Genomic DNA, 120416 nt, shown 5'->3' on the forward strand with positions numbered 1-120416 from the left:
TTGTCAACTCCTCTCACTGTATCTCGTGTTTTTCTTAAAGCCCCAGCTCCTGGATTCACAAGATTACTGAGAGTCTCCACTTTCATTTAAGAAAGAAAAAGTTTCTAGCCCTCATGATGATTGTGCAGAAAAGCTTGAACATGACCAAGTACAGCCTAAAGGCTCCGAAACCTGTAGGCAAATAAAATGAATGTCAAATTTAGTATTTTAAAAAAATTCTCATGAGTTTTGAGCACTTTCAAGCATTCAACACTCATGAGGCAGGCCCTCCAAAATAATGAGATCAGCTTAAAAATAATGAGATTTAAAACAATGAATTGTATTATTATTAATTTATTTCTATTGTGGTAATACATAGGAGCCCCAGTCACAGACCAATATTCCACTGTGCTAGGTGCTGCATAAACATAACAAAAAGACAGTGCGCACCGCAAAGGGCTTGTAAGCTAATGATACTTTCACAGGTGATTTTTTTTTCCCTTCTGTTTTTTGTGCCTTGAGAGTTTGCTCGGGTCATAGTTACAATCTTTTCTTGCAAAAGCTGGCAATACTCCAGTACTGTGGGAGTGACTGAAATTGGCCAAGTTTGAAGGTTTTTTAGAGGCCTGTTTGGCAATGTTCCCTCTAATTTTTTACATCCATGTGCAGAATGAATGTTGTTATGCGGACCAATATGGAGGTGAAGTGTGGTGGGACCAAGAGGTTTGAAGTATGGGAGGGGGCTCAGGGCTGGGGCAGACGGTTGGGGTGCAGGGGGTGAGGGGTCTGGCTGGTGGTTCAGGCTCTTGGGTGGGGCCAGGGATGAGGAGTTTGGGGTGCAGGCTGTCCCGGGACTGCGGTGGGGAGAGAGGACTCCTCCCAGCCCTCTCTTGCCACAGCATCCTGGGGCTGGGGCCAGGGGAGAGGCTATCCCTATCTGCACAGCTTAGAGGGAACTTAGCTGTTTGTTTGGAGTGGGTTTCTGGGTCTCAGACCAGTCCCTACTGGGGCCAGCATCTGCCTTACAAAATCACCGTCATCCTAGGCACAAATTAACCCACCCCTGGTAGGCATGCTCAGCAGAAAGGCCAAAGGCTGAATGGTCAACAGAGGCTGAATTCTCTAGGGGTGGGTCCCACTAAGTCAAAGGTGAGGCACGTTGATGGGATTGCGTGTGTGTGTGTGTGTGTGTACTCCAGTTTCTTCTCCCTGTGTTCCGTGGCTGCCAAAGGAATTCAGTCTCCAAGACCCTCAGTTCATCACCTCTTACCAGTGCTGGATCGGTGACAGCTTAGCAGGAGAGTGAGTTTCTGTGTGTATGGGGGTGGGGGGATGTGAGAACCTGGATTTATGCAGGAAATAGCCCAGCTTGATTGTCATGCACATTGTGTAAAGAGTTGTCACTTTGGATGGGCTATCACCAGCAGGAGAGTGAATTTGTGTGGGGGGGTGGAGGGTGAGAAAACCTGGATTTGTGCTGGAAATCACTTTAGATAAGCTATTACCAGCAGGACAGTGGGGTGGGAATAGGTATTGTTTCATATTCTCTGTGTATATATAAAGCCTGCTGCAGTTTCCACGATATGCATCTGAGGAAGTGAGCTGTAGCTCACGAAAGCTTATGCTCTAATAAATTGGTTAGTCTCTAAGGTGCCACAAGTCCTCCTTTTCTTTTTGCGAATACAGACTAACACGGCTGCTACTCTGAAGCTTGGTCTCTGCCTCTTCTCCAGTTTGTACCTCCACAGGTCAAGTCCTTGCCAGCAAATGTCTTCACCACATTGACTTCCTGGGGGAAATGAGACAGCCAGCCGTTATGGTCCCAGGGACAGGCAATAGCAGCACTGAGATAGCTTTAGTGACAAAATTCCCAGAGGATTTTGGGTGGTTGTATTCTTGTTATTTTGTTTTGTGGTAGCACCCAACAACCCTAGTCATAGACTAGGATCTCCTTGTGCTAGTTGCTGTACAAATACAGAACAAAAGGACTGTCCTTCCCCTGAAGATCTTGCAGTGTAAGTAGTCCTGTCTCCCTCTAGTAGCTGTCTAAATAAATGCAACATGCTCACAGTTAAAGGAATTCTTTTTTAATGGAGGCCTGTGTTTTTGGGGCTGAAGGTTCAGTGTTTGGTCTCTTTTGTCTACATGTCGCCAAGGTGTGTGAGTTTTTTTAATGGTTTTCGTTCTGCCTGTGTAGTTGTGTGTGTCTGTACATAAAAAACATAGGTGTATTTAAAAAATTTCAGTGTGCCGTTGTGTACGTCTGGGTGTCGTGAACTGCTGTGCTGATGAAGGAGCCACACTGGCAGCCCTGGAGACTCAAGTCCCATCTTTATACACAAAACAGACACAGTATGAGCAACATGAATGTCAGCTTTGTCCACACTGTCCCCCAGGGCTCTGCTCTGGAGGGGCCCGCTCTAGGAGTGAGGGGGGGGGTTCACTCCTTAGGCTCATCACTGAGATTGCTAACAAGGGGGCCATTTGATGCCAGCAATGTAGGTTGTTTTGTGATGTGGGACCCAATTCAGCCCAGATGAAACCAGATGCATTGGAGTCAATGGGAGATAAGCCTGCTTACACCAGAACCATATGAGGCCTCTCATCTCTCTGTATGCTTTGTAAACTCCTTATCTATAATGGACAGACAGGTGCGCAGCATTAGCTGTAATAGATCAAACCTCTGAACCCTCTTTCTGTGTAATACTGTATCAGACTGATGATAGCAGGAGAGAGGAAGAGGTGCCAGTTCTGTTTCCAGAGGTTTCAGAGTAACAGCCGTGTTAGTCTGTATTCGCAAAAAGAAAAGGAGTACTTGTGGCACCTTAGAGACTAACCAATTTATTTGAGCATGAGCTTTCGTGAGCTACACCGATGAAGTGAGCTGTAGCTCACGAAAGCTCATGCTCAAATAAATTGGCTAGTCTCTAAGGTGCCACAAGTCCTCCTTTTCTTTTTGTTTCCAGAGGGTAAGTGTTGCCAGACCTCCCATTCCGAATAAAGCAGAACTACATGGACGTCAATAATCTCAGCTGAGGGTTTGTTGCCAGCTCTGCTCCTGCCAGAACAAGAGGGGGCAGCACAAGCTTGTGTAACAAACAAATGAGGTTGGGTGTCTTCATAACCTAATGTAAACAAACCTTGGGAAACATTTTTGTGTGTGAATTTTTTAAAAGGTGTTGAAAAGCGATGTATTTAAACATTTACTTAACCGTTTCTCTGGAGCATTGGCAATCTAGACAACAGCATGGAGGTGGTGTATGAAACCTACTAAGGACAGAAAGTAACTGTCCAGTCTGGTTTCCCTTGCAAGTTAAAACTTTATTAATTTCCAGCCCCACTTGATTTAGCAGAATTTTGCAGTGGGCTAAAGAAATTCCATAAGCTCCGAGTTAGGCAAGGCCTGTCTCTATAACATCAGACTGCAGTATTGCCATCCCCAAGTGTTCAAAAATAATGAGTCAGCCCTCTAAAAATTATTATATTGTCTTAAAAAATAAATTTAAAAATACATTCTGCGTTCTTCTCATTTTCCTTCTGTTTTTTGAGTTTTTATGGTGCATGCAGATCACGTTTTCCAGCTTTTCTCTTCAACCATGAGGGCCAGAAACGTTTCTTGTTGTTTTTAAATGAAAGCTGAGAGTCTCATATATTCACAAGACTCCAGGAATTGGGGCTTTAATAAAAGCTGCATATAGTGCAAGATGATAAAATCATGATTGTTTGCAAGACTGGTACTGTTGAGAATATGGCCTCCTATTTAGTAATTTTTTTTCATTTAATGGTGTAAATTTAGTGCTTAAGAATGGTGCTGTCTTGATAGCCATGGGGCTTGATGTCCTCTAAGAGCATAAGAATGGCCATATTGGGTTAGGCCAAAGGTCCATCTAGCCCAGTGTCCTATCTTCTGACAGTGGCCAATGCCATGTGCTTCAGAGGGAGTGACCAGAACAGGCAATCATTGAGTGGTCCATCCCCTGTTGTCCACTCCCAGCTCCTGGCAACGGAACAGATACAGCATGGAGAGCAAAAGGTAAGCTCTCCCTCTCCCCCCAAGTTCTTGATATATCTCAGCTGGAGAAACCACCATCCCTAGAAGTAAAAAGGAAGTTACAATCTAGTGCTTTTTATCCATAAAACTCCAAGGTCTTTACAGTGCTCATTTTACAGATGGAGAACCCTAGCACAGAGAGGTAAAGTAATTTGCCCAGCATAAAAAAAATCATCAATCAATGAGTCAGGGGCAGAACTGGGAACAGATGTTCTGATTCCTGGTGTTATCTGCTGAACCACACTACCTCTTCAAGGCCTGCTTAAATTGGTGTCTCTGCTGAGACTGCAAGTCAAGGAGTTGTGGGGGCAGTGACTGCGGACAGGGCAGCACACGGGAGACCCCCTGCCCCTTCCTCCCCAGGAGCTGCTGCCGAACATGCTGGCCATTTCCGGGAGCGGTGTGGGGCCAGGGCAGGCAGGGAGCCTGCCTTAGCTCTGCTGCATCGCTGCCTGCGGTAAGCGGCACCCAGCTGGAGCCCGCACCCCAACCCCATCCCAGAGCCTGCACCCCTACCGACTGCCAGAGCCCTAAGCCCCCTCCCGGAGCCAGCGCTTCTTCCCCCCCAATCTCCTGCCCCAGCCCTGAGCCCCCTCCTGCACCCAAACTCCCTCCCAGAGCCTGCACCCCGAACCCCCTCCTGCACTCCACCCCCCTGCCCCAGCTCAGCCCGGAGCCTGCACCCCAACCCACTGCTCAAGCCCTGAGCCCCCTCCTGGAACAAGCACCCCACACCCACTCCTACACTCAAACTCCCTCCCAGAGTCCACACACTGAACCACCTCCTGCACCCCAGCTCCCTGCCCCAGGCTCAGCTTGGAGCCCCGCCCATAATCCAAACCCCTCGGCCCTAGCCCAGAGCCCGCAGCACCATAACCCCTTGTCAAGCCTGGTGAAAGTGAGTGAGGGTAGGGGAGAGCAAGCAACAGTGGGAGGGGGGGATGGAGTGAGTGCGGTGGGGTCTCAGAGAAGGGGTGGGGTGAGGCAAGGGTATTTAGGTTTATGTGATTACTGTTGTTTTTACATTTTCTTTGTGGTAAATCCTGGGTTGCACTTATATTCAAAAAGTGATCTTGTGCTTAAAAAGGTTGGAGACCACTGGTTTTGATGATAGTTTTTGTAACCTGGACACTTTTCCACTGGGAACTGGACTGAAACTCATCAAAGTCAATTTACACAGCCCACCAAATTACTGCTCACTGATTGTTATTACATTATGACATTCTGCAAACACTTTAAAAATGTCAGCGATTTATTCTTTGTTGTAGTTCGATACAGTGGTTCCAGTATCTTTAAGATTCTTTTGCATTTTTCCTGCCCAATTGGATAAAACAGAGCATGCCTTCTCTTGAGATAAGCCACAAAGGGTAGACTGGAAGCAGTGAGAGCACAAGCAGAAGCCCAGATCCCGTGATCACATTGACCAGACAGGAGGTAAGAGTTTTACTGGCCATTCTTCTTCTGATGTGACTGCTATGCATAGAACAAAACTTTGCAATGGAAACAGTTGTGCCAGAAGAACATTATTACCTTGAGAACTGATTTGCTTCCCCTTTGCTAAAGATGTGTGGCTTGACAAGGAAGCAGCAGCTCATAATAGAAACAAGTGGGGAATCCTCTACTATTAAACTAATGTGTGTTGGGGTTTGGAGTGGGAGTTAGTTAACAACTGGAACATCTGCATAACTAGTCAATGTTGGTGAGACACTGGGGACCTCTTGCTAATCTTTAATGGCCTAATACTGCAAACTGCTGAGATCTTTCAGTGGGCTTTGAGGGAACCCATCAAAAGCATCTCACAGGATTTGGGGGTCCCTAGTAGACATCCAATCATTTCCAGGTCTCCTTGTTAAACAGATGCACATTCAAGATGCTTGACTGGTTGAAAGATCAAGGGCATGATCCTGTGAGCTGCTGAGCTCCTCGACTCCCGTTGACTTCAGTAGGAGTGGAGGGGTTCTCAGCCCCTCCCATGAGGAGGTCCTGAGTGATCTCTGCTTTTAAAATTAATGGGTTTGTGTGTGAGAATCTGGCCTGGGGATGGTTAATTTTAATTTCCTAGTTTTCGCTCTGCATTTGAAACTGACCCAAATAGTTTTCTTGTCTGTGATACTGGCAGTTCTTGAGTAAGAGCCTTTCCTATTATTGATCTCTCAGAGGGACCTTCCCTTAAGCCAGTGGAGTTAGATTAGGCCAGGGATGCTTTAAAAATTTTTTTGCAGATGCATGGAGCAAAAGCCGGAGGCTTCTGACATACTGAAAGTAATTTATAAATTCAGTGAGGAAACTATGTGATGAAAATCTGTTCTCTATTATAACATAAAACGATGTCTTAAAAGTTGATCGAAAACACTCTTTTTATGATGAAGATAATGTAGCTTGATGGGACTAATACATCTGAGAATTCTTTCCCCATGTGATGTTTTCAAATTAATATAGAAGTTTTCCTTTTTGTTCTGGTAACAATTTTGATTCCTATCTCAGCTTCAGAGCAAGTGAAAAATTTTCCTGCCTGGCTTTCAGCCCCCAGATCCTAATGGCATATTTGAAAAAAGTGGTGGCAAAACTGCATGACATTTTATTATCCACACCCCATTTATTGGGATTCAACATTTTGCAATGGGGGAGACATGATAATTTCTCAGACACAAATCTGTCCCTTTGGTAAACAGTATGTTTTGCTGCAGACTGCATCAATATGTGTGTGTGTCTGTACCCGCAGATAGTAGGGGTTTGCGTTGCAATCCAATATGTTCACATTTCACCAACCCTGTGGGTTTGTAAGATTCCTTAAAAGATCAAGGTTGGAATGGGCTACAGAGACTGTACTCCTCCCTTACCCCTCAAGGGGTCCTTCCAGATGAGGGTTGAGGCCCATCGGCTGGGTACATAGGGGGTTGTTGTGCACCTCCACTGCCCCTTGCTCTACCTGATCTGTAGAAAAAAGGATTTCAGTTCCCAAGGCTGTCAAGTTATCACCATCCACCAGCACTCGCCTTTCCTGTTTTTGCATTCTTTGTCCCATGTCATTACTTGACTCCTGTTCTTTTGTAGCTTTTGCCTTCCTTATTTTTTTGTTTGGAGTGGGATGTATTTCTGTTCCTTTTGGATGGAACTCCTTTGGGATCTCAACCCATCCCGACAGGGATCCAATAGGCCGTCTCCTTTCACCAGCCCTGAATTCACAAAATTCAAACTTATATTTACTACCAAGAAAATAAAAAGTTTGACATCTTGTTTCCACCCGCCCAGTTGAAATGTTACTCTCCGTCAAATATCTTATAAAAATAAAATGAGAGAGAATTTTCAGGAGTTAATAATAATTCCCCAGCTGGAGTTATGTCTCATATGTTTACATCCTACATGAATGTCTCATGAACAGACTCAAATCCAGTTGCTAGATTTCATTTGACGCAGATGTTGGGGCTCTAACCAAGGTGTTTGTATCTTACTCGCTGTATGTTGTGGGACTCATGGAAACAATCCACTGAGCGACCAGGCAAGTGGATATTTTCCTTAGGTTTAAAAATAATAAATAGGCTCCAGATGGCATCAACCATTAAAACTATCTTGATGTGTAACTTGAAAGGGGATTAAATTAATTTTTTTGGTCTTCCAAATGCTTCAGATTTGGCTGGAAACAGAAGCCATGGTTTGATGTCGATCGTGACTGAACTGGATGATTCAGTTTGAAAGGAAACAAAATCTAATTCACCTTTTACAGTGTGTTGTGTTAAGTGAATGATGCACTGGTAAAAGGTGGTGGCTTGACAGCCCTGCCTCTTTTTGATCTCTAGAATGGGAACAGCACAGGCCGCAGTGGTACAGGCTTCCCAATCACTGCCACATTAGAGGTTTTGATTCTCTACTGCATTGTGCTCTATGAATGCAGCTGCATCTGGCAGAATCAGGGGCCTGATTCTCCAAGATGTGCTTTGTGTGGTTATTTACACCTGTGCAAAGTGGTTGTAAAATACCGTCAAACCAGACTTCTCCATTCTCTTACCCTAATAGTAATCTTTTTTACCCACTTTGCACAAGGGTAAATGACGGCACAGGGTGCAAGACAGTGTATGTACAGGTTCTGTGGGCTTGATCCTACAATCTTTCCTTTGAGTGCTACGTGCTCAGACAGGTAATCTAATTAATGAGACTGCTTGCGTAGTGCTACTTAGCATGAGTAAGAGTTGTAGAATCAGCCCCAGGAGCATATCTGACCATGTTACAGTGTTCAGTCTTAGCTATGGACACAAGAACCTATTTTGCTGAGCGAAGGAATATTAGCCAGGATGCTAAGGTGTTTGATAGATGTCCTGGGCACTTTAAATTCCACCTGCAGCAGCCCCTAGAGATGGCCAGAAAGGACCTTGCTGTAACAGCTCAATCTTAGGATGGCATCTGTAAAGGCTGGTCTGTAGTATGAAATGTTACCATGTTTGAACATGGCTGTGAATAGCTGAGTTAGGTGACAGAATGCTGACCACAACTTTGTGGTTAGTGTACATGGAACAAACCATGTTCAGCAGCTAACTTAATTCTTCACATAGAATCATAGAATATCAGGGTTGGAAGGGACCTCAGGAGGTCATCTAGTCCAACCCCCTTGCTCAAAGCAGGATCAATCCCCAATTTTTGCCCCAGATCCCTAAATGGCCCCCTCAAGGATTGAATTCACAACCGTGGGTTTAGCAGGCCAATGCTCAAACCACTGAGCTCTCCCTCCCACAGCACTGAAATAATTTAATGTAGTCCTACAGTGTCAGTGCACTGTTGTTCCTGGTACATTACTGCAATGCCTGCATTGGGCTGGAGTCATGCTCAGAGTAATGCTTAGAGAGGAGGAATGGTTTAGTGATCAGGACATTAGGCTAGTACTTGGGAGATGGGGGTTTGAGTTCCTGCTTCATCATGCACTTCCTGTATGAGCCTAGGTAAGATGCTTCGGTTCTCTGTGCCTCAGCTCACAATCTGTAAAATGGGGATCATAGCATTTTCCTACCTCAAAGGGATGTTGTGAGAAGAAATACATCAAAGACAGCATCTGAGCACCTCACAGGGTAATGGGTAGGGTAGGTAGATGCATGTACAGCATGTGTTGGGGATGGCTTCGCTGTCTGAGCTTTAGGCTTGGAGTAGACAGAACTTCTTTGCTCCAGTCCTCGCGGGGTCAACTCAGCCCTTGGTCCCTCCAAGGCAGATAAATTGCCATCCATTTAGTCTATTGGCTGATCATCCTCAGTAAGCCTTAGCTCCCGCACTACTACAAAAGGAGTCCAAAACATGACTGGGACTGATATGATTACAGCAGTCTTGAATGTGGTGTTTCTGTGCCGTTTGTACTTAGAAATGTATCAAGGGGGCTTAATTAGAAATAGCTTTTGCAACACTGGATCTGAGTCTGTCCCCAGTGAAGTGCATTTGCGGGTATGGGTTTAATCCCCAGTGGACATTTATGGCTATTGACATTGATCTAGGATAATACACAGCTCAATTGAGGATCAATAGACAAATTGACCACAAACTTCTAAAAGACTGTTCTTTATATAAAGGTCTCTCTGTACTGGCCTGCAGTATGTTATATATTTTTTCTGTGCACTCTTTACCATCATTATGACTTTATAAAGCTGCTGTAACAGCTCAGCCTTGCTGCTGAGAATCAATGTAATGATCTGGAACTGCTTTAAACCATCTTTGCATGGTAATGATGCATCTGTCAGTTGCTGACAGACCTGTGGCCTGTCTGACACTTCCTGCTATCTTGAAGATAAGATGTAAAACTGAAGTCTTGACTACTTGTAATCCATAAAGATCCCAGATTTCAGAGTAGCAGCCGCGTTAGTCTGTATCTGCAAAAAGAAAAGGAGTACTTGTGGCACCTTAGAGACTAACCAATTTATTTTAGCATAGGAATTCCTTAGCTACAGCTCACTTCATCGGATGCATAAAGTGGAAAATACAGTGAGGAGATTTATATACACACAGACCATGAAAAAATGGGTGTTTATCATACACATTGTAAGGAGAGTGATCACTTAAGATGAGCTATTACCAGCAGGAGAGTGGGGTGGGGGGAGAGAAAACCTTTTGAAGTGATAATCAAGGTGGGCCATTTCCAGCACATTTCCAGGAGTTAACAAGAACATCATGAAACAATGGGTGATACCATACACACTGTAAGGCGAGTGATCAGGTAAGGTGAGCTATTACCAGCAGGAGAGCGGGAGGGGGGGTGGGGGGGAAGGGAGGGAGACGAGGACGACACCTTTTGTAGTGATAATCACGGTGGGCCATTACCAGCAGTTGACAAGAACGTCTGAGGAACAGCGGGTGGGGGGGGCAGGGAGGAATAAACATGGGGAAATAGTTTTACTTTGTGTAATGACCCATCCACTGCCAGTCTTTATTCAAGCCTAAGGTAATTGTATCCAGTTTGCAAATTAATTCCAATTCAGCAGTCTCTCGTTGGAGTCTGTTTTTGAAGTTTTTTTGTTGAAGAATTGCCACTTTTAGGTCTGTAATCGAGTGACCAGAGAGATTGAAATGTTCTCCAACTGGTTTTTGAATGTTATAATTCTTGACGTCTGATTTGTGTCCATTTATTCTTTTACATAGAGACTGTCCAGTTTGGCCAATGTACATGGCAGAGGGGCATTGCTGGCACATGATGGCATATATCCCATTGGTAGATGTGCAGGTGAACGAGCCTCTGATAGTGTGGCTGATGTGATTAGGCCCTATGATGGTGTCCCCTGAATAGATATGTGGACACAGTTGGCAATGGGCTTTGTTGCAAGGATAGGTTCCAGGGTTAGTGGTTCTGTTGTGTGGTGTGTGGTTGCTGGTCAGTATTTGCTTCAGGTTGCGGGGCTATCTGTAAGCAAGGACTGGTCTGTCTCCCAAGATCTGTGAGAGTGATGGGTCGTCCTTCAGGATAGGTTGTAGATCCTTGATGATGGGTTGGAGAGGTTTTAGTTGGGGGCTGAAGGTGATGGCTAGTGGCGTTCTGTTATTTTCTTTGTTGGGCCTGTCCTGGAGTAGGTGACTTCTGGGTACTCTTCTGGCTCTGTCAATATGTTTCCTCACTTCAGCAGGTGGGTATTGTAGTTGTAAGAATGCTTGATAGAGATCTTGTAGGTGTTTGTCTCTGTCTGAGGAGTTGGAGCAAATGCAGTTGTATCGTAGAGCTTGGCTGTAGACAATGGATCGTGTGGTGTGGTCTGGATGAAAGCTGGAGGCATGTAGGTAGGAATAGCGGTCAGTAGGTTTCTGGTATAGGGTGGTGTTTAGGTGGCCATCGCTTATTAGCACGGTAGTGTCCAGAAGTGGATCTCTTGTGTGGACTGGTCCAGGCTGGAAATGGCCCACCTTGATTATCACTACAGAAGGTTTTTTTCCCCCTGCTCTCCTGCTGGTAATAGCTCACCTTCCCTGATCACTGTCGTTACAGTGTGTATGGTAACACCCATTGTTTCATGTTCTCTGTGTATATAAATCTCCCCATTATATTTTCCACGGCATGCATCCAATGAAGTGAGCTGTAGCTCACGAAAGCTTATGCTCAAATAAACTGGTTAGTCTCTAAGGTGCCACAAAGATCCCAGAGGCATTTATGCAAGAGTGGGAGGGTTAACCTTGCAGAACTTGGGGTAACATTTTCAAAAGTTAAGGTCATAGTAGGTTGAGATGGGAAAGACCTATTGAATGGTTGAGACCATCCCTTTGCCAGTGCAGTGAAACACATCCACAGCTATCGAAGGCTTCCCCTTTGTCACTATGCTGCAAGCCGTGGTAATTTCAGCGGGGATAGGACCCAGGTCTTGTTGCTCAAGTAGCTCAGACCTCTTGTATTTGAGTTGAAGGAGAGCGTCCCATTAACTACTGTGTGTGTCTGAGCCCTGGCCTCCACTAGGAGCTGAGGTCGAATTTAGCAGCGTTAAATCGATTTAACCATGCACCAGACGACGAAGCCCTTTTTTCGACTTAAAGGTCTATTAAAATCGATTTCCTTACTCTACCCCCAACAAGGGGATTAGCACTGAAATTGGCCTTGCCGGGTCGAATTTGGGGTACTGTGGACACAATTCGATGGTATTGGCCTCCAGGAGCTATCCCGGAGTGCTCCATTGTGACCGCTCTGGACAGCACTCTCAACTCAGATACACTCGCCAGGTAGACAGGAAAAGGCCCGCGAACTTTTGAATCTCATTTCCTGTTTGGCCAGCGTGGCAAGCTGCAGGTGACCATGCAGAGCTCATCAGCAGAGGTGACCATGATGGAGTCCCAGAATCGCAAAAGAGCTCCAGCACGGACCGAACGGGAGGTACGGGATCTGATCGCTGTATGGGGAGAGGAATCCGTGCTATCAGAACTATGTTCCAGTTTTCAAAATGCCAAAACATTTGTCAAAATCTCCCGGGGCATGAAGGACAGAGGCCATAACAGGAATCCGAAGCAGTGCCGCATGAAACTTAAGGAGCTGAGGCAAGCCTACCAGAAAACCAGAGAGGCGAACGGCCGCTCCGGGTCAGAGCCTCAAACATGCCGCTTCTGTGATGAGCTGCATGCCATTTTAGGGGGTTCAGCCACCACTACCCCAGCCGTGTTGTTTGACCCCTTCAATGAAGATGGAGGCAACACAGAAGCAGGTTTTGGGGATGAGGAAGATGATGATGATGAGGTTCTAGATAGCTCACAGCAAGCAAGTGGAGAAACCAGTTTTCCTGACAGCCAGGAACTGTTTCTCACCCTGGACCTGGAGCCAGTACCCCCCGAACCCACCTAAGGCTGCCTCCCGGACCCACCAGGTGGAGAAGGGACCTCTGGTGAGTGTACCTCTTAAAATACTATACATGGTTTAAAAACAAGCATGATTAATTTGCCCTGGCATTCGCGGCTCTCCTGGATGTACTCCCAAAGCCTTTGCAAAAGGTTTCTGGGAGGGCAGCCTTATTCCATCCACCATGGCAGGACACTTTACCACTCCAGGCCAGTAGTACGTACTTGGGAATCATTGTAGAACAAAGCATTGCAGTGTATGTTTGCTGGCGTTCAAACAACATCCATTCTTTATCTCTCTGTGTTATCCTCAGGAGAGTATATCATTCATGGTCACCTGGTTGAAATAGCATGCTTTTCTTAAGGGAACATTCAGAGGTGCCCATTCCTGCTGGGCTGTTTGCCTGTGGCTGAACAGAAATGTTCCCCGCTGTTAGCCATGGGGAGGGGGGAGGGGGGAGGTGCTAGCCACGCGCTGGGGGAGGCAAAATGCGACCTTGGAATGAAAGCACATGTGCTATGTATGTAATGTTAAAAGCAAGGTTTACCGTGAAAGAGTGTACCCATTCTTCTATAAAATGTGTCTTTTTAAATACCACTGTCCCTTTTTTTTCTCCACCAGCTGCATGTGTTTCAAGGATCACAGGATCTTCTCCTTCCCAGAGGCTAGCGAAGATCAGAAGGCGAAAAAAACACACTCGCGATGAAATGTTCTCTGAGCTCATGCTGTCCTCCCACACTGACGGAGCACAGACGAATGCGTGGAGGCAGACAATGTCAGAAAAGCACAGAATGACCGGGAGGAGAGGTGGCGGGCTGAAGAGAGTAAGTGGCGGGCTGAAGAAAGGGCTGAAGCTGAAAGGTGGCAGCAGCGTGATGAGAGGAAGCAGGACAGGGGAAAGCAAGTCACAAAGTTCCATGAAAGTGCCCTTACACATGCAAAAGTTTCGCAGCCACTGGGAATCGTCCCAGACCTGCAACACTATGCGATCCCACCAGTCTGTGCTTGTTTCCCGAGCCCAGAATCGGCGTTCCACCGCATGAACCTGCCCCATTAGCACCATGATGCCCCCATTGCCAGGGCCCGTGCTTTGAGAGAAGTCTGTGTTCATGTCCTCATCACTCTCGTCACTGCGCTGACGTCACCTACTCGCCCGGTTTTGCTTTGCCAGGTTCTGGTGCTGTATATATTGCTGGATAATGTGTGTGGTGTTTAATGTGCTCCTAATCGCCAAAGTGATCTGAGCGGGCTCCATGCTTGCCGTGATATGGCGACTGCACAGAAAAAAGGCACGGAACGATTGTCTGCCCTTGCTTTCATGGAAGGAGGGAGGGAAGGGGGGTCCTGACGAGATATACCCAGAACCACCCGCGACAATGTTTTAGCCCCATCAGGCACTGGGATTTCTACCCAGAATTGTATGGAACTTAGACACTGTGGTGATAGGAGGCCACTGCTGGATGGATAGAGGAAGTGGGCAGGGGAGAAGAGGCAAAGCCAATGAGGTTAGCTTGAGAATATTCATGGGAGGTTTAAAGGACAATGGCCAAATTCAGCTAGGGGGCTGGAACAATTTTTATAGTGGGGGTGCTGTGAGCCATTGAACCAAACTGTAAATTGTGTATATAATAAAAAGAAAAGGAGTACTTGTGGCACCTTAGAGACTAACCAATTTATTTGAGCATAAGCTTTCGTGAGCTACAGCTCACTTCATCGGAGCACTTGCATCCGATGAAGTGAGCTGTAGCTCAGGAAAGCTTATGCTCAAATAAATTGGTTAGTCTCTAAGGTGCCACAAGTACTCCTTTTCTTTTTGCGAATACAGACTAACAAGGCTGTTACTCTGAAACCTGTGTATATAATGGAAATCCCTTCAAGCCAGGGGGTGCAGCACCACCCCCAGCATTCCTAGTTCCAACACCTATGAATTCAGCCCTGATGTAAGTGGCTGAAACTCCATTGGCTTGGATGGAGTTGCACCTGTTTACATCAGGGAGGGTTGTGGTGCAAGGAGGGCAATATTGAACTGATTCCTGAAGTGAGCCAGTGAGATTAGTTCTTGGTTGCAGGCCTGTCAGCACTGCTGTTCATCCAGAGCTGCTCCGTTAGTGATAAATGAACTTTGAAAGTTTCCGGGGTTTAGTTTAGAGAAAATCAGTCAAATGTTTGGATTGCTTCTCCGACTCCAAATGTCTTTGATTAAGGAGTTAGGTTTGGAGTTTTGTGAGTACAGGCTTTCTTGTAAGGAAAACCAGGCCTGAACTAAAACCTCAGATCCAAACACCATTCATCTTTATGGTGTTTTTTCTCCAGATGTGAACCCTGTAGGTCAGGCCCATCTCCATTCATAAGATTTCCAGTAGATCCTGGTTTTGGCTTGGCCAAAACCCCAGTGACAGAATTTCTGTTGAGCCAACTTCAATTCTAGCTAATGCCAACAAAAGCAGAGGGAGGAGAAAGTGAATCAGCTTTGAACCTCAGAACCATAAGGTGTGGGGTTGTGTTGGGTTTGAATTTCTAGGCAAAGGTTCAGGTTGGTTTTTATTTAACCCCAGCCAGCCTGTTCCATCTTTATTCTTCATTGCATGGCATGCTGATAATTTTAAACTCTCTGAAGCAGTTTTCTGGGGTTTTTTGGCTTTGCCAAGAAAGAGCTGTTGCCTACATCAAAAGCGAACAGGGAAAAGTGAGTAATTTCCTCCTTTTGTGTGGTTGAAAAGCTAAAGGTGCCACCTCCTAATTCTCAGCATCCACTGCTCAGCTGGCACACAAGTGGCTTTGATCTCACCACTTGTCTTTGAACTACTCCCTATCCCCAAATCCCTTTCCGTCTCCACTGAGTGGTGTCACTTTCAGAGCTTATGCCAATTAGCTGACCCCTGGGACCTAAAAGAACCACAGGTAAACTGCTCATAAGGGTATCTAGTTTCAAAGCTATGGCTCCCCACCCAGTAGCTCTCCCACTTTCCTATTGCATTTCTGTGGTGGAATGTTAACTGCAGGCAATACGGGATGTATGGAGCAGGGGGAATATGGGGTTTACATTGATTCAACAGGTCAGTGTTAAGAGTGGAATCCAGCTCTTTTGCAAAGAATTGCAGGCCTTGGTCAGGCATTTCCTGCCCCTCAAGGCTACAGATGAATCCAGGGGCCTGGCCAGCGCTAGGATTTGTCAGTTACCAACAGGTACAGCTCCACCAGTGGTAGCCTAGGGTAGACACAGGTCAGATGGGCTCAGGCATTTTTACTACAATTTCGTCTAACTCTGCAGCACATGGGAAACGTGATCTGAGATATTTACCAGAACCTCCAAACCAAGGCTTGACATTCTTGATCTTTCTAAGGTACAAATCAAGCAGAGAACGTTTCCTTGCTGGAGGGGAAAGGAGACACCTCTGAGGCTGCCTTTGTCCATCACAATGATGCAAAAAAAAGGCACAATCCCCAGTTAAAAGAAAATCTTTTGCAGGCCACCTTTATCCTTAATGTCCCAGCCAAGTTCTGAGTTTGGTAATAACATTCTGCCTCCATGATCTTGCCCTCTCTTGGAGATTCAGTTGTGTACAGGATTCTTTTTCTCTTCCTGTGTGTGTGGGTGTTGTACTCTGCTAATGGGGACCTGCAGTAGTTTTTCTAGCGACCTTTATGATCTAGTAATGGGACTTGAAAGGATTTATTTTTTTTAATTTTTTCCCTTTCTTATTTTTCCTTAGAAGTATCAGGAACATGAGGTCTGCTCTTCCCTATCTTTTCTGGAGAACATTTGGGAGCTCAGGGATGTTTTATTGTGAGTCACTAGTTTGCAAGGTAGGGGTGTGTGTGTGTGTGTGTTCGTTTGTGTTCTTTAACAAAGTCTTCCTTTCTCCAGATTGTTAATTAGTCATTGAGGTCAAGTAGGGGTTAAGAAACAAAATGTTTTTAACAGTCTGATTTGCTTTCCCTTTCCCTTTTTACAGATCAGTTGTTACTCTCTTGCCACGTCACCATTTTGCTAGTTTTTCAGCAATCATAGAATCTTTCAGCCTAGACAGGACCTATATTTCCAATGTGAAAAACAAGCAGAAATCCCTTTGCAGGTGATGTTTAAGCAGCTACCATGTTTTGCGGCTGCATTTCAGTATTGGGTGAAGTGATTCGTATGTATATAATGGACAAAACCATGGTTAACTTTAGAGCCTGCTCTATACACAGTATTTTGTTTGGGTATCTATGTTGGTAGGGGTGTGATATTTTCTTTTAACCTAACTAGTTATACTGGTCCATCCCAGCTAGTGTGGGCACAGTTATACCAGTGCAAAGGTGTCTTACACTGCTTAGCTTATTTGCCTTCCCATACTGGCATAAAGCATCCTTACACCAATATAATTGCATCCATACTAGGGGAGGTTGTACTGCTTTATACTGGCATAGATTTAGAGTGGTACACCTTTTGTTTGCAGAAAAGCCCTAAATGAAGAGAGGAAGAATAGTTCAGTGATTAGGGCACTAGCTCAGGACTAGGGAGACCAACATTCAATTCCCTACTCCACCACAGACTTCCTGTGTGATCTGGGGCAAGTCACTGGGTATTTATCGCTCTGTATGAACAATGGGAATAGCAAGAGGAAGAAGCAACCACATGACTCTTTCCCTCTGGGGCCTGCAGTTCAGCATGGCCAGTTTTGCAAGATTCTGCAGTAAAAGGCAACCTTTCCCAGGCTTCTGTGTTCCAAATGCAATGGCCCTATCACAGCAGTCTGGTGGGCAGTTGCAAAGAAAGGCAAGGAGGGGAATGGTCAGCTTCCTTTCTTCATGCAGTTGGCAGTCTCTAGGAGGTTCAAAACTTCTCCTTGCCCCACTGGGTGCAGCTTCCTGGGGAAAGCAGCCGCCGCCAAAATTAATTTGGGTAACACGCTGCTGCCCATCCCTACTGGAGTTACCATCAATGCCCTTAAGGCTCCATATCTGATCTGGCTCAGGTCTTCTAAGCAGCGGAAGTTCCAAGCCACCATCTGTCAATGTTAACGCTACTCTGCCTCCCTTTTCTTCGGCTGATGCCTTGGTGAGTGAGTAAAAGGAATGTTGTTTGCTTTGGACTCCATCCCTTCTCCAGGTGGAGGAAATGTGCACTGACAAGACAGGAAATTCTCCTGAACCACAAGGACCTGGAACTTGGCTACTAGCTTCCTCTGGGCCTTGTCCAGATCTCAGCCCAGATATTTAACATTTATTAATAGTAATAGTTAAATTAATAGGGGGGTTTCTAACCATCAGGTTATTTCCTCATGCTGGACCGACCAGGTCACGTAGTTGTTTAAAATGCCTGCAGCAGCCCTGAAAATGTTGATAGGTTGAGGCACAACCTTCCTTTCAAAGAAACTGGAAGCCAGAGGGGATTTTGTCTGGTAGAAGATTCTCACAGCTGGGTTTGGACAAACTCCTGTGAGATATGGAAAGAGTAACTCCCGGCTGGGACAGGCTCAGCACAGCTAAGCTCAGAGTAGGGGTACTTCTCTTGTGGCCTGCCTGTGGGTCAGAAGGATCTCAGAATGATCCTTCGACTAGTGGTGAATGGGATGAATGCACATGTGCGTGTCTAGAGACACAGACACACAGAGCTGGTCTGGCACTGGATGGAAGGCTGATCTATTTGCTTGGGTCCTCATGGTGGGCACTGCCCTCTTTTGAAAATTCTGGTCATGGTCAGTGGCCTCAGGTTGTCGATGGAGGAGCCAGTTAAAAGAAAGGCTGGAGGCGTGTTGGGTTTCACTAGACTGCTGAAGGAATGTGGTTCTTTCATTGTATGTCGACCCAGCAAAGAAAAACCCACAGTTGGCCCTTGCTAACCGTCTCGGGCTGTGGGACTGTTTCATTGCTGTGTAGGCTTCCAGGCTTGGCCAGGAGCCTGGGTTCTAGAACCCTGCAGGATGGGAGGGTCCCAGAGTCCAAGTTAGCTGGGATGGGCCCGCCAAGGGTTTTTCTGTGCTGTGTAGACATACCCTAATACGGCTTCCCTCATCACCTTTTGGAAGGGAGGAAGGAGTCTTTAGGGAGGATTCCCCCAGCCAGAATCACTATCTTGCTGCACTGGAATCCGGCAACCTGGTAGTAAAAGCCTTTCTAGCCCCCATCCAATCTCCCGAGCCATCCCGTTCTCCTCATTTTCAATGTCTCAGCAATTAGTGCATTAGTTTAATGCTTAAAACCAGGAATGTGTGTGTGAGAGAGAGATTGGGGTGGGGAGAAGGACAGATACTGACCACTGCAGGAGGGGCCCGGGCCATTGTCGGAGACAGGCTATCCAATAAGTTGGGGCATTAGTCTGACCCCATGTGGCAATTCCTTCACTGCAGATGGGTGTTGTGGAATTTGTATGGGGTACCTTGGGTGACGTCTCAGAGGCAGCCCAGATATATATTCTGCCCATCTCTTCTTGGGGAATGAAGGGCCCGATTCCCCAAAGGGCTGAGCTCCTCCTGCAAGATATTGAAGCACCTTGCACATTGCCCCAGCTGGAATTGAGAGTGCACAGCACCTTGCAGAATTGAGCCCTCGACGACATCTAGGCATTAATCCAGGGTGCTTGGGAGAAAGTGTGTTTTGGCTAGCTGAGTGGTGGAAGGAGCATTTGGAAAGAGCTAGAACTGACTGCTCAGCTTATTGGAAGATTAGAACCATAAAATGAATTGCGTCCTGCCTAAGAAAAGAAGAGATTGAGCATTGAGGCTTCCCCAGAAGATCTGACTATCTTCACCCGGGGAAGATTTAAATGGGGTGTAGGCGTCAGGCTGGCCCTTTATTGGAAAGACTTTCCATAGAAACAGGGGCCAGTATTCTACTTTGCTTAATAACAGTTTATTCTGAAGTGTGTTCTCTGTATACAGAGTAACTTTCTTTTGGCAACAGAGCATGTATGGAGCCGCTCCTGTTTCTTTTCCTCTACTGTAGTCATTCACACTTAGCCCATTGTTCTGGGGATTTTCCCCTTCCCTTTCCCCAAGTGTTAGAACTAAGAATAAGCTTGTCTAGTCATTTCCCTCACTTTAGGATGGGTGTTTGTAATTAGATGGAACAATAACCATACCTGGGAACAAGCCTAACATGACCACCCTGCTTATGTGCTACTGTTACCTCCATGTAGAAGAGTCAAAGACTTTACCCGTAACCTGAGCAACCTAAACAAATTCAGTGTTACGATAAAGAAAGATCCACCAATTCCCTTTATGAGGTGGCTGGAACATGGGCTTCCTTCCTTCCTTTAGGCTCCGTGATTTGGAGTGGTGAATCACTGCTTTGCAGAGGAGGCTGGGACTGGGAGGTCAGAGGCTTCATTTCTCATGATATGTACGAAGCTCTATTTTGTTGATTTCAGAGTGCATGGGAGAGCAGCTGTGGCTGCCCCCAGAGACTGCACTTGACCCATAACAAGGCTTTCTTTCTGTTGATATCTTAGCTGACCTTAATTCCACTATTAACTTGTCCTGTCAAGTTAGTAGCCCCAGGGCATACCGTGACTTCCCTGTGCCTTGCTGACTGGGAGCTTTGCCAGGGATTGAATCACCAGCAGCACTGCTTGCAGCACTTGAGTGTTCCATAGAGGTCAGGTCTTCTCTCTGGATATTGAGATCCTGATCAGCTGGATCCTGATCAGCTGGTGAGATCCACTAAGGTCCAGCCCAAGTGTGATAAGGTTTAGGGCTATAACAATGACATGGAGTATGCTCATGGGTTCGTGGCTAGCTTGCTAAGATTAGGGGATTGTAATCAGTGGGACAACGTGACACTGGTGTGCAGTCGCACAACTGTATCATCACAGCCTCACTCATATAGTTGGTGGGTTCTCTACCACCAGCCAACTTCGGGGCTTTATCTGTCCTGCAGATGAGCATGCAGGGATGTGGGACAGGCCTGTACAAACAGAAATTGTTCTTAACAATTTCTACTAGTGCTTTCAGCACTTGACTCACTGTGTCTGTATATCCAGCATCAGAATTGGTCTGAAATCAATAAGTTAAAATAATTCAATAAAGACAAGTGCAAAGTACTACACTTAGGAAGAAAAATCAAATGCACCACTACAAAATGGGGAATAACTGGCTAGGTGGTAGTACTGCTGAAAAGGATCTGGGGGTTTTGGTGGATCACAAATTGAATATGAGTCAACAATGTGAGATAGTTGCAAAAAAAGGCTAATATCATTCTGAGCTGTATTAACAGGAGTGTTGGATGTAAGACCCGGGAGGTAACTGTCCCATTCTGCTCAGGACTGGTGAGGCCTCAGCTGGAGTACTGTGTGCAGTTCTGGGTGCCACACCTTAGGAAAGGTGTGACTAAATTGGAGAGAGTCCAGAGGAGAGCAAGAAAAATGATAAAAGGTTTAAAAAACCTGACCTGTGAGGAAAGGTTAAAAAATGGGCATGTTTAGTCTTTAGAAAAGATGACGGGGGCAGGGGGGACCTGATAACCGTTTTCAAATAGGTGACAGACTGTTATAATGAAGACGATGATCAATTGTTCTCCATGGGCACTGAAGGCAGGACAAGAAGCAATGGGCTTAACTTGCAGCAAGGGAGATTTAGGTTAGAGATCAGGGAACACTTTCTAAGGGGAGTTAAATTCTGGAAGAGGCTTCCAAGGGAGGTTGTGGAGTCCCCATCATTGAAAGTTTATAAGTGCAGGTTGGACAAACACCTGTAAGGGATGGTCTAAATTTACTTGGTGCTGCCTCAGCACAGGTAGCTGGACTTGATGACCTCTTGAGGTCCCTTCCAGCCCAGCATCTGTGTGATTCTATCTCTGGCTGTCAGATCTCTCTGTGGAAGTATTATGAAGTGGAGCACGCCTAGTGATGAGAGCCTGATGGCTGGGTTTAGGAATTATTCAGAAGGGAGGTGGCTAAGGTATCGACCCTGCGTTGCATAAGAGAAACTGAAGATTTCCTGGGTGGATGTCAGGATAGGCTTCTATGGGCACAAGGTTCTGAAGATTCAGAGCAGGCTGCACATTGGGGACAGAAGGATGGTGAAGAAATTTGGCATCATGTGACCTCCAGAAGAAAAAGGGAACGTCCATGTACCAGCAGGGCAGATACAGGTAAGTAACCGTTTTCATGTTCTCTCCACAGGTACTAATGCAGAGAGTGGACTAGATGATACATCTGAGGGAAGGAAGCAGAAGGAGACTCTGCCGATTGGAAGGCATGGGATGCACTGTCCTAGGGTTGGGGGTTCCACGACCACCGCTCCCAAGAGAAGGAGGCGGGTGGTGGTGGTCGGGGACTCTCTCCTCAGGGGGACTGAGTCATCTATCTGCCGCCCCGACCGGGAAAACCAAGAAGTCTGCTGCTTGCCGGGAGCTAAGATTCACGATGGAGAGACTGCCGAGACTCATCAAGCCCTCGGATCGCTACTCCTTCCTGCTTCTTCACGTGGGCACCAATGATACTGCCAAGAATGACCTTGAGCAGATCACTGCGGACTACGTGGCTCTGGGAAGAAGGATAAAGGAGTTTGAGGTGCAAGTGGTGTTCTCGTCCATCCTCCCCATGGAAGGAAAAGGCCTGGGTAGAGACCGTTGAATCGTGGAAGTCAACGAATGGCTACGCAGGTGGTGTCGGAGAGAAGGCTTTGGATTCTTTGACCAAGGGATGATGTTCCAAGAAGGAGTGCTAGGCAGAGACGGGCTCCACCTAACGAAGAGAGGGAAGAGCATCTTCGCAAGCAGGCTGGCTAACCTAGTGAGGAGGGCTTTAAACTAGGTTCACCGGGGGAAGGAGACCAAAGCCCTGAGGTAAGTGGGGAAGTGGGATACCGGGAGGAGGCACGAGCAGGAGCACGTGAGAGGGGAGGGCTCCTGCCTCATACTGAGAAAGAGGGGCGATCAGCAAGTTACCTCAAGTGCCTATATACAAATGCACGAAGCCTGAGCAGCAAGCAGGGAGAACTGGAAGTCCTGGCACAGTCAAGGAATTATGATGTGATTGGAATAACAGAGACTTGGTGGGATAACTCACATGACTGGAGTACTGTCATGGATGGGTATAAGCTGTTCAGGAAGGGCAGAAAAGGTGGGGGAGTTGCACTGTATGTAAGAGAGCAGTATGACTGCTCAGAGCTCAAGTATGAAACTGCAGAAAAACCTGAGTGTCTCTGGATTAAGTTTAGAAGTGTGAGCAACAAGGGTGATGTTGTGGTGGGATTCTACTATAGACCACCGGATCAGGGGGATGAGGCTTTCTTCCGGCAACTAGCAGAAGTTACTAGATCGCAGGCCCTGGTTCTCATGGGAGACTTCAATCACCCTGATATCTGCTGGGAGAGCAATACAGCGGTGCACAGGCAATCCAGGAAGTTTTTGGAAAGTGTAGGGGACAATTTCCTGGTGCAAGTGCTGGAGGAATCAACTAGGGGCAGAGCTCTTCCTGACCTGCTGCTCACAAACCGGGAAGAATTAGTAGGGGAAGCAAAAGTGGATGGGAACCTGGGAGGCAGTGACCATGAAATGGTCGAGTTCAGGATCCTAACACAAGGAAGAAAGGAGAGCAGCAGAATACAGATCCTGGACTTCAGAAAAACAGACTTTGACTCCCTCAGGGAACTGATGGGCAAGATCCCCTGGGAGAATAACATGAGGGGGAAAGGAGTCCAGGAGAGCTGGCTGTATTTTAAAGAATCCTTATTGAGGTTACAGGGACAAACCATCCCGATGTGTAGAAAGAATAGTAAATATGGCAGGCGACCAGCTTGGCTTCACAGTGAAATCCTTGCTGCTCTTAAATACAAACAAGAAGCTTACAAGAAGTAGAAGATTGGACAAATGACCAGGGATGAGTATAAAAATATTGCTCGGGCGTGCAGGAGTGAAATCAGGAAGGCCAAATCACACCTGGAGTTGCAGCTAGCAAGAGATGTTAAGAGTAACAAGAAGGGTTTCTTCAGGTATGTTAGCAACAAGAAGAAAGTCAAGGAAAGTGTGGGCCCCTTACTGAATGATGGAGGGAACCTAGTGACAGAGGATGCGGAAAAAGCTAATGTACTCAATGCTTTTTTTGCGTCTGTCTTCACGACCAAGGTCAGCTCCCAGACTACTGCACTGAGCAGCACAGCATGGGGAGAAGGTGACCAGCCCTCTGTGGAGAAAGAAATGGTTTGGGACTAGTTAGAAAAGCTGGACGAGCACAAGTCCATTGGGCCGGATGCGTTGCATCCGAGAGTGCAAAAGGAGTTGGCGGATGTGATTGCAGAGCCATTGGCCATTATCTTTGAAAACTCGTGGCGATCGGGGGAGGTCCCAGATGACTGGAAAAAGGCTAATGTAGTGCCCATCTTTAAAAAAGGGAAGGAGGAGGATCCTGGGAACTTATGATGAGATAACTGGTTCTGTGGATGAAGGGAAAGCAGTGGACGTGTTATTCCACAACTTCAGCAAAGCTTTTGGCCGGTCTCCCACAGTATTCTTGTCAGCAAGTTTAAAGAAGTATGGGCTGGATGATTGCACTATAAGGTGGGTAGAAAGTTGGCTAGATTGTCGGGCTCAACAGGTAGTGATCAATGGCTCCATGTCTAGTTGGCAGCCGGTGTCAAGTGGAGTGCCCCAGGGGTCGGTCCTGGGGCTGGTTTTGTTCAATATCTTTATAAATGATCTGGAGGATGGCGTGGATTGCACCCTCAGCAAGTTTGCAGATGACACTAAACTGGGAGGAGTGGTAGATACGCTGGAGGGTAGGGATTGGATACAGAGGGACCTAGACAAATTGGAGGATTGGACCAAAAGAAATCTGATGAGGTTCAACAAGGACAAGTGCAGAGTCCTGCACTTAGGATGGAAGAATCCAATGCACCGCTACAGACTAGGGACTGAATGGCTCGGCAGCAGTTCTGCAGAAAAGGACCTAGGGGTTACAGTGGACGAGAAGTTGGATATGAGTCAACAGTGTGCCCTTGTTGCCAAGAAGGCCAATGGCATTTTGGGATGTATGAGTAGGGGCATTGCCAGCAGATCGAGGGATGTGATCGTTCCCCTCTATTTGACATTGGTGAGGCCTCATCTGGAGTACTGTGTCCAGTTTTGGGCCCCACACTACAAGAAGGATGTGGAAAAATTGGAAAGAGTCCAGCGGAGGGCAACAAAAATCATTAGGGGACTGGAACACATGACTTTTGAGGAGAGGCTGAGGGAACTGGGGATGTTTAGTCTTCAGAAGAGAAGAATGAGGGGGGATTTGATAGCTGCTTTCAACTACCTGAAAAGGGGTTCCAAAGAGGATGGATCTAGACTGTTCTCAGTGGTAGCAGATGACAGAACGAGGAGTAATGGTCTCAAGTTGCAGTGGGGGAGATTTAGGTTGGATATTAGGAACAACTTTTTCACTAGGAGGGTGGTGAAACACTGGAATGCGTTACCTAGGGAGGTGGTGGAATCTTCTTCCCTAGAAGTTTTGAAGGTCAGGCTTGACAAAGCCCTGGCTGGGATGATTTAGTCGGGGATCGGTCCTGCTTTGAGCAGGAGGTTGGACTAGATGACCTCCTGAGGTCCCTTCCAACCCTGATATTCTATGATTCTAAGCTCCCATGTCAGGGTATTTGCTACACCACATAGAGAGACATCATTGGCTAGTGGATGGAGCACAAGGTTAGGGGCCAGGCTTTCTGAGCTCTGAACCCAGCATCACCGCTACATTATTGTTTGAGCTTGGACAAGTTGGTTTACCACTCTGTGACTCAATTTCCCCACCTGTGAAAGGAGGAGACTAATATTTACCTACCTCACAGGAGGGTTTTGGGGGGATAATTAGTTGGTTTGAAAAGTGTTTTGGAAATGTGAAATCATTCATAAAAAAGATTTAGAGTGGATCAGACTGTGGGGCCATTTAGTCCAGTATATAGGAATATATACTGTTCCCCCAGTGCATGAGGCTGGCTGTGCAATGCTGCACAGACCATAGGTTTATTATGGAATGCAGGGTGCATGCCTGCCCACCATCAGCCTGTCATTGTGGGCCACCACTACTTTAGCGTTCATCCCCACCCATGGGGCTAATTCTTCTTCCCCTGGGCTTTGCTGCTAAGAGAAAAGAACATGATGCAAAAGAGGGGGTTCCTTGAACTTCCTGCAGATGTTTCTATATATCCTTGCTTCCCCCTTTGCAGAGAGCACAGCATTCTCCTCCTCTCACCAGAAAAGCAGCTCTCAGCTTTGTCGTCCTCTGAAAAGGGTCATGTGCTAACCAGTCAATGCCAAGGGATGTCTGCAGCACTGACATTTCCCTCCTGTAAGTGGCTGGGGATTTCTTTTTCTCTTTTCTGCCGTGTCTCTTGCAAAGGTAAGGGATCTTGTCTTGCAAAGCAGACCCTATCTCTCTCAGTCCAGTACCCCCAGCTGGCCCACCCCACCTCTTTTCAGCAGCAAGAGCCCACCCATCACTGCTGTAAACTCATCATTGCTGTAGGCACATAAAAAGATTCAAGCTTGGTGTTAAATGTCCTAGAACGAGAGGGCATGACTGACGGTTACATCTTGGTATGGCCTATTCAAGAACATGCAGCCCACTGGCAACAAAGCAGAGACGGACTTTTAATCACTGTGAATTTCTTTTGTTAGAAAAGAAGAATATTATGTGCTTAGGTTGCAGTTTTCGTATGAGGATCTGTGATGGGGTGGGGAGACCCCGTCCAGTGCGGGGTGAGTTCACCCCATCCTTTGAGCTTCCCTCTGTCTCTAGGCCATGAGACCTAAGGGCTGCTGAAGTCCATGGAGTTCCCTTGATCCGCAGAGCTGTAAGGCCCAATGGCCAGAGTCAATTTAATTGTCCTGATCCACAGGGTGGTAGGGTCATGTGACCTAGGTCGGGGGGTAGCCCTTCTCTGCAGGGCAGTGAGGCCTAGCGGCCAGAGTCCGCAGGGATACCCTGGGTTCACAGGGTAGTAAGGCCTGGTTGCCAGGCAGAGTCAATAGAGTTGCCCACCAGGGCAGGACTGTATGGCCTAGCAGCCAGAGTCAAGAGAGTTGCCCTGGGTTTGTAAGGCAGTAAGGCTTGGCAGCCAGAGTCAATAGCAATACCCTGGGTTTGCCAGGCAGCTAGGTCAAGCGGCGAGAGTCAATAGAGTTGCCCTTCGGGGCAGGGCTGTGTGGCCTGCCACCCAAAGGAGAGTGGCGGCCAGGTAAGGGGATCCGGGCTCTCCCTGCTCCACTGGGTCCCAGCCCAGGGCCCTGTCAATGGCACATGTGTCTACCACTGGGTCAGCTGGGATCCATCTGCAACACGCTGACCATCATCAGGACAATGGCTAGTCCCCCACCACAGGCTACTTCCTACTGTGTCACTCCTGGTGGCGGTCTGTGCGTCTTCGGGGTCTCCGGGTTCCTCAGCCAGAGCAACTTCCTGTAGCTCAGACCTCCCTGGGGCATCCACAGGTAGCTGGGCATCTGCTTGGGTCCCGGCACCTCTGGCTTTCGTGGTCCGCGGCGCCAGTGGTCCCTGGGAAGGAGCCGGCAAGGAGCATCTTTCATCTCCGGCAGTCAGCATGGCCAGTTTTGCTGGGCGGTTCCCTCTTATACTGATGCTACACCTGGAGCATGCCCAGTAGGGACGTGGGGGCATGGCTTTCTCTGCCCACGGTGTGGAGTTAACCCTTTCCTTTCCAGTGCAGGATGAGTTCACCCCGTCACGGATCTCAAAGTACAGTACGTTATAGGATGGTATTACTCCCATTGTACACAGAGGGGGAAACTGAGACACAGAGCGATGCCATGGGCCAGAGCCACATAACAAGTCAGTGTCTGAGATAGGGGTGGATCCCAAGTCCCAGTCCCCTGCTGCAGACAGCAGTGCCTCTCTCAGGATACATCTATATTGCAGCTGGACGTGTAACTTCCAGCCTAGGTAGACATACACATGCAAGCTTTGATCACTGCTGTTTTTAACATGCTAGCTTGAAGCTGTGGCAGTGTGGGTGGTAGGATGGGCTAGCCACCTGAGTACAATCCTGTCCGAGACCCTATCATAGAATCATAGAATATCAGGGTTGGAAGGGACCTCAGGAGGTCATCTAGTCCAACCCCCTGCTCAAAGCAGGAACAATCCCCAATTAAATCATCCCAGCCAGGGCTTTGTCAAGCCTGACCTTAAAAACTTCTAAGGAAGGAGATTCTACCACCTCCCTAGGTAACGCATTCCAGTGTTTCACCACCCTTCTAGTGAAAAAGTTTTTCCTAATATCCAACCTAAACCTCCCCCACTGCAACTTGAGACCATTACTCCTTGTCCTGTCCTCTTCTACCACTGAGAATAGTCTAGAACCATCCTCTCTGGAACCACCTCTCAGGTAGTTGAAAGCAGCTATCAAATCCCCCCTCATTCTTCTCTTCTGCAGACTAAACAATCCCAGTTCCCTCAGCCTCTCCTCATAAGTCATGTGTTCCAGACCCCTAATCATTTTTGTTGCCCTTCGCTGGACTCTCTCCAATTTTTCCACATCCTTCTTGTAGTGTGGGGCCCAAAACTGGACACAGTACTCCAGATGAGGCCTCACCAATGTCGAATAGAGGGGAACGATCACGTCCCTCGATCTGCTCGCTATGCCCCTACTTATACATCCCAAAATGCCATTGGCCTTCTTGGCAACAAGGGCACACTGCTGGCTCATATCCAGCTTCTCGTCCACTGTCACCCCTAGGTCCTTTTCTGCAGAACTGCTGCCTAGCCATTCGGTCCCTAGTCTGTAGCTGTGCATTGGGTTCTTCCGTCCTAAGTGCAGAACGCTGCACTTATCCTTATTGAACCTCATCAGATTTCTTTTGGCCCAATCCTCCAATTTGTCTTGGTCCCTCTGTATCCTATCCCTGCCCTCCAGCGTATCTACCACTCCTCCCAGTTTAGTATCATCCGCAAATTTGCTGAGAGTGCAATCCACACCATCCTCCAGATCATTTATGAAGATATTGAACAAAACCGGCCCCAGGACCGACCCCTAGGGCACTCCACTTGACACCGGCTGCCAACTAGACATGGAGCCATTGATCACTACCCGTTGAGCCCGACAATCTAGCCAACTTTCTACCCACCTTTAGTGCATTCATCCAGCCCATACTTCTTTAATTTGCTGACGAGAATACTGTGGGAGACCGTGTCAAAAGCTTTGCTAAAGTCAAGAAACAATTCATCCACTGCTTTACCTTCATCCACAGAACCAGTAATCTCATAATAGAAGGCGATTAGATTAGTCTGGCATGACCTTCCCTTGGTGAATCCATGCTGACTGTTCCTGATCACTTTCCTCTCATGTAAGTGCTTCAGGATTGATTCCTTGAGGACCTGCTCCATGATTTTTCCAGGGACTGAGGTGAGGCTGACTGGCTCGTAGTTCCCAGGATCCTCCTCCTTCCCTTTTTTAAAGATTGGCACTACATTAGCTTTTTTCCAGTCATCTGGGACTTCTCCCATTCGCCACGAGTTTTCAAAGATAATGGTCAATGGCTCTGCAATCACAGCCGCCAATTCCTTTAGCACTCTCAGATGCAACTCGTCCGGCCCCATGGACTTGTGCACATCCAGCTTTTCTAAATAGTCCCTAACCACCTCTTTCTCCACAGAGGGCTGGCCATCTACTCCCTATGTTGTGATGCCCAGCACAGCAGTCTGGGAGCTGTCCTTGTTAGTGAAGACAGAGGCAAAAAAAGCATTGAGCACATTAGCTTTTTCCGCATCCTCTGTCCCTAGGTTGCCTCCCTCATTCAGTAAGGGGCCCACACTTTCCTTGGCTTTCTTCTTGTTGCCAACATACCTGAAGAAACCCTTCTTGTTACTCTTGACATCTCTTGCTAGCTGCAGCTCCAGGTGCGATTTGGCCCTCCTGATTTCATTCCTACATGCCCGAGCAATATTTTTATACTCTTCCCTGGTCATATGTCCAACCTTCCTCTTCTTGTAAGCTTCTTTTTTATGTTTAAGATCCGCTAGGATTTCACCATTTTTTAATTTCACCGTTATTTCACCGTTAATTTCACCGTTATTCTTTCGACTCATCGGGATGGTTTGTCCCTGTAACCTCAACAGGGATTCCTTGAAATACAGCCAGCTCTCCTGGACTCCTTTCCCCTTCATGTTAGTCCCCCAGGGGATCCTACCCATCCATTCCCTGAGGGAGTCAAAGTCTGCTTTCCTGAAGTCCAGGGTCTGTATCCTGCTGCTTACCTTTCTTCCCTGTGTCAGGATCCTGAACTCAACCAACTCATGGTCACTGCCTCCCAGATTCCCGTCCACTTTTGCTTCCCCCACTAATTCTTCTCAGTTTGTGAGCAGCAGGTCAAGAAAAGCTCCCCCCCTAGTTTGCTCCTCTAGCACTTGCACCAGGAAATTGTCCCCTACGCTTTCCAAAAACTTCCTGGATTGTCTATGCACGGCTGTAGTGCTCTCCCAGCAGATATCAGGAAAATTAAAGTCACCCATGAGAACTAGGGCATGCGATCTAGTAGCTTCTGCGAGTTGCCAGAAGAAAGCCTCATCCACCTCATCCCCCTGGTCCGGTGGTCTACAGCAGACTCCCACCACTACATCACTCTTGTTGCTCACACTTCTAAACTTAATCCAGAGACACTCAGGTTTTTCTGCAGTTTCGTACCGGAGCTCTGAGCAGTCATACTGCTCTCTTACATACAGCGCTACTCCCCCACCTTTTCTGCCCTGCCTGTCCTTCCTGAACAGTTTATAACCATCCATGACAGTACTCCAGTCATGTGAGTTATCCCACCACGTCTCTGTTATTCCAATTACGTCATAATTCCTTGACATCACCAGGACCTCCAGTTCTCCCTGCTTGTTTCCAAGGCTTTGTGCATTTGTGTATAGGCACTTGAGATAACCTGCTGATCGCCCCTCATTCTCAGTATGAGACAGGAGCCCTCCCCTCACAGATGTTCCTGCCTGTGCTTCCTCCCGGTATCCTGCTTTCCCACTTACCTCAGGGCTTTGGTCTCCTTCCCCCGGTGAACCTAGTTTAAAGCCCTCCTCACTAGGTTAGCCAGCCTGCTCGCAAAGATGCTTTTCCCTCTCTTGGTAAGATGGAGCCTGTCTCTGCCCAGCACTCCTCCTTCATGGAACACCATCCCATGGTCAAAGAATCCAAAGCCTTCTCTCCGACACCACCTGTGTAGCCATTTGTTGTCTTCCACGATTCGGCAGTCCCTGCCCCGGCCTTTTCCTTCCATGGGGAGGATGGACGAGAACACCACTTGCACCTCAAACTCCTTTATCCTTCTTCCCAGAGCCACGTAGTCTGCAGTGATCCGCTCAAGGTCATTCTTGGCAGTATCATTGGTGCCCACGTGGAGAAGCAGGAAGGGGTAGCGATCCGAGGGCTTGATGAGTCTCGGCAGTCTCTCCGTCACGTCGCGAATCTTAGCCCCTGGCAAGCAGCAGACTTCTTGGTTTTCCCGGTCGGGGCGGCAGATAGCAGTCCCCCTGAGGAGAGAGTCCCCGACCACCACCACCCGCTGTCTACAGTGCTGTTTTTAACTTGCTAGCTCGATCAACGCTCGCACAAGAATATCTACCCACGCTGGGAAGTACATATCCAACTGCAGTGGTACACGTAGTCTAAAAAGAAGCTGTTTTGTATCTGAAACAACTCACACCAGCAAAGATGATAGCACAAAGGCCAAAGACTTTCATATAGACAACAGATATATTCAGTGCTTCCCATGTGTTTATTTTTGTGTGCCATAAAATTGGAGATCCATGTAAGATGCATACAGCGGTATAGAAAAGATCTCACGCAAGCTTATGCTCAAATAAATTTGTTAGTCTCTCAGGTGCCACAAATACTTCTTTTCTTTTAACTGGTGATGGGTCTCTATTTAATTTCAAGAGCACAGCTGTTCATGTAAAGACCACCACAATCTGGCATTTATTGGCTCCACCAAATCAGTTTGCATGAGACTCCAGGCAGCCTTGGATGGTAGCCAGTGGCAAATGTTCCCTATCTGGACTGGATTTGAAGTGATGACCTTAAAGTGTAGTGTTAGAATTCCTCACCACTGAGCTGAGACGTTCCGTCACCTCTGGATAAGGCATCTTGTACAAAACCTAAATGAACAGCTGCAAAGAAATGCCTTGACCGAGGTGCAAAGTTTTGGGCCTGGTTCTCCTGTCAGTTGCACTAGTAACAAATGTGGAACAGCTTCATTGAAATCAGTGGAGTTACACAGGTGTGAGAGGGAAATCAGCCTCCGTGAGTTCCCTAGAAAGACCCCCTGTGTTTTCTTTGTCAGAGGAAGCAGAAGCTGTGGGAATATGCTCTACCCTCTAATGAGGCAGGGAGCAAAGAATCGTAACAGCAGGGCAGCCAGAAGAGAAAAGAACATCCAAGTGTCACATCCTCTTCCCAGACAGGATGGGAAGCCCCATTTGTTTCCTCCTTGTAATTGTGGTCCCATTTTGTCGATGCCTTCGTGGGTCATGAAACATAATGGGAAAAGACAAAGGCCGACAATGGGTGAACCAGAGCTCCCCACATGTACTTGGGATTACTCAGTGCCCCAGCTGTCAAGGAGCTGCCAAATCCAGCCTTTCGTCCTGGCACTTTTCAAGTTTGAAGGAGGCTAGAGAGAAAGCGTATGTAATAAATATGTGTGGAAACAAATGGGCTTTGTCTTCAGCCTAGTTTACAGCAGGACAGTTGTTTTCTGTGTGGGGAAGTTCCTCCAGCCTGTGCTGTACCTCATTCTTTTCTCACATGTACTGGTCTAACCCTGGAGTAATTTCACTGGCTTCTGTGGAGTGATTCCTCTTCTACCCCTGTATAAGTGAGAGGAGAACTGGGTCGCCTATTCTGTCAATAAACAGAGGACTTTTTTCACCTTTGTCTGCAGCATGGGGCGTGGGTCACGTGCAGGTTTAAACTAGTGTAAATGGTGGATTCTTTGTAACTTGAAGTCTTTAAATCATGATCTGAGGACTTCAGTAACTCAGCCAGAGGTTAGGGGCCTATTACAGGAGTGGGTGGGTGAGGTTCAGTGGCCTGCAATGTGCAGGAGGTCAGACTAGATCAGGGGTTGCCAAACACGGCATGCGAGCCAATTTTTAATGGCACGCTGCTGTCTGCCAGACCTGGGCAGACAGCAGCATGCCACTAAAAATCCTGCCCGGCCCGGCCCGCTCTTTTCCGCCCCCGGCTCTCTCCTAGCAGGGCAGGCAAGCTTCCCCCTCCCCCGGCCTCTTCCCCCAGCGTGCTGGATTCCTGCCCCTCCTCCTCTCCCTCCCTGCGGGCCGATCAGCTGATGGCCCTTGCCATGGAGGGGGAGAGCTAAAAGCGGGGGAGAGGTAAAAGCGGAGCCGCAGAGCGAGCTTTGCTCCGGGAACCTTGGGGAAGGGAGTGGAATCAGGGCATATCCCCTCCAGCCCCCTGCCGTGAGCCGCTATGGGCAGGGGACTGGGAGCACCCCCATGACCCCAGCCCACACTCCCAGTCCTCTGCCCTGACCCCTGCACCCCCCTCACACACTCCCGTCCCTCTGCCCTGACCCCTGCATCCCGCTCACACCCCCCAGCCCTCTGCCCTCACCGCTGAACCCTCCTCACACACACAGCCCTCTGCCCTCACCCCTGCACCCCCCATCCACCCCAGCCCCCTGCCCTGACTCCTGCACCCCTGACACATACCCAGCCACCCCATGCCCTGACTCTTGCACCCCCCACATCCCCACTCCCACCCTGAGCACCAAACAGGAGCTCCTGCACACACACCCCCCCACATTCCCACTTGCACCAAATGGGAGCTGCCCAGGTAAGCGCTCCACACCCAAACCTCCTGCCCCAACCCTGAGCCCCATGCCTCATTATAGCTCGTGGCCAGACCCTGCACCCCAACCCCCAGCCTGCTCCTTCACCCCCAGCCCTGTTCTCAGCACACTCTGACCCTCATTTCAGTGCAGAGAGAGGAAGAGAAGGGCTAGAACCAGGGAGAAGATAGGTACCCACTCTATGTGGACAGGGCTGGGACCCTGGCTGGCAGGAGCTGGTGGATGGAACCCCAGACCGACAGTGGGCTGAGCCGCTCAGCCCACTGCTGGTCTGGGGTCCCGGCCACCAGCCCCGCTTAGCCCACTGCTGGTCTGAGGTTCTGGCTGCCTGCTCCTTGCCAGCCGGGGTCCCGGCCGCAGGCCCTGCTCAGCCTGCTGCCAGCCTAGGTGAACGGAACCCCAGGCCGGCAACGGGCTAAGCGGGCTGGCAGTGTAAGATCAGCATTTTAATTTAATTTTAAATGAAGCTTCTTAAACATTTTGAAAGCCTTGTTTACATATGACAATAGTTTAGTTATATAATATATAGACTTACAGAACGAGACCTTCTAAAAAATGTTAAAATGTATTATTGGCAAGCACAACCTTAAATTAAATTGAATAAATGAAGACTCAGCACACCACTTCTAAAAGGTTGCCGACCTCTGGACTAGATGATCGTGATGGTCCCTTCCAACAGTGCTTAATTTGTGCCAGGGCTTGCCAGAGCTGAGCCCCGGCACTTAAAGACTTGGCAGTTCATAGACCCGGCACCTCTGGGCTTGCCGCATTAGTTATGAAAGTAGAAAAATTGCTTGAGCCCCTGTACCTAATTGCTTGAGCCCTGGCACCTCTTTCATTACAAATTAAGCACTGACCTTCTAACCTTAAAGTCTATGAGTCTACAGTCTCCCTGGCTGTCAATCCAGCACCTCACCAGCACTAAGGTTCACTTAAAAGTACTTTAAGAGGGGCATTATTTCTCCAGCATACAATATAGGAGAAATCGTGTGAATGGAGTGTGGAACCTATCTTGAGCTCGCACACTACTAACAGTGCAAAACCCGTGATCTGAGGCCTGCCCAAGTGGCCCCAATATCCCTGGATCTGGACCCCAACAATCTATGTGGAAATTCAGATTCACATTCCAGTCTGAACATTGAACCTTGGATCTACCTTTGGGACATGTGGGACAAACCCGCAAGGCCAGGAAGCCAGTCTTTACCAGATTTTTTGGGTTTGTGGCAAGAAATCCCACTGTACTCACATACAGCAAGCTTTGCACAGCTAGCCAGGTGCCTCTGGGCATGGGGGAAAGGATTCCCTTAATGCATCAGAGGCTAGTTACTGCCACAGGTTTATTGGACCAATGGTGTGATCCGGATCAACAATTCTTGTGTTCCACAGATTCCTGGTCAAATCTTTTGTCTTATCTCAGCACCACTTGAAGTTGCTGACTCTGGAGAAATGGGAGGACTGGCCTCCTGCGGAGCCTGGCCCCACAATGCAGCCTGTGTAGGATGGATGGCCCCTACTCCATGGCCAAAGAGTGTGTGTGTGGTGGGGGGAGCTCTTCTGGCAAGCTACAAACTAGTCCAAATAAACAGAGGTTGAAAATAGCCTGTCAACAGCCCCCTGAGAAACTGGGAGGCAGATGTTGGCAATTACTGTAGAGCCTTATTGGGAATCCCATAGATAATCACTGGCAGCAGGGAAACACATGGCATCATGCTCAACTCAGAAAGGAACCTCTTTGTTCACTTCATTCACAAGGAGCCCATCTTATCAGTGTCAGTGAAGATGCACTGACCAGGGATGGAGCAGATCTGCGTTCTATTCTTGGCTTTGCTGCAGACGCTTTGTGTGGCCTCAGGCAAGTCATCACGCCACTCTGTACCTCAGTTTCCCCAGTTGTAAAGTGGGTTAGTCATTCCCACTTCATCAGGGATTTGTGACTTAGTTCCTAGTCTTTGCAAAGCGTCTTGAAGATGGAACGTGCTCTACACAGCATCAATAAGTGCTCAGCGCTGGTATAATTATTTCTTGTTATTCAGAGGCTGTGAAAAGGCTGAGAAGCTCAGGCTGAAAGGCTGTGTGCTGTAAGGCAGGAGTTCAGAATCCGAAATGAAAACTTCCAGGTGCCATCTAAAAGAGGAGAAATGAAGGAGAGAGAGAGAGGGATGTGCTGGCTGGGCATGATCAAAGGGGAAGCCACAGAGAGAGAAGGAGGGATTGGGCCCATCTTATATCCGATCAAAGCTTTTCATTCTTTTTGCTGCATCATAATTTCATCATCTTGGGCGTTATTCCTGGGGTGATCTAGGGGTCAGCAGTGAGAGAAGTGTGAGGCAACCGGGACAAGAGTAGCCACTGTAGGAAGGCAGTGCTCTGGTATGTGTGTGTTGGAGGGGGTGGGGAGAGAAACTCAGGCTTGGATCAGAAAGTGGGCGTGTCGGGTCAGGACTGTGGCACATCGGCAGAGCTGTGTGAGGAAACACCCTGCTGTGTTTGAGTCTGTACATTGCTGTCGGGCACTACATTCAAACAGAAAATAAATGTCAGTTCACTTGAATACCTGCCAACCTTTTAAAAACTACGTGGGTGGGAATCTCTAGCATCCAAAGGAATGCGGATCAAGTTCAGTGCTCCCCAAACTTTTTTCATCGCGTCCTCCCTTACCCATAATGGAACTTGTCTGTGTCACCTCCCTCCCCCAGAAACCGTGGTCAGGAGCCAAGGCTGGGGGCTGTGGCTGGGGTTGGGTGTGAGGCCGGAGTGGAACTGGGGGTAGAGAGGCACTCTCTCCCTCCCTCCGTGGGGGTTGGCCCCACCATGCCCCCGAACATTCCTCTATGCTCCCCTAGGGGGCCTGCACCCCCTGTTCAGGGACCACTGGTCTAGATGTTGCCTCCTTCCCATCCAAAGATGTCTCCTTACTTGAAACAGCCAGATGACAGTTGAGTGATTAAGTCAAATTGTTGCATAAAGCCTTAAAAACTTGGGACTACTCACTGACACTATCTGAGTTACCCCTGCTTCCTCTGAGCATCTCACCAGCTTCTATGTATTTATTCTCACAACGCTGCTTGGGGCAGGGCAGTGACGTCATCCCCAGTGTACTGGGGCACAAAGAGGCTCAGGTTTCAGAGTAACAGCTGTGTTAGTCTGTATTTGCAAAAAGAAAAGGAGTACTTGTGGCACCTTAGAGACTAACCAATTTATTTGAGCATAAGCTTTCACGAGCTACAGGCTCAGTTACTTACCCAGAGTCACACAGGAGGTCTGTGGTAGAGCAAGGACTTGAACCCAGATTGCCCAAGTCTTAGCCTAGTGCCCTAACCACTGGACCATCCTCATCAAGGCCAGAGGATGGGTCTGGCTCCCTCTTCAAATACAAGGCCACAGGTGTGACAGCGTGAATTTGCAGGTGTTGCTCTCCACATGCAGGTACATTGCAACCCTTGTTTTCCCCTGCATCACGCCATCCATGTTGCCCTCCCTATAAACCCATCATTACCCCTGTCCTCTCAATGGCTCATTCATGGAACAGTCCATTCATAGCCTGGGGAGGTATTTTTAACCATTTGCTGAAAGCTATGTTTCATGGATCAGGGAAATTTTAAAGTTCAGGGGGCCTAGAATAGTCACTGCAAACATTTTGTGTTTGGGGTCAGGAGTAAAACAGCTGTCAGTACATGTGTGCTAGGGAGCTTCCTACAGAGGGGCACCTGTGAGGAAGGATGTGCTGCTGACAGGTGTTTATTGTCAGAATATACAGACTCACATGTGGACCCCAGAATCTTCAGCAAGCTGGCACCAGTGTTTTCCATAGGCAGACTTGTTCCCCTTACTGCTTCACCTTTTATCCCTTATTGGGCTTTTTATCCACATCCTTAAAAGAGCCCTAAAGTTCTGTTCTCCTCACCCCGCCATCCCTGGTAGCCACAAGGTACCTTGCTGCAACCAGTATCTGTCTGGTTGATGGGAACCAGATATGATTCCCACGAAACCCCATCACCCCTGCTACTTATTCAGCCAGAGAGGGCAGACTTGGGCCCTGACTGATCTCACACCAGTAGAAATTGGGAGTAATGGCAATGAAGGGAGTGGAGTTAAACTTGTGTTAAACCAGAGCCAGCAAGAGGAGAATCAGGTTGCATGGCAGGCAGTCAAACCTAGGTGTTTCCTGTAAAAGTTATTGCAGAGCATTTACTCTCCTTGCTTTCAGTGGCTTTACTTCTGATTTACATTGGTGTGTGTGAGAAAAGAAGCAGGACCATAATCTATTTAAGATAGTGAGTTCCAGTGGGTTAAACAAGGAAGAGACTGGTAGCCAAGAGTCCTAGGCTTAAACTTTCAAAAATGACTCATGATTTCATGTGACTCCTATTTAAGGCTATTCAATGTGAGATACCTTAAAAGGGACCTGATTTTTCACAAAATTGATGTCCAGCATTTTCTGAAAATCTGGCCCCTATAACGTATCTGAGGTCGTACACTCCAAAATTGAGGCACTCAAAATCACTAGTCACTTTTGAAAATCTAGGCCCTAGGTCCTAGCCGGTCTTTAGAGCTGCCACTGCCTTGCTGGGTAACCTTGGGCATGTCACTTAACTGCTTTATTGCCCCATCTATAGAATAGGGATAATACTTATTGACTTTTGGTTTGTGCTTTGAGATCCTCATATGAAAGGAATGTGGCCATCTTAAGTATGGATGAAAGACTGGTAGCTCCTACTTGTTAATTTCCTAGTTGGAGGATACAGTCCACTGCCGTCAATAAAGATATATATTGCTCAAGGCAGAGGGAACTGGGCACCTGGAGCAGTTTCAGGAGCGTTACTCCTCATTTACAGCAGCCTGATGTCAGAATCAGGCCCATAAAGAGTAAAAAACGATTTTCTGGTTGTGCTCTGTGCAGCCTTGACTATGCCAATGACTCTGACTGCAGTCATCTGTGGTGGATAATCCAGGAGAGGAGGCGTCCTCCTAGTACAAACCCTGTTTTGAAAGACATAGGCTTTCATTTGCCCATGAAGGTTATAAACACTGTTCCCAGGACGATGTTTCTCCATGTCTGGGAGCGAATAATCTGCTCTAAGGTTCTCCACCTCTGACACCAGTGAACACTCAGCCATGTGAGAAAGATTTTAACATGCCCCAACACTCTGGTGTGTGTACGTTTGGTGTGAAATGTAGTTCTCCTGCCGTAGCCGTTTTGTACCTTCTGAGGAAAAAATGCGTCACTGTTTGTCTCTAAGACCTGTAGCTGCCAGGACAAGGAGCCATAGACCATAATCTTATTTATACTCATGTAACTCAATTGTCTTTAATGAGTTACTCTGCATTTACAGCAATGAGAGCAGAAATTGGCACAAACTTGTATTTTAGGAAAGTGTTCACATTTTTGAAAGCATCCCTCTGATATTTGCTCGGAGAGGGCCAGATTAACCGATATACTTTGTCTGCTTTGTGCCACTCCAGCGAAACAAAGCAGCAGCAAATCCACTTTAACTGGCTGGCTAAACTGAGTTTATAGCTGCTTTGCATTGCCTGACCAATGGAAAGCAGCCTGGAGAGTATTGCTGAATCTGGTCCAAAGTTTAAACGAATTTTAAACTCGCACTGGGCACTATTTGAAGAATCAAATAGCTTTGCAGCACAAAAAGTCCAAGACCAAATTCACCGGTGACATAAAACCAGGGTGAAAGTTACGTCAGGTGTAAATTGGTCAGAAAATGGGTGTAAGCAAAAAAGGCAATGTAACTTGTGACTATTAGGTACTCAGTGAGTGTACAAACAAGGTGTAACTAAGGCCATGTCTACACTACGAAATTAGGTTGAATTTATAGAAGTCGGTTTTGTAGAAAGCATTTTTATACAGTCGATTGGGTGTGTCCCCACACAAATGGTCTAAGTGCATTTAGTCGGCATTTAGTCGGTGGAGTGTGTCCACAGTACCGAGGCAACCGTCGACTTCTGGAGCATTGCACTGTGAGTAGCTATCCCACAGTTCCTGCAGTCTCTGCCACCCATTTGAATTCTGGGTAGAAATCCGAATGCCTGATGAGGCAAAAAAACCCTGATGGTTCTGGGTGCATATCGTCAGGCTCCCCCCCTTCCCTCCCTCCCTCCGTGAAAGCAACGGCAGACAATTGTTTTGCGCCTTTTTTCCTGGGTTACCCGTGCAGACGCCATACCACGGCAAGCATGGAGCCTGCTCAGCTCACCGTATGTCTCCTGGGTGCTGGCAGATGCGGTACTGAATTCATAGATTCATAGATATTAAGGTCAGAAGGGACCATTATGATCATCTAGTCTGACCTCCTGCACAACGCAGGCCACAGAATCTCACCCACCCACTCCTGTGAAAAACCTCTCACCTATGTCTGAGCTATTGAAGTCCTCAAATCGTGGTTTAAAGACTTCAAGGAGCAGAGAATCCTCCAGCAAGTGACCCATGCCCCATGCTACAGAGGAAGGCGAAAAACCTCCAGGGCCTCTTCCAATCTGCCCTGGAGGAAAATTCCTTCCCGACCCCAAATATGGCGATCAGCTAAACCCTGAGTATATGGGCAAGACTCACCAGCCAGACACCCAGGAAAGAATTTTCTGTAGTAACTCAGATCCCACCCCATCTAACATCCCATCACAGGCCATTGGGCCTATTTACCATGAATATTTAAAGATCAATTAATTACCAAAATCATGTTATCCCATCATACCATCTCCTCCATAAACTTATCGAGTTTAATCTTAAAACCACATAGGTCTTTTGCCCCCACTGCTTCCCTTGGAAGGCTATTCCAAAACTTCACTCCTCTGATGGTTAGAAACCTTCGTCTTATTTCAAGTCTAAACTTCCTGGTGGCCAGTTTATATCCATTTGTTCTTGTGTCCACCTCAGTACTGAGTTTAAATAATTCCTCTCCCTCTCTGGTATTTATCCCTCTGATATATTTATAGAGAGCAATCATAACTCCCCTCAACCTTCTTTTGGTTAGGCTAAACAAGCCAATCTCCTTGAGTCGTCTTTCATAAGACAGGTTTTCCATTCCTCGGATCATCCTAGTAGCCCTTCTCTGTACCTGTTCCAGTTTGAATTCATCCTTCTTAAACATGGGAGACCAGAACTGCACACAATATTCCACGTGAGGTCTCACCAGTACTAACACCTCCTTATCTCTACTGGAAATACCTCGCCTGATGCATCCCAAGACCACATTAGCTTTTTTCACGGCCATATCACATTGGCGGCTCATAGTCATCCTGTGATCAACCAATACTCCAAGGTCCTTCTCCTCCTCCGTTACTTCTAATTGATGCATCCCCAGCTTATAACTAAAATTCTTGTTATTAATCCCTAAGTGCATGACCTTGCACTTCTCACTATTAAATTTCATCCTGTTACTATTAGTCCAGTTTACAAGGTCATCCAAATCTTCCTGTATGATATCCCGGTCTCTCTCTAAATTGGCAATACCTCCCAGCTTTGTATCATCCGCAAACTTTATTAGCACACCCCCACTTTTTGGGACAAGGTCAGTTATAAAAAGATGAAATAAAATTGGTCCCAAAACTGATCCCTGAGGAACTCCACTGGTAACCTCCCTCCAGCCTGACAGTTCACCTTTCAGTATGACCCGTTGTAGTCTCCCCTTTAACCAGTTCCTTATCCACCTTTCAATTTTTACATTGATCCCCACCTTTTCCAATTTAACTAATAATTCCCCATGTGGCATGGTATCAAACGCTTTACTGAAATCTAGGTAAATTAGATCCCCTGCATTTTCTTTGTCTAAAAAATCTGTTACTTTCTCAAAGAAGGAGATCAGGTTGGTTTGGCACGATCTACCTTTTGTAAAACCATGTTGTATTTTGTCCAATTTACCATTGACCTCAATGTCCTTAACTACTTTCTCCTTCAGAATTTTTTCCAAGACCTTGCATACTACAGATGTCAAACTAACAGGCCTGTAGTTACCCCAATCACCTTTTTTTCCTTTCTTACAAATAGGAACTATGTTAGCAATTCTCCAATCATACAGTACAACCCCTGAGTTTACAGATTCATTAAAAATTTTTGCTAATAGGCTTGCAATTTCATGTGCCAGTTCCTTTAATATTCTTGGATGAAGATTATCTGGGCCCCCCCCCCCCGATTTAGTCCCATTAAGCTACACAGCAGCAGCTCATTGCCTTTTGTCAGCAGACAGTGCAGTATGACTGGTAGCCATTGTTGACATACCCCAGGGTGCTCTTTTAGCCGACCTCAGTGAGGTCAGTCAGGGGCTCCTGGGCAAACAAGGGAGTGACTCAGCCAGGTCATTTCCCTTTTAAGTTTCATCTCATGGCGATTCAGTCCTGCCGGCAGTCATACTGCACCATCTTCTAATGAGCAGCCAGGAGACGACAATGGCCAGCAGTCATACTGCACCGTCTTCTGAGCACCCAGGACATGACGATGGCCAGCAGTCTTACTGCACCATCTGCTGCCAGCAAGATGTATAAAGATAGATGAAGTGGACAAAACAAGAAATAGACCAGATTTGTTTTGTATTCATTTTCTCCTCCCTTCCTTCCTCCCTCCGTGAAATCAACGGCCTGTTAAACCTATGGTTTTGAGTTTTATCCTTGAGGGGGCCATTCTGTTTCTCCTTGATGCAAAGCCACCCCCTTTGTTGATTTTATTTCCCTGTAAGCCAACCCTGTAAGCCATGTTGTCAGTCGCCCCTCCCTCCATCAGAGCAATGGCAGACAATCGTTTCATGCCCTTTTCCCTGGATTGCCCAAGCAGATGCCATAGCACAGTAAGCATGGAGCCCATTCAGCTCACCGCAGCAGTTATGACCATTGTAAACACCTCCCACATTATCGTACAGTTTATGCAGACCCAGCACCTGAAAAACCAGGCGAGGAGGCGACGGAAGCGCGGTGATGAGGACATGAACACAGATTTCTCTAAAACCATGGTCCCCAGCAATGTGGAGATAAACTGGGGCAGGCTCATGCCGTGGAATGCAGATTCTGGGCCCGGGAAACAAGCACAGACTTGTGGGACCGCATAGTGTTGCAGGTTTGGGATGATTCCCAGTGGCTCCGAAACTTTCACATGCGTAAGGGCACTTTTATGGAACTTTGTGACTTGCTTTCCCCTGCTCTGAAGCACAAGAATACCAAGATGAGAGCAGCCCTCACAGTTGAGAAGCGAGTGGCAATAGCCCTGTCGAAGCTTGCAACGCCAGACAGCTACCGGTCAGTCAGGAATCAATTTGGAGTGGGCAAATCTACCGTGGGGGTTGCTGTGATGCAGGTAGCCAGCGCAATCATTGAGCTGCTGCTTTCAAAGGTAGTGACTCTGGGAAATGTGCAGGTCATACTAGATGGCTTTGCTGCCATGGGATTCCCTAACTGTGGTGGGGCTATAGAAGGAACGCATATCCCTACCTTGGGTCCAGACCACCAGGGGCAGCCAATACGTAAACCGCAAGGGGTACTTTTCAATGGTGCTGCAAGCACTGGTGGATCACAAGGGACGTTTCACCAACATCAGCATGGGATGGCCGGGAAAGGTTCATGACGCTCGCGTCTTCAGGAACTCTGGTCTGTTTAAATGGTTGCAGGAAGGGATTTACTTCCCAGACCAGAAAATAACTGTTGGGGATGTTGAAATGCCTTTAATGACAGGTTTCAAAGTAGCAGCCGTGTTAGTCTGTATTTGCAAAAAGAAAAGGAGTACTTGTGGCACCTTAGAGACTAACCAATTTATTTGAGCATAAGCTTTCGTGAGCTACAGCTCACTTCATCGGATTTCCGCTGAATGCATCCGATGAAGTGAGCTGTAGCTCACGAAAGCTTATGCTCAAATAAATTGGTTAGTCTCTAAGGTGCCACAAGTACTCCTTTTCTTTTTGCGAAATGCCTACAGTTATCCTTGGGGACCCAGGCTACCCCTTAATGCCCTGGCTCATGAAGCCGTACACAGGCACCCTGGACAGTAGTCAGGAGCTGTTCAACTATAGGCTGAGCAAGTGCAGAATGGTGGTATAGTGTGCATTTGGAAATTTAAAGGGTCACTGACGCAGTTTACTAACTCGGTCAGACTTCAGCGAAACCAATATTCCTATTGTTATTGCTGCTTGCTGTGCGCTCCACTATCTCTGTGAGAGTAAGGGGGAGATGTTTATGGTGGGGTGGGAGGTTGATGCAAATCGCCTGGCCGCTGAATATGAGCAGCCAGACACCAGGGCAGTTAGAAGAGCACAGCAGGAAGCGGTGCACATCAGAGAAGCTTTGAAAACCAGTTTCATGACTGGCCAGGGTACTGTGTGACACTTCTGTTTGTTTCTCCTTGATGAAAACCCTCCCCCTTGGTTGCCTCTAAATTCCCTGTAAGCCACCCGCCCTCCCCCCTTGGATCACAGCTTGCTTGCAAAGGAAATAAAGTCACTATCATCTAAAAAACATGTATTCTTTATTGATTGATTATAAAAATAGGGAGATAACTCACAAGGTAGCCTGAGTGGGGTGTGGAAGGAGGGAAGGAAAAGGCCACCTTAAAACTTGTTGAATGCCAGCCTTCTGTTGCTTGGGCTGTGCACTGGGGTGCAGTGGTTGGGTGCCTGGAGCCTCCCACCCTGCGTTCTTGGGCGTCTGAGTGAGGAGGCTATGGAACTTGGGGAGGAGGGAGGGCGGCTAAGCAGGAGCTGCAGAGGCAGTCTGTGATCCTGCTGCTGTTCATGAACCTCCATCAGACGCCAGAGCATGTCCGTTTGATCCCGCCCCAGCGTTGCCTCATGCCTCCTCTGATCTTCCTGCCACCACCTCTCCACACATTCATTGGCCACCATCCTGTACTCTGCTATTATGTCCTTCTACACAGATCTGTCAGTGCCGGACGACTGCATGAGCTCAGAGAACATGTCATTGCGCGTGCGTTTATTTCGCCACCTTATCTGAGATAGCCTTTGGGACGGAGGAGGGAGGCTTGAAACATTTGCAGCTGCTGGAGGAAAAAAAGGGAGTGAAGTATTTTAAAAGATACATTTTACCGAACAATGGCAAAACTCTTTCATGGTGAACGACACTATTCACATTACATAGCACATGTGATTTTGGTACAAGGTCGCATTTTGCATCTTATATTGAGTGCCTGCGGCTTTGGTGTTAGAGATCACACACGCAATGCCGGGCAACAGAATTCGGCTTGCAGGAGGCCATGGTAAGCCATAGTCTTTCAGCTTCTGCAACCTTCATAACAGCAGCGTCCTCCTCTCCCATACCAAGCAAAGCACGTTGCGTTGGCCATTTTAGTGCTGTGGTTTTCATGTTAACGTGCAGCAGCAGAAACCAAACTAACCCCCACCCCCATCCAGTTCTCTGGGATGATCGCTTTTCCCATCCCCCCACCACGTGGCTGGTATCAGGGAAGATTGCTGCTAGCCAAATTCGAACAGCTCAGCGCCAATGCCTGCCCCCTTCCCCCCCGCACCGTGTGGCTAACTGCGGGGAGGATTTCTTTTCAGTCACAGGCAAACAGCCCAGTAGGAACGGCCACCTCTGAATGTCTCCTTAATTAAATTCCCCTATTTCAACCAGGTTACCATGAATGATATCACTTTCCTGAGGTTTCAGAGTAGCAGCCATGTTAGTCTGTATCCTCAAAAAGAAAAGGAGTACTTGTGGCACCTTAGAGACTAACAAATGTATTTGAGCATAAGCTTCCGTGAGCTACAGCTCACTTCATCGGATGCATTCAGTGGAAAATACAGTGGGGAGATTTATATACACAGAGAACATGAAACAATGGGTGTTACCATACATACTGTAAGGTGAGTGATCAGGTAAGGTGAGCTATTACCAGCAGGAGAGCGGGGTGGGGGGTGGGGAGGGTGCCAATGCCTGAGATGATGGGGCGTCCAGGATTTCGTCTTTTGGAACATAGTTCTGATAGCACGGATTCCTCTTCCCATACAGCGATCAGATCCAGTACCTCCTGTTCGGTCCATGCTGGAACTCTTTTTCGATTCTGGGACTGCATGGTCACCTGTGCTGATGAGCTCGCCTTGCCAAACAGGAAATGAGATTCAGAAGTTCCCAGGGCTTTTCCTGTACACCTGGCCAGTGCATCGAGTTCAGAGTGCTGTCCAGAGCGGTCACAATGGTGCACTGTGGGATAGCTCCCGGAGGCCAATACCTTTGAATTGCGCCCATGCTAACCCTAATTCGAGACGGTGATGTCGATTTCAGCGCTAATCCCCTCGTTGGGGAGAAGTACAGAAATCAGTTTTAAGAGCCCTTTATATCGAAAAAAATGGCTTCGTTGTGTGGACGGGTGCAGGGTTAATTCGATTTCACTCTGCTAAATCCGACATAAACTCGTAGTGTAGACCAGGCCTTACACATTCAGAGGAAGAAGAGGGAGTGTTCAGGAAAAGGAATTAACCCGGGGTGTAGGATAACGCACAGGATGGGCTGCAGCTGCTATTCCAGCAGATAGGTTATTGTTGCAGCCATATGGGTGAGAAGAACAAGGGACCTTTGTGGCATACCTGAACCCTGGCCATGCTTTGGAAGGGTTATGAGCCCCCTGCTTCAAGGTCTGTCTATATTATCCATACTTCCCAAACTTCTGATCAATGTTAAAACTGGTTCTGTGAAACTGATTTAAAATCCAGTTGGAGGTACAGTGGTGAGGTAGGCTCTGGGTTTCCCAACCACCTTCAGGAATTAGATTTTGTTCTCAGTTACACTTGTGTCAATCTGGAGTGACTCCATCTGAACTACTCTGGAATCATTCTGGTGTAACTGAGAGAAGACTCTGTTCCAGTAAATGGAACTGAGTCAAACAGCAGATCTCAGACTGTGGGAACCACAATCCCTCATTCTGACGCTTGACTCATGTTGCATTAAACCCAAATGACCATTCAGACCAAGTAACAAAACACCAAGGCAAAGAGGTAAACAGGACCTGTTCATTCATGCTCTTAGCAATAGTATGTCCTAATAAGGAAGAGAAACTAGGACATCTTAGAATGAATGGTTTTGTTTTTCTTGTATTGGGTTTAAAATAAAAGAGTCCCTGTTGCATAAGTGCAAATTGCTGTGACTTCGAGAAATGTGTCCTGAGGCCCTTCTTTAGTTTGTTTGTCATTTATCACTTCGAAAGTCTAGGAAAGGTATTTGGTTAATTTTCCATAGTAATTTAAGGCCAGATTCTGATCTCAGTTATGCTGCTGTGTATCTGGAGTTACTCCAGTGGAGTAAAAGGAGTGATTTATACCAGTGTAAATGAGAGTGGTCTGTCCCTTAAAATGTACTCATTCCTGTAGCACCTGGAGAGCATCACATGGTTATAAACCACCTGCCCCTAAATATTCAGTGATAACTGCCTTTTAATATCCTAGTTGCAAAATTCTCCCTCGGGAGAGATTGTGTAAAGGTGGGAAGAAAGCTAATGCTGTCGGGAGTGGGTTATGGGGGCAGGAGGGGTGGAGGGAATTAAAAAATTTGGCCCCAAGTTATTGAAAGGGTTGAGCCTGATTTTCGTCTCAGACTGGATTCACCCTGCTGTTGGCTCCTGTGGCTTCAGTGGAGTTACTCTTGGTTTGTGACGGTTGGAATGGAAGCAGCATCGGGACCATTTTCTTGAGCAAACCAAACATTTGTTACTTGGAAATAAATAAAAACAGAAGAGTCTTGGAATGAGCTGAACAGAAATTCTCAGTGACTCAGGCAAATTTGGGTTGCTGTAGCCTGTAAACAAACAAACAAACAAAAGGAACCCTTAGAGGGAGCGTGTTGATTATTGCAACTTTCTTCTGAGCATGGGGGAAGATGCAAGGGCTGCTACTGTGCCCTGGATCTGGATTTTGGGCAAGTTCAGAGCAGGATTCAGGTTGGAATTTGGCCACTGGCTCTATAAACTGAGTCAAACCAAAACCTGGAACCAACCACCCCCAAATATTGGGAGAAATTTGAAACACAAGCCTGAATCTAGGGCCAGATTTTCAAGGTAAGTAGGTGCCTTAAACTGCAGATAGATGCTTGGAGAGATTTTCAAAAGTGCCTAAGCAGGTAGGCTCCTAACTCCCAATGGGAGGTGGGGCCAAATCCTCAGCTGGTGTAAATCAGTGTAGCTCCATTGAGGCCTGTTTCTTGATAATGTGTCTTTCCACCTCCAGATCTCAGGCTTTTGTGGTCTGGTCGAACCATTTAGTGTGCCTCAGACATTCCCTGATCAGCAGTGATGGATGGGGTGAGAGACAAAAGTAATGCTGAGCCAGGACTTTCCAGAAGGAGGGGAGGGAATTCTACCTGAAGGTCAGTGCCCTTGAAGGAGGGGGACACAGCTTGCAGCCAGAAGGGCCCACCAGATCATCCAGTCTGACCTTCTGTATGTCACAGGCCACCACCACCCACACAGTAAACTCAGCAACTGAAACTGGACCGACTTATTACAGCCCACAGGAGACTTGACTGTTACATGCCACAGGTGGAGAACAGGAGGGACCAAGGCCCTGGAGTGTCAGGGAAATGATTACGTGAGATATATCCAGATAATCCCCCATGCTGCAGAGGTAGGCAAAAAAACCCTAAAGGTCCCAGCCAATATGACCTGGGCAAAAATTCCTTCCTGACCCCACATATAGTGATCAGTTAGACCCTGACCATGTGAACAAGAACCAGCCAGCCAACTACCTAAGAGAGAGAATTGATCTCAGAGCCCTGGTCCACCCCGCCCAATGTCCCATCTCCAGCCATGGCAATCCCTGATGCTTCAAAAAGAGATTTAAAAAACCCCCAGCCTTGCAGAATACATTGGGCAGGGGTGGCGTGGGAGGGAGAATCCCTTCCTGACCACTGCAAGTGGCCATCTGAAACCTTGAAGCATGAGCTTTAGGAACACAAGACATCTTGCATGGTGTCCCTTCCAAAGTGCTGCTTTGAAATGTTCACAGAGCCCGAGCTACATTGCAGAGAGCTGGCCAACTCTGCAGCCATCAGTCAAAGAGCGTACACCCAGAAATAGCTTCCCTCCAGCAAAGGAGGAGAAATATACACACACACAGCCTGCTTAGCACAGTCCATTAAACTCAGCATGAACTCCAGGCCCAGCCACAACCCAGGATATTTATGGAGTGAATATCTTCCTGTAAAGGATGTGAAAGAACAATGCAACTTCTGTGCTTATTGTACCCTCCCCCTCTCATGCACACAGGCTCTTCAAGCCATTTCATTGAGCTAAGACTGTGGGTCTCCTCTTGGCTGCTCCTGCATGATGGATGAGAAAAGAGAGAGCACAGAGTACTCTTTTCCCCACTCCTCCACGTGTCGGTGGCCCCGGTGTAGGGATGTGGGGCATGCATCCTGCATGTCTGAAAAGGAGGCTTAGAAGTTGCAGCTGAGCCGATTGCTGCTCCCAGCCCAGGAGAGGCTCTAGCTGCCTCGGCACATCACAAGCAGAATGTCTCTGGCCATGCTGCTGCTGGAGCCGTGCAACCGTTGCACACCTTCTCCGAAAGGCCACAGTGGAGCCCAGAGAACAGGAACAGGATATCTGGGAATAGTCATTACCATGCAGCGGCTTTTTAGCAGCCTATCTGACGTGAGTTTGACCATCCCAGTCTAATTTTCCAGTGTCTACATCACCAAAACCAACACCCAGTATGTGGCCCCCTCTGTTCATCTCAGCAGCGAGGTGGGGGGCTGAATAGGCCATGGAGACAGAACTACCCTTTCACTACTAGAGCTGGTTCCCCCAGGGCAAGACACTGCAGCAGTATTGGGAGAGTTTGCTTTGTTGTGGCCTGTTTTGTGGGTAAGTAGAGTCCTCAGGGCTCTCAATCTGATACCTCTCAAAATCCTAACGTATGCTAGACTCACCGCCATGATTTCTGAGGCAGGACAACCCTGGCTCCTGAAGGGGTGGTATCCATAAGCGTTGCTGTCTCTAATATCTCTGAGTGGAATGGTCCATCGACAAGGCCTGATTCTGGTCTCACACTGGTGTTGGTGACATTGGGCATTACACTAGGTAACTCGGGAGGGTGGAAGACCATGAGTGTCGATGAAGCCCTCTTGCTCTAGGCCCAGACGAACTGAAGCCCCTTGAACTTCAGGCAAAGGTATAAAATGTATACTGGAATCTGCATGCGGGGCTGCAGGATTTGAGACAGCTTAGTCTCCCTGCGCCCTATTTGAAGCTTCAAATAAATCTTTCTGCTTCTCCACCCCGTTGTGGTCATTGGTGCGATGCATACCGGGCAACAAACCCAACTGTTGCTTGCCTCGGGCACTCTGTGCCGGCAACGCTGGGATAAATCAGGGGTAACTTCGCTGAAGTCAACAGCTACACCACGGTGAAATCAGCATGAGACCAGAATGAAGCCCATTTTTGATCTTCAGATTTATAGGATCCTATCACCGTGACGTGAACCTATAAATCTGGGGCAGACTATGGGAAAATACCTTTGGCCTTCCCCCTCCTTGGCTGAGTGACCAAAAGAGTGTAGGATGATGCAGACACAGAGCTGCAGAAGTTGGTGAAGGCAGTGGGGAGAATACCATAAATATGTGGCCCAAAGCGCTTGGCCAGATAAAGGTCTCTGAGCAGCTCATGGCTAGAAAAGGAGACAGGAGCAAGATGATGCCCTGTCACAGGTGCTTTCTTACCACACTCATTTTTCTTCCATCTAAAGTATGGAAATTTAAAAAATTAATTTTTAAATCAATTTAAACTTAAATCATAATTAATTTTAAACTTTTTAAATTGAAAAAAAAAATCTTTTAAGTTTTTAAACTCATGGTTTTTATCTACCCTGCTACTTATGAATGCATGCTGCCCTTGAGAACAAAAATCATCTCTCCCCTATCTTGTATGCTTTAATTGACAGTGAAATCGTTAACAAAAATGATTTTTAAATTGCATCATTTCACTCCAGAATCAACAATCCCTTTGGCTGGGTGGGAGAAGTTATATTTCTTTCAAGCTGTCTATAGATTCAGACCAACAGAAGAACATTACGTTGTACTTGGTTCACATTTTGAAGGTTACCTTTACCCTAAGGGCTAGAAACTTAATTTTCTTTCCCACTGAAAGCTGAGATTCTGTTGTACAAGACAACAGCCAGCAGGCAAAGGGTCCCAGCTTGCTGAGCTTCTGCATGCAGAGCCAATGCAAAACTCTTCTCTTTTTTCTGTCTCTGAACCCTTCCTCTCCTCTCGCTGTCCTCACCACGTGGTTCAATGAGGGAAGATGTAGCCTGTTCTCCATCCTCTAATTCCATTGGTGCAGAATGAGTGACCTGTGTTTGCATTGGAGTAACCTTTCCAAAAATGTAAGAGCACCCCCTTTAGGCAGTGTGAGGGGTACAATACCTAAATACCCAGGCATCCATTCCCAGCCCTTTCGGGTCAGATTTCCCCTTTGCTTCGAGCATTAGCTGTTGTGATTTGGCATTCAGTATTTTAAAGCACCCTGTGGGGAAGGGAAGATGAAAGATTTGGGATGACAAAGCAAACTGCATAGGAAACATCAGTCAATAAGGGCACAGGGCAGGTGGACTAGTATCTACTTTGTTGTTCCCCTTATTGGCTGCTGTCATTATTATGCCATAGCAAGCAAGCTTAATTAATGTTACTATTTCTTGAGCTCATCAAAGCCCCTGTGTAAAGCATTTGACTCCGCGCCTTTATCCCCTGCGTAGTCTCCCCAGATTTGCTTTCTTTTAGGTAAATGTGGGACACACAACCCTCATTACACCTTTTTATTTTTAAAGCTACAGGTTACATAAAAAATGAAAGGCGTATCCAGAGCGCACCTCAGGGTGAATGGTACAGGCAGAGAAACAGCATCACAGCCAAATGTGGCTCTGATGGGCTGGTGCGGGAACATCTTGTCCCAGTACCTCTCTCTGCCAACCTCCACATGCAGCTTCAGAGTTGTCCTTTGGCATTACAAACATAAACCTCCCGCTAGTGAACTTGAATTTTCATGGGAAGGGTGTGGGTAACATCCCCATTGCAAACCTGCATCTCTAGTGCAGCAATCACATGAGCCCAGACTATGCGGCACTCAGACGGCATCCTCCTGACCTTGGTGGTTGCCCACGCTGGTAAAAGGATAGGTGTATATGGGAGAAGGGATTGACAAATGGGGAACGGAGGCACAGAGAGCAATGCCTAAGGTCACACACAGTGTGTGGTATGGTAAGGCCACAAGGCCATCCTGTGTGCCTAGTATACATAGGAATGTTTTATCTGCTTGCAGCAGTTGCTGACAGTGTTTCAACCCTGCTGTGGCCAGTATAATTTAAGGCGATATTAATAGCTCTGAAGATAGGTGTTTTGCCAGACTCAGGGACAGGGCTAGTAGCGTGAAGGCTAGTACCAGAAGGGAGGAGAGAAAGAGATGGCAGCAACCAGCCATCAGACTCTACACTGATTTGAAAACATGGGGCCAAACCCTGTGGTGTTGACTCAGGCCAGCTTCCCATGCTGCAAGATCTGGCCCATTGTAGGGGGTGACATTCTTCAGGCTGTCTTGTGCAGGAGCTCAGACCAGGTGACCAAAATGGTCCCTTCTGGATTTAAGAACTGTGAATCAACTAAAATGCCCTGGATTTGGAGTATGGGCCAAATTTTCCCAAGAGCCTACGGTCAGATTTTCAAGTGCTCAGCACCCATGACTGGGACCCGATTTTCCAAAGAACCCAAACATCCACCACGCTGGGCTCTCTTGAAAATCTGGCCCTAAATGTTTTTGCTTCATATTGTTTTCCCTGCCTGGAAACAGGAACCACCAGTGTTTTGATAAAACAGTATGTGCTATGTCATTGTAGCCCCTGTAAGTCCCTACATACACTCTGCCAAAGTGGCATTTTATGCCATAGGACCCATTGCCAGGCCTTCTACAGAAAACATACACCAGGGCGACTCGTTCCCCCTTCCTTTCCCCAAAGCGCAGGCACGCCTTGGTTGCAAAGCTCTGCACATCTGAGATTTGGCTCTGAATGAGGGATGCTAGAATGCTTTAATGTCTTTATTTCATTTATAAGGATGTAAATAGACATCCGCCCATCCCAATCTCTGAGTGCCCCAATAGAATTGAGTCTCACAATAAATACTCAAATACAATGGGCTGCTCCTCCCAGCACCAATGTAAATATATCACATATTGCATAAGCTCTTAGCCAAGGACACAAGCTTACCGCCCTTGGCTTGCCCAAAAAGTGGATGCTGCAGCGTGCCCCGGAAGCTAACAGGTCCTGGCTCTGTTGAAGTCAATAGGAGTGGAGACAGGATCATCCCTGGGCTCTGGTGGACAGGGGATGGGTGACCTTTCCCACCCTTTCCGTCCTTAGAACTCTGTAGCCTTTCCCATCTGCGGTGAGTCAGAGAGAGAGCAGTCTTTACCTGCTGCTGTGCTCTGAGCCTGCCTTTATGTATTGCTTTTGCCTGCCCACTTAAAGTGCGGACACAACAGTGTAGGGAATTCATATGCCAGGTTTGTTTTTCATTTCCATTTAAATGGGATGAATTTTTTAGCTCTCATGAGAGAGCTTCACAGCGATAGACTGGCTATGTTGCACAACCACACAGCCCTAGTAACCACAGAAGCATTGCATCTTTCTTGAGGTTTTCTCTGTTCGAGTCTCCACTGTGTCATCTGAGTTTATGATAAAATGGATTTAATTAATCCTTGGTGGGTAACCCTGTGGGATGAGTCTCCTGAGCAGAAACTGTGCAGTAAGAACATGTAGAAGGTCAGGCCAGATGATTGTAGGGATCCTTTCTGGCTTTATAATCTATACTTTCTAATCTATACTATAATCTAGTTCAAGTGGGACTGGGCTGAACTCACCAAGATAGCTGTAATTGGCATCGAATTTGGACTGGATCCTAAATCTGGGGAAGAGGAAGACAAAGGAATGAAATCCACATGCTTCCTGGATTCTCTGCTTATAAATTTCATCCAGCTGGATGAAATTCAGCATGTTCTATTCATAGGGCCAAATTCATCCTTCGTGTAACTCCATTGAGGTCATTGCCAACTCAGATTGTTTACTCCAACATAGGTTCTTTCTAATAATTTCTTTTGCCTTTCCTCAGATCTCAGCATTGTTTTATTTTATTTTTATTTTTGCTGGTAAAAAGCCATGTGTCCTATTGCCAGGTATCAACTTTCAAAATAATGTGAATTGATTTTAAGGCTGGTTAAAGTTGACTGCTTTGGAGAATGAAATCCTCCACTGCCATGCACGTGTAACTCATCCCTGACCCAGAGGAACTCCTACATAGGGCTTGAGAATAAATATGGAAAAATACAGAAATCCTTTTGTTTTTACCAAGTCTAGTCAAACAAGTTTTCTTTTTGTAAGACCCATCTGGCTCATGTTTTATCTGAACATTCTGATGCCCAGCTCTGGGTTTGTCCCACTTCTGTTTCAAATAGTGGTGGTTAATACAAAGGGTGCTTTTGGTTTGCCTGTCAGGTTGGATTTTGTGTTGCAGCTGTTTCAGATCCAGGTTCCCACTCCTATCAAGTGCTTATATACGAATGCACAAAGCCTTGGAAATAAGCAGGGAGAACTGGAGGTCCTGGTGATGTCAAGGAATTATGACGTGATTGGAATAACAGAGACTTGGTGGGATAACTCACATGACTGGAGTACTGTCATGGATGGTTATAAACTGTTCAGAAAGGACAGGCAGGGCAGAAAAGGTGGGGTAGTAGCGCTGTATGTAAGGGAGCAGTACGACTGCTCAGAGCTCTGGTATGAAACTGCAGAAAAACCTGAGTGTCTCTGGATTAAGTTTAGAAGTGTGAGCAACAGGAGTGATGTAGTGGTGGGAGTCTGCTATAGACCACCAGACCAGGGGGATGAGGTGGATGAGGCTTTCTTCCAGCAGCTCGCGGAAGCTACTAGATCGCACACCCTGGTTCTCATGGGTGACTTTAATTTTCCTGATATCTGCTGGGAGAGCAATACAGCGGTTCATAGACAATCCAGGAAGTTTTTGGAAAGCGTAGGGGATAATTTCCTGGTGCAAGTGTTAGAGGAGCCAACTAGGGGGGGAGCTTTTCTTGACCTGCTGCTCACAAACCGGGAAGAATTAGTGGGGGAAGCAAAAGTGGATGGGAATCTGGGAGGCAGTGACCATGAGTTGGTTGAGTTCAGGATCCTGACACAGGGAAGAAAGGTAAGCAGCAGGATACGGAACCTGGACTTCAGGAAAGCAGACTTCGACTCCCTCAGGGAATGGATGGGTAGGATCCCCTGGGGGACTAACATGAAGGGGAAAGGAGTCCAGGAGAGCTGGCTGTATTTCAAGGAATCCCTGTTAGGGTTACAGGGACAAACCATCCCGATGTGTCGAAAGAATAGTGAATATGGCAGACGACCAGCTTGGCTTAACGGTGAAATCCTAGCGGATCTTAAGCATAAAAAAGAAGCTTACAAGAAGTGGAAGGTTGGACAAATGACCAGGGAAGAGTATAAAAATATTGCTCGGGCATGTAGGAATGAAATTAGGAGGGCCAAATCGCACCTGGAGCTGCAGCTAGCGAGAGATGTTAAGAGTAACAAGAAGGGTTTCTTCAGGTATGTTGGCAACAAGAAGAAAGCCAAGGAAAGTGTGGGCCCCTTAATGAATGAGGGAGGCAACCTAGTGACAGAGGATGTGGAAAAAGCTAATGTACTCAATGCTTTCTTTGCCTCTGTCTTCACTAACAAGGACAGCTCCCAGACTGCTGCGCTGGGCATCACAACATGGGGAATAGATGGCCAGCCCTCTGTGGAGATAGAGGTGGTTCGGGACTATTTAGAAAAGCTGGACGTGCACAAGTCCATGGGGCCGGACGAGTTGCATCTGAGAGTGCTAAAGGAACTGGCGGCTGTGATTGCAGAGCCATTGGCCATTATCTTTGAAAACTCGTGGCGAACCGGGGAAGTCCCAGATGAATGGAAGGCTAATGTAGTGCCAATCTTTAAAAAGGGAAGAAGGAGGATCCTGGGAACTACAGGCCAGTCAGCCTCACCTCAGTCCCTGGAAAAATCATGGAGCAGGTCCTCAAGGAGTCAATTCTGAAGCACTTACATGAGAGGAAAGTGATCAGGAACAGTCAGCATGGATTCACCAAGGGAAGGTCATGCCTGACTAATCTAATCGCCTTCTATGATGAGATTACTGGTTCTGTGGATGAAGGGAAAGCAGTGGATGTATTGTTTCTTGACTTTAGCAAAGCTTTTGACACGGTCTCCCACAGTATTCTTGTCAGCAAGTTAAAGAAGTATGGGATGGATGATTGCACTATAAGGTGGGTAGAAAGTTGGCTAGATTGTTGGGCTCAACAGGTAGTGATCAATGGCTCTATGTCTAGTTGGCAGCCGGTGTCAAGTGGAGTGCCCCAGGGGTCGGTCCTGGGGCCGGTTTTGTTCAATATCTTCATAAATGATCTGGAGGATGGTGTGGATTGCACTCTCAGCAAATTTGCGGATGATACTAAACTGGGAGGAGTGGTAGATACGCTGGAGGGCAGGGATAGGATACAGAGGGACCTAGACAAATTGGAGGATTGGGCCAAAAGAAATCTGATGAGGTTCAATAAGGATAAGTGCAGCGTCCTGCACTTAGGACGGAAGAACCCAATGCACAGCTACAGACTAGGGACCGAATGGCTAGGCAGCAGTTCTGCGGAAAAGGACCTAGGGGTGACAGTGGACGAGAAGCTGGATATGAGTCAGCAGTGTGCCCTTGTTGCCAAGAAGGCCAATGGCATTTTGGGATGTATAAGTAGGGGCATAGCGAGCAGATCGAGGGACGTGATCGTTCCCCTCTATTCGACATTGGTGAGGCCTCATCTGGAGTACTGTGTCCAGTTTTGGGCCCCACACTACAAGAAGGATGTGGATAAATTGGAAAGAGTCCAGCGAAGGGCAACAAAAATGATTAGGGGTCTGGAACACATGACTTATGAGGAGAGGCTGAGGGAACTGGGATTGTTTAGCCTGCAGAAGAGAAGAATGAGGGGGGATTTGATAGCTGTTTTCAACTACCTGAGAGGTGGTTCCAGAGAGGATGGTTCTAGACTATTCTCAGTGGTGGAAGAGGACAGGACAAGGAGTAATGGTCTCAAGTTGCAGCGGGGGAGGTTTAGGTTGGATATTAGGAAAAACTTTTTCACTAGGAGGGTGGTGAAACACTGGAATGCGTTGCCTAGGGAGGTGTTGGAATCTCCTTCCTTGGAAGTTTTTAAGGTCAGGATTGACAAAGCCCTGGCTGGGATGATTTAATTGGGGATGGGTCCTGCTTTTGAGCAGGGGGTTGGACTAGATGACCTCCTGAGGTCCCTTCCAACCCTGATATTCTATGATTCTATGATTGGCCTATTTCACAGTGCTTAACTCTTCTACAGCTTAGGGATGTTCTGAATCCAAACCTGGATCTGGATGCAAATGTCATGGCTTGAGCCATTTTAGTTTTATTCTCATCCCCAAAGTTCAGGGGAGTTAGGTAACTGGAGTAGTTTTTTATCTCATAATTAGTTGAGAGGGAAGTCCAGCCTCCGGCCCATTCCCAGCTTGGACACTGCTATCAAGGGGGCCAGTTATGATGGTAATTTTTATGCTGTGGACCCCTTCCCACAAGGAATTGTCCTGAGATCCACCAACATTTCACACAGGCCACTGAACACCCTCCAGATGGGACAATATTTTTTAAAGCAAGGGTTGAAGGAAACAGTGACATCTTACTGATATCACTTCAGCACCTGAGTGCTCCAAGGAATTGTACCAGGGTGCTCTTGTTCTTGTTTCTGATGGCGTTTATTTGCCTGATATTCACTCTGCAGCGTTACATAAGTTTTTAGCAATTATCCAAATTTCTTTTTCATAAATTTAATAAAAACAAATTCAAGAGAAGCCATTGGCAGGACATTGAGGGTGAAGCACAGAAGAGCATAACAATTAAATGAATTAAACACCAAGCATTCTTCGCTCCAGGGAGATATTAAACTGGATTGACGTCTTTATCCCTTCATTACACATGGCTCAGGCAAAAAGAAGAGACACAAATTGCTCCTAACTTGGGTGTTTCCTGACTTTGAAGGTTCTGAGTCACTCAGCCTTAATGTTCTTCTCTTGGCTTTTGGCACTGGAGGTGAATAGCTCAGCTGATAGTACCAGGCGTGGTTTTAATTTGTCCAATGCCCCGAGGAAGAACTCAGTCCTTGAATTACTGATGGTATATGCAAGAGATCTCAAACAGTCACTAGTCCTTGTGTTTAAGGTCTTCTGCTCCAATCCTGCTACCAGAAGAGGGTAGATGTTGTCTAGCAGACCTTCTCCTTTCATTTAGCTCCTGGAAGAGGGAAGCTATTCATGAGGTGCGGTATGCAAAGGCCCAAAGCAGCCATTTGTCTTGCTTGGACTTTTAATGGGTCTGCTGTGAAAAGTGACTCAGCAAGAGTAACACTGTGGGGATTCCAGACTCCAGATCTAACTTGCTCAGCTTATAAGTACAAAGCTGCTCTTCACCTTACTGCCTTTGGTGCAGGTTCACCCTGGGATCTGAGACTCATGGGTGGGTTCTTTCATCCCCAGGAACCCTCATGCAACTAAGATGGAAACTTCTGAGCACTTTGAAGTAAAGATTCTGGAACTGAGTTATCTATTCGGTTACTGATAGAGGAGCCAGAATAGAATCCAGTTCATGCTGTTTTAGCAAGGAGGGGAAGATAGGAGGCTGGCAACTATACAAAGCCAGGATTAAGGTGGGTCATATGAGAAGTGCTACTTTCATAGAATACCAGGGTTGGAAGGGGCCTCAGGAGGTCATCTAGTCCAACCCCCTGCTCAAAGCAGGACCAATCCCCAACTAAAGCATCCCAGCCAGGGCTTTGTCAAGCCTGACCTTAAAAACCTCTAAGGAAGGAAATTCCACCACCTCCCTAGGTAACGCTTTCCAGTGTTCACCACCCTCCTAGCGAAAAAGTTTTACCTAATATCCAACCTAAACCTCCCGCACTGCAACTTGAGACCATTACTTCTTGTTCTGTCATCTGCTACCACTGAGAACAGTCTAGAGCCATCCTCTTTGGAACCCCCTTTCAGGTAGTTGAAAGCAGCTATCAAATCCCCCCTCATTCTTCTCTTCCGCAGACTAAACAATCCCAGTTCCCTCAGCCTCTCCTCATAAGTCATGTGTTCCAGTCCCCTAATCATTTTTGTTGCCCTCCGCTGGACTCTTTCCAATTTTTCCACATCCTTCTTGTAGTGTGAGGCCCAAAACTGGACACAGTACTCCAGATGAGGCCTCACCAGTGTCGAATAGAGGGGAACGATCACATCCCTCGATCTGCTGGCAATGCTCCTATTTCTACAGCCCAAAATGCAGTTAGCCTTCTTGGCAACAAGGGCACACTGTTGACTCATACTCAGCTTTGTTGACTTTAACTCAGCATTGCCTGTTTTTAACACTGTGAGCATTTTATTAGCAACATTCTCGCAAGGTAATATGCACGCAGACCACTGACAAAGGCCTGCACTGGTAACTTCACCTTGACAATATTTTTTTCTGGAGAGGGATTATTTTTGCTCTGTGCTGAAAACATGCCTAGTGCTGCTTAACAATAATTATGCTGATAGTATATCTATATTGCTGCCTGCTCCACCGCACATCCCTGATAGGTAGGTAAGTATTATTATCCCCGAGTCATGGCATGGCTGTAGCTTGTTCAGGGTCATGCAGCAAGTTTGTATCAGACCCAGGGTTAGAACTCAAGAGCTCCCAGCCCCACCTCAATAGACGGTGCGGCCTTTTATACCGGGGTGATCGCCGTAAGTTATTGAGCAATAACAAAGGCGTCTAGGATTTACAGAAGCACAGATGTCACAGCTACAAAGTGGTCAAAATGATTTGCAATCCAGATGTGGGTTATTTCCTTGTTGCAGGAGGAAAATGAGAACAGAGGGGCACAGTGCCCTGCCCCAGCCTCCCTTATTTTCATGTCCTCCAGAGTACGATTCTGAGCAGCGGGTATTAGACAGCACAACTAAAGCACAACTTAAAGGTGTGACAGCTTCCAAGCCCAGATCTGTATCAGTGTCTGGCTAGACTGCTTTTGTCTTGTAACTGCTCCTGGGCACTGTGTGTTTATACCACTTCCAGTTCATTAACTCCTCTGTGCAGAGACTTAATCCTCTGTTTGTGGTGTCAGAACCAGCTGCTATGGAAATTATTGTGAAATCACAGATCTTCAGGTGGGAGAAGAGCAGAAGGAGCAGAGAATGCGGTTAGCACTTTACTGGTGCCTTCCATGCAAGGATCCCAAGGGATTTTACAAGTCTGAATGAAACGTCACAACACCCAGTCTTACCGTTGGCAAAACAGAGCGCAAGTGACTTGCTCGTCTAACTCACTTTGCGACTCTGATCAAGGAATAGAATCTAGGATCCTATTCTGAGACAGGAAAGGGGGAGGGGGGATGATGTTCCTTTAGGCCACCTTTACACTCCCTATATTCTGAGGCTGTAGAGGGCCCACAACTGGACCTGGAGTAAGTTGGAGCAGCCTCAGGGCTGCTCCTACTTATGTTCTGCTTTCCCGGCCCCTCTGTGAGTGTGGGAGGCAGAGAATGGCCATGGTATAGTGCATTTTGTCCACACCCCCTATAGTTGGGGTTGGAAGCAGGGCTGAGGTAGGGCCAAGGAGGTCCCCTGCACAGGGCATATTGTCAAAGGGCTCCTTCTTCCACCCCCTTTATGGCCCCTTTACACTGGGTTCTGGTGTAAATGAGAATCATGCCCCAGGTCTCCAGACTCTTGATTTAATCACTGTGCACCCTTCCTCTCTGTATGCATTGAAAAGAAATGAAGGTCCTGCTTTCACACAGTTGCCCTGAATAAACAGAGAAGGATGGAGAAAAGCATAGAACATATGATAATGTGTGGGGAAAACTGTTTCTAATCTAAACAGCACATTTTGCATCAGGCAACATTGTTTGCAGCTGCCCCGTATATTAAATCAGTAGAGATAATCTTGTTGCTTAAATATCAGCTTAACTATTGCTTTTGAGAATTTACAGTGATGAGATATAGCTGCTAAGCAGCTTCATGGAACAGTAAGGCGAAGTTTTGATGGGTGATTGTTATTTTCCATAGCAGTTTTGTTTCAGGTTTGCTATGTTAGCTATAAATGGCATGGGTGAGTCGACTGACCCAGAAATTCCTGAATTCTAATCCCAGACATGATTAGTTCTGGGACAGTTTCCCCATCTCTACAATGGGATAACTATATTTGATGAGCCCCCGTGGAGGTGGTGAGTATTGGCTAGTCAATGTTGGCGCAGTGCTTAGAAAATAAATGGCTGCTCTATTGTTAGGAACCCTGGTTAAGTAGAAAGAAAAGGAGTACTTGTGGCACCTTAGAGACTACCCAATTTATTTGAGCATAAGCTTTTGTGAGCTACAGCTCACTTCATCGGATGCATACTGTGGAAACTGCAGAAGACATTATATACACAGAGACCATGAAACAATACCTCCTCCCACCCCACTCTCCTGCTGGTAATAGCTTATCTAAAGTGATCACTCTCCTTACAATGTGTATGATAATCAAGTTGGGCCATTTCCAGCACAAATCCAGGTTTTCTCACCCTCCGCCCTCCCCCACACAAACTCGCTCTCCTACTGCTAATAGCCCATCCAAAGTGACCACTCTCTTTACAATGTGTATGATAATCAAGGTGGGCCATTTCCAGCACAAATCCAGGTTTTCTCACCCCCCCCTTTTTTCCAAAAACCACATACACAAACTCACTCGCCTGCTGGTAATAGCTGGAAATGGCCCACCTTGATTTAGATAAGCTATTACCAGCAGGAGAGTGGGGTGGGAGGAGGTATTGTTTCATGGTCTCTGTGTATATAATGTCTTCTGCAGTTTCCACAGTATGCATCCGATGAAGTGAGCTGTAGCTCACGAAAGCTCATGCTCAGATAAATTGGTTAGTCTCTAAGGTGCCACAAGTCCTCCTTTTCTTTTTGCGAATACAGACTAACACGGCTGTTACTCTGAAACCTGGTTAAGTAGGGTTCTCATATTGGTGTTGTATGTATGTGTAATTTTATTATGCTTTTATTTACTAACAATACTGAGTGTTTTACCTTTGAAAAACAATGGAGAAATATTAATGTATACATTTAAACTCCCAGCACCCTTGGTAGGTAGCATATTATCTCTGCCCTGTTGTCTTATGCTGTATTGCAGATAGAGAAACTCAGAGACAGAGGTGAAGGGACTTAACCAAGGGCACACAATGACTCACCGGCAGAGCCAGAACGACCCACCTTCCTACCTGTGCCGCCATTTCCCAGCTTTCTGAGGCCAGACCAATCAAAAGTGCCACCTCGTGCCGCTCTTGGAATGTTCACAAGCCGAGAGACCTGATTGGTGCAAAGCACAGTATGCTGTTCTACAGGGTTCCTGGGTCCAGTTCCCAGGCCTGGTCTGTCACGCCCCAAGCCAGCATGGACTCTGGGCTCGTCTAACCTACGGGGGCTATAGCAGCCTACCTACAGCGTCAGAGCTATGTCTCTATAACCCTGTAGTGTAGCTGCAAGCTGCAGCTACGGAAGGGGCTTTTCATCACAGTAGGAACTCTGCCTCCCCGAGCGGCAGTAGCTAAGGTGATGGAAGCATTCTTCCGTAGACCTAGCCACGTCTACACCAGCGGTTAGGTCAACATAGTTACAGCACTCCGGGGGGTGGGTTTTACAGACTCCTGAGCGCCACAGCTGTGTATTCAGTGTATGCCAGACCTGAGATTGCTCTTCTCTGTCATATACATATCCTGAGTTCATTTCCCAGCCTTGCTCTCCTATCCTGCTCATCTCCTGCGTGGTGGGAGTGCTCTGCCTTGCCAGGCAGGTGTAAGCAAAACAACTGTCCTGGATTGTAAAGGCTGTCACTTTATATGACCCCATGCTCTGTCTGTATAGGAGACACTAGGTCCTGTATTTCAGCGATAATCACCCAAAAGATCATACGCTGTGATACAAGTGTGTGTAAGGTGACCAGATAGCAAGTGTGAAAAATCGGGATGGGGGTGGGGGATAATAGATTCCCATATAAGACAAAACCCCAAATATTTGGGGACTGTCCCTATAAAATAGGGATATCTGGTCACCCTCGGTGTGTGCTCTTCCCCTCTAGCCATTTTGTGACCCAAATTAAAAATTGTGGGAAGCTGCCGTCCCTTAAAAGCAAGCTTGGCCCTATTGCCTTTCATTTCCTTGAAGCGGAAGAAGCCACCCTAGCCAGTAGCACTAGGTTCAGGGCTTGTTGTCTTGTAGCTTTGACTCCCCTGGGCCGGGTGTGTCTGCAGGCCCTGTGGACGCACTATCACGTATGGTACCGAACGGCTTCTAACAAGGCTAAACTTTCTGTCCCTTCCTCTTGCAAGGGGAAAAGATTAGCCCAACAAAGCTTCACTTATTTAAGAGTACAGCTCTTGTGGCCAAAAGGAAGGTGGAGAGGGGGAGTGGAGGAAGCTGTTTCAGGCTTCATACTTTTAGTATTAAAGAGGGGGTAATAATAAAATCCGAGCACAAAGGTTTTTTTCCAAGATTTGATTTCCCCAAGTGGAATGCAGCTGAGTCCCAGACTCCACCAGCAGCCCCGTGACCACCAGGCGCACAGGAATCTGCTAATGTTCTCTGGAATTTGGACACTTTTTGGTTCACCCAGTTTGGGCTGTTCTCCAGCTTGTCACTCAAGTGCAGGGCACACCCCGTCAGGAGGCTATTTAAAGAAGAGCCCGTGTGCAGCATTCTCCAAACAGAGCAGAAAGCCAGCGAGCTGTCAGTCTGAAACCCCACCCCTCTCACTCAGGATGTGTGACAGCTTTGGGATAATAACCTGGTCTCTGTTCCTTCTCCTCCTTGCGCCTGGCTGGGTATGTACCGTACTGCAGTTGTTTTATTTACTGGAGGAGCTTTGCAGCTTCTTTTTTTGATGCGGGCAGAATGCTTTCAGCAAGCCTAACTGTTACAGCTGTCACCTGCCTCTGACAGCGCCTAGGAGGAGTTAGCTGTTAACTTGGCATCCCAAAGCACTGCGTCGATAAATAACACTCAGAACGGCATGCTGCAGACATACAGTGACCTGTGTAGTGCCCTCTGCCCAAGGATCTCAAAGCACTTCATAAACGTGTGGATGAAGTTCCCCTGTGCTCTCCTGCGATCCCCAATTTACAGGAGGGAAACCCAACGCACAGAGAGGTCAAGCAACTTAACCGCAGCATTACCTGCCTAATGTGTGGCACTTCTAGGAGGAAAACCCTGATATCTCAGCCATGTGCCCCCTTTCCTGCTAAGAAAAACAGCTGCTATTGAAATGCAGCTGTTTGCTTCTGGAAACCATGAGCTTGAAATCTAAAGGAGAAATTGGATTGGAAGCTCTGTGTGGGGGCAGGGACTGTGTCTCGCCGTGTTTTGCGCAGTATCTATGGGGGTCTGATTCTGATGGGGCCTTTGGATGTGACCACAATCCAAATGACAGCAACAGGGGCATTATTAATGATATGATGATTTGTTGTTATAGGGCCCAAACTGTACTAATCACCTTGCAGACCAGTAAGGAGACGAGGTCCATGCCACCAGCTGCTATGGATCTAAATAGATTTTTGTGGCTTATCGCACTGATGTATGCAAAATGCTTTAGGTAGACTAACTCTGTGTATTGATTCTTGCTGGTAGCACCAAAAATGTGCCCCATGATTTCCAAACAGAAAGAATGCTGATCTCTGTACGGAGATGCTTATAATATAATGTTATCAGGGGCTGGGCAGTTTCTGTGCTGAGGGGAAATTAGCAAACTCTTTGGGGCAGGGACTGTCTTTTTCTTCTGTGGTTGTACAGCGCCTTGTGCAATGACCCAGGTTCCTGGGTGTTACAGCAACACACATAATATATAATAATAATAACTAATAAAAAACATAGTTTCTGAAACACTTTACAGTCAAACTTTGGTCACAAATTTGATTTATCCAAATGAGATCATGTTCTCAAGCATCTGCTGAGTGCTTTGAAAATGGGACTTTGGACTCCTTTTCTCTTCTTAGGTCTAGGAGGGGAGCAAGGATCTGATTAGAACAGAAGAACAGGAGCTCCTAGGTCTGCTCCTAGGTCTTGAGGAGGAGTGTTGTCTAGTGGTTAGAGTGGAGTGCTCAGATTCAGGATTCTTTGGCTCTGTTCTCAGCTCTGCCACTGACTTTTGTGACCTTGGGCATGTCACTGCCTCTCTCTGCCTCAGTTTCCCTATCTATGAAAAGGGGATAGCGATTCTTACTTAGCACACAAGGGTGTTGCTTATCAGTGCCTTGAAATCCTGTAATGGAGGGTAAAGCAGTGTTATCCAAACTAATCCAGTGTTAGGACTATTGGAATGATCACACTTTGCCCCCTTTATCCTTGTCATTGTCCGACCATACAAAGAGCATTAACCATACCTGTCTTGCACCTTTCATCCCAGGCACTCAGGGTCCTTTGTAAACATTTAATTGAGCCTTACAGTACCCTTTCCCACCTCTTTGAATGGGATCATGAGCCAAAAAGCAGGGTTCTTTAAAATAAAGAACGCTTTGTCATTGCCTGCGTTTGCCCTTTCCCTGGTGTTAGAGCCGCTTGGTTCACTGATCGGTCCCAAGATTTCCCTGCTGTCCATGCTGCAGAGCCAGCAGCTGCGGAGATGTGAGTTGGTTTCTCCCACCCCACCCCAGATTCTTCACCAGTGCTAAGAGTTTTGTGAAGCAGAAAGAACATTACTCGACTCTCTTCTTCCAGGTACCTAGGTTCAGCCTGCAGTGCTGGCAGTTAGGAAAATCTTGTTTTGACTTGTAAGCTGAGGAGATGGGACCTGGGAGCCAGTGATGGGGAATATATATGCAGCTTGGAGATGTGATTCTGCTAGTCAGCTTTTTGCCCACAACTGCAGCTCAGTCAGCGCTCAGGGCTCCTGGGAGTGGCAGCTTTGCAAATGATGTTTGTGGTGCATGCAAGAGCTGCCAGCAAAACCAGCGCAGGGGAGTCATCTTTTTTGGCTTCTTTTTCTTTTTCAATTCCAGTAGCTCTGATCCATAATATTGGCTCAATTCTGTTTCCACTGAAGTCTGTAGACGTTTGCCACTGACTTCAACAGAAGCAGGATCAGGCCTTTAAAGGGAAGTGGGGCCCCTTCCATTGAAAACTCCAACAGCATGGAACTTTAGGGCCAGCGACTTTTGAGGGCGGGAGGAAGATGAAATGTACATTGCCTGATCCTGGGTTCCTTTTCCACCCACCTCTGCAGCACAACCTGCTAGAAAGGGACTTTGTATTATGCACAGGTCTGTTGCAAAGCCCCTGCTCAGTTCTTTGGGGAAGTTTGGATCTGGAGCTGAACTTCAGACCCTGGGTTCATCTTCTTTGTATCGAGGCAAATTCTAGCAGAAAGAATATGGGCAGGAATGAGGAATTGTCTTCAGGCATGTTGCAGAATAATTCATGCTCGTCGTCTTTTAAGATTTCATGAAAGTGGAATAACTAATGGAAGGTGCTCGCGAGGCGACTCCAGGTAGCCACTTCAACCCTGCCCAGTCTGTACTAGCTGTTCCCTACCTTACATGGTCCTTCTCTCTGCTCACTGGTGATAGTGGATGAGCCAGAAAAGACTCCAGCTGACTTGCTGCTCTGTTGACTCTGTAAAGCTAGCAGGCAGGGCTGGCCTTACCATGAGGCGAACTGAGGCAGCTGCCTCAGGTGCCAGACTGTGGGTGGGTGGGTGGGGGGGAGCCACTAGGACCCAGAGTTTCAAAGTTTTGGCCCAAGTGAGGGGGCATGGGGGCATCATTTGAGCTCCCCACCTCAGATGCGAAAATGTTTTGGGCTGGCCCTGCTAGCAGGAGTTAAAAGACGCAAAACCAGAGCAGATTGGAGTCTGAATACACAGTGGGGCCAGGTGTACTGTGAACCAAAGTGAGGTGACATGAGTGGTGTGAAGTCACACAGCAGTTCTGTGGCAGAGCTAGGAAGAGAACTTAGCTTATCTGGGTCTGTGCTGCTGTAGCCACCAGACCATCCTTTCTCTGCAACCCGAGAATGGAAAGTTAACCTGCCTATAAACAAAAAGTAAAACAGAGCAGTTCAGTTTCTCTGTGTGAAGTTGGGAAAGGAGGCAATCAGCACTGACAGTGACAAGGTCAGGGAATGATTCAAATTCCGTTGGGTTTCATCTCAGATTGTCGTCATTGGGAATTTAAAAAAATCAGACAGACATTTTGAGAGTGTTTTTTTACATAGGCTGCTGCCACCACAGTGTTGGAGAATGCCGGCTGCTGCCAACTTTTTCAGTGCATGGACCACATCTTAATATAGATATTGTGGCAGATGCACATCACCCCCATTCATGATCCTCCCCTGTACCCACCTCTCCACCTAGTCTTGATCGAATATCTTGCCCCTTTGGCAACTACAGCAACTGAAAAATAGAGGAAAGCACTGAAATACCATCAGCTTCTTGTAATGCAGCTTCACAGCTGGAAACAGGGAGGATCCTGCCAGCTCTTGACCACGATTTGAGAATGGGTGTGTTACAGGCAGTAAGGTGATGTTAGAGGCTTTATTACAAGAAGATTTTGCACTAGGAGTTTTCAAAGAGAATTAGATTAATTCCTCTTGAATGGGGTAAGACTTGGTGAGGTCTTGTGGGTTACGATTCAGACAAATCCCTGTGCTATACTATACTGTGCTGATTGTTGCAAGAGTATAAAGCAGCTGGCATCTCCTAGCCCCATATGAGCTTCAGTTAGGACAGTGTTTGGGAACAACAGCCAAAGCAGCTGGAAAAGTTTTACTACTGTTATTGGTCACAAAACAAACCATGCAAGGAAGCTGCTTTACTAACAAGGGCTGGGTATGATACAAGAGCAGATGTGTATGAACTTGGTTGCTTTGTTACTTTACATTGCTATCTCAAAACATGTAAAAAGAAAAGGAGGACTTGTGGCACCTTGGAGACTAACCAATTTATTTGAGCATGAGCTTTCATGAGCTACAGCTCACTTCATCGGCTGCTACTCTGAAACCTGTCAAAACATGTAGTAAGCTTAGACTGACGCATGCAAATAAGACACAAAAATCATTTTCTCACTGCAATTGCAGCCACCTCTGGGGTGGAACATAGCAGATGGCTAGCGATGCACAGAGGCATGACACAGCAAGTAGACATGGGAAGTGAAGAACTACTCCATATCCCTGTTGAAACTACATAGTGGGAATGTTGGTAGGCAAAATGTAGTTACCCAAGTGGGATTAACACAGATTTTTTTTTTAATTAAAAGGGAGATCTTTAATGACTGCAAATTTAGCACCTTTAATGACCTTAGTTTCACATCTCATCCAAACCATGCTGTGTACAGCAGCTGGGGGGCTGGTTCAGCACTGGCTCTGGGGGAAGGTACCATCTACTGTACCACCACCGTCATTTGCAGCATCCTGGGTTTTCCGAGTGCATTCCCATCCTTCAGACCCAGCCCAACCTTGTTCACCATGTGAAATCAAACAGCAGAAATACTGAAGTGTGGGGTTTTGAAGGGAGGGAAGGGCAACCTGAAGTCCTTTGAGCAGGGATGGCATTACTTTTGTAAGGTCCCAAGGAAGGAGGTTACATTAAAGTCCCCAGAAAGGTGGGACTCACCTCTCAGGGCCTACTTGGAGAGTAATGTGGCCTTTTGAATATAGCACTGCACTGGGATTTGGAAAACCTGGGTTCTATTCTTGGCTGCGCTGCTGGGTGACTTTGGGCCAATCCATTCCCCACTCTGTGCCTCAGTTTCCCAATCTGTAAGATGGGAATAATGATGGTGACCTCCTCTGTGGAGTCCTCTGAGGTGTACTGATGACAGAGCCAGGTGTATTGTTGTTGACACAGTCAAAGGGAAGGGGACCGATTCCACAGAGTGGGGAACTCCAAGCATTTGCTCGCCCTGTTAGTGTTTAAAGCTGACCCTGCCTCCCAGGGGGATTCCTCTTTCCTGGACTCCACTTGATTTTAGGGTAAGAGGATTGCTCAACTGGAGCTGCATGGAAGGTCCTTCATGGCACCCAGACTGGGGAGGGGGAGAGAAAGGTGGGTTTGTCCTGCTGGAGCTGGGGCAGCAGATTGATTCACTTTTAATCTCTCCACTTTGCTGATTTGTGAGAAGAAGGGTCTTATTTTCATGGCTTGTCTGTCCTCTAGGCAGAGTCACAGCCGTGCTCGTACCCATGCCAGTGCCCCTCTGAGCCGCTGCAGTGCCCTGTTGGCACCAGCCACGTGTGGGATGCCTGCGGATGCTGTAAGGTGTGTGCCCAGCAGCTGGGTGAGCTGTGTTCCCTTCAGGCACCCTGCGATCACCACAAGGGACTCTACTGCGACTTCTCCAAAATCCACAGAGACGTCGGGATCTGCTTAGGTGAGCAGCTGTGTATCCCTCCAGCGTGAAGCTGTCCTGTCCCGAGGCCCCACAGACCATGGGAGAGCCAGAGGGACATCAGAACCTCCCTTAGGGGACACACAATGGCAGACCAGACAAGTGCATGGCCAGGAGGAACCATCTGATCGTATTCTCTGACCTCCTATGTCACAGACCAGACACTAGTTAGACCAAAACATTTCAGTCCTCAGGCAACTAATCCATTGTGAGCCACGGGCAGAGAACAGGAGAGGCCAGGATGCCCCCAATGCTTGAGGCTATTTTGGACCATTATTGTAAAGTATTGTTACTTTTGTAATCAGAGCAGAATTCTCTACCCTATCACATTAATGGTAGCATTTTAAATCCATTGTACACATGTGTTCATAGATTCCAAGGCCGGAAGGGACCATTGTGTCATCCAGTATAACCTGCATAGCACAGGCCAGAGACCTGCCCCCCCCGCCCAGTAATTCCTAGAGCAGAGCTTTTGGAAAAACATCCCATCTCGATTTTAAAGATTGTCAGTGACAGAGAGTCCACCAGGACCCTGGGTAAATTTGTTCCCATGGTTAATTACTCTCACCGTTATAAATTTACACCTTATTTACACCTTATTTCCAGGCCTTCCTGTGTTCAAAACATTAATAGAAATAGCTAAGAATATCATTTGCAAAAGAGTGTGTATGCACCAACTGGCCTCTACACATCCTGATAACTGCAAATGCAAACCTGTTTTCACCAGACCCCTCCTGGAGCGTCTCTCAGCAAAGGCTATTACATCCCTGCCCAATATCAGCGTTTTAGCCAGAGCCATTGTGCTAGTAGGACTGTATAAAAAACAAAAAATCAAGACTTTTTTTTTCATAGTGGAGGAAGTATATTGTCTCCCTCCCACTTTTCTTTGTTTTCCTCCCCAAAAACCAGTGGCATCATTTTTGGCTCAAACTTTCCAAAAAATTTGCCATTGGACAGACACCAGGGCTGGAAATATTCTGCCTGAGGGGTATAAGGTGAGTGAGGGAATATTTTTTATTGGGCCAAGGTCTGTTGGTGAGAGAGGCAAACTTTCAAGCTTATACAGAGCTCTTCTTCAGGATTGGGAAACCTTTCATTTCCCACTTTAAACACACTTTGAGTCAACTCGAAAGCTTGTCTCTCTCACCAACAGAAGATGGTCCAATAAAAGATATTACCTTACCCACAGGCGCCAATTTTCCAAAGCCTCTGCCCCAGGCCCCGCCCCCACTCCACCCCTTCCCCCAAGGCCCCACCCCTACCCTGCCTCTTCCCGCCCAGTTCCGCCCCTTCTCCCAAGTGCGCTGTGTCCTCACTCCTCCCCATTCTCTCCCAGCCTCCTGCACACCGCAAAACAACTGTTTGCAGCAGGTGGGAGGCGTGGGGAGGGAGCGGGAGGCACTGATCCATGGGCCTGCTGTCGGGCGGGAAGCACTGGGAGTGGGGTGAGGGGGAGCTGCCAGGGGCTGTCAGTGGGTGCTCAGCACCCACTATTTTTCCCCCGTGGCTGCTATGACCTCACCCACCTTGTCTCTCTAATATCCTGGGACTATCACAGCTACAACAGACTGCCTGAGAGGTAAAAGTTTTGGAAACTTTTAAACAACTGAAAATGGGGTTGTAATAGAAACGCTCACACAACCTTAACTCTAGCTACCATTAGTGCTCCAGCCGCAGTATTTCAGAATTAGTTGGAGTCAATAGAGTTGCAGGTTACTTGTTGCAGCTGCTGTTTTTATTGTGTGCTAATTTTTCACTTGCTTGCAAGGATTCAGATGGCAAGTTTCACTTGCAAAAGCCAGTTGTCCTCTTCTTTGATCAGTCTTATTTTCTTTGATCTGTTTAATTTTCTTTCCTCCCCACTTGTTAAATCTCTGGTTGGGCCTTTAGAGGTGAGTGCATATGTTTCTCAGTTTTAATTCACATGAGTTGATATATCTAACTATTGGTGATAGAAAGATACCACTACCTGTCTCTGGAGTTTGTAGTGTTCTCATAACAACTGGCCTGGTCACACCACGTACATAAGCAGAGAAGGAGCAGAACCTGACCCAATGGCTGGAAGTCAAAACTAGACAAATTCAGATTGGAAATAAATTGTAAATGTTTAACAGTGAGGGTTATTAACCCCTAGAACAAATTACCAAGAGATGTGGTGGAGTCTCTGTCACTTGAAGTCTTTAATTCAAAATGGGATGTCTTTCTAAAAGCGGTGCTCTCGCTCAGCCATAAGATATGGGCTGATGCAGATATCACAGGGTGGACTTCTATGGCCTGTGTTATGCAGGCCAGACAAGATGATCACAATGGTTCCTTCTGACCTTAAAATGGGAAATTAAAATGAGCTGGCAAAAATCTATTGACTTCAGTGGGGCCAGGATTTCAGCCTAGAATCTGTGAGCATCTGTTAGAAAAATGTGCACCCTAGTGGCTTTGACCATTCCTGTCAGAACCATCACATTGATATCTCAGCACATTAGCAGCTGGAGACAGTGAAGGAACTTGAGGAAGGGGTGAGAGATGGAGTGGTGGAGGTGGAAGATGACTTTAGCTACTGGGGACCGTAACTCCTCACTTAACATCCTCCTGCTTAACGTTTTTTTCAAAGTTATGTCGCTGCTCCATTAAGGGACATGCTCAGTTAAAGTTGTGCAATGCTCCCTTATGATGTCGTTTGGCTGCCTGCTCTGTCCACGGCTTGTACGATTCTGTGGAAGAGCAGCGACTTTACGAGGGAGCACTGCACAAGTTCCTCTTCTCCGCCTCTTCCCCCTCCCTCCCCAGCGCTTAGGACTTTCTGGGAGTGGGGGGAGGAGTGGGGACATGGCGTGCTCTGGAGATGAGGTGGAGTGGGGGTGGGAAGAGGTGGGCCTGGAGTGGAGCAGGGACGGGAAGTGGCGGGCCTGGAGCATCCCCCGGCAAAGTCGGTGCCTGTTTTTCTGGGGGGAAGCTGCCATTGCTGCTGCGAAGGTGCTTCCTAGCGTCCTTGCCTGCAGCAGGCTGTGCCTGTGTGGGGTAAGCCAGGGGCGCTTCCCAACCACAGTACAGTACAGTACTGTACAGTAAATAATGCCTTTTGTCTGCCCCCCCAAAATTTCCTTGGAACCTAACCCCCCACATTTACATTAAAACTTATGGGAAAATTGGATTAGTTTAACATCGTTTCACTTAAAGTTGCATTTTTCAGGAACATAACTACAATGTTAAGTGAGGAGTTACTGTATTGGATAGAGAGAAGAGGGGAGAGTTTGAGAGGCTGGAGAAGAGGCATAGCGAGCAGATCGAGGGACGTGATCGTTCCCCTCTATTCGACATTGGTGAGGCCTCATCTGGAGTACTGTGGCCAGTTTTGGGCCCCACACTACAAGAAGGATGTGGATAAATTGGAGAGAGTCCAGCGAAGGGCAACAAAAATGATTAGGGGACTGGAACACATGAGTTATGAGGAGAGGCTGAGGGAACTGGGATTGTTTAGCCTGCAGAAGAGAAGAATGAGGGGGGATTTGATAGCTGCTTTCAACTACCTGAAAGGGGGTTCCAAAGAGGATGGCTCTAGACTGTTCTCAATGGTAGCAGATGACAGAACGAGGAGTAATGGTCTCAAGTTGCAGTGGGGGAGGTTTAGATTGGATATTAGGAAAAACTTTTTCACTAAGAGGGTGGTGAAACACTGGAATGCGTTACCTAGGGAGGTGGTAGAATCTCCTTCCTTAGAGGTTTTTAAGGTCAGGCTTGACAAAGCCCTGGCTGGGATGATTTAACTGGGAATTGTTCCTGCTTTGAGCAGGGGGTTGGACTAGATGACCTTCTGGGGTCCCTTCCAACCCTGATATTCTATGATTCTATGATTCTAAGAGAAGTTTACAGGAATCCAGATGAGGGAGAACTACAGTTTTGGCAGTGGGAACAGGGGAAGGAAAGAGGAGATTCTAAGAATATTAGAAGGAGAACCATCACCATTTGGTACCAGCCTGGGCATGAGGGGAAAAGGAAAGGGGAAAGTCAAAGAGGATAAGGATTATTAACCGTGTGCACAACACTTTGTGCATAAATCACAACTAGAGGGAATTCCTTCCCCAACGAGCTTAAAGCTGAAAATACAGATACATAGACGGGAGTCCCCGGGAAATCCAGAGGTGGGAACATTTCATGGTCAGGAGGCTTATTTGTGTAGTGTATGGATCTTTAAGTTTGTGGCGATTGCACATCGGTATGTCCATCTCCGAACACCGGCTTCCAGGTTCCAAGACTTCTGTACTCTGCCACAGAATATTACAGGCTTTAAATGTGCAATCGCCACGCACAGTTTGTGCCTACATCTCATATAAAGGGAGGAAAGCCCTGGTCCACAGGCAAGGATGACCACAGGTTCACTAGACCCAGCAAGTGGCAGGGATCCATGTGTCTGACCGCACCTCAACCAGAACTATGTGCTCCACAGCAGAGAAAGGAATTCAAGAAGGAGGAGACACTCTCATCTGAGTCGGAAGTACCCCCCTTACGTGAACGAGCCCATCAGGAACACATGACAAGACAGACTGGGATTCATACATCTTCTCAGAATGCTGCGTACTGCAGGGCTTGAATGCTCTGTGCTGGGTTAGTGTTAAAATCAGCCGTACAAACATGAGGCTGGAAATTGACACCCAGGGCTGCAGTGTGTGTAACTTCTGGAAAGATGGACCCCCGGGAAACATTGCACGAAGATATACTGCTCTAGTGCTGGCACTTGGTAGCCAAGGCAAGAAGGGTTTCAGGATGCCTTTCGATTAATGCTGCAAAGACAGGCTGCTTGTTTAGTGCTACTGTGCGTTCTCACCGAGGGAATTGGTCCCCTTACCTGGTTCAGTGGTAAAGCTGTATTGTATCATTGTGCAGCACATATGAGGGAGGCTGGGCTTGTGGCTAAGACAGTGGTTTGTGCCTTTTTTTGCAGATTTATGATTTATAAGGATGATTTTTTCTTTAAATTAGGGGCTGGGTCTACTTGTTCTCCTTAGCTTAGAAATATCTGGAACATTAAGTCTGATGTTCCTTGGCTTTGCTGGAGAACTTCTTGGAAGTCTCTGCCATGGACTGGAAGATTTCTCAGCCCTCCGTTGAAGGGTTGGTATGGTCAATCTTTTAAAAAGAGCACATTTCTCCCAAGTGTCTTCCAAACCTTTGAGTTGAATAGACATCAACAAATAGAAAACTAGCAGCTTTAAATAGTTAGGAGGGAAAGTGAGATTTTGATTGGATTGGGTTTCACTTGCATGGTATCTGATGTCACAATCCTGCCAAGTCTCCAGTCACACTGGTTCTTTTAGGAAAATCAGGGACCGCTTGTGTGGACTGGTCCAGGCTGAGGTTGATGGTGGGATGGAAATTGTTGAAATCCTGGTGGAATTCCTCAAGGGCTTCGTTTCCATGGGTCCAGATGATGAAGATGTCATCAATATAGTGCAGGTAGAGTAGGGGCATTAGGGGGCGAGAGCTGAGGAAGCGTTGTTCTAAGTCAGCCATAAAAATGTTGGCATACTGTGGGGCCATGTGACCCATAGCAGTGCCGCTGATTTGAAGGTATACATTGTCCCCAAATGTGAAATAGTTATGGGTGAGGACAAAGTCACAAAGTTCAGCCACCAGGTTTGCCGTGACATTATCAGGGATACTGTTCCTGACGGCTTGTAGTCCATCTTTGTGTGGAATGTTGGTGTAGAGGGCTTCTACATCCATAGTGGCCAGGATGGTGTTTTCAGGAAGATCACCGATGGATTGTAGTTTCCTCAGGAAGTCAGTGGTGTCTCGAAGATAGCTGGTAGCATAGGGCCTGAGGAGGGAGTCTACATAGCCAGACAATCCTGCTGTCAGGGTGCCAATGCCTGAGATGATGGGGCACCCAGGATTTCCAGGTTTATGGATCTTGGGTAGCAGATAGAATACCCCAGGTCAGTGTTCCAGGGGTGTGTCTGTGTGGATTTGTTCTTGTGCTTTTTCAGGGAGTTTCTTGAGCAAATGGTATAGTTTCTTTTGGTAACCCTCAGTGGGATCAGAGGATGATGGCCTGCAGAATGTGGAGTTAGAGAGCTGCCTAGCAGCCTCTTGTTCATATTCCAACTTATTCATGATGACGACAGCACCTCCTTTGTCAGCATTTTTTATTATGATGTCAGAGTTGTTTCTGAGGCTGTGGATGGCATTGTGTTCTGCACAGCTGAGGTTATGGGGCAAGTGATGCTGCTTTTCCACCATTTCAGCCCGTGCACGTCGACGGAAGCATTCTATGTAGAAGTCAAGTCAATTTCCGTCCTACCATCAACCTCAGCCTCGACCAATCCACACAAGCGGTTCATTTCCTGGACACTACTGTGCTAATAAGTGATGGTCACATAAACGCTACCCTATGTCAGAAACCTACTGACCGCTATACTTACCTACATGCCTCCAGCTTCCATCCAGGACATACCACACGATCCATTGTCTATAGCCAAGCTCTAAGTTACAACCGCATTTGTTTCAATCCCTCAGACAGAGACAAACACCTACAAGATCTCTATCAAACATTCTTACAACTACAATACCCACCTGCTGAAGTGAAGAAACAGATTGACAGAGCCAGAAGAGTACCCAGAAGTCACCTACTACAGGATAGGCCCACCAAAGAAAATAACAGAAAGCCAGTAGCCATCACCTTCAGCCCCCAACTAAAACCTCTCTAGTGCATCATCAAAGATTTACAACCTATCCTGAAAAATGATCCCTCACTCTCACAGATCTTGGGAGACAGACCAGTCATCGCTTACAGACAGCCCCCGAACCTGAAGCAAATACACATCAGCAACCACACACCACACAACAAAAACACTAACCCAGGAACCTATCCTTGCAACAAAGCCCGATGCCAACTCTGTCCACATATTTATTCAGATGACACCATCATAGGACCGAATCACATTAGCCACGCCATCAGGGGCTCGTTCACCTGCACATTTACCAATGTGATATATGCCATCATGTGCCAGCAATGCCCCTCTGCCATGTACATTGGCCAAACTGGACAGTCTCTATGCAAAAGAATCAATGGACACAAATCTGACATCAGGAATCATAACATTCAAAAACCGATAGGAGAACACTTCAACCTCTGTGGCCTCTCAGTAAAAGATTTAAGGGTGGCAATTTTGCAACAGAAAAGCTTCAAAAACAGACTCCAAGGAGAAACTGCTGAGCTTGAATTAATATGCAAACCAGATACCATTAACTTGGGTTTGAATAGAGACTGGGAGTGGCTGGGTCATTACACATATTGAATCTATTACCCCACTTTAAGTATCCTCACACCTTCTTATCAACTGTCTAAATGGGCCATCTTGATTATCACTACAAAAGTTTTTTTTCTTCTGCTGATAATAGCTCATCTTAACGAATTAGCCTCTCACAGTTTGTATGGTAACTTCCAACTTATCTGTATGTGTGTGTGTGTGTATATATATATATATGTCTTACTATATGTTCCATTCTATGCATCTGATGAAGTGAGCTGTAACTCACGAAAGCTTACGCTCAAATAAATTTGTTAATCTCTAAGGTGACACAAGTCCTCCTTTTCTTTTTACAAGTACTCCTGTTCTTTTTGTGGATACAGACTAACATGGCTGCTACTCTGAAACCAGGTTAGCTGTGTCCTTTTCCCAGATCCATCTCTGAAAGAACCAGGTTAGTGAGGATCAGCCAGAGCTGCCCTCGCAGCAAAGAGTTTGATACGATCACTGTGAGCTGGATTGTGAACCACTTGCTCACACTGCCAAGCAGTTATTTGTTTGCATTATGGTAGCACCTAGCAGCCCCAGTCATGGAGCAGGACCCCAGAGTGCTAGGCCCTGTATACCCCAGGGGGTGTAACTCACAGGAATAGTCTTGTCAATGGGGTTCACAACCTGGCCCAAAGCGATGGAGCAAAACCAAGGTACTGGATCCAAACTACCCAGAACCTCGGGGTGTTTGAGATCTGGCCTTGAGCCCATCCCTACTCAAATACTGCCGTGCTACATGAGAGGACCCGCTCTCTGCCACAGAGAGCTCCAGGCAATAGCTCTTCCTCCGGGGATTTATAAGGCCTCAGACTAGCTCTGCACACAGGAGCTGTCAGCCAGCTTCTTCACTGCTTCTCACGATTCCTGGAGCCTCCAGTTGATCCTTGCCTGGGCACTCACCCAGTCCTGTAGATCTCCATGCTGTGGTCGGTCCTGCAGGGTGCTACTGCCCCCTGCTGTAACCTAAAACGACAGTCAGCACCTCGCACATCCAAAGCATTTACTGGACTGTAGCAACAGAGGATTGGACCAGACCTCAAGGTCCCCTAGTCCATCCCCCACACCAGCCTTTTTACCAGGATTTTACCAGCCTGTCTCAGACGTGGGGCTGTGAGCAGAGCTGCACCGGAAGTGACCCCTGTGCATTACTGGCTTGCTCGATGGGTTTGTGAACAGAGAGGTCACACCCCACCCTCCTCATTTTTGGATGGGGGCTCAGTTCGCTGCAGGTGAAACTGCCCTTGTCCAGCCATGCCAATTCAATTAGAAGGGCTTGCTTACCCTGAGGGGAGGGGCGCAGCCTGGTCCCTGGTGAACTCAGGCTCCCCTTGGACAGGCACTCAAGGAAAAGACTCTAAACTGGTGGCTTGGGACCCCAGATGCCTGTGGGAAGATCAAGTTACACCCCCAGGAGTCATAGATCTCAGGCCGGGGAAGCTGATGTTCACATGCTTTGATTTTTGGTTACCATGCAGTCCCCTAGAGGAAGAGGCCTGGCCCTCAGCACCTGGATCATTTCTGCTGAATCATTCCATCAACTCTCCCCCCTTGCACCCCATCATCTCTCCCTACAGCCCACGAGGGGGCGACCTGTGACCTGCTGGGAAAGATCTATCACAACGGTGAGAGCTTCCAGCCCACCTGCAAGCTGCAATGCATCTGCATGGACGGCGCCATCGGCTGCATCCCCCTGTGCTCCGACAACCTGCGGCTCCCCTCTCCGGACTGCCCGAACCCCCGCTGGGTCAAACTTCCAACCCAGTGCTGTGAGGAGTGGATCTGTCAAGGGGGCAGCCAGGAAACAGCCCTGGCAGGTGAGCAGAGCGACAAGGTGGGGGTGGGAATATCTTTTACTGGACCAGCTTCTGTTGGTGAGGGCGACCAGCCTTTTGAGCCACACAGAGCTCTTCCTCAGGAAGTCTGGGAAAGGAACTCCCAGCCTCACAGGAGTTTTCAAGGGACCATTCAAGGCAGGGTGCCTCTGCAGTCATAGGACAGCAAGGGGGGTTAAGTGGGTTACAGCTGGTTGTACTAAGCCAGGTGTGGCCAAACTTACCGACCCTCTGAGTTGCATATCTTCAGACGTTCGAGAGCCGGGGCGCGCTTGCCCGGGGCTTCAGCCCTGCAGGAGGTGCCTGTTGGGAGGGGGGTCTCAGGGCTTCAGCCCTGTGGGAGGTGCATGCCAGGGCTTGATGCTGAAACCCTGCTCCTGCTGAGGTCCCAAGCCCCGGCAGGTGTGCCTGGTGGGGCTGAAGCCCCAAGACCCCCCTCCCCGCTAGGCAGAAGCCAGAAGCAACACATTGGTGAGAGGGTTATGTGGGGTCATGTGCCTGACAGGTGTTTGTCTAATCTGCTCTTAAAAATCTCCAGTGACAGAGATTCCACAACCTCCCTAGGCAATTAATTCCAGTGCTTAATTTATTCAGTGTCTAACCTGACAGTTAGGAAGTTACCTCCCTTGCTGCAATTTTAGCCCATTGCTTCTGGTCCTATCCTCAGAGGTTAAGAAGAACAATTTTTCTCCCTCCTCCTTGTAACAACCATTTATGTACTTGAAAACTGTGACCATGTCCCCTCTCAGTCCTCTGTGCTCCAAACTAAACAAACGCAATATTTTCAAAGTTATGAATTTAAGGCCCCAGGCTCGTCTTTTGAAGGCATTGTGCAGGTTTCCTTTGCAGACGAGGACTGAGGGGTCAGTTACGGAGTGATCGCTTTGTGAGAAGTGTTCGCCCACCGGTCTTAGGGTGTTTTTATTTTTTATTCTTTTCCTGTGTGAGTTTATTAGAGGATTGGGCCAAAAGAAATCTGATGAGGTTCAACAAGGACAAGTGCAGAGTCCTGCACTTAAGACGGAAGAATCCCATGCACTGCTACAGACTAGGGACCAAATGGCTCGGCAGCAGTTCTGCAGAAAAGGACCTAGGGGTTACAGTGGACGAGAAGCTGGATATGAGTCAACAGTGTGCCCTTGTTGCCAAGAAGGTCAATGGCATTTTGGGATGTATATGTAGGGGCATTGCCAGCAGATCGAGGGACGTGATCGTTCCCCTCTATTCAACACTGGTGAGGCCTCATCTGGAGTACTGTGTCCAGTTTTGGGCCCCACACTACAAGAAGGATGTGGAAAAATTGGAAAGCATCCAGCGGAGGGCAACAAAAATGATTAGGGGACTGGAACACATGACTTATGAGGAGAGGCTGAGGGAACTGGGTTGTTTAGTCTGCGGAAGAGAAGAATGAGGGGGGATTTGATAGCTGCTTTCAACTACCTGAAAGGGGGTTCCAAAGAGGATGGCTCTAGACTGTTCTCAGTGGTAGCAGATGACAGAACGAGGAGTAATGGTCTCAAGTTGCAGTGGGGGAGATTTAGGTTGGATATTGGGAAAAACTTTTTCACTAGGAGGGTGGTGAAGCACTGGAATGTGTTACCTAGGGAGGTGGTGGAATCTCCTTCCTTAGAAGTTTTTAAGGTCAGGCTTGACAAAGCCCTGGCTGGGATGATTTAGTTGGGGATTGGTCCTGCTTTGAGCAGGGGGTTGGACTAGATGACCTCCTGAGGTCCCTTCCAACCCTGATATTCTATGATTCTATGACTTGAGAGCTCAGTGATTGTCTGGTTTCACCCACATAGTTGTTATTGGGGCATTTAGTGCACTGGATGAGGTACCCCACATGTTGTGATAGGCATGTGTGGGAGCCATGGATCTCGCAAGGTGTGTTGTGGGGTGTGTTGATCATGGTAGCAGTGGAGATACATCTGCAGGTTTTGCATCTGTTGTTTTGACAAGGTCTGGTGCCGCTTTGAGTTGGTGGGTCCTGGTCTGTTGGGAGCTCGGTGAGGTTGGGGGTTGTTTTGAGGGTCAGAAGAGAGGGTTCCGGAAAGATTTCTTTCAGGATGGAGTCCCCACAGAGTATGGATAGTAATTGTTTGATGATACCCTGTACGGGTTCCATTGTGGGGTGGTCGGTGACAATTAAGGGTGTGCAGTTGGAGGTTTTAGTGATTGGCAGGTGAGTGACAGACAGATGAGGGTACAGCCGATTGCACTGTGAGGGAAGAGCTATTAGCTAGAAAATAGACGGGGGCCCAAAGCCCTGAAGTTAGCGCCAAACTTGCCCATAGTTTGGGATATTCAGATCGGGGGCTTTCTCTAGAAACCAGTGATTAGCCAGTAGAACGGTGAGTCCCCTCCCCTCGGTCAGGACTGTGGAGTGGCGATGAGTGGCAAAGGGATGGGTGACCAGTTCTGCACCATGTGAGTTCCTGTAGTAACAGAGGGGAAAGAAGCTACTGTATCAGCAGGGCCTGGGGAGGAAGATTGAGGGGGCAGAACTGAACTAGCCACATTGGATCTGGCCAGTCCACTTTGAGTAACAATTAATCTTCTCTGGCCGGAGCTAAGGACTGTTGGCAAGGTCTTGTGGAAGAGGCAGGTGTTGCTGCTGACTCTGCTGCTCCTGTTTTGTGGCTACAGGGCATCCGAATGGTGCCTTTTATGACCACCAGAAAGGGGGGAAATGTTCAGACATCATCCAGTTACCAAATCAGATCTAGGTTTACACTGACTGGAGCTGACAGAAGCAGGGAAAGGAGACCAGACCCTGCTGACCCTCCTAGTGAAAGGGCAAACAGCTCTAGCAGGGCCTCATTTACTGCACCTCCTGTCCCATCGCTGGAGAGCAAGGCAGCGCCAGCTTGTGAGCTGCCCAGCAGAGCAAGGCCGCAGATGTTCACTTGCTTTGCATCTGGCCATGTGCCTTGTGCCATGTCCCTGAATGCTCTCTTGTGTCCCTCTTGACCTGGGTCAGTTTACATGGAGAACCCAGCGCCCAGGCCTGAGCCGAACGACCTCCAGGAGAACTGCCTAGTCCAGACCACCGAATGGAGTGCCTGCTCCAAGAGCTGTGGGATGGGCATCTCCACCCGCGTCACCAACGACAACCCCCAGTGCCGCCTGGAGAAGGAGAGCCGGCTCTGCATGGTCCGGCCCTGTGACTTCCCCAGGGAGAAGATCATCAAGGTACTGCCTGCTGGTGGAAGCTGGGAGCAGGGGCCACCAGCGTCTGAGAGACTAGACGGGGCAGGAGCAGGGCTGGAGTGGGTAGGACAAAGCAGGATGAGGCTGACTACACAGCAGTCAATTCCCTGCCATCGCAGAGGCCTTGGGCATGGGTAGCACTGCAGTTCTGTGTGCCTGGGACACCCATCAGTTTGATCCAGGTCAGACTAGATGGCCTAATTGTCCCTTCTGACCTTAACAATCTATGAAACTACGAGTACATGCTCAGGAGGCCACCAGCTCATTCCCCAAGTTGCTGGGCATGGCACACCCATCCTGGCTAACATTCAAAAGCCCAGTTCAGCCCTGGCATAGGCAGGTGCCACTTCTTTTGATCCAGAGGGCCTGGGCCGGGGGTGCTCACTCTGCAGGTTCATCAACCACATTACTAGACGTAGCCTCACCCCTCCAGCCCTGAAAGCCTAGGTGATGTTTGGAACATCACTTCCCCCGAATACTGCATCTCATATAGGGCCCAATCCCGAAAGGTGCTGAGCATCATCCACTTCCATTGATATCAGTGGGAACTTGAGCGCTGGCTCCTGGCAGGAGCAGGTCATGTAGCTAGAGCTGGTCAAACAGTTTATACCTATCTATCTATATCTAGATCTATATCCAGTGAAAACTGGTGTTTGGGTTCAATCAAAGCAATTCACCAAAATGTTCTGAGCTCTTTGAAAATCCCCATTTTTCCTCCAATTTTTTTAAATGTTGGAAAAATGTTAAAAAATTTCCCCCCCTCATTTTGGTGGGAAAAATCCCACTTTTCGTCCCCACCGCTACGTTTCATTGCTTTATTTTTCCCCAGTAGAGCCGGCGACACTGAAACAAAAAAATGTTTCCACAAACAGTGAATTTCAACCCAAATGAAACCACTTGTATTTCCTCTGAGGGTTTTTCTAACCCCCACCCCCACAGGTGTCTTTTTCCATAGTGCGATCCCGTCCTGCTGTGTTAACCTTTTCCTTCCTGCTGCTCTCTCCCCAGAAAGGAAAGAAGTGCGTGCGGACCCCAAAGTCCCGCCGGGGAATCCGCTTTGAGTTCTCGGGCTGCACCAGCGCCCACTCTTACTGGCCCAAGTTCTGCGGTAGCTGCACAGACGGCCGCTGCTGCACGCCCCACACCACCACCACTGCAGAGGTGGAGTTCAGGTGCCCGGAGGGGGACTTCTTCCAGCGTAAGATAATGTTCATCAAGACGTGCTCCTGCCACCATGACTGCCCCAGGGACAACGATATCTTCCTGGCTACCTACCGCAGAAGGATGACTGGTGACCATGTCAAGATACAGAGGCAGTAGCCCCTCCTCTCCCTGGTCAGGCCAATGCGTTGAGTGCTCTCAAGTCCCTGCAGAGCTGATTCCTTTTGAGGATGCTGAGGCAGAACGAGGCGACCCTGGAAACAGAGATGGGCCTGGACTGAAATCCTGATCCAAATTCCCCAGACTTTGAGGCAGTTTGGATCGGGATCTAAGCCTTGTGGTCCAGGCCCATTTCTAGCTGAAAGTGCAGTGGGTGAGCAATTCCTTAAAGCCCCTGCTGTGCCGGTACCTGGCAGCAAACCCAGGGCAGCAGGCAAAGGAGAGGTCCAAGAAGTCTGAATGTGCATTAGTGTGCTAGGCCTGTTTCCCATTAAACAACACACTAGGGCCCTGGTGCATAGGCATCTATCTTTCTGCAATGCATCCCTGTAAATGAAAGTAGTCCTGGCCCAGTGATGGGTTAGTGCTGTGGTTGTCAGTTACTCTTGACTTATTGACACCTGCCATGTCTTGGTGCTGTTTGACAAATTCTCTTTCCCTGCTCAGTGCCCCTGTTTGATACCCTATGTCCCAGAGCAGTCAGCAGCTCGAGAGCCCTGTGCATCCACTGCGTGTCTCTGACATTAGCCATTTTTCAAAAGCCAGATGACCCTGCATGTGCCCTGGGATCTACTGAGAACAGGAGAGAGAGAGAGTTACAAGGGAAACAATGAGTTGGCCAGCCAGTTCCATTGCAAGAGACCTAACGTTGCTGTGTGACTTTCTTTGGAAAATCCAAACCCAGTATGAGGCATCTCCGTAGATGATGGGGCTGTGGTGGGCTGTCACTAAGTTTCAGTTGTAGAGTCTTTATTCCTGGTGGTGTGTGAACAGGAAGAACCCAGCTCAGGTCAGATCCCAGGGAGAGTTTGAGGTGCTGGAAGGAAAAAAAAACAATCTTTAACTAAACTGAGCAGATTTGACCTGGAGTTATTGAGACAACAACAAGAGAAGCTCTGACTGGGGCCCTGTGTGTCAGTCATGGGATTCATCTCTTGCCACAGAACTATGCTTCATAATCTCAGCTTCCAGTAGAGAACATTTTTGCTAGTCCTCACAATTGCAAACAAAAATCTTACAATTGTAGCCCAAGTATAACCAGTGCAGGGGTATCTACCACAGTGTGCAACCAGCCTGAAGCAATAGCTTTGAGAGGTGTGAACCATTTGCCTCAGTGGGATGTTAACTCTGAAGACTAATAATGGTCCAAATATCAACATTACTATTTAATGCCTGCTCGTTTTAGCAGAAACATCCAGCTAATGGGCTGATCCCACCATTTCTAAGTGCCCTTTGTCTCCATTCTTTAATTCATCTGAAGCTGGGACAGAATTTCTACCAGAATGATGCAGAATCAAGGGGCCTTGCTGCAGAACTGAGGTCCAGCCAACTGCAGAGGCTGGGACTGTGCCTATGCTGCCATCCATAGCGGTATTTCAGAGCAGAGCTTCCTTTCAAATAACATTCCAGACAGTTAGTTAATGCCGCCCTTCGCTTATAGGCTTCAAAGCATCATCTCTGACTTGACCACTGAAATGCCCATGGCATAAAGCATCACCCCTTTTTCCCCATCCCTGAACAGCTGCAGCAGCATCGCTTCCATCACAGCTGCTCCTGGAGCTTTGGCCTCCTGTTGTTTGTGTTGGGATTCAAACTGTAAGTGATCTTTGTACCGTTACGGTGTTGCTATCTGTCAAACAGCCATACTGTAAACTCCCCAGCCCCCACCTCTTTCGTGCAGTTCTTCTGGGTTGGTGGCTGTTCTTCCTCTTGGCTGCTTGGCTTCAGAGTGTAAAACTAAATGATGGTTGCACTTTACCTGATAACAATAAATGTCTCTTTATTTTGTATATAACCCACCCACCTGAACTCCTCTGTGGATGAATGGTCCCCGGAGGGCCACTGGCAGCATAGTAGGGGATGTGTCAAAGCAGGGAGTTGAGAGGAGCTCCCTTCTAAACAGGGGCAAGTCTCAGCTGTATGACCAATCACTGGCCATTTTCAAACCCAAGGATCTCTGCCATTGGTCAGTGTTGGAGTCCTCAGAGCCCCAGGATCTTTGCCATTGGTCTGTGCTGGAGTCCTCTAAACAGATTAATTCCCCCCCCGCCCCAAGGAATGCTGCCAGTAAGTCACGTCCATCCAATATCTCACTGACTCTAAATAAGAGGCAGGGAGACCCAGGCTGCCTGGCTGAGTGAACCAGCCCCTGGATCTGGGGGTCAGGAGACACGATTTTGGTCCCAGCTCTGCAACTCACTGGGGTATGTGACTTTGGGCAAATCACTTCATCTCGCTGAGCCTCTGGTCCTGCCTCGACAAGGACAGGGCCTGACATGATCCCCGCTGATGTGGATAGCACAGTGCATGCGCAGAGAGGTGCCGGCCTGTGCCCCCAGCCCCCAAGGCCAAGGTGATGCTCATGCTATGCTAGCATCCTATCATGTAAGTGTGTGTGAGACAAGATTCAGTTGGTGCCAGCCCTGCGGTGCACGCGGAGGCAGCTATTTGCCAGACATGCTTCCTGCGGTGTTTAATGCTGGGATGAAAATGAACCTGGGAGCAGATGTGGCCAGAAGTCAAGGTGAAGAGGGGGAGTTTTATGGGGGCTTAGCAGCTTGCGAATGGTAGTCACTATCTCATCGTATTATCCAAAGGCGGTTCTCCCCTGCACCTCCACTCTCTTTTAATACTTACAGGAACCATTTACCAGAGGTCACGTGGGTGAACCTTGCATGATGCTGGCTGGGACAGAGGAAAGGTCCTTTTCTGTCCTATAAGCTTTGCTCTCCCCCATCTCTTTTGGGGGAAGGCTCTGCAGCTACGGCCCCTTTGGAGACAGGACAAGTAAGCTGGCAGCAGGGACAAATCCCCCACCTCCCTGATTTACTGTGTATAACCAGGCCCGATTTCCTTCTCACTCTGGCTGGTTTTACACCATCCACTTCCATCGATTCCCAGGGGGCCGCTCCTCATCATGCCAGCCTAAGGGACAGCAGAATTGTAACGTTCTCTGTCAAGGTGAGGCACACCGACTCCAGACACTCCCAGAGTTCAGGGATGTTTAGAGCTGGATCTGGCCCAGGCGGCTGACCCTGTGAATCACTCATTGCTGAGTGTGTGGAGGGGGACCCCTTCCCAATCCATGTCCCACCAGACCCTGTCTGGGTACCCTTTCCTCTCTGTGCCTCTGCAACTGTCTCATGCCAGCCTCACAATCCCACACTGCACTGCTACCTCCATCCCATCGCCAAGCTGTCTGCTCCTAGGGCAGCGTTGTCGGAGAGAGGGAGAAAAGTTGGGAGGGGAGATCAGGAGCTGCTGCTTCTGGCACAATCCCACCCATTCCCCCGCTCCCCACCCCTAAGTACCAGAGAAGTCAAACAATAATCTGGCATTTTCTTATAGTGGTTCCCAAAGCACGTTGGAAGCAGGAATTTCTTCACCCGCCCTGGCATGCCACCCCTTCAAGCGGACCGTAGCAGGTGTTGTCATGCAGAGCAGCTTGCACACTATCACAGGGCAGGAAGGAGAGGTGCGGGAGCGCGGGGGGCATAGAGGGAAGCAGATCAGATCATCCATGCTGAAATCTGGCCAGGATGCTGGGCTAACACCGTTACTCTTGTTGGACGTGCCCACGGATCTTTGATGACCACGAGTAGTTGCAGCCTGTGTCATCCCTGAGCTAGAGTCAAGGAGCAATACGCTGGTGGCTCCTGGCTGCCGGCGACATGGGGGCAGGTGAGGAGCTTGTCTCTGTTCTCAGTGGGCGTGGGGCACCACACGCAGAGACCGCCGGGGGGCACCAATACATGACGTGACAGAAATTGGCATGTCTGCTTCTCGTGATTAGGGGCTCCTGGAAACAAGCCCCTCACCCCAGCAAGGGGAAGACAGGTGAGGAGGATGGAGGAGGAAGACAGAGGAACGGAGAGGGGGCCGGCTCACTGGGAAAGGGATGAGTGACCCGCTTTGAGTATAGGGCCTCTAAGAACCCGAGTCTGGAGTCACTCCTCATAATAAAAAAAACCCTTAGAGACTAACAAATTTATTTGGGCATAAGCTTTCGTGGGCTTATACCCAAATACATTTGTTATTCCCTAAGGTGCCACAAGTCCTCCTCGGTTTTTTTTTGCTGATACAGACTAACACGGCTCCCACTCTGAAACTCCTCATAATGTCCATGAGTTCTCGCTCTCTGTTGTGTACAGTCAGTGGCCACTAGGTGGCAGCAGGCACCTCACTAGCCGGGACTCGGGTTCTCGTGGGGGGCTGAGATGGGGGACACGGCTCCTTTGTGTGGCTGCCACCTAGCGAGCCTTCCCGATTCTGAAGTCAGATTTCAGATGAGATGCCCCCTTTGAATGCGCTGCGGCCTGAACCCCAGGGCGGTTCTGGAGGGCTGGTGAGGGGTTAAATAGTCCGCTGTAGCTTCGGTGTCAGCTTCTTTAGCGACAGGTACAGCCCCAGTAATGGAGATGCCTTCACTCCGGAGCAAAGTGGGAGTGGTATATGGGTGCACGCTCACAGGGCAGCCCCACGCCTGGGCTTGTCTACACAGGGGAGTTATTCTGGAACAAGGTAGGGTGTGAACTTAAAGTGCTGGAGCTATTCCGTAGTATGAGTGTCCAGGCCGGGGGACTATTCTGGTCAATATCCCTATGTTGAAAAGCCCCCAGCTTCCCCCCGCAGGTTTTACCAGGGGTACTGAGGTGCTCAGCTCCCTGGCTTGGACTGGAGTGGAACATGCACATGGGACGTGTCCTTGGGGCAGCTGTGAACTGAGGGCTCCCGCCCTCACTTACCTCGGTGACTTTATCACTTGAGCCCAAACCACCTCCTTACTGCGTGTGTGGGGTGATATTCTGGGTGTGCCGCCAGGGCTCTGACTGGCTTGGCTGGGGATAAGAGAGCTGACGGAGTGGCTAGGCACTCTCCACTGCGCTCTTCACCCTGCAGAGCAGGCCCCTTATCAGCCTGCCACACCTGTCCGCTGGGACGGTGTCACTGTCAGTTGCAGCCCGCAGCTCAGTGGAGCTGAAAACAGGCTCTGGGCTCTTTCCTTTTTCCTCCACCGGGGCCCCTGGGGGATGGAGCTGTGCAAACATTAGTAAAGGCTCCTGCAGCTGCCCCTCAAGGCAAGCTGCCCTCGGCTCTGTCAGCCTGGCCAAAGGTGGGGCTGAGTGTTTGCATACCCCATACAGGAGGGAGATAGATAACTGGACTCCACTGGCTCCTAACGCTTTAATAATAATAACGAATGCTACGTATCACATACATAGAGCTTTGCATGCCCGAAGTACTAACTAGCAACACTCCTGCCCCTTGGAATATAGGGAAATATACCCAGGTCTCAAACAAGGCACCTGTAATGATGCTATGGCAGGCAAGGCTGTACAATGCTGGCTATTCTGTCTGTGTATCCTCTGAGTTCTGCTGGATGGAATCTGAACAGCTCAGTGGTGTGCTATAGACCCTATACTGCTGGTAGCTTGTGGAGAATCTCTGTTAGCTCCAGTTCTAGCCATGCTGCCATTGTGAAGTCCCAAGTAGCTGTGGTGTGCAGCACGTTGACAGCTGTGGACCCTTGCTGGTGATTATTACAGTCTTTTGAAAAGAGAACAAGGCCTCCCTCAGCAGGAATACATGGCAAAATGAGGACAGATCCATAGATAGACATTTCCCTTGCTGTGTCTGAGCCTGCAGCTGGAGATGCTCATCTGGCTGGAACGTGGTGTCATCTGTGATGCTGATATCTTAGGATACCAGCGGCAGAGGGTAAATTGGCTCTTATATTAGTCATTGTAATGGAAGATAAGCTGACATTTCTACAGTGCCTTTCTGCCCATATGGCTTTACAAGCTGAGGAGGTCAGAATCAGTCCACCAAGCCCCTGAAATGCAGCCACCTCTGGAGTAGAGCGCAGACATTTAGGCCAGGAAACGAGGAATACTGAATTGAGTTAAAACTGTCAGGGGGATTTCAGAGAGACAATGCAATTGCCCAGTTAGAATTTGGCCAGGACACCATGGCTAGTGTCCCAACAGTTGTGAAAAATACCATGGGCTCCTTAATGACCACAATTGGTCAGGACCTCTTGTCGTCCAGCAGCACAGCACGGCCCCCCCTTCTGGTGGTCCCAGTTCTGCCCTCACTCAGAGGGAAGCACACCACCTACAGAATCACCAAAGCCACTTCCCGGCGACTCCTTCATTTTCCTTGGAAACTGTTTTCTTTATTTAGATGGAATGTATGGGACAAAGGTGTTAGCATAACCCACCATTATCCACCAGTGGTCAGCCTGCTTAGCACCAGGGCAAACACACCATTAAAAATCCTTTTAGCCTTTTATTAGAAGGAAAAACGGTCAAGGGTTTGAAATGTAAAGTGTAACGTCCCTTGTTTCCTTTCCCTTTAGCTGGAGAGAGTTTTAGAAGGAAAAGCCCCTTGTTTGAGATGGTACCAAAGATGGTAACAAAACTGGCCTTTTGGGGAGAAGAGAAGAAGGTAGTTGAGGTGGCTGGATCGGTTGTTGTTGCCGCTGTTATTCATCTGATTCTGTTTCATCCCAGGTGGGATTCATTCAACCAGGTGGCAATGTCATCTAGGTGCCTCTCTCTGGTCAGGACATCTTTCAGGATTAGATTGAAAAAGGCCTGGGGTCCCATGGTGGATAAGCCACTGGGCCAACGGGGCCCATGCTCATAGGCCCTGGCCAATTGGGGGGGCCTCGGAAAAATGGGCACCCCTGTTCCCCGACCCACTCCTCCCACCTGGTGCTCCTGCACACCAACCCTCCATGGCAGGACTGCCAAGTGCGCGGGGGAAGCCTCTGTGCCCCAACCCCAGTCCCCAGCAGGACCGCTGGTGGTGGGAGGGGTCTGCAGGCAGAAGGGGTGGGGAGGGGCCGCCACTTGCTCAGGCCCAGGACCCCAACAAAACCCTAATCTGCCTCTGCTGGGGTCCCAAAAGATTGTGGGGTACCAGCCATGATGGTGCAGCTTGCTCCAGTAACCAATTTTCACCCCAAAGTCTCTTTTTTTAAGGATTCCAAAAGGGAGCGATGGGTGGACAATTAGGCCTAGCTTCTGACATACCAATTTTGGTTCACTGATTTCTGGTCCCACATTGTTCTTGTTCAACAGACACAATCTGAACACAGTCCTTGAGTTATATCAGGCGGCCTTTTTGTTTGGACTAATTCAGTCTTTCTGTCTCCCTTTCGTACCCTTTCCCATCAACACTGGTTGTTATAGGTTATTGTGATGTCGTATGAACTTTCACTCACTTCCTACAGTGAAACTCACAATTAGGGTAACTTTTCAGGCTCAGTTATCACAAGACCACCCAGCCAGGTAGTGACCCGCCCTGCCTCCGCTTGGGCTGTAATCTAGTCCCTTCTCCCCTGTTGAGGTGCTGCACTGCAAACTGGATTGTGTCACTTGGGCCGTGTCTCTCTAGTCCAGCACTGCGGGTGAACAATTACCCAGTTTAATAATTCAGGTTCTGAGGCAAATGGGCCTATGAGCGTATCAGTGATTCAGGGAGAGCCCTGTGCCAAACATCCAACGGTGATCTTTCAAGCCAGATTTTGGCCCAATAAGCTCATATTATTGCGGTGTGGGGACAGGTAGAGCCTTTCATTTTCAGTGGTGATTTTTCTGAGAGAAAGAAAGAAGCATGTGAGGGTTGTAAAGTGCGTTTTGTAAAATGCTTTAAGACCCTTGAATGAGCAGTGCTGTGGCCGAGACATTATTCGTGTCTCCTGCCTTTTGGAGCAATAACAACATACTCTAGCTGTGTTCTCACCTATTCCTCTTTCTAGATAGCATCTGTAGGGTTTACTCCTCCTCCCTGGGCACCCAGCAGGATAGCTGCTATCTGTCAGCATTGCATTGCACCCAGAAGTAGGGTTGAGCCAGGCTCTTTGTGGTTTATTGCCTGTGGCTGGAGGCAGCTGCTGATTTTTCGGATGCTGCAGTCCACAGAGGGTTAATTGCTCTGCCAGGCGGCTAGACGACCCTGCCCTAGTTAGTTTGATTTCCCAAGTGACTGCTTTGGGGCTGAGTGGCAGCAGCCAGCAGCCGGAGCCCGTTGTGGTCCTCCAGCCAGACAGTCCCCCATCAACATTCAGGCAGCGTTGCAGAGGCCAAAGGGACAAGCCTATCTCTCCTGTTCCCTTCCAGATGCTCCATTTGCTGAGACAGCCAGGGTGATTGGGGGTCATTTGCTGGGAGAGCTGACTGTAGAGCTCTGTGACTCTCCCAGCAAAGGGATCTCCCCCCTGAGCATTTCTACTCCATGTGCTGTTCCCTATATGACACCTGCCAAGGCGTTCCCCTTATTTGCCGCATGGCCTGCTTGGGAGGACACCTCAGGGAGTGATCACTCACGGCTGCAAATGGTGATGAGCTAGGAATCGATTTCCTTCAAATATTGCAGGGTAGTGACGTGTCTATCAAAGGTTTCAGAGTAGCAGCTGTGTTAGTCTGTATCCGTAAAAAGAAAAGGAGTACTTGTGGCACCTTAGAGACTAACAAATTTATTTGAGCATAAGCTTTCGTGACCTACAGCTCACTTCATCAGATGCATGCAGTGGAAAATACAGTGGGGAGATTTTATATACACAGAGAACATGAAACAATGGGTGTTACCATACAGACTGTAACAAGAGTGATCAGGAAAGGTGAGCTATTACCAGCAGGAGAGCGGGGTCGGGGGAGGGGGGCAGGGGGCGGGAACCTTTTTTAGTGATAATCAAGGTGGGCCATTTCTAGCAGTTGACAAGAACAGTAGGAGGGGAAATAAACATGGGGAAATGGTTTTACTTTGTGTAGTGACCCATCCACTCCCAGTCTCTATTCAAGCCTAAGTTAATTGTGTCCAGTTTGCAAATTAATTCCAATTCTGCAGTCTCTCATTGGAGTCTGTTTCTGAAGTTTTTTTGTTGAAGAATTGCCACTTTTAGGTCTGTAATCGAGTGACCAGAGAGATTGAAGTGTTCTCCGACTGGTTTTTGAATGTTATAATTCTTGACGTCTGATTTGTGTCCATTTATTCTTTTACGTAGAGACTGTTCAGTTTGACCAATGTACATGGCAGAGGGGCATTGCTGGCACATGATGGCATATATCACATTGGTAGATGTGCAGGTGAACGAGCCTCCGACAATGTGGCTGATGTGATTAGGCCCTATGATGGTGTCCTCTGAATAGATATGTGGGCACAGTTGGCAACGGGCTTTGTTGCAAGGATAGGTTCCTGGGATAGTGGTTCTGTTGTGTGGTGTGTGGTTGCTGGTGAGTATTTGCTTACGGTTGGGGGGCTGTTTGTAAGCAAGGACTGGCCTGTCTCCCAAGATCTGTGTGCGCCTATCAAAGTGAGACACCGATGGTGCAGGCAGGTGCTGGCAAAGCATCCTCAGTCCTGATCTCTGCAGCCCCCCAAATCCCAAACTCCCTACACAGCTCTGCCAATGCCCCTCAATCCTGAGCCACAGCCTCCGCTGCTAATCCAGTCCTGGGCTCCCCCTGCGCAGAACAGCCTCTGCGTCTCTCTCCTGGCTGGCAGCCCCCAAGCTATTCCACGTCCGGAAACTCTCCTGGATAGACTGCTAGCCCCAAAATGGTTCTCACTGGCAAATACAATGCGCACTCGTCTCTAGGACTCAGGCAAAGTGTCTCTTGCCCCATCCTATTCTCCAGGCCGCATGCCAAGTCGTGATGCAGCTTTTCTCTCAGCCAGCCAACCTAGCCCGGCTTGTCAGATGCAAAGGGAGTAGCTCTGTTCTTGCCAGACTGGGTAAGCAGGTATGAAACAGAGGTGGCATCAGGGCACCGCGTCACTCATGGCAAAGCAGGTAAGAGAGCAGGGAGGCGGTTTCTGCACCTGAGAGTGCCTCCAGGGTCAGAAACATCCTCCCAGGGAGTTTTCCCACCTGTCACCTGCTCCCATGAACAGGAGGAAAAGGGGACTAAGATGATGAGCAGGCTGTTATGGGCACCAGAGTGTGCATTGTGAGCAGTGGATCCTCTTCATGGCGGGAGCCAGACTCACAGGGACTGATTCTCGTCTTCTGGTGCAGATCCAAAGTAACTCCATTGACTTCAATGGAGTTATTCTGCATTAACACTGGTGTCCACACATAGGCCCGGGTTTGGTCCTGGTGCCAAGCAGATGCAGCTCCCTTGGCTTGAACAGGAGTTGCACCTGATTACACCCGGGTGAAATTTGGCCCCCAGAGTTTCAGTAGATTTCCAAAGTTAGCCCGAGATTTGCTCCTGTATTTTCTCTCTCTATCTCTCCTCTTTCACTCATGCCCCCCACCTACATGTGCCTCCAGCTAGGACTCCAGGTAAACAGCTGCTTCTGCAGAGCAGACACATATCCTTGGCCAATTAATCTTCCTCTGGTGGTGAGAGGACCCACTGCTGCCTGCCATGGCCAGAGGGCCCCTCTTATGTGTGGGCAGCCTGCAGGCCTCTAGCAAGCTTCCCACACCTTGGGCTGTACAAGGGGGGCCATGACACGTGCCCAGGCATCAGTGGGATTACTCTGCCCCGCAGAGCTAAGTTCTTCTGAAACTGTTCTATAATTAACAGATTTCAGAGTAGTAGCCATGTTAGTCTGTATCCGCAAAAAGAAAAGGAGTACTTGTGGCATCTTAGAGACTAACAAATTTATTTATTATTCATCGGATGCATTCAGTGGAAAATACAGTGGGGAGATTTTATATACACATGACGGCATATATCACATTGGTAGATGTGCAGGTGAACGAGCTTCTGATAGTATGGCTGATGTGATTAGGCCCTGTGATGGTGTCCCCACCATCAACCTCAGCCTGGACCAGTCCACACAAGAGATCCACTTCCTGGACACTACCATGCTAATAAGCGATGGTCACATAAACACCACCCTATACCGGAAACCTACTGACCGCTATTCCTACCTACATGCCTCCAGCTTTCATCCAGACCACACCACACGATCCATTGTCTACAGCCAAGATCTACGATACAACTGCATTTGCTCCAACCCCACAGACAGAGACAAACACCTACAAGATCTCTATCAAGCATTCTTACAATTACAATACCCACCTGCTGAAGTGAAGAAACATATTGACAGAGCCAGAAGAGTACCCAGAAGTTGCCTACTCCAGGACAGGCCCAACAAAGAAAATAACAGAACGCCACTAGCCATCACCTTCAGCCCTCAACTAAAACCTCTCCAACGCATCATCAAGGATCTACAACCTATCCTGAAGGACGACCCATCACTCTCACAGATCTTGGGAGACAGGCCAGTCCTTGCTTACAGACAGCCCCCCAACCGTAAGCAAATACTCACCAGCAACCATACACCACACAACAGAACCATTAACCCAGGAACCTATCCTTGCAACAAAGGCCATTGCCAACTGTGTCTATATATCTATTCAGGGAACACCATCATAGGGCCTAACCACATCAGCCACACTATCAGAGGCTCATTCACCTGCACATCCACCAATGTGATATATGCCATCATGTGCCAGCAATGCCCCTCTGCCATGTACATTGGTCAAACTGGACAGTCTCTACGTAAAAGAATAAATGGCCACAAATCAGACGTCAAGAATTATAACATTCAAAAACCAGTTGGAGAACACTTCAATCTCTCTGGTCACTCGATTACAGACCTAAAAGTGGCAATACTTCAACAAAAAACTTGAAAAACAGACTCCAACGAGAGACTGCTGAATTGGAATTAATTTGCAAACTGCATACCATTAACTTAGGCTTGAATAGAGACTGGGAGTGGATGGGTCATTACACAAAGTAAAACTATTTCCCCATGTTTATTCCCCCACCCCCCTTACTGTTCCTCACACGTTCTTGTCAACTGCTGGAAATGGCCCACCTTGATTATCACTACAAAAGGTTTTTTTTCCTTTTTCTTTTTTTTTCCCCCCCTCTCTCTCCTGCTGGTAATAGCTCACCTTACCTGATCACTCTTGTTACAGTCTGTATGGTAACACCCATTGTTTCATGTTCTCTGTGTATATAAAAATCTTCCCACTATATTTTCCACGGCATGAATCCGATGAAGTGAGCTGTAGCTCACGAAAGCTTACGCTCAAATAAATGGGTTAGTCTCTAAGGTGCCACGAGTCCTCCTTTTCTTTTTATAATTAACAGAGGCTCCTAAAACTGGTACGGAGGCCGATGCCAAAAATCCCACCAGGGTCCTCCTGTCATGCTGACAACATCTGCTGTATTGATTACAGAGCCCTCTGCCAACAACCCTCCTCCCCCATGATCTTCGCCCCTTCCCCTCTGCTGGGAGCCAAGGGGGCCTCAGCAGCTCTCCAGAATTAGAGCGCTGCTCCCACCTGCTGCGGTTCTGCTCGCACCGGGGCCAGCGCCAAGATCCAGCCTCTGGGACCGAGCTGACGGGCCCCACCCACTGGGTAGCATACAGATCGCCGCCCTCCTGGCGGCTTTAGAAATCACATGACCTCCTCGCCAACCAGTTGGAGTTCAGGATTGGCCATCGTGCATAAGCACTCTGTTTTGCTCAGCATCCCCTGGTGAATTTCATGCAACGAGGGGGAGCCCTGACTGGCTGCTGAGGGGGTCATGCCCTCCCAGCCAATTATCAAAAGATGCATTAAAAATAGTGGTGAGAATATTAACTCTTAAAATGAGAGTGAGAGAGCCTGAGCACAAAGCTACTGATTAGCATGAGAGCTCCTCTTTGCTACACGGGTCTCTGGCCCATACGGCTCATGAGATGACCCGGATTCCTTAGAGTTACCGCTAGTGAGAGACATTGATTTGTCCAAATAGGACGTACTGTCTTCCAGTGCTACGGAGCTTCTGCTTTATTTTCACACAAGTTCACAGGACTCCATTTTTTACCCATCTATAAAAATTTTCATGACACTTCTGCAGTGAAAGATGGCGCCCAGAAAAAAATACTTTCCCTTGCTAGGGACCTCAGAGTGCTTTACGTGGTATGGCATACTGGCACCTCTCTCCGAATGCTTCCTTCTTCTCCAGCATCTCAACTTTCTTTCTTTCTTAATTTTTTTTAAAGTCTCTAGCTTGTATGGTTGCAAAGAAAATGTCAAAAATGTGACCTGGATGTGAGGGAGGTAGAGAGGGTTCCTTGAGTTTGCAGAGGACATGTGAATTGTCGCATTCATCTCAGTGAGGTGCTAACTCTGATGTGCAGGGCTGATCATGGGAATGCCTGTTTGTTACCTCGGTTCCTCATGCAGCAGAGGAGAGGGTGAGGCACAGATCTGTGCTGCTTTCTGGGAGGAATGGCTCCTTCTGGTGCCACAAGCTGGGTGGTGTTTGGGAGATGGCACCACTTATTTTTTTAATGCCCATCACGAAGGACCCTGGGCCAAGAAGCCCATCAGAGCCCAGGGGGATAGTGAGGCCCCACTGAGGGGAAGCCAGGCTCAAGGCACCCAGTGGAGTTCAGAGAGCTGCATGAGCACATTGTAAACAGCCACACAATCTACTCTGAGCAGCCTCTCATTCTGGGGACTCACCCGAGCTGAGCTTATTTTGTGGGAGGAGGCTGGACAAGTACCACCTTCTCCCCCTCCCCACAATTCAACCCCAGCTTAACAAACATGAGTTAACCTCACAGCCACCACAAGGAAGGAAATATTTTAAGGCACTGGCTAGTGTGTGCGCCACTGCCCTCTAATGGACCAAAGTGGAACTGCTCAGCCATGTGTCATGGGCCCTATTTGGCTAACAGCTAATGAAGATTCTCCTTTCATAGGCTTGGGCTGTTGAAGCAAGAAGGTCTGAGTTCTGACCCTGCTATGGCTGTGCAGTTCCTCGTGGACATGGCCTAGCACAGGGGTGGGCAAACTACAGCCTGGGGGCCCTTCACCCATTTTAATCCAGCCCTAGAGCTCCTGCCTGGGAGTGGGGTCGGGAGCTTGCCCTGCCTCACGCGGCTCCCAGAAGTACTGGCACATCACCCCTCTGGCTCCTATGCGTAGGGGCAGCCAGGGGGCTCCGCATGCTGCCCCTGCCCCAAGCACCGCCCCTGCAACTCACATTGGCCAGCAAATAGGGCCAGTGGGAGCTGCAGGGGTGGTGTTTGCAGATGGGGCAGCACGCAGAACTGCCTGGCTGTGCCTCCATGTAGGAGCCAGAGGGGGGACATACCGCTGCTTCCGGGAGCTGCTTGAGGTAAGCACCGCCTGGAGCCTCCACCCCTCACCCCCTCTCATGCCCCAGCCCTGATCCCCCTCCCACCCTCCAAACCCCTCGGTCCCACCTTCTTGCACCCCAGAGCCCGCACCCCCAGCTGGAGCCCTAACCCCCCCACACCCTGCCCCAGCCTGGAACCTCCTCCTGCACCCTGGACTCCTCATTTCTCGCCCCAACCCAGAACCCGCACCCTCACCCAGAGCCCTCACAGCCCTCACCCACACCCCAACCCCCAATTTCGTGAGCATTCATGTCCCACCATACAATTTCCATACCCAGATGTGGCCCTCAGGTCAAAAATTTTGCCCACCCCTGGCCTAGCAGAATGACAGCTGTGACATCTTCGGTGATTCTGGATTTGTCAGTGTATCACCCCTGTTTTACACACGGGGAAGCCAAGGCATGGAGAGGGAAAGGGATCACCCGATTCCCAGAGAATCAGTAGCAGAACCTGGAACAGAGCCCAGGGGGCCTGAGCTTAATCATTGCTTTACGGCCTAATGAAAGCTCATTTGCTCAGAGCCCTCCACTCAAAACTATTGAGTGGCAGAGGAAAGAGAACAAGGGGCTTGGTGCTGGGTCAGCTCAACTGCGCCAAACCCTGTTGGCCTGCCTCTTGCTAGCTCGCCCCCTGTTTGTGTTTGTTTTGTTTTCAGCATAAGCCCTTTCCCCCTCCGTCAGCAGAGTTGTTCGCTGACTGGCTGGGACTCAGCTGGTTGGACAGTTCATGCACAAAGCTGATCAGTCCAGAGGCTGCTGCAGCAAGCTCCGGGCCAGCTTCACTCGCACAATGCTGGGCACAGGCATGGCTCCCCACACTGCAGGAAGGGCTGCCAGGGCCACTCGGACACATAATTTGCCATGATCACCCTAAGTGCCGAAGAGGGACGAGTCCTATTACAGCATCTGCTGGGCAGGCCAGGAGAGTTGTCTCTAATGCATTTATTAGTGCACTAGTTTTAAATGGGCCAAGCAATGGGATTTCCATCACTTCCCTTGGGAGATTATTCCACCTCAACCCTTCTCTTTCATCTGAGGCTCTCCCAGCATTTCTAATGGTCATTTTCCCTTCTCCAGGCTACAGCACCTTCTATTAAAGATCTCAAAGGGCTTTACAGAGGAATGCATTACACCTCACAGCCTCCCTGTGACATAGATAACGACATTTATCTCCCTCTTGCAGGCAGGGAAATGGGGCCCGAGAATTGAAGTGACTTGCCAGTGATGAAGCAGTGAGTGAGTGGCCAAGGTAGGAAAAGAACTCGGGAGGCCTCACTCCCCGGGAAAGTTTCTCTGAAGAAAATATAGGTGACTGCACAACGACTTGGGAAATTGAAATTCTGGAGAATGAAATTTAAGCAGTTTCTGGAGGGAAAAATAGGATTTGATTCCAGTGGCCAAGATTTTGAACCTGCAGTTAGGCTCTTAAATACATCCAGAGAAGCAGGTTGCTTTTCAAACGTGCTGAGTGCTGGGCAGTGTCCGATGAAGCCGGTGGAGATACAAAACCAGCAGCGATGAAAGGACAGTCAGGCCCTGAGTAAGCAAATAGAGCAGCTGTTCTGCACCCGGTAACAACTCACACACAGCCGCCCTTGGCCACTGGAACGTGTCTGACTGAGAGAAGATTGCAATGGTAAATGAGTAGAAGCAAACATAACAGTTCTGCTCCTGCTCTCGCTTACCCCTGTGATTCTCTGTTGCCCTGTATCAGGTTAAAATGAGAGCAAAGCAGGTGTGAACCCCCCTCTTCACAGGTATAAATGGCCACAGATTTACCCTGGTGTAACTCTACTGACTTCAGAGGCATTCCTCCTGCTTTGCACCAATGTGAGATCACAATCAGACTCACTAGGTTTAGGGGGCTGCAGGCAACCGCACAAGGGATTCCTGTAAGTAACCTGTGACTTTGTCATCAGATCCAGGGTCAAATTCAGTGGTGAGGCAAATGGTGGTGTAAGTTATTCATCTCCACCTTGTGCAAAGTGGCTGTAAAATGTTACCTCAGAATTCTCCAGTCATTTACACTGGGCAGGGCATTTTATGCTTTTTCACAAGTGTATGGCAGTGGAGAATCAGGCCCAGTGGGTGTAAGTGGTAACTGGTCGTTCGCCAGGTGATACCAGATTTCAAGGCCTTGCAGGTCAGTTTTCCTTCGAGGGAGAAATCAGTGATGCAGAGTCAGCTTATTTTCCTTGTGTGTATTGTTTATTTACACTATCTACTCCAGTCCTGGAACAAAGGTGGCTCTAAACAGCATGCATGCCATCACCCCCCTTTCAGAAATCTCAGCTGTATGCCAATGCCTGATTCCCAGGAAGCCACTGTGTCCCAAGAGTTGGCTGCGGGTAGAGAGATTAAAACTGAGAGGTAACTCTTGCTGTTTGCAACAGCTCCCTGCAAAAATGATCTCAACAAAACCAACAGAAATCATAGGGGCAGGAACTAGGGGTGCAGGGGGTGCTGCAGCACCCCCAGGTTTTACGCGGGGCCAGCACCAGGCCTCCACTCCCCAGCGAGGGGCTCAGGTCCCCATGCCCTGCTCCCTGACCATTGGCCCTGAGCCCAGGGCCACACTTTCAGTCCTGCGCCTGGGCTCTGCTCTTGGAACATTGGCCCCACTCCCTGGCTCCGTGCCCGGGGCCCTGCACCCGGCTCCACACTCCCAAGGCTCTGCGCCCAGGGTCCCAGCCACTGGCCCCATGGCCAGGGCTCTGCTACTGGCCTGGCATGCAGGGCCCTGGCTGCGGGCCCATTGTCTGGGGCTCCGCTACTGGTCCTGTGTCCGCCCCAGCCTTTGCCCCCTTATCCTCCCATCCCAGAGAAACAGCACTGCTCCCGGCCCCGGCTGGGATGTGTGTGCAGACAGGGATAAGGGAGCTGGCTTTCAGCACCCCCACTATTAAAAGGGTTCTAGCACCACTGACAGAAATACAGCATTTCTTAGAAGACTGTGCACTTCTCGCATGCCAGGAAAAATAACTAGCAAGACTGTGACAGTCTTATGAGTGTAATCTGCACAGTGAAGGGATAAGATAGCAGATGCCGAAATAAATGTTGACCTGAGGGTGTGATGTAAAGAGGGGGGGGTTGTATGTGTAGTGGGGAAGCTAATGTATTTGCCCTTTAACTGCCCTCCTGTTAGTTGCTACCATGGGAGTTGCACTCCTTTGCATCAGTTCTTCCTTTGGCTTGCTCTGTCCATGGTATCTGGATAGATGTTGGCCGATTCTTCGGTAAGGACTCTGTGTCCACATAGCTGCAACCATCATGGAAGATAATTTAATAAGTGACGGTGGCAGGCAATATCTGGCTCTCACTGTGCCAGACCTCATTTGGTGAGGCCATTAGACTTACCTTTGGTTGATTTCAAGAAGGGGGCTGTGGGCCTTTAACTTTCACCTGGCCTGTTGGAGACTGGCAACACGGGGCTTGATTTAAACTCCCTTCTGAAGAAAGACACATCTAAGGTCCTGTCCACACACAAAAGGGAGCACATAAGGGCTTGTCCACATGGGAAAATGATTTCAAGCCTTAAGAGACAGTTAAAAAGTGGTACCCGCTGAACTGTTTCCCCTTGTGACTGGTTGGTGTGGGCAGGGGCAAGTCATGCGAGAACTGGAGCTGAGTGAAGTTTGGAATTTCCATCCTGGGAGAAACGCCAGCACTGGTTTTCTTCCCAAGTCAGGAGGAAAACCTGAAATGCTGAAGACTTTTGTGCAATGAAACTTTCCAAACTATTTCCATTCAGAAATGTGGAAGGGTTTCGTTTCAACATTTTTGATCACAAGGAGATGTCTCACATGCATGGTGAAGTTATTAATATTGTAACAAATCCATGGCCGCTGAGGATAGTTGTTCCTACACTGCATGTGAAATTCAATTCAACAACAGGGATAGAACTGGGGGCAGATTGGGAGAAAAAAAAAAGTGTGGGGTTTTATCCTTGACTCCACCCGCAATTCAGGCTCCACCCATTGTGACATCAAAATCATAGAATCGTAGAACCCTAGGGTTAGAAGGGACCGCACGGGTCATCTAGTCTAACCCCCTGCCAAGATGCAGGATTTGTTGCGTCTAAACCACCCAAGGCGGATGGCTATCCAGCCTCCTTTTCAAAATCTCCAGTGAAAAAGCTTTTCACAGTACTACTGTGAAATGCTTACTGTGCTACTCAGAGTCGATTGTGAAGAGCTTCATAATATGATTGTCTCTCCCCTTTCTTGCATGCTTTGGCCAACAGTACAATTATTAAAGATGCTGGCATCACTGGACTTCAGAGTCAGCTTCCTCTTGAAATTAATAGAAGCAGGTCACTCTTCTCTTACAGCTATTGTGCTAAAATGTCTTCAGACTCATGCAGATCTCTCTGTTCGGTTTACACTTGTTTCACAGGGCTAGAGATGTAGGTCCTGATTTATCACTTTGTTGTGCCAGCTGTAAAGCCGTCATAAGAGTGGTGAATCAGGCCAGTCAGATGTAAATGAATGTTTAGATTCTGAAGCACAAGAGGCAGTCAGCAGAAGAAAGGGCAGTCCAGTCCCAGAGCAGGACTCAGATATTTCCATTGCAAAAGCACATCCCCAGCATTCCCCTTGAGCTAGCAAAAAAATCTGTTACCTGTTAACAGTTTAGGGTCATAGTTTAGATGAGATCAGCTGTCATTTAGGCACAAAAATAAGTGGACCAATTTTTCCAGAGAGGTCAGCATGCGGGTACCTATTGGGAGCTGGGGTGTTTGAAAATCTGGGCCCAATTATGAGTGCTGAGAATTTAACAATCTAGCCCTGAGCTCGTCTGAAAAATCCAACACATAGAAACCTCAGAGCATTTCTGATTCCATCTTGTTGAGAATCGTGCTGCACATACACACTAGCAAGCACATCACAGTAAAGTTCTACATTTCCTTTTCTTCGTGACATTCCAAGACACTTTATAAACAATATTAACCTCACAAATGTCAGTCAGTCATTCTATAGATTCATACATGGTATCGTAACTCTAAACTTAGCATAGAGCATGTGCTAAACAGAATTCTCCATCACTAACTGACAGATTTTTTTTTGCAATATGAAAAGATACAACTTAATTTGTTATATGTCTAGGAGTTTTTTAAAAAGTTTTTACAGCAGAAAAATACATTTTTGTGCCCTTGCATAACTAAAAATGCCAGTGAATGGAGTTTGCTCAGTTTTAAAAATATAGTAAGCTTTGTTCTGAAAATAGACATGGAAAATTCCAGGCCAAAATATGAAACTTTTCAGAAAGTTAGGAGTAACTGGAAGCAGGAGGTTTACGATGAAAGTTCCCATGTAATCTCAACTACAGCATCTACTACAAAGCAATAATACCAGACCACAGAAATGCAGCCACCTCTGAGGAGAAAGGTAGCAACAACCAGCACAACAGTTGGTGAGGGCAGCGGGAGCAGGACATTTTGGTGAAGGAGACAGAGGCACAGTTTTCTTATAAAGAGATCGTGAAATCGTTAATATTCACACAGAACACATGGAAGCTCAGTGGAAGGTCTCATATGAATGACTCGCATGGAACAGTTTAGGTACTATGAAAGAGTAAAAGGTGGAGAGTAACTTGCTGGGATATGAACCTCTGATTCCAAGTAGTAGCAGTATTTTGAATCTGCATCTTAGCCCACTATGCCCTCCCTTCTAACAAGTATCTGATATCACAATGCTTTGGAAGGGACGTACCATTTAATCAATTAGCCCTTACCTGGGACATCTCTTATGAACAATTAACCACAGTATCACACAATAAAGGTCAAAACATTATAGCTTAAATTAGTGGTATGGCAGCAACAATGCTGTAGAGTACTGTGGTATCATTGTATGTAAGGATGGCCACCTGAACATACTTCCAAGTTGCAGTAGTGCTACTCAGAGGACTGTCCTGCCAGGCCTTTAAATTATACGTTCAGGGGTGATACTATGTGGGGGCATGGCATCTTGATGTTACAATGCGAGAACCTTCATCCTCCAGGAAGAGTTTGACAGGCAGGAAACGAGATTCCAGACACGTCCTGTTTCCTCTAAATAAAAAAGAAAAGGAATACTTGTGGCACCTTAGAGACTAGCAAATTTATTTGAGCATAACCTTTCGTGAGCTACAGCTCACTTCATCGGATGCCCACGAAAACTTATGCTCAAATAAATTTGCTAGTCTCTAAGGTGCCACAAGTATTCCTTTTCTTTTTGCAGATACAGACTAACATGGCTGCTACTCTGAAACCTTTCCTCTAAGTGCAATTCCTGCATCCCACTAGCCTAGAGGTGCGGCCATGGTGCATTCTCCTTTGGCTGGATATGCACCCACAATTGTCAGTTGAGTCCATAGTTTAGGGGTGCTCCTGGATTCCTCACTGTCACTAGGCTCTCACATAGCATCTGCGAGTAATGCTTTCTATCATTTCCGGCTGGCGAGGAAACACCATCCCATCCTGTCAGGTGATGACCTGGCCTTAGTGATACAAACCTTTGTCACCTCCCTTCTAGACTACAGCAATGCAATATCGATGGATGTGCAGCTATCGGTCCTTAGGGAACTCCAACTAGTACAGAAGGTTGCATCACATATCCTCAGCAGCGCAGGCTACCACAAATATATCAAACCTGTTGCCCACTCTGCTCTGGCTTCCCATAGAATATTGAGCCAAGTTTAGGATTTTGGGGCTTAACATCAAGGAACTCAAGGTCCTGGTCCCAGAAAACCTAAAGAAACCTAAAGCTTTGGGATGAGCATCATGGTTGACTGCTCCACTCCTCAGGCACAATGGAACATCCTATCACAAAGGTAAAACGCTGTGCAGGAGACAGAACTTTGGGGAGGGCTGGTCTGAGACTGTGGGGTGAAACCCCGCAGGATTAAAGGACCATCCCAAACCTCCATGCCTTCCGTTCCAAGTGCCAGGCCTGCTTTTCCAACTTGCCTTCTCTAACACACACAGAGCAGCAAAGACAGGCCTGTATTAAAACCTCCTCATCTAAACAAAAAGAAAAGGAGTACTTGTGGCACCTTAGAGACTAACCAATTTATTTGAGCATGAGCTTTCGTGAGCTACAGCTCACGAAAGCTCATGCTCAAATAAATTGGTTAGTCTCTAAGGTGCCACAAGTATTCCTTTTCTTTTTGCGAATACAGACTAACACGGCTGTTACTCTGAAACTCATCTAAACAAAGCACACCCATTTCTCCTCTTGGGTAGAGGATATGAACCATTTGTGAAAGGTGTTAGTCACGTCGTTTAATCCATTATTGGAAGGTGCTGAGACCCTACGGTGAGGTAGGAGGGATAAGAATCTAGCTGTATAGAAGTGACGGGTCCAGGAATAGCTTGTGGGTAACCCACTGCACACCCCCAATCCCCATGACGATGCCTGGTCATAGCGTCCCTGCCGGGCACTGTGATGCGATTGTTGGGCTGTGGTTGCTGGGGGCTGGACTCTTGCTAGCCCAGCCGATGACAATATTGCTCCTGCCGGACACTGAATTAGGGTCTGTTGCAAGAACGAGAGAAATTTGGGGCCCCAGAACATCATGTGTGCTGGGGCCCTGCCCCCGTCCCGTTCTCCCACTTGACCCACTGACCCATGTTCTGGGGCCCCGGGGCCAATTGCCTCCCCTCCCCCAGCCCTGGCTATCACAGCCCCCAGCCAGGGTAGAACCTCTGCCCCTTCCTGGCTGGGCACGTGGCCAGAGCTGCCTGCCTTGGCCCCGCCCCCACCCCGACGTCGCATCTCCACCTGCCTGCCCCGCCCACTGCAGCGGCCTCCCCGAGGTCCCGCCTTCCCTCGGCTGATAGGCGGCGGCGGTAGCCAATGGCGAGGCCCGGGGTGGGGCCAGGGCGATCTCGTGACGTCAGAAGGGGGCAGGGTTCTAGCCCGGGCAGGTGGAGGGGGTTTCGGAGCGGCCGGCGGGGAGAGGCGCCTCCGACAGGACGAGGCCAAGGGGGGCTGCCTGCGGGGTGCGCGGCCCCGCCCCAGGTGCCCGGCTCAGGTAAACAGCGGGGGGGCAGGGCCCCCTGCGGGACTTGGGGGAGGCCCGGGGGGCAGAGACCCCTGGAGAGGGCAGAGGGAGTGCAGGGGGGCAGGGACCCATGGGGAGTGCAGGGACCCATGGGGAGTGCAGGGGGGCTGCAGGGACCCATGGGGAGTGCAGAGGGAGTGCAGGGGGGCAGGGACCCATGGGGAGTGCAGGGGGCAGGGACCCATGGGGAGTGCAGAGGGAGTGCAGGGGGACGGCAGGGACCCCTGGAGAGGGCAGAGGGAGTGCAGGGGGACGGCAGGGACCCCTGGAGAGGGCAGAGGGAGTGCAGGGGGACGGCAGGGACCCCTGGAGAGGGCAGAGGGAGTGCAGGGGGACGGCAGGGACCCATGGGGAGTGCAGGGGGACTGCAGGGGGGCAGGGACGCCTTGGGAGTGCAGAGGGACTGCAGGGACCCATGGTTTTTCAGAGGGGGAGGGAATTAGGGGGCTGACTCTCGGATCAGCATACTCAAATCGGGCTCTGGGAGTCAGACCCCCAGAATTTCCCGGGGACTAGCAGGGAGATCGGGGGAGGGTCCTGAGAGCTGGGGAGGGGAGTTAGGGGGGTGCAGGAGAGAAAGAGAGAGACCCAGGGTGGCTCAAAGGAGGGAGGGCTGGGTGGGCAAAGGGTACCCAAGGGGGCATGAAATGCAGACTGGAGCACAGGATGGTCCATGGGATTGCTAAGGGGAGAATATCCAGGGGAGGTGGGTGGGGGAAGAGCCCAGGTCTGGGGTTGTGCTTGCTATGCCTGCAGAGGGATAATTTGTGCTCCCCCTGCCTGTCTGCTTGCCTTGTTTTTCTAGCGGGGTATGGGGGATCGGAGGGGAGGGGGAGAAGAGATATGCCACTAGTGACTTGTTGCCTCAACTGGGGTATGCCAAACACACTGGTGGTTCTGGGAAGACATGAGGGCTCGAATGACTTTGCATCTCTGGTATTTGGCTATGTGACATTTGCCATTACTCAGCAGTCACAGGGAATTGCTGTGCTTTGTAAGCAATGCACTTAGTTTTTAACTCTTAGACAAGATCCTGTCTGTATATGTTCAGCTTTTTCAGGATATTTTCTAGTTTTCCCAACTTTATGCACAAGGGGCTGGAAAGTTCCTGCTTGAATTTATGGGCAGCCCCTGCAGTGTGGTATCTGCTATTCTAGCCAATCATGCCATTTCCAGCTTTCTTTCTCTCATCTTCCTGCATCCTCCTCCCCCCCCCGCCCCTTATATAATTCTCTTTGCCTGAGTGCTAATGTTAAAATGCACTGTGAGTTTGCAGACCTAGCAAGGCAGGGAAGGAGTTGGCGCTGTGAGGGTGTGCAAGAGACCGGATTGTTGTGTTCAGAGGTACGCTCATGCCAGGGCAGCACTGCGGAATTTCTCTCTCCCTCTCTGTCTTTTGGAGAAAAACACTCCTCCTTCTGGCTGCTTGCAGACATAAACCAGCCCAACTTCATGTTGTACTTCATCCAACAGCCTCTGAAGAGGATAAAATAAACCCTGCACTGGTTGCAAAGCAAACTCTGCTAAGAGTGCAAGACTACTTTTATCTTCAGCTGTGAGTAAATTCAGAAAGGCTGACAAATAACTTGTGGTGTAGGTCGCGCCAATGGCCGAGCTGTCAATAAACAAGCCTGTAAAAACTTAGTATTTGGTGAGAAGTATGGCAGAAGAATTCTGGGAGTTACGTATTCTAGTGTTGGATCAAGGAGAGCAGGGGTTCTCAAATGTTTACAAAGTATAAATAACCTCTTAATGGAGCCATTGAATTATACCTTCCCTCTCACAGCATACCTGTGACAAGTGCAGCAATTGCTTGCATGGGAAAGTCATATTTAAAATACATTCTGATGTATTTTTAGCGTCCCTTAATGTGATCGATCTGCTGGAGGCGGAGTCAGTGCCATGTGATTAACCATCCGTCTAGGGCCACCAGCAAAAGCTCCATGCATTGTGGTTTAAGCTGTGTTGGTATTTGTACCTAGATGCCATGGTGACTGGGTGTGTTATAAATACCTATGAATGTTTTAAATGACATATTGATCTATATTTAGGTTATGAGGGGATATTTTACAGTGTTGGTATATTCCACATAGTTATCTCCACCTAAAGATGCACATTGCATATTTAATGGTATATTAACTCTTTACACAGAAGAAGACTTTGGCTGACCAGCTTCCAAACACGGGGCCTGACTTTTTTCCCCAGGGGTGCTCCTTTTTCATGAGTTGTGGCTGGGCACCCATAAAACTGGGCCCAAAGGTTTTTTCAGCTACTGCATTATTTTCCCCTTTGCCCTTAGAATAAATACAAGCAGTCATGGATGGAAAGATCCTGTGTAGTTTCTTTAGTCAGCTATTAAAAACATGTAAGCCCATTGTAGCTTCCAGGAGAGAAATGCCTGGCCCCTGGGATTTAAACAGGCTGTTGAACCCAGCAGTTTTGTCCTGTCAGTTGCTGTGCAGAGAGGTCTGGAAAGATGAATCCCGTTGCCACAAAACAGAAGTAAGGGAAAGCCCTGTCCATCCCCAGCATTCACCCGTGCATGGAACGTACAGCCCAGTCCTGCACCACTAAAGTCAGGATTGCCGTTGATTTCTATGGAAGCAGCAGTGAACTCTTGCACAAAGAGAGAGGCTTGGTGGGGTTAACTTTTCTGCATTAATACCAGGCTACAGTGCCACTCTTGCTGCCTTTGTAACCCATCCCCTGCCCTTATAAACCCTTACATTGGGGTGCAACAGGGTGTGCACGGTTGCTGTGCTCCAGCATGGGCGTGAGTGGATGCCACATGAGGGAGAAAACTAGGTTTAGCACTAACTAATCTTTCAAATTCATCAGTCAGAAGTTTTGAGCCCCTTCTTGGCTGCTCCTGGGCTGGTGAGGGTTCAAGGTTAAAAAAAAAAGGGGGGGGGGCAGGGTCATGTCTGGAGAGGCATGGGGTCAAGTACGTGCCTCCTTGTGCCAATGAGACACTTGTTACACTGCAGTTAAAAACCTGTGTTTGGCCCATGCCAGCTGGCTCGGGCTTGGGCTAAGGGGCTGTTTAATTGTGGTGTAGATTGGTCTCCAGGACCCTGCGAGGTGGGAAGGTCCCAGAACTGGAGCTCCAGTGTCTAAACCAAACAGCCTGCAGCACGAGCGCTGGGAGCATGGCATGGGCCAGCTGCGGGTGTCCAATTGGAGTGTAGACATACCACTGTTACATGATCCCCCTCCTAGTCCTCATTTCTGCTATCGGGGAGGAGAAACTTGGCAAGCATACTGCAGTGTCTGTAATGCAGGACTGAGGTTCTGTGTGTTCCCTGTTCTGCTCAGCACTACTGACCCAGCCTTTCCTTTATACAGTGCTTGGCATGTGCCCTAGGCAGGATCAAGCCCACTATGTGCATTCACAGAGGTGAGAATACTGAGACTAGAGACCTGTGTGTGGGTTGAGCGAAGGGGAGTCTCATCTTGTTTATTTCAGTGTTTGGCTGTCTAAACAACCACAGTCCATACGCTCTTGAATCGGTAACAAAAATGCAGGGCTACTCCAGTGGACAGTCACTGAACTCAATTATAGTTTCTCCTCAACCAGTTTCTTTCAAGCTTGGCAGCTCCCTGGCATTCTTCACAAAGCACTAGGCACATGCTGCTTCTAAACTGTAATGCTGAGTTACCCAAAGAATCTGGATTCCTCGAAGCATGAAATGACTCTTCTGTGTTTTCATAATGTTTTGAATTGTTACTTTCTCTCTCACCTACCTCTTTTTTAAGCAAAACTTCATCCCAAAGGCCAACCTTTGTAGCGAGTGCCTGACAGTGTCAGCTTAGAATGAAAGGTTTCAGAGTAGCAGCCATGTTAGTCTGTATCCGTAAAAAGAAAAGGAGGACTTGTGGCACCTTAGAGACTAACCAATTTATTAGAGCATAAGCTTTCGTGAGCTACAGCTCACTTCATCGGATGCAAGTGAGCTGTAGCTCACAAAAGCTTATGCTCTAATAAATTGGTTAGTCTCTAAGGTGCCACAAGTACTTCTTTTCTTTCTTAGAAGGAAAATAATTTCTGATCCATGGCCTGAACTGCTAGTGTGATGTTATCATAACTGCTGCCTCTTTGATTTTAGCCAGAGAGACATAGCAATTGTCTAGAAGCAATCTCTAGTCATATTACACCAAAGCTCAAAGTATGCCAGTGTATTCATTTGAAGTAGATTTCATAGATACTAAGGTCAGAAGGGACCATTATGATCATCTAGTCTGACCTCCTGCACAACGCAGGCCAAAGAATCTCGCCCACCCACTCCTGTGAAAAACCTCACCTATGTCTGAGCTATTGAAGTCCTCAAATCGTGGTTTAAAGACTTCAAGGAGCAGAGAATCTTCCAGCAAGTGACCCATGCCTCATGCTACAGAGGAAGATGAAAAACCTCCAGGGCCTCTTCCAATCTGCCCTGGAGGAAAATTCCTTCCAGACCCCAAATATGACGATCAGCTAAACCCTGAGCATATGGGCAAGATTCACCAGCCAGATGCTACAGAAAATTCTTTCCTGGGTAACTCAGATCCCACCCCATCTAACATCCCATCACAGGCCATTGGGCCTATTTACCATGAATATTTAAAGATCAATTAATTACCAAAATCATGTTATCCCATCGTACCATCTCCTCCATAAATTTATCAAGTTTAATCTTAAAGCCAGATAGATCTTTTGCCCCCACTGCTTCTCTTGGAAGGCTATTCCAAAAGTTCACTCCTATGATGGTTAGAAACCTTTGTCTAATTTCAAGTCTAAACTTCCTGGTGGCCAGTTTATATCCATTTGTTCTTGTGTCCACATTGGTATGAGCTTAAATAATTCCTCTCCCTCTCCAGTATTTATCCCTCTGATATATTTATAGAGAGCAATCATAACTCCCCTCAACCTTCTTTTGGTTAGGCTAAACAAGCCAATCTCCTTGAGTCGTCTTTCATAAGACAGGTTTTCCATTCCTCGGATCATCCTAGTAGCCCTTCTCTGTACCTGTTCCAGTTTGAATTCATCCTTCTTAAACATGGGAGACCAGAACTGCACACAGTATTCCAGGTGAGGTCTCACCAGTGCCTTGTACAATGGTACTAAAACCTCCTTATCCCTACTGGAAATACCTCTCCTGATGCATCCCAAGACCGCATTAGCTTTTTTCACGGCCATATCACATTGGCGGCTCATAGTCATCCTATGATCAACCAATACTCCAAGGTCGTTCTACTCCTCTGTTACTTCTAATTGATGCGTCCCCAGCTTATAACTAAAATTCTTGTTATTAATCCCTAAATGCATAACCTTACACTTCACTATTAAATTTCATCCTATTACTATTACTCCAGTTTACAAGGTCATCCAGATCCTACTGTATGATATCCCAGTCCTTCTCTAAAGTGGCAATACCTCCCAGCTTTTTATCATCCACAAACTTTATTAGCACACCCCCCACTTTTTGTGCTGAGGTCAGTAATAAAAAGATTGGTACCAAAATTGATCCCTGAGGAACTCCACTGGTAACCTCTCTCCAGCCTGACAGTTCACCTTTCAGTATGACCCGTTGTAGTCTCCCCTTTAACCAATTCCTTATCCACCTTTCAGTGTTCATATTGATCCCCATCTTTTCCAATTTAATAATTCCCCATATGGCACGGTATCGAACGCCTTACTGAAATCTAGGTAAATTAGATCCACTGAGTTTCCTTTGTCTAAAAAATCTGTTACCTTCTCAAACAAGGAGATCAGATTGGTTTGGCACGATCTACCTTTTGTAAAACCATGTTGTATTTTGTCCCATATACCATTGACTTCAATGTCCTTAACTACTTTCTCCTTCAGAATTTTTTCCAAGACCTTGCATACTATAGATGTCAAACTAACAGGCCTGTAGTTACCCGGATCACTTTTTTTCCCCTTTCTTAAAAATAGGAACTATGTTAGCAATTCTCCAATCATACAGTACAACCCCTGAGTTTACAGATGCATTAAAAAATTTTGCTAATGGGCTTGCAATTTCGGGTGCCAATTCCTTTAATATTCTTGGATGAAGATTATCTGGGTTCCCCAATTTAGTCCCATTAAGCTGTTTGAGTTTCGCTTCTACCTCAGATATGGTAATATCTACCTCCATATCTTCATTCCCATTTGTCATGCTACCATTATCCCTAAGATCCTCTTTAGCCTTATTAAAGGCTGAGGCAAAGTATTTGTTTAGATACTGGGCCATGCCTAGATATCCTTGACCTCCACTCCATCCTCCGTGTTTCACGGTCCCACTTCTTCTTTCTTTGTATTCTTCTTATTTATATGGCTATAGAACTTATTACTATTGGTTTTAATTCCCTTTGCAAGGTCCAACTCTACTTGACTTTTAGCCTGTCTCACTTTATCCCTACATGTTCTGACCTCAATAAGGTAGCTTTCCTTGCTGATCCCTCCCATCTTCCACTCCCTGTAGGCTTTCTGCTTTTTCTTAATCACCTCTTGGAGATGCTTGCTCATCCAGCTTGGTCTACAACTCCTGCCTATGAATTTTTTCCCCTTTCTTGGGATGCAGGCTTCTGATAGCTTCTGCAGCTTTGATTTAAAGTAATCCCAGGCCTCCTCTACCTTTAGATCCATAAGTTCTTCAGTCCAATCCACTTCCCTAACTAATTTCCTTAATTTTTGAAGGTCAGCCCTTTTGAAATCAAAAACCCTAGTTACAGATTTATTTTTGTTAATCCTTCCGTTCAGTTTGAACTGAATTAGCTCATGATCATTTGAACCAAGATTATCCCCTACAAACATTTCTTCTATGAGGTCCTCACTACTCACAAAAACCAAATCTAAAATGACATCCCCTCTAGTTGGTTCAGCAACTACTTGATGAAGGAATCCGTCAGCTATCGCATCTAGGAACCTCTGAGTCCTATTACTATTACTAGCAGTCGTCCTCCAGTCTATATCTGGGAAGTTAAAGTCTCCCATGATCACGCAGTTTCCATTTGTATTTACTTCATTAAAAACATTAAAGAGGGCTCTATCCATATCCAAATTAGATCCCGGCGGTCTATAGCACACCCCAAGCACTATCCCAGGGGAGGCTCTAATAGTTTTCTTCCCCAATGTAATTTTTGCCCAGACGGACGCTGTCTTATCCATTCCATCGCTTCTTATTTCTTTACATTCTACCTCATCCTTGATATACAATGCTACTCCACCACCTTTACCTTTATTTCGGTCTTTCCTAAACAGCACATACCCTTCAATACCGGTAGTCCAGTCATGACTACTATTCCACCATGTTTCTGTTACCCCTAGAATATCTGCTTTCACTTCCTGCACCAGTAACTCTAGTTCCTCCATTTTGTTACCTAGGCTCCTCGCATTGGTGTATAAACATCTTAATTTTTGCTGTTTGGCCTCGCTCACATCCTGTATCCTATTAAGCACGGTTATTCTACAGCCGGTATAACCTATTAGACTGGTATCCACACTGCCCTTCCTCCTTATATACATTCTCCTACCCACGGCTGTATCCTTTCTTTCTTTGTTTTCTTCCCTCTCAATGCTAAAATCCGGCATGGAGATTACCTGGACATCTCCCAACCATCTCCCCCAAATTCCTAGTTTAAAGCTCTCTTAATCAGTTGTACCAGCCTCCATCCTAGAAGTCTATTTCCTTCCCTACTCAGATGAAGTCCATCCCGAGGGAACTGTCCATGAATGCCTCCCAGTGGCCATACATCCCAAAGCCCTCCTTATAGCACCACTGCCTAAGCCATCTGTTGATAGTCATAATCTTGTCACACCTTTGTTGCCCTTCTCTAGGAACAGGCAGAATCCCACTAAAGATCACCTGAGCCTCGATTTCCTTAAGCGTCTTCCCCAGCCTAGCATAGTCTCCCTTAATACTTTCCAGCGAGAATCTAGCTGTATCATTTGTTCCTACATGAAGGATAATTAGGGGGTTCTTTCCTGCTCCCTTTAGGATCCTTTTCAACCTCAGGTCTACATCCCGTATCTTAGCACCTGGAAGACAGCACACCCTTCTATTCTCTGGATCAGCTCTGGTTACAGTCCTGTCTATTCTTCTCAGTAAAGAGTCCCCGATCATATAGACCTGCCTTTTCCTGGTGACGGTGCTATTCTCCAGTCTATCCTCTGTTCCCTCTGGCTGCAAGTTCTTTCCATTCTTACTCTCCCTTATAATCCTCTTCAACCCATCCTGTATCCTCCTGGGGCTCATATTTGGTGTAGTCTCCATTGACTCTTCCCCTTTTCCTATTGGACTAGCCGCTCTTCTCTTCTTCCTTGTCCTTCCACCTTCAGCGACTGCCTGCTGAGCTCCTTCATTTTCCAACTCTGCAAACCTGTTCTTGAGCTTTGTTTCTTCTTCACTAGCCCGTCTTTTCCTCTGCCTGGTTCTTTTAGTCACATGCTTCCACTGACCACTTTCCTCACCCAGTCTCCCCTCAGAATTCCCCAGCCCTGCTTCCATCTGCAAGTCTGAGCTTTTTCCTTCAGGTACCTCATGTCTTTGCTCCACAATCTGTTCAAACCCCTTCCTAAACTCAACCAGACTTTCCACCTGTATCTCCAAACCTCGGATCTTTTCCTCTATCAGCTCTATCAGGCGGCATTTCATGCAGACAAAACTCTTACCAGGTACCCCCTCCAGGACCATGTACATACCGCAGCTTCCACATCCAGTCATCTTCATTGTGTCTTCCACTACATGGGTCACTCCCACTGCTGCCTCTGTATCTCATAGCCTTCCCACCTAAATCCTGTTAATCTGGGAAACACAAACCCCAAATGAGCACCACAACACAAACTCCCCTGTTTACAGCTCTGTTTGCTGGCTCCTGGGCTGCTGCAGCTGTCTGTGCCGCTGGTTGGCTGGCTACCTTTTAGGACCCCTACTCAGAGAAGCCCCGCCCCCAATCAGGGCTCAGCTTCTCTCCCAGCACAAAGCCCCTACAAGCCTCTCCACATACAAATACGACAAATACAAAACCAAATACAAATACCTTCTCCTCCAACAGAACTCCCACTCAAACTCCCCTGTTTATAGCTCTGTTTGCTGGCTCCTGGGCCGCTGCAGCTGTCTGATGGCTGACCTGTGGAGGTCGTTTTGAGGATAACGGAGATAGAGGTGATTGTGTTCTAGGATATGGACGTTTTTAAGCTAATGTCTAATTAAACAGTTCTTTGGTGCTCCTGATGGCCTGATCTGTAGTTACTATCTGACTAGCTGTTCACCAGAGGAAGAAGGTGCAGGTGTGTGAAACTGTTGTTTTCCCTCTTCTGGCATCAAACTAGCTATGTTCTGCCGATATACAACTTGCTTTACATTTCAAGTGACACTTTAACTCTGGCTATGCAATCCCAATCAACTGCAGGAGAAAAAAGCTAAAAGATTTGGTCACAAAAAGTTCAGAAATTGAAGGGGTTACTGAACCTCCCTTTGAAGGCTCTGAAAAGTGACTCTCAAAAGGCACCATATGGTTCCATGTCTGTTTCTCAGGGACCCACCTCTCAAATGCAGTCTGTTTAAAGTAAAACTCTTCTGTCAGAACTCTCACCCAGAACTTTGGGAGTCAAACCCCTGCTGCAGGCAGGGTAGACTGCTATAAATGATGATTTGTACTGGTACCTCTGGTTTTAAGCAGGAGTCAGTTGTGCTGCTGTAGATAAAGTGAGCTGTAGCTCACAAAAGTTTATGCTCCAATAAATTTGTTAATCTCTAAAGTGCCACAAGTACTCCTTTTTTTCTTTTTGTGGATACAGACTAACACGGCTGCTACTCTGAAACCTGTAGATAAGAGGTTACCCTTTCATAGAATCATAGAATATCAGGGTTGGAAGGGACCCCAGAAGGTCATCTAGTCCAACCCCCTGCTCGAAGCAGGACCGATTCCCAGTTAAATCATCCCAGCCAGGGCTTTGTCAAGCCTGACCTTAAAAACCTCTAAGGAAGGAGATTCTACCACCTCCCTAGGTAACGCATTCCAGTGTTTCACCACCCTCTTAGTGAAAAAGTTTTTCCTAATATCCAATCTAAACCTCCCCCACTGCAACTTGAGACCATTACTCCTCGTTCTGTCATCTGCTACCATTGAGAACAGTCTAGAGCCATCCTCTTTGGAACCCCCTTTCAGGTAGTTGAAAGCAGCTATCAAATCCCCCCTCATTCTTCTCTTCTGCAGGCTAAACAATCCCAGCTCCCTCAGCCTCTCCTCATAACTCATGTGTTCCAGACCCCTAATCATTTTTGTGCCCTTCGCTGGACTCTCTCCAATTTATCCACATCGTCCTTCTACACTTGGAGTTAGCGTTGGTGGATTTGTGCTGTGGACTGCCCTTGATGCCTGGGCTCAGGGCAAATCTTCAGCATAGACAAGGCCTTAGAGTAAATAGTTCTGTTGATGATGCTTGGGGAGGAATAGAATCCAACTGTGTTGGCCCTGAGGGGGCTGAACTATTACTTAAGACACTAAAGTCAGCTGATCTGCTCTGTGTCCGCATTGTTGCGCCCGCTAAGTGAAAAGATGCCATTCTCGCATAGTCACTCCTGGGAGTAGAAGCAAGTCTAAAAGTAATTGTAAACCAGCTCACAGTGTCTGAGGCCAGTGCTGCGTGGAAAACTGTCAAAGGGTGCATGGGGCCCTGGAAGCCATTTCTGCTGCACGCGCACACACACACCTGAAGTCAGATACCTGTGCTCTTCATGAGACTCTTCTTCCCATCACCCCTTTGCCATGCAGGCAGAATCTGGCGGTTTTAACCTTGTGCTGGGCTCCCCACGTTCAGCTTTCCTCCTGATCCTGTGCCCCAGGGTGTGGCTGACTTGCTCACAGGTCCTTCATGCTGGAAGGCCAGCTGGTTCAACACTTCCTACTGGCATGCTGCTCGCTTGGCCCTGGTTTTGACTGAGCAAACGGGGATAACATGATAGTTCCCTGCTACTTCTGCTGGGTGTTATGGGTAGAGCATCATCCTTGGTAGGTACCTCTGCTTGTAGAGAAGACTGGAAAAGACACGCCATGCTGGCAGCCATCAGAATTTCTGTCTGCAAGGAAGGCATGTAGTTGATGGCAGGGTCTTGGGGGTAATAGTCTGTTTAGGCTTTGCCCACCTCAAAGTGGCAGTCTTACCCAGCTCTTTCTCTCCCAGGGAGCTAGAAAAGAGGATGTAGAGCTATCTGTTCTGTTTGCCCACTAGAGGCTGCTGATGGGACAGGCTGAAGGAGCTACTTGTTTCTAGTTTGGACTGTGAACGTTAGGGTCTCCAGTCCCCTGCGCTGTGAACAGGAGCTGCTCACATAGAACATTTGGGTGCTTATTCTTCCAGTAGTTCTTCCCTCTTGAAAACCATTGAGACAGCAGAGGAGTGCCCCAAACAGCAGAGCTGCAGAGAATAAGGAACGTGGTCTCTTTTCAGGACTGCGTTAAAACTCTCCACCTCATTACAGCTCAGTTAGAAAAACATAGGGGACTTGAGCTTCTGCAAAAACATATTGCTAAGGGGACTTGATTTAGAGGTTTGGTAATGGATATGGCGTGTCTCTCAACTGGGATGCCAGCTCAAATCCAGCCGAGGCTAGTGGTGACTGAAAGATGTTGCTGTCTGATGGCTTTTTGGTGGCATATGTGGAATGAGTTTGTTGGCATCTCCTTTAATTTCCTAGCGGACAGTTGCGCAGATAACAGTTGTCTGACACTAACTGGGCACTCACTGGCAGTTGTGGCAGAAAAGCCAAGGATTGGATGGACCATGGGGACAGAATAGATGTTGAACGCCCAGGAGTGGCCTCCCTGTAGGCTAGAGGGTGTAACATACTGGCATGGCAATGCGGAGGAAACTGCTGTACCCTGCGTTCTGTTTGGATACACAAGGGACCTCACTTTGCAGGGCTGTCATTTGGGTGCCTATTACAGTGTAAAATTCACACTTCTTTTTTTAGTTTATAATAAAAAAATACTATTAAAATAACCTGGGAAGATAATTAAATAGCAATAAAGGTAAATACCTAGTCCACAGCTGCTTAGTTGTCATTGCAATCTTTATAGTCACTGGCAATATATTCAAACAGCCGCTCATGGTACAAAACAGCAACGAGGCACCTTTTGCGCACATACGTGTATTTTGTATAAAAAGAGCTGTATTGCATTCATTCCAGCATTGGCGTAATGGTAGTATGAACTCTGCCAGCTGGCTTTGGGAGGGAAACCGGCAACACTGCTTCTGGAAGGCCAGGGCTTTACATCATCTGGGACTTACAAAACAAGCTCAGAGGCTTGGCAAATCCTGTTTGCTATTGTTCCTACTCAAAGTTTACTGTAATTCTTGGGTTCACTTCCAGCTCTGATTTCTGGGCTGTACTGAGGAAGATGCAGAGTCCAGTCAGAAGAGTCAGGTGTATGTGGCATCTAGTCCCTCGGCATTTCCCAGATGAAACTGTTATGATGTTTCACAAGAGATTTTTTTGAGCAGCTTCGTGCGGCTTTATAGGGCTTGGCCTCAGGTCTCAGGATTCTTCCTTTATCCACTTAGTGGTGTTTGGTTTTTTGTCGCTCTGATACCCTGGAGAAAATCCTGAAACATCACTCTTGTGTGTGTTGGGGAGGGTAGGGGGTGAGTGCAATCGTATGGGCTCCTATCCGAAGTGCATGATCAAACTTAGAAAGTGCCAAGTAAAAACTGGCCCTGATTCTCAACCTCTTCCACCCTGTGCTGAGGCCAAGAACGGAGGGTGAAGATGTCATTAAGCCAACCTTGTGCTCCCTGCAGTGTGGGCCCTGCAAGGGACAGACTGGCTCCTGCTGTAAGTTAGAGCAGCCCTAGATGGTGATGGTTCTAAAAGACTTCACTTAGGTGCACTTCCTTTGGATGATTGTCTGCTTTTGAAATGTCCCCTACGTTGGGGATTGGTGTGGGGGGCAGCACAGATCCAGTCTGGTAGGTGTAAGCCAGCTGGGAATCCTTTTTTACACACCTGGCTGTTCTCTGAGGGGCCATTTCTGGGGGCCAGAGTAGCATAGGGAGGCTGAGGTGTGAGAACTGGGCTTCTTGAATGTAAAAATAATCGGAGTGGAGCAAATTTCTGGGGTGCATGCTCTTTGACTGCCAGACACCTTTGATTCTTAGTCAGTTATTTCAAATTCTGATAACTAACATTTGCACATGTAGAGTTTCTTTCATCTGAGGATCTCAAATGTTTTACAAACACCAATTAAGCCACCCAACACCCTGTGAAATCAATTAAATAAACGAACCTTATTAAAATGCTCTTTGCTCCTGCTTGTACTTTTAAATAGGTAATTAGGAAATGGTTCCCCTCTTTCTTTTTAATTTATGAGCTTATTTCTTGTTAACTATAACCCTCTAGCATTGTTTTTAAACAAGCCCAATTCTGGGTACCAGCAAACTTTTTTCACCTCATCTTAATGTGTGACACTCCTTTGCTTCCCTGGTACGTAGTAAAGTAAAATTGGGAACCCAGGCATCATGAAGACATTAATAAATCATCTTCTTATAGGTGATTTATAACTCATTTCACATAGGCTACTAGATGGTCATTACTTTTTGTCACAACCGATTTGAGCTAGATTTGAACAAGAGATCCAGAGCTGCGAATGCCATTACCAATCCTTTGAGCCGTCTAGTACTGCCATCTGCTGTGTAAACTAAGTGGTTTGCGAATAGTTGAGGATGTTGCATTACATGTTTACAGGTGCAGAAGAATCTCACAGATGTAGAAGACCACTACACAAATTGTAAACTCACTGCAGCCCAGTCATAAGTCTGATACCTATGCTGGCTTCTGCAGAATGCCAGATCTGCCTGGTATAGGAAATAAGGTTGCCAAGCCTCCAGGATCGGCCTGGAGTCTCCCAGAATCTGCATCCGTCTCTCGGGGACTATTGAAAGCAGGCCAAGAGATTTTAATGGGATATTTTAAGAAAATGACATTGTCATGTTGGGGGAAAAGATTTCTCCTGGAATGGCTTCAGTCAGAGTTGGCAACCCTAATAGGAAATGGCTGGGTGGATTGATGGCTGGACGCACTGCTACAGCAGTTGATTGTATTGTTAATACACTAATGCATTTCCATATTTAAAATGACTCCTGACCACACATAGCAACCAGAAAGAGGGAGATAATGGCTCTATACCTTGAGGCAGATGGCAGCTGATAAAACAAGAGTAGGGAAGGCAGCATTGCCTAATGTAGCCAGGACGCCTGGCTTCTATTCCTAGCTTACTGTGTGACCTCACTTACCTACTCTGTTTCCTCCTCTTTCAAATGGTGCTACCTCTTGCCCCTCAGGGCTCTGTGGGAGGATCAATACATCTTTGCATTTCTATGGCCTCTTTTATCCAAGAATCTTGGTGGTGGTACATTATTATTTTTTTTTAGTTCGCATTTGAAATGTCTCCTTCAGAACTTAGGCTCCTTTAATTAGTAATGATAAATCTCTGATAGGCCATGTTCTTTCCTAAATTGCACCCATGCAACCCACAAACTTCAGTGTTCAGCACGGGGACGAATGAGGGCAGAAGCTGACCCACTCTTCAACCACGTTGTGCTGTAACGTGGCTTTCTCTAGCACTGTTGATATTTGTGCTAGATGCATGTGTCGGTGATGTGGAGGTAAACCTCTTCTGGATGGTACAGATTGTCCTCGTCCAATCTGCAGGCTTTTGAGTAGCCTAATTCCAGGCTGGCAGATGGGGTCAGTGCCGCTTGGGGATTTCCTCAGATGTAGGAGGGAGGCTTTAAATAAAAGAGGGAATCGTTTGTAGTGAGTTGCATAATTTGAAACCAGCTCCTTGCAAACACTGACGGGTTCTGGGCTGAGTGAGACACACTTTCTGTCCATTAAAGTTTATTAAAAATCACAAGTGGTACAAAATAGGGTCTTAAAAATCGAGCTGTAGTACTGTGACTTGGTATGTGTTTTTTTTGGTAGCAATCTTCCTGAAGTGATCAGTGGTGATTTTGGGTGCTTACCATGAGATGCTGTAAAGACGCCTGATTTTTCCGAGGGTGGGTGTTCAGCATTCTGACAATTGGATCCTTCTAAGGTGTTTCATGTTGGGCAGGGCACCCAGTGTCAATAGTGACTCTTGAAAATCTTAGCTCCTGTGTGATGGCCAATTTAGTCTTCAAGGAATGCAGGCAAGACCGCACTGGCTAATGCTAGCTCCATGAAGACCTCAACTCCCCTATCCTTAGTCCCCAGCTCTGCCAGTCTATCTGGGTCTCTAACAGCATGGTTGACACCCAAGCAGAATCTGTATGTTTGTGATCTGGGCAGAAAACTGGTGGTAGGGATCTACTTAGGAGTAGCTGACCGCTCACTTGTGATGGGTTCTTGTTCTGTGTCAAGTACTTCTGAAGAGCACCAGAATGTGCATGTGGG

At 47.8% G+C, this 120416-nt stretch overlaps 1 protein-coding gene across 2 annotated transcripts; it reads left to right on the forward strand.

The window, feature by feature from the left end:
• Positions 1 to 814: 814 nt before the first annotated feature.
• Positions 815 to 84585, forward strand: LOC311533273 (CCN family member 2-like; the record flags this gene model as incomplete). 2 transcript variants are annotated; one of them, XM_084652559.1, is made up of 9 exons in its annotated part: positions 815 to 1281; positions 2946 to 3086; positions 3894 to 4012; positions 5366 to 5464; positions 16520 to 16613; positions 68838 to 69051; positions 77939 to 78178; positions 81177 to 81388; positions 82415 to 84585. In XM_084652559.1, 5 exons carry the CDS (start codon positions 16533 to 16535, stop codon positions 82724 to 82726), a joined length of 1059 nt encoding a protein of 352 aa, XP_084508685.1. In that variant the 3' UTR covers positions 82727 to 84585. The 2 variants fall into 2 exon arrangements, with proteins under 2 accessions (XP_084508685.1, XP_084508684.1); XM_084652558.1 differs by lacking the exons at positions 815 to 1281; positions 2946 to 3086; positions 3894 to 4012; positions 5366 to 5464; positions 16520 to 16613 and adding an exon at positions 63208 to 63516.
• Between the last annotated feature and the right edge of the window lie 35831 nt (positions 84586 to 120416).

Source organism: Lepidochelys olivacea, assembly GCF_965140295.1.
Source record: "Lepidochelys olivacea isolate rLepOli2 genome assembly, chromosome: 19".
Taxonomy (NCBI): domain Eukaryota; kingdom Metazoa; phylum Chordata; order Testudines; family Cheloniidae; genus Lepidochelys; species Lepidochelys olivacea.